The 144,179-nt window shown below is 40.5% G+C and overlaps 1 protein-coding gene across 1 annotated transcript; it reads right to left on the bottom strand.

The window, feature by feature from the left end:
* Positions 1-42,870: 42,870 nt before the first annotated feature.
* On the bottom strand, positions 42,871-142,804 carry EIF3H (eukaryotic translation initiation factor 3 subunit H). Its single transcript, XM_068983799.1, has 8 exons — positions 142,673-142,804; positions 109,270-109,426; positions 58,323-58,490; positions 56,655-56,754; positions 55,263-55,412; positions 47,190-47,310; positions 45,070-45,202; positions 42,871-43,406 (listed from the first exon to the last, which is right to left on the bottom strand). Exons 1-8 carry the CDS (start codon positions 142,802-142,804, stop codon positions 43,309-43,311), a joined length of 1,059 nt encoding a protein of 352 aa, XP_068839900.1. The 3' UTR covers positions 42,871-43,308.
* Positions 142,805-144,179: the final 1,375 nt, after the last annotated feature.

Raw genomic sequence — 144,179 nt, 5'->3', positions numbered from 1 at the left:
ATACACATTGCATCCAAATTTTGGGATATGATATCCAAACTAACTTAGGAGCTGGCAGTGAGAGATCGCTAAATGTTAAGCTCAAGCATATAAGCATTAGAGCTGGAAAGTATGGGGCAGCTGGGAAACCAGACACATAAAAACTGCACTGTATTTGACAGACAGCCCCCTCCACTTGATTGGCACATCAGACTCCAAAGGTAAGGTGATAGAATGTCACGGTAGAAGCATAAACCTCAGAATGGAAGTGCGGTGGATTCAAAACCCAGACCTACCACTTAACTAGCTATGTGATCTTGACCAGGGTAATTTAACCTCTAGGATTCAGTTTCCCCTGCTATAAAAGAATGATGTTGCCTACCTTACTGAGTTGTAAAACTTCTATAAGTTAATGACTAGAAAGCACTCAGTCCCTTGCCTGATAAATGCTAAAAGTCCTGCAAATGACTAAATGTCTCTATGACTCTCTCAATACCTGAACCCTTTTATTTTCTGAGTTTTTGTGATCCGTCCAACCCAATTCCGTATTCACCAATTGACTGTTAAGTGATTATGGAGTTCTAAGTGCCCAATACCACCCATACAAGGAATAAAAGAGTAAGACTCTCGAGAAACTTCCAGCCTCATTAAGGAAGCCAAATGGGTACCTATGAAACAACTCGTGAACCAAACAAGGCTGGCAAAATCAAGTACGTCAGACCATAAATGGCCCTGGAACTTGAGCCTGGAGGTGTTTGGGTGGAGCAGGAGGAAAAGTGGTTTCAAGCTGTCAAGGTGGGAATCGGTGCCCAGGTCAGCACTGCTAACGAGCCGTGGCCAGCCACTCCATTGACTACAATACTCCATCCCCACCAACCACTCAGCAGGACTTGCTCCTCACAAAGAGCATCCCAGGCACAGAGTGGCCGTGTGGACTCAGGCCAGTTAGGTTCCCCTGAGTTTTCTTTTCCCTGTGGCCTGGGAGAAGAAGGTGGATTTCCTTTCCTCTGAAATACTTCACAGATGACTGTCATGAAGCATCCTATGCGCTGTCATTCCTTCTCCTTATTGCACAGGTTCCCTAGCCAGGGTCAAGACTCACAGAGGCAGGGGAGATGCCTCCTCTTCTTCGACTCCCCACAGCCAGGAGTCCTGGGCTCCCAGTGACTGACACAGCCACAGGTAAACACCTAAACAAATACACGAATGAATGCAGCTCATACATTCCCATGTGTCCTATATCAAAGTGTGGGACGGGAAGAAACGGGGTAAGATGGGAAATAAGGAAATATAGCCCCCAGACCTGCTTGTGGGAGACTTGGACACCACTTCCCAGCAGTCTATCCCAACGAGACTTGGTCACAGCCATTCTTTGTCTCTTCCATGGCTTGGGTTCCTGGTAATAGAGCTGCAGAAGCAAAAGAACATTCCATTTGAAACAGGGGTTTGTTTTCAGAGGAAGTGGCAGGAGGTGGGGAGGGTATTTTAATTGTCACAGCAGCAAGATAGGCCCACCTAAAAGTTGGTGGTTTAAAATGACAGCGTCTTCTCTCTCATGATCCTGTGGGTTGACCAGCTGCAGCTGGGCGGATCCGCCACGGGGACCCTTGTGCAGCCTGAGGACAGCTGGGGCTGCAGCCATCCGAAGACTCGACTGGGCTGTGTCCATGCAGGTGTCTGCCTCTCCCTCCTGTACCCCATGGCCTCTCTCCTAGCCCCGCTTTCACGTGGCATCTCCTCCTCCAGGGCCTCCCCATGTGGCCTGGGTGTGTCTCACACCTTGGTGGTCACACAGGAGTCTCACTCTCTCCGTGGCAGCCGTCCTCCAAGAGGCTGAAAGTGGAGGCTGCCAGGCCAAGCAAGGAAGGGCCATCCTAGGAGTGTCCGTGTCATGCCCGCCGTATTCTACTGGCCAGAGCAGTAGGAGGACTCCAGGGGGAGAGAAACGGACTCCATTTTCTGATAAGGGAGTGAAAAATCCACATTTAGACGCGCATGCAGGACAAAAATGCTGCCGCAGCCAGTCTTAAAGCCTACAGCGTGCCACTGTTTGCTCTCGCCACTGTCACTGTGGATGCTGCAAGAATCCCTGTGCAGCCCAGAGAAGGCGGAGAGCACCCCAAGCCCGGTCGCACTGCTGTCATGTCTGACAGCTGGAAGGCAGCAGACAAAGATGCTCCTTGCAACAAAGATTCTTCTATGGGCCCCCAGGGCGCCTAACCAGTACCCTCCACCAGCCAATGAAGCCTGTCTGTGTGGATTAGACGAAGGCACCCCTTCCTCCAGGGGGGTGCACAGCATGGGAGGGAGGCGCCTCCCCAGGGCACAGCTGCACCTGCCACAGCCCTCCCTCTAGCGTGAGGCTCCCAGGGAAGCAGAAAGGCCTGCAGTGAACAGGTGATAATGGCTGAACAACACTGCCAACAAGGGGCCCACAGAGTAGGGTGGGGAGAGGGGCTGGGTAGCTGGATCAGAAAAGAGAATTCCCCTCCCGTGCCCAGCCCCTCAGCTCCCATGAGGGCACCTGAGAGCCACACCCCACAGCATCCCTCAAGGTGACAAGATTAACAGTGCATTTATAACAGGACAGAATACAGTTACATTACAGCCGGGAACTGAAGCTAATGGCAGCCGGCTAATCTAGGAAAATAAAAGTAAGAAGGACTGTGTTATTTATAACCTTAGTGAGGTGACAGGGCCAAAGCAATAGTGTCTGAAGTATTACCAAGGAGCATAATTTTTCAGATGCGCAGTTCCTTTTTCAGAAACATATAATTCACTAGGGTGATTTAAAAACACTGCCCTTTGCAGCTGTAAATTACCATTTGTGGGTGTTGGACTTCTCTGTCGGCTTATTAAGTCAGACCTTCATTTTCCCCTTTCCAAGCTACAGCTATCAGTGTATGACTAAACTTTGGCAGGGTGTTTGCTCTGTCTTCGAGATGGCTTACAAAACTACACAAGCTGCAAGTAGAAATTTCTAGAAGTTGCATTCCTTCAAAATTCCTTAACATATAAACAAGAAAATTAACCATTTATTTATATAGAAAGAGAGACTGAGGCTTCCGTGTTGGCTCAGAGAGTAAAGAATCTGCCTGCAATGCAGGGGACCCGGGTTCAATCCCTGGGTCGGGAAGATCCCCTGGAGAAGGGAATGGCAACCTAAGTACTCTTGCCTGGAAAATCCCATGGACAGAGAAGCCTGGCAGAGGCTAATATGTGTATCTACATATCAATTCTCCCTCTGCTTCTATGATCAAAAACTTGAGGGACTGTTCACTCAAAGTGCCACAGGAGCCTCTATTCAAGCTCCCCCAGAGCAGGTGGTGTCTCCTGCATCCCCCAGCCAAAAAGAGGCAGTAAAATGTGCTTTCCATGGAATCTATGTAGTATCAGTTTGCATCAGGTAAAGCAAAACCAGAATCCCAAAAGCCTCGTGGGTTTGGAAACCTATCAAATCACTTTGCTCTACCCACCCAGTACTGCTAGGTATGTAAAAATGTAAATATTTTATGTTATAGTTTATATGGTGTGTTTTATAGAGCAGAGAAATCAGAACATGCTTAACGTGACACCATAAACCCACCAGGCTCTCATATCACTCGGCTCTGTTCCTCTCTTTCCTGCCCTTATCAGGGATGAGGGCAGCTCCTGCACCCATGAAAGAGTCTGACATTCCTCACAGAAGTTCCCGGACAAAACTGGGTCATTAGAGAGAGTGTGTGGGAGGGAGAAGTAAGTCCTCCCTCTCCTAAACTTGTAAATGTCACCTTGAGAAGCTCACGTGGAACTGAATGCACCATTGCACATGTTAAGTTGAGCCAGGGTTGTAAGAACAGCTGCTGAAATTCACCATGTGCCTGGCAAGCTCTCTCTCTGCTTCACTCTCACATGGTCTATGAGGTGGGCACTAACAGCAATAAGGGCTTCCCTGGTGGCTCAGACAGTAGAAAATCAGCCTGCAATGCAGGAGACCTGGGGTTCGATCCCTAGGTTGGGAAGATTCCCCTGGAGGAGGGCATGGCAACCCACTCTGATATTCTTGCCTGGAGAATCCCCATGGAAAAAGGAGCCTGGCGGGCTACAGTCCATGTGGTCACAAAGAGTCAGACATGACTGAGTGACTAAGCACAACAGCAATAAAATCCACAGTAACAGCAAATACCCTGCAGTGTTCACACTGTGTCAGGCACCAACTTCTTGTGTATCAACTTGTGTCATCTTTACCACAGCCTGGTGATGTCAGCAGACTTTATTCTGGACATCATTTGATGAGGAAACAGGTGCAGGAACCTGCTCAAACTTACAGAGATAGTAAGTGACAGAGTCTGACTCTGAAGTCAGTGCTCTTAATTATGATTCTACCCATTTCACAGATGAGGAAACAGTGGTACTGAGAGGCAATGAGACCTATGTTCACAAACCTAGCAAGGGATCAGATGGGGTTTCATACCAAGTATGCCTGGCTCCAGAGCCCACGTCTTGTTGGGACTGACAAATGGAGACAGACAGCAACCCAACTTCCTCTTCAATGAAGAGTGATTCCTTGGACTCTGCTTCCTGGCACAGTTGCTGCTGTTGCCCTCGGCTCTGCCAACCCCGACAGTGCCAAGCATAGTTTGAAGAAACAGCTTTAAGCATGGGTGAGAGGGAGCACTGCCTAAGATACGTGATTCAAGCAGTAAAGCATCTGCCTGGAGACGTGGGTTCAATCCCTTGGTTGGGAGGATCTCCTGGAGAAGGAAATGGCAACCCACTCCAGTATTCCTGCCTGGGAAATCCCAAGGACAGAGGAGCCTGGTGGGCCACAGTCCATGGGGTCGCAAAGAGTTGGACACAACAGCACACACGTACACGTGCCTATGTAACATGAGTTCAAGAGCATCTAAAAATATGCTCCTTCCTACACTTAACGCGTCATTCCCTTGACTTTTGGGTCTGTCTCTTGCAGATGTAAAACATTATGCTACATCAATAATCTGTGTCTGAAATGCTTTTCCTCAGAGAGGGAAGAAAAAAATAAAGGCTTTGGGGGGTTGAGGTAGGAAACGAGAGCAGACTCGGACCTACTAGGCATCCCAGACGGAGCCTACGCAGCAGAGATCACCACTGGGATTCAAATACATCTAAACAGACTTAATGAGCTAGTGGGGCCGGGCTGCCAGCAGGATATTTGCATAGAGGAGTAAGAGGCCTTCTGGGAAAGCTTTCACTCCAGTTGCGAAGAGGGTTAGCAGACAGGCTTGGCCCAGTGACAAGGCCCTAGTCACAGGGAAGCAGATTCAGTTTTGGGCAGAGCACAGGGTTCCATCACTCAGCAGTCAGTATCTGAGCGTAAGGCGGCTGTAGGGGAGATGAGGAAGTACCCCACTTGAGTGGTAGCCTGACAATCTGAGGTGAGAGAGTGCTGACTTGCTACCCATTGGAACGGAGCATGACCTAAGGTGGGGAGGGGAGTGCTCCCCCAGGTGACAGTTTGGATCCTTGAAGACCCCAGTTCATCAGTCCTGTGACTGGGCAAAAGAGACAGGTACAGGTGGCAACCCTGTCCTGGGGAAGCCAGCACCCAGCCCAGGGGCCTGGGAAGAAGATGAGTAACGAGAACCCCAAAACTCATTCAAAGAAAAGCCCTGCAGGAAACACTCTCTTACCCTGTTACAGCCCAGCTTTTCGCTGAGGACCAGGACTGATGTCAACCTTCCAATTACACATTCATTCACTCAGCAAGTGTTGCCAGAGGATACAGCTGTTTCTCCAGACATACCCTTTGCTCCCCAGCCTTCAGCCGTATTAGCTTTCCTTCAGCTCCTTCTTTCACCCAACCCCCTCGACTTACGACACTTTACCCCACCTTCCCGTGGTTGACTTCTCTTTGTCTTTGGTCTCAAAGTAGAAGTCACCTCCGTACAAAGGCCTTCCTGGCCCACCTATCACATGGGTCCTCTGTTATTCCCTCTCACACCATATATCACTGATGTAAGGAGGAACAGATGTGTGTGTTTCCCTGTCTGTTCCTTTTCTAGATCAAAAGCTCTGCTCCATCCTCAGCACCGGTTCAGTGGCTGGCACATAGCAGGAACTCTATAAATATTTCTAGAATAAGTGTTATTGCCTGAACCCCACTTAACAAATGATTCAAGTGCAGCCCCAACGGCATTGGATTCTAGCTTATCTCACCACCTCAAGGATCTCATAGTTCAGTAGTGAAGGAGACACATAAACACTAAGTAGAATCATGTGACTCATGTTATCATAAAGCTCCATCCAAAGTGCTGTGAAAACATGGAAGACGGCCTGATGAATCTGGCTAGGGAATAATGAAAGCTTCTAGAGAGATGACACCTGGACAAGTCTTAAAGGAAGAGGTAGCCTGGGGGTGCAGAGGTGCAGTGGGAGCCTGTCCTTTGCAACAGAGGTAGAAAAGGCTTGATGGTGTTCTCCATCTCTTCCTTATCAGTAAGGGTTGCTTATTCTGGGCAGCTGCGCAAAGATTCTTCCCTCATTCATACAGTAAGAGTGAATGGCACTTAGCAAAACACTCATGGTCCCTGCTCTCTGAAGGCAAAGGGATACAGAAACATGGTTGGCCCATAGGGTCCACGGACAAAGTATTGAGAAGGTTATCAGAGGTCATATCATGGAGGATCACACTGGGGAAAATCCAGGAGATCCTGCTGACAGCCTGTCAAGCCCTAGACATGTGAGTGATGCTGTTTCAGATCACCCAGCCTCCAGGCAGCCTGCCTGTGGTCCACAGGGAAAAAGTGGGGGATTAATGAGGCTTCATGTAAAGGTTAGCCATTATTCCAGAAGCAGAAACCTCAGTAAGGCTAAATGATTTATCCAGGGTCATCAGTTAGCAAGAGAGAAAAGGCTAGAGCATGGGCCTTCTACTTATGAGTCCAGAATTTATTGGGAAAAGGAAAATGAAATCTATACAGAATTCAGCTAATCCATGATGTAAACTATAGACCACGTATATCTTCCTATTAAAATGGTTAAATGTACACAAATATCAATATATAAGAAAAGAACAGGTGGCAGAGGGGAACTCCAGTATTTATTACCACCAGCTGTCCACCTACAGGTAGCGTGTCTGTGTGTGCTAAATCACTTCAGTCTGTCCAACTCTTTGCGACTCTATGGACCATGCCCCACCAGGTTCCTCTGTCCATGGGATCTTCCAGGCAAGAATACTGGAGTGGGTTGCCATGCCCTCCTCCAGGGGATCGTCCCAACCCAGGGATCAAACCCGAGTCTCTTACGTCCCCTGCCTTGGCAATCAGGTTCTTTATCAAGGTAAAGGGGTCTTTACCTTGGCAGTGGGTTTAGCACTGCCTGGGAAGTCCCACTCACATGTAGGTACATTCTTAACAGAGGCAGAATCTGAGTGTCAATGTCCATTCTCTAACCTCTCACTGATGTCAGCACTTGACAGTTCTGGCTGTTCTCAAGGGATTTCACCTGTATTTCACTTGCTGGAGTCATCACTATGCAGGTCTCCTTCCAGGACACATTGTCAGCCTCACTTCTAATCTGCATCCCCTTAGGTCTCAGGATGATCTGCTCCATGGTTTCTGATCTATGCAACTAGCTTGGGCAATGTTATATTTATATCCATAGGCACCATCTTGATTTGGAAGCAGAAAGTGGAGGTAAGATAAGGAAAGAAAGAAAAAAAACACCTTTTTGATCTGTCACATTCTACTGTAGTGACCCATTCTCTCTATACTGGTGTAAGGTCAGTGACTAAATTAGACAAAAATTTAGAATGAGGCAGCCTGCTCCTAATATTTCCAGCAGCAGTAATGCTCTTGGCTTTCCTTTCTTCATGGGTTCGTTGCCAAGCATTTCTATCAGATGAGGTGAGGAGGCTTCCTCTTAGTCAAATGCTTCCTTTTCTCCCCCAGTTGCCAATCTTGTTTCTTTCTTCTCATAGTAAGTTCCAGGAAGCAGCCCTCTTGTGTGAAAACTCATAGTCATAAAAGGGCCATCCTTTATTTGATACAGCCAACAGTTTAGAAGCGCTTGGGCAGCGCGGACTAGATTATCCAATTATGGTCAGATTTGAGAAGCAGAGCAGAGAGGTGACTGTTGGTCTTACTACAGGACAAATGGAGACATAAGTGGTTGAATGAAAGATGCCTGCCACGCATTATCACGTTGCCTGGCATGTTCTCAGCATGCCTGTCTGAGCTCCATACGTTAGCACACCCAGCTCTCTTACAGCCTTGACTCTTGGTCTCCTCTTGGTCTACACTACTCTTCAGGGGTGATCTCCTGCAGGCCTGAGGCTCTAAATGTCCCAATGTCTTCATAGCTCCCAAATTTACCATCTAGTCCTGACCTCCCCTATTAGCTACAGTCATATATGCAGTTGCCTGACGCTTCAAGTTGTATCCCCTGCAGACAACCCCAAATTCAGCATTTCCCAACAAAAGCTCATGATTTCTGGCTCTGCTTCCGCAAGCTGCCCCTCCTCCATCTCAGTAAAAGGAACCATCATGTATTCAAAAACTTAAGAGTCATCCTCAGTTATTCCCTTTCTTTCATCACCCCTGCCCTTTCCGTACACACATCCAATTTGTCACCTGGATCCATAGGCACGTTCTCCAAAAGATGTCATGAGTTGGATAACTTATATTCACCTCTCCAGTTACCCTCCTAATCCAGACCACCATTCTCTTTTCCCTGGACAACTATAAACTTGCAGAATGGGTCTCTCTGCTCCCATTCTTGCCTTCCCATGATCCACTCTCCACAGAACATCCAGGGCAAAACTCTAAAATAAAACTCAGATCATCTCACTCCCCTGTGTGGCAAATGCCCACAGCCTCCCCCTGCACTTCAGATAAAATCTAAACTCCTTGTGCTGCCCCTGATGATGGAAGGCCCTACACTCACTGGCCACCTGTTCCTCTCTCTCAGTCACCCTCCTACTTTCTAACTACCTCCAGCCACGCTCCCAGCCCATCCTTAACTGGTGAACTTCTGCTTTTCCTTTAAGACTCAGACACTGCTTCTTCCAGAAAGACTCTCCTGAGACCTGTAGCCTGAGTTGGATGCTCTTCCTCTGATGTCTGGTGACTTATTCTCTCTCTCTCTCTCTCTCTCTCTCTCTCTCTCTCATACATATTCCGCTCACACCGCTCACATCACACTGGATTTTCTTCTCTGTTTAGGAATGATCAACCCACCACGTCGTGAGTTACCTGAGGATGAAAATCATGTTTTGTTCATCTCTGTGGCCCCACAGAAGTGCTGTGCTATCATGTTTACTGAATGGAAATTCACTCCTCCTCCTGGCAATATGAGCACCAGCATGCTGTAACAGAAAAGAGGGAGTTAGGAGGGTAGCCCCTGTTTTGCAAACTTTATTTCTGTCTGGACCAGTCCCCATCGGAGACCCTTTCCTCCTGTACAGGACACCCAGGCTGAGCCCACGGGATTTCTGGGTCTGGAGAACCCTGGGTAGTCACTGAGCAGAGGGCATGTGTGTGGCCCCTACGAGGCTTGAGTCTCTGTGAGTCCCACCAGGTGTTCTGAAGATCACATGTGAGCGTCAGACTCCATAGTACACATGTTTTTGTTCCCATCTGCCCTGACTCAAAGGAGCAAGCAGAGAAATATATGGAAATCCAACAATAAAGAATGAGTCACGTGCCTTTAGTTGGAATTTGCATAAGGTCTCACTTACTACAACTTTCTAGAAAATGTCAGTGAGCTTAGCCAGCCATCCTGTGGGAAAAGGACAGGTGATGTGATTGCTTTGATCCCATGGTTTACCTTTAGGGCTACATCGATCAGGTTCAAAGACTGGACAGATCTCTGTCAAAGGGCACCTCGATTGCTTCAACTCAAAACCCACTTTGAAGTCATCAGAAATGGAAGACTCAGAGTCGTCTCAGTTCCCAAACAGAAATATACCTATCTGCCCGTTGTTATGGTTGTTTAGTTGTTCAGTAGTGTCTGACTCTTTGTGACCCCATGGACTATAGCCCTCTAGGCTCCTCTGTCAACGGGATTTCCCAGGCAAGAATAAATAGAGTGGGTTGCCGTTTCCTTCTCCAGGGGATCTTCCCAACCCAAAGATGGAACCCGTGTCTCCTGCTTGGCAGGCAGATTCTTTCCCACTGAGTCACCTAGCTGGATGCACACAAGTTTAAACGGTATTTAGGATAAAATGGGTTGAGGGAGGATGAGTGCCATGTGTGGTAGCTATGAGACCCTATCCTGTAGACCTCTAACTATAGGAAGCATCATTCACTAAGGGAAGCAGCTCTGAAATCCACTGCTGCTGACACCACAGCTGTGCTGAGGCCACAGTTCCCGTGAGCTGCTCAAGCATTGAGCATATCAAGGTGAACCTACTTCTGGGAAACATGGGAAACTCCTGTTCTGGTTAACTGTGGTTCAGAGACCTCCTAGCAGCCTTGTCAAGGGCTCCTTAGGCTAGACAGTGGGCTCAGACATTTCCACCCAAACTTCCTCCCTCTTTTCTTCACTTGGAATCAGATGAAACAAACAAGAACATGCCTTATACTGCACCATATATGGAGCTAATTCAAGTCCCATATTATCTGATGTTGTTATGATTCAGACATATTTTTATAGTGCTTTCTCTTGGAGTCAAGATGTAAAGTCAGAACACGAGTGGGGCAGATCTGTGATACCAGAAATGGACAAGCTGTTCTCTGGACACCCCCTACCATCCCCACCCCTCCCACCAAGACTGAGATGCTCTTACGACTCAGATTCCCTGGTCCTCATGTTCTTCACCTTCAAGATAAAGAGAGTAATGTCAGGACGGGCTAGCACGAGGATTAACAGTAATATTTGAAGCGCATCTATTGCAGGTCTGGCCCATGGCTTTGTGCTCAATAGAGGCTTTTCTATTTCTATATTGTTATTTCTGGTCTCCACTTCTAGGTAGAGGTTTCCAGAGAGGAAGAAGCTGTCTTCTTTGTATCTCCTCCTTTTTTGGTTTATTGAATTATAACATTGCAAAAAAAAAAAAGGGGGGGGTTCTATTTTAAAAAACTGGTAGTGTCCCATTTAACATTTTTAAGGCTACATGCACAAAGAAACTATTTTTAACAAAATGCAAACAGGCTTGGAAGGGAACTGTTGGGATAGCTACTTGCTTGTTCATTTATTCAATGTTTATTTGAGAACCAAGCATTGCAGACACAAAAATGAAAATGACACAGCTCTCCTTTCATGATGATTAACCTAAGAGGAGGCACAGACAGAACAAATCATGAGATGCAATAATCACTACAAAGAAATGTAAATAGTGCTATGGAGCATGGTGCGGGAGCAGTGATGCATGCCCAGGAGAGTCAGAGCTGCCCCAAAAAGGGTACAATTTGAACTGGTGTTTTGAGGGAGAAATAGGAGTTCACTAGATGGAAGAGGAGGGATTAATGACTAATCTCAAGTATTTGACCTAGAAATCATAAATAATCGGGAGGGAAAGTTTAGTTACTACACTGAATCACCAGATACGCAGAACGGTATCTAGTTAAAATAGTACGGAAATGGGAATTGTGGCTGTCGTTATTACCATCATCATCACCACTCTCTCTCTCTCTCACTTCACGGTTCGCAAGCCAATTTGGTGGCACCCAAGGCAATCAGCCCCTCACTAGGAAACAACTTCGCTGGTGGCTCAGCTGGTAAAGAATCTGCCTGCAATGTGGGAGACCTGGGTTCGATCCCTGGATTGTGAGGATTCCTTGAAGAAGGGAATGGCTACCCACTCCAGTATTCTGACCTGAAGAATCCCATGGACTACACAGTCCATGGGGTTGCAAAGAATCAGACAAGACTGAGTGACTTTCACTTTTCAGGAAACAGCACAAGAGCTGAGTTATTATTTGCATGGTCTGAGCACTTACTGGCAGAATGAGAAGACAAGACTCTTGAAAAGACTTTTCAAGACGATGCCATGAAAATACTCACAGTTAAAACATCTTCTCAGTGCAGGGGTCCATATAAAAGCCCCATCCTACCAACCACCTGGTAGCAAGAAAAGAAGAGTCCCCTCGGCAGTGAGAGCTGGCCATGTGATCACTGGGTTCAGAAATGCGCTCCCACTTCCATAATCCCCAGTTCAGAACACTGCAAACCTCTGGAGGAGAACAGTGTGTAAACTATGATATACTCTTTGAGAAGAAAGGCAAACCAACCAGTTAACACACATTCAATAATTTCCCCTATCAAACCCAGCAACTTGTGAAAGTGGAGGAGGTTCTCTGGAACTAGGAGCCGAGACAGTGCCATCTTACAGAATCTAGGGCTCTGCAATGTAGAAAAACCTTCCCCGGAAAGCCCCTATGCAGTGGATATGTCACACTGGGGCCGCAACGACTCTTACCGTAGTAGAGGGTTTATCAGCTGGAGACTACAATCATTTAGGAAATCTAAAAGTCAGTTAACCCAACCAGCTTTTCTACAATGATGAAATAGAATGGAATGGAGCAGAATGAAACATGATGGATGGAATGAAATAGAATAGCACATAATGGGCCAGAGTTGCATCAGGTTGAGTAGAGTTGAGTAGAACAGAATAATAGACTCTATGAAAAGTTCAAAACATGTAAAGCTGATATTGCTTTGTCAAATGTTGTGAACCCAAGGGTACCTGTGTGCGCACATGTGTGCATGCACACACACAATCTGAGTATTAAAATGTATTTTTAACTTGGGTTTCCAGGCAAAAGAAATTCTATACCCACTCTCTTAGCATGCCTTCTCAAACTGCAGAGACTGAAAAACTAAAAATGGTATCTCCCATAATCTCTTGTAGCTAAAGGCTTCCCTGGTGGCTCAGCTGGTAAAGAATCCACCTGCAATGTGGGAGACCTGGGTTCGATCCCTGGGTTGGGAAGATCCCCTGGAGAAGGGAAAGGTTACCCACTCCAGTATTCTGGCCTGGAAAATTCCATGGACTACACAGTCCATGGGGTCGCACAGAGTCGGACATGACTGAGTGACTTTCACTCCACTTGCAGCTAAAATTTGAACATGATTTAGGTTGGCCAACCATATACACCTGCCTGACATTTGTTTAGTGTTGTTGTTCAGTCACCAAACTGTGTCCAATTCTTTGCCACCCCATAAATTGCAGCATGCCAGGCTGCTCTGTCCTTCACTGACTTCCAGAGTTTGCTCAGACTCATGTCCACTTAGTCAGATGCCATTCGATCATCTCATCTTCTGTCGCTCCCTTCTCCTCTTGCCCTCAGTCTTTCCCAGCATCAGGGTTTTATTCCAATGAGTCAGCTCTTTGCATCAGGTAGCCAAATTATTGGAGCTTCAGTTTCAGCATCAGTCCTTCTTGAATATTTAGGGTGGATTTCCTTTAGTAATGAAGGTCAAAGTCTCACTTCAGGTCCTTCTGATGTTGCCGCTGATCAGCTTCATGGGGGTACTGTGTTGCCTGCAGTAGCAGTGCCAGAAGGCCCAGTGTCCAGCTGCTGACCTCACAGAGGTAAGAAAGAGAGTTCTGGGGTTCTTGTTTTGCAGAGGGGGATCTGGAAGTTATAGCATCATTCTGAAGGCAGTGGTTGCCTTGATTATAACCCAGACAGTGAGTCCCTGGACCCATCATTGCTGTGTCTGACTCCTCATCCTCTAGCTTCATGACTATTGCTGAGGTGGCAGCCTCCCCAACAGGATCATTCTGGAGTCACTCCTGAAGTCTCAGGCCACTCTTTCAGACATTCACAGATTTTATGAGCACCTAATTCCCTTTCTGATTAAAGGGAATAGCTAGGTTGGCTCACATTAGCTGCCACTAAATCCTGTCTGATCATGGAAAACATTCATAGGCATTAATTAATTCACCCAAAGTCTCATCTCTGAGTTGAATTCATAGCAAGGCTGGTACTAGAACTAAGTTCTTTCAACACTAAGTTCTCTGTCCTCAGTATTCACTCAACTTTCTAGTCAAGGCTATGGTTTTTCCTGTGGTCATGTATGGATGTGAGAGTTGGACTGTGAAGAAAGCTGAGCCCCAAAGAATTGATGCTTTTGAACTGTAGTGTTGGAGAAGACTCTTGAGAGTCCCCTGGACTGCAAGGAGATCCAGCCAGTCCATTCTGAAGGAGATCAGCCCTGGGTGTTCTTTGGAAGGAATGATGCTAAAGCTGAAACTCCAGTACTTTGGCCACCTCATGCGAAGAGTTGACTCATTGGAAAAGATTCTGATGCTGGGAGGGATTGGGGGCAGGAGGAGAAGGGGACAACAGAGGATGAGATGGCTGGATGGCATTACTGACTCGATGGACGCGAGTCTGAATGAACTCCGGGAGTTGGTGATGAACAGGGAGGCCTGGTGTGCTGCGACTCATGGGGTCGCGAGGAGTCGGACACGACTGAGCAACTGAACTGAACTGAACTGACACATTGTAGGAATGGAAAGAAGGAGTGAAATTAGCCTAAGGGAAGGGCTTAGGTTTGGGGTTAGGTTTGGTATCCAAATCTTACTCCCAAAGTCCTCCTCCCCTCTGGAGTTGTTGGCTGAGAAAGCATTCACACAGCAACAAGTAACAAAACACTAATGTTTTAAAAACATTAAAAAAGAACAAGCCTCTGAGATTCCCATTATGTGGCTTCTTACGTAAATTGAAGATTTCCTGGTGGCTCAGACAGTATACAATCTGCCTGCGATGAGCGAGACCTGGGCTCGATCCCTGAGTTGGGAAGATCTCCTGGATAAGGGAATGGCAACCCACTCCAATATTATTGCTTGGAGAACTCCATGGACAGAGGAGCCTGGTGGGCTACAGTCCCTGGGGTTGCAAAGAGTCAGACACAATTGAAGGACTGCTGCTGCTGCTGCTGCTGCTGCCAAGTCGCTTCAGTCGTGTCCGACGCAGTGTGATCCCATAGACGGCAGCCCACCAGGCTCCCCTGTCCCTGGGATCCTCCAGGCAAGAATAGTGGAGTGGGTTACCATTTCCTTCTCCAATGCATGAAAGTGAAAAGTGAAAATGAAGTTGCTCAGTCGTGTCCAACTCCTAGTGACCCCATGGACTGCAGCCTACCAGGCTCCTCCGTCCGTGGGATTTTCCAGGCAAGAATACTGGAGTGGGGTGCCATTGCCTTCTCCGACTGAAAGACTAAGACTTAGGTAAACTAGAGAGGCACATGAAGTTTAGGCTTCTTCCCATTCCAACAGAGATGGTAAGATCTGTGACTAGACTCCAAGTGTCTGACCTGAGCACCCAAATGGATGAGGATGAACCTATAACAGGGGTGCTTGGGTGTGGTTACCACCTGGGAACAGGACCCATAGGAGAGTTTACCACACACATGGGAATCAGGCAGAGAGAGAATGAACCATGAGCACCATCGATTCCTCAGGCTCTGACTATCCAGGTGCAGCTCTTTCTGCAGTGAGAAAAAGGAAGCTAGAAAATGGGTGGAATGAAGAATGGAAGGGCAGACAGTTCTGCGCTGCTATTGGGCAGAAGTGAGAAGATCCTGAGCTTCATCTCCTCTCCCTACAGAAAGGAGACCTGATGGGGAACTCCAGGTCCTGGGTACCCAGACAATCAGGGGAAACCTGAGGGTACCATGTTCTGGAAGAACTGGAGGAAAATGTTTGAGGAGAGAAAGGTTAACAAAAAAAATGCAGGGCATTGCAGAGATCACTTGCTCTGTTTAACCATCACACTCAAGAATCTTTCAGAATGTAGAGCTCTCACATCCCGTGGCTGTAACACCACCTAAATGTGGAAATGAGCATCTTCTCTGGATTGGTGTTGAGGAATGCAAACCTCTTACACCTCTTGCTGGCCCAGTTTAGCTCCATTCCCTTCTAAGTGACGTTTGCTAATGGGCTGGCATTCATCTTACTCTGGTGAGTTTATTTTATCACAGACGCACTGAGGAGGGAAAAAATTGCAACTTACCACAATAAAGTAAATATCACAAGATAAATGATATTGTTGGAATGGAAACCACTTAGGGACTCAGAATGGTCAGATGCAAACAGTTTTTAGACTATTAGCTGTTAAAGGTTACGCCTTACGTCACCCAAAAGGGTTTTTCCCTAGATTTATAGCGTGATCTCCAGGAAGATTTATTGCCTTCTTAATTTTTTTCCCCCATTTTAACTTTATGAACCGTCAGCCTGGAATTCCTTCTAAGTCACTTAGGAATGAGGAGTTGCTGGTTTTAAGAAATGCTGGTGGTACATGTTCTGCAAAGTTAATATTCTTATCATGAAATTGATTATGATACCCTTGAGTAAGACCTGAATCATCTTCCACTTGCTACTCTAGATTTACTTTCCAATGTTTTCCATCCCACTGTCCTTCCCAGGAGACTGACCAGCAAAGATACAGAATAAGTGTCCCTGCCTGTGGTTTCCAGTAGGGTACAGACACAGGAAGGGCTGGCCCGAGATAGCAGGGAGGCAGGCGTTTATCCTCCCCCTCCCCTACCTCGCTGCTCTCTGCTCTCTGGCTGACTGCTCCCTTGCTGCAAAGTCACAGCTCCTGTCAGACAGCTGTCTCCTCACAGTTCTTTCTCTCCCTCTCTCTCCAGTTTCCAGTAATCACTCCCTCCCCATGATCAATTGCACCGTTTGTTCACAAATTGTTTATTTTTACTCTCAAAAGTGTAACCTTCTGCTGATGCTTTTGGACTTAGCCACTTGCTTTGGTCAATGGAAGGTGTACAGGTATGACATTCATCTCATCAGAGCAGAGGCATTCTATGTGCTCCTGCATGGATTGGCTCTGCCCCTCTTATTCTGCCCTCGATCCTGAGAACAGTCTCAGTGAAAGACTACTCTCAGCCTGGGTTCTCAAATAAGAAGACATATGGAGGTCACCCAAGCCTAGCTAAGCTCTGTTGAGACCAACTGAACCCAGCTGAGGCCAGCAGAGTCAAGCAGAAGCACCACCAGCCTACACTCTTCAGGGAACATGCTTAGGACATGGAGGCCGGTTGTCATAAGCTACCGAAATACTGAGGTTGTCTGTTATCACAGCAAAAATCAACTCATACTCCACTCTCATTGTTCCTTCAGGTTGAGGGGTTTGACCCAGCACCTACTGTTACTAGGTTCAGAGATTTGCCATACTCCTTGTGGTTGCCCTATACCCTGCTCAAGACTTTGTAGCTTATTTATTTAAAAATACCTCAATCTGCCTGATATGATTTACATGATGTTTCTTGCTGAGAAACTGGTACATGTCACGTTTAGAGCTGAGAATATTTTTTAAAAATCACAAAGAAGACTGATATGGAGTAATATTTACCATACTCTAAGAATAAACAGTAAGGAGAAAAAGAAAGGTGAGAGGGAAGAAGAGGAGGAGAAGAACACAAGAAGTAGGAGGAGGAAGGAGAGGAGGGGAAGGAGAGGAGGAGGAAGAGAGGAGAAAGACGGTGGCAGGGGAGGAGGAAGGCAAAGGAGAAAAATAGAGGCGAAAGGAGAGGTGGAGAGAGGGAGGGGAAGAGAAGGGGCAAGAGAAGAAAGCAATTACTGAGGTTTCACTATGTGCCAGACACTGCACTGAGAACTTAGAGATAATCTCATTCTGTTTCTACAACAATCCTGCTGCTGCTCCTGCTGCTGCTGCTGCTGCTGCTGCTGCTAAGTCACGTCAGTCGTGTCCGACTCTGTACGACCCCATAGACGGCAGCCCACCAGGCTCCCCCGTCCTTGGGAGTCTCCAGGCAAGAACACTGGAGTGGGTTGCCATTTCCTTCTCCAATGCATGAAAGTGAAAAGTGAAAGCGAAGTGGCTCAGTCGTATCCGACTCCTAGCGACCCCAGCCTACCAGGCTCCTCTGTCCATGGGATTCTCCAGACAAGAGTACTGGAGTGGCTTGCCATTGCCTTCTCTGACAACAATTCTAGGTACTATCAATTATGCCCTTTTTACAATTAAAAAAATTAGATGAGAAGAGAGAAAGTAGCTTTTTCAAGGTCACCCTCAGAAAAGTCCAGATAAATTCATCCATGGCCTCAACAAAAAAAGCAGAACACACATAGTAATGGGTGATGGGAAGGCCTCCTGATGAGAACATCTTGAAGGATGCTGGAGTGATGCCGGTTATCCAAAACTCTTGACCAAGGGAAATACATCGACAAGTATAGTTTGCAAAATACCAACAATAAGCAAGCCCGTTCTTGTCTTTATAAAATGTAAGTCTCAGAGTAGAGAGACTCATGTAGATTCTGAGAATTTTGTGAAAGAAGTTCCATGAAACTGAATATGTACACAGGTGAATCCTTTGTGGTGCTGGGGTCATCCACGGGATCATCCACTGCAAAGCTAAAGAAAGTGAATCCCAGGGCTCTCCTCTGAGTGAGGGATTAACATACAAGCTCCAATTGTCCCTTAGGGCTTTATTTCTGCCCCAAGGGTGTCCTCACAGAGGTGACAGTTTGAAAGAGGCTTCCATTCTGCATGGAAGTCTGGTGGTTCAGACAGTAAAGAATCTGCCTGCAATGCAGGAGACCTGGGTTCGATCCCTGGTTGGCAAGATCCCCTGGAGAAGGGCATGGCAACCTACTCCAGTACTCTTGCCTGGAGAATCCCCATGGACAGAGGAGCCTAGCGGGCTACGGTCCATGGGGTTGCAAAGAATCGAACGCGACTGAGCACAGCAGAGCACAGCTGCCTCTAGAAATGCAGGCAGATCATTCAATTCAAATCCATCTTTCAATTCTAATAAGTCTTTTGGAGGAAGCTAGGCACAACTAGCTCTGCAGCAGCACCAGTAACCACTTACAAACCATCAACATGTTATCTACCTGCGGATTCCACTGTTGGATCCTTTAATCTTTCATTCCTATCAATTTTGTCTCCTTGCCTGTAAAACGGCTTTCAACTACCTGTACATCTGCCAAACTCCTTTACCTTCAAAAATGCAAACTCCCTTGTTTAGTCTTTGCTGAGTTGGGATGAATGGCTGGTTGAGAAACACAACATTTCTTAACTGCTCGATACATGCAGCCCTGTATCTACAGTCTCCCATAATCCTCAGCAACGCTGAGAACAAGATATTATTACTCCCACTTTACCAGTGAAGAAGCAGGATCAAGGGGTTAAATAACCCCTTGGTAATACAGCTCTTAGTCTTAAGAAATCTGGCTCTCTTCCCGTCTAGTGTTTCTGTCCTGGTATAGACCATCTGGAACCAGCTATCTGCCAGCCATGCCAAAGCTAGAAGTACCTCAGGGAATGGTGAAGCCTCATGGATACCTGCTGGCTGTGTTCGAATATAATGATATTCAAAAGCATCCAATGCCCTCCCTGAGGGAAGATTTACTTCCCTGCTCTGTTGGCAGCAGCCTTGGCAGGACCACTTGATTTTGCCAGAACACAATGATGAGCAAAGGAGATGTGTTCCCGTTTCCAAGCAGAGACTTGAAGAACCAGCTGAGAGTTTGCCACATTCTATTTTTCTTTCACTACAAGTAACACAACTTTCAAGGCAGAGGCTGCTCCCGCAGTCTGAGTCACAGACTGAAGCCGCCCACAGTGGACACAAAGCATGAGTGCAAGATAAACCACTGGTTCACAGGTCACAGAGATGGTGTCACATGTCACTGCAGCATGACGGATGAGCCTATTCAGAGCTCTGAAACTCCAAGGGGCAGGTCCACTGCCCCATGGTTGTCAGCTTTCTAAATGTGTGACAAATCCTCGAGTGGCCATGGGCCTACAGTCAGGAGTCGGGAGTGAATTCTGACCTTGTCATTTACAACCTGGCCATATATCTTGGTGATTTGCTTAACTTTTCTGAGCGTTCCTTTCCTTCCCAGGTGGCGCTAGTGGTAAAGAACCTGACTGCCAATGCAGGAGATGCAAGAGACGTGGGTTTGATCCCTGGGTCAGGAAAATTCCCTGGAGGATATGGCAACCCACTCCAGCATTCTTACCTGGAGAATCCCCTGGACAGAGGAGCCTAGCAGGCTACAGTCCATGGAGCTACAGAGAGTTGGACATGACTGAAGCGACTTAGCATGCAAAACTGAGAATAACGAGGACTTCCCTGGAGGTCCAGTGGTTAAGACTCTGCGCTTGTCAACTCATCCCACCTTCTCCTTCCCCCACCTTATCCACAAATCTGTTCTCTACATCTGCATCTCCATTCTTTCTCTACAAATAGGTTCATCAGTATCATTTTTCTAGATTCCATATATATGCACTAATATACAATATTTTTCTCTTTCTGACTTACTTAGCTCTGTATGGCAGGCTCTAGGTTCAGCCACATTAGTACATATGACCCAATTCCATTCCTTTTTATGGCTGAGTAATATTTCACTGTACATAGATGGCTGTGGGAAGCTGCTGTATAGGACAGGGAGCTCAGCTCAGTACTCTGTGATGACCTAGAGGAGTGGGATGGGGGGTGGGAGGAAAACTCAAGAGGGAGGGGATATGTTTGGTTTCCTTTAGGCCCTCAGTCCTGTCTGACTCTTGTGACCCCATGGACTATAACCCACCAGGCTCTTCTGCCTATGGGATTCCCCAGGCAAGAATACTGGAGTGAGTTGCCATTTCTTTCTCCAGGGGATCTTTCCTACCCAGGGAACGAACCCGGGTCTCCTGTATTGCAGGCAGATTCTTTAACAACTGAGCCACTAGGAAAGAGGGAGGAGATATATGTACACATATAGTTGATCCCCATTTCTGTATGGTAGAAACTAATGCAATGTCATATAGCAATTAATGATACTCTAATTAAAAAAAATAAAAAGATTTAATGTTTCCACTGCTGGGAGCACACGTTCTACCCCAGACTGGGGAACTAAGATCCCACATGCTGCTAAGCATGGACAAAAAAAATTGAGAAGAATGCCTACCACATACACATTTGGAGTGAAATGTAAAAGAGATAACAAATGTCAAGACCCTCACTGTCTTTCTGGTCATCCATAAACATCCCTCCAGCCAATTGCCATCCTGAAGTTCAACCAGGACACACAGATGCGATCACACGCACCCAGCACACCTTCTCCAAGTCCTCGTCGCATTCCCCACCCCGTGAGTCTTTTCTCCCGTTCCTGTCCTCATCCTGTTATGACCAGTGCTTAGACCATCCTGCCTTCCCTTAAACATCTAGACATTCTCTCCTTTTCCCCCTTCCCTCTCTCCAGCACCCCGCCATCTCCTGTACCCACACCTAGACACTCACCTTCCTTCTGAAACCTTCCCTCCCTCCTCCAGTAACAACTGCCTTATTCAAGAGCCTCAACCTCCTTCCCTGCATCTGTAATCATCACTGAAATGCTGAACACAGCTGGATTTTCAAAGCCAATGGTTAATTGCAGGGAGCTGAGGGTAACCCAATGGCGATTTCAAGTATTTAGAGTGTAAAATAATGAAGGTACTAGTGAGCAAACAGCTGAAAATCATCGTACAACCCCCTGAACAGCTTCCAAGGGTTCTGATGAAAGTGCCTCTCCGCAGCTGGTGAGGTTTGTGCTTGAGCTTAGAGGCAGACAAGAGCCAAAGGCCACCCCAGGGAGATGCACAGTGGGGAGAGAGTAGCCTCAGACCTACAGGAGGATGCTGATAACTTCCCCAGCTACCACGGCAGCTGGGCTCAGAAAGGATTACGCAGGAAGTAAGCAGCAAAGTCTTTAATGAGGTGATGACCTTGAGGGGCTGAGTCTCTCCTCACCAGACACAGCGGTCCTCCCCACCGCATCCCCATTAATGAATGACCCCCACTAACACCCCTCACACAAAGAATAGGCCTAGCCTCCCATGGATGAAGAGGGAACCTGATCAAATATGTCATAGCCCAGCTGAGAGGTCTTGAGAACAGCCATTCTGTGCCCCCATCATGCCATTTATTTAGCTGCTTGTTTTTGGCTGTGCTGGGTCTTTGTTGCTGTGCACAGGCTTTCTCTAGTTGTGGCGAGCAGGGCCTACTCTGTAGTTACTGTGCACAAGCTTCTCATTGTGGTGGCTTCTCATGTTGTGGCACCATGGGCTCTAGGTGCACGGGCTTAGCTGCCTTGCATCATATGAAATCTTTCAGACCGGGGATTAAACCTGTGTCCTCTGCACTGGCAGGTAGATTCTTAACCACTGGACCACCACGGAAATCCCCTAGTATACCATTCTTTGCCTAATCTGCAAATTTTCAGACCGCAATGGATAGATAACATCCAAGAATTATTAATATATTACTCTACCGGCCATCATGTAGTTGTATAGATTTATCTACATGGAGGGAAGTTTCCTGAAGAGTCTTCAACTTTTAAAATGCAGTTTTTAAAGTATTTACTCTTTGTCAGCCCTGGGGACAAGGCAATGAAAAAACTCAAAGCCCCTGCACTCAAGGAGTTTATGGTCCAAGGAGAAGAAATTGAAACAGGCAGTTTTAAAGTGAGGTAGGACCAGCAAGAGTAGGGAGTGGGGAAATGAGAAGTTCTTGTCTTGTGACAAGTGCTCAAAAAAAGATTTAATGTAAATGAATTTTTTAACTGTGGAAATAATCAACAACTGGAACAAAGCACCAGGTACCTCCCTAGGACAGAGCATTTGTAGCATCTGTTCCTCTGCTGGGAATACTCTTCCCCCAGTGACCAGGGTATGAGCTTCCTGTTGCTGCTGTAACAAATTTCTATAGACTTAGCAGCTTAACACAACATAAACACATTCTATTACCGTTCTGGAGGCTGGAAATCTAAAATCAAGGGATCAGGGACTTCTTAACCACTGATCCAGTGGTTAAGAATCTGCCTGTCAGTGCAGGGAACACAGATTCCATCCCCGGTCTGGGAAGATCCCACATGCCGTGGGGCCATTAAGCTTGCATGCCATGACTGCTGAGCCAATGCTCTAGAGTCTGTGCTCCACAGGGAGAGAACCCACTGCACCGAGAAGCCCACAAACCACAGCAAAGACCCACAACAGCCTAAAAAATAAAATAAAAAATTGTTTAAAAGTAAATATTTTTTAAGAAAATACATAAAATCAAGGAACCATCAAGGTTGCATTCCTTCTGGAAGCTTCAGAAGAGAACCTGCCTCCTTACCTTTATCTGCATTCCTGGCCCCTCTGCACGTCTTTCCAGCATCTTACTTTGGTAAGATCATATCTCCTACAGGTGACTCTGACCTTTTTGCTTCCGTTTATAAAAATCCTTGTGATGATCTTGAATTCACTGAAAAACAAACAAAAATAACAGCCTCAAGATAATCTCCCCATCTCAAATCCTTAACCATGTTTGCAGAGTCTGTTCCACCAGCTAAGGCAGCACAGTCCCAGGTTCTGGGGAACAGGGTGTGGACATAATTGTGAGGCCATTATTCAGTCTTTCGCAACCCTCATGACTCCTGTGCTTGAATTCTCTGCTTAGACACTATTTACTTTTGAGGGTTTCTTGGCCAATCTAGCATCAAATAGACAAACTACCTGTACCTATGGCACTCCCTATCTTCTTTATCCTAATTGATTTTTCCTCTTTATTTATCCTCATCTGAAATACTATGTCTTTTCTCGTTTATTATTTATTTCCCCCCATCACCACCATCACCACTAAAATATAAGCTGCATGAAGGCAGGAACCTTGTTGACCCTGATGTCACCAGAGCCTAGAACAGTGGCTGGTACTCAATATGTCAAATAAATGAAAGACAGTAATCTACAGAAGAGATAACACTGATAATGAGACGTCAGCCAGACAAAAGGGTAGTAAAGAGAAACCAGGGGTAAGAGAAAACATGAACCAGGCAAGACACTCAGTTAACTCCAGAAACATCACTCTGAAGTGGACACTGCTGTGCTCAGCCGCTCAGTCATGTCTGACTCTTTGCCTCCCCATGGACAGTAGCCCATCAGAGTCCTCTGTCCATGGAATTTTCCAGGCAAGAATACTGGAGTGGGTTGCCATTTCCTACTCCAGAGGATCTTCCTGACCCAGGGATAGAACCAGCGTCTCTTGCATCTCCTGCATTGGCAGGCAGATTCTTTACAACAAGTACCACCTGGGAAGCTGGACACTGATGGTTGCCCAAATAATAATCCATTCTTCCATTTCCCTTCAGATGGAACCACAGTTTTGAGCATAACCCACTACTCAGGTACACACACCCCGTACACACTGACGTGATGCTTTGCTCTTTGTCACACAGCCCCTGGCCCCAGGGAGCTGCATTTCCCAGCTTCCACATCAGCCATTGACTTGACCCATGGAGGTGCTGGTAGGAGATAGGAAGTGTAATGGATTAAATTATGTCCCTTCAAAATTCGTATGTTAAAGCCCTTACTCCCAGAGTGGCTGTATTTAGAGGTGGGGCCTTTCAGGAGATAATTATGGTGAAATGAGATCAAAATAGTAGGGGCCCTAATTTGATAGGACTGGGGTCCTTATAAGAAAGGAAGAGACACCAGAGTGCAAGCCCTCTCTCTGTACACACATGGGAAAGACCATGTGAAGACATTGCAAGAAGGCAACAGTTGGCAAGCCAGAAAGAGAGGCCTCACTAGGAACTAATCTTGACAGCATCTTGATCTTGGACTTTTAGCCTCCAGGACCATGAAAATAAATGTCTGTGATTTAAGCCACTCGGGCTGTGACATTTCCATTATGGCAGCCTGAGCTGACTAAGACAGGAGGGAAAGAGAAAGAAAAAGCCAGGGCATTTCTCTCCCTCCTTCCCTGACCCAGGCAGCTTTGTCTCATCAGTGGTTCCAACTGGACAGGCCCACATGGCCCCTGCGTCTGCCAGGTGACTGAGGTCCCATCTGTGGCCTTTGTCCCTATACCTATGACTCTCTGCTAACCTCTGGGTGGCCACATCATCAGTGTTGACTTTTCAGCTCTTCTTTACCTGTCTGATCAGTTCCCTGCATTGAGTCCCCTCTGTTTAAGAATGAACAAGGTTTCCTATCTCCCTGGTGGGACCCTGCTTGACATCTCTTATGGCATAGAAGGAAGCAGCTCAGAGGATGTTAGAGGGCATGTGGGGGCCGGTTCACCCCTTGACCATCAAATTGCAGGGGGCAGTGTCAGAGCTCAAGGTGGGGCATAGCCAGGGAGCAGTGGGAGCCAACACAGAATCATTTGCAGGAAGAGGAGGGCCATTTTCAGGGCTCCATTTTAGAAAGATCACATTACAAAAGGCATCTACTCCTGCACCTGGAGAATTATTCTCTGTAGCTTACATGTTCCACATGAGTTCTCTAGCACTGCATAGACACCACCTAAGATTTCTCTTCCAAAAGGAATGACAGCGAGAAGGAGAAAAGAGACAACATATTGTTCCGAAGGTGACAGCTGGCCCTCCCACTGGCTCTGGACTAGGCATCTGACTCGTAAATTGTGTCTAACTCCTAAATCTTGCCTGAACCACAGCTGACACAGTAGGGCATGCTGTGGAAACTCTTGTGTCCCCATATACACCCTTCCTCGCTTTGCAAACCCCAAATTCTTGTGCTTAAAAGCCAAGAACAGTAGGGGCTGAGACATACAAGTCAGAAACTCCCCAGTCAGCACTTTGAATACAGGATTTATCGATTCCAAGTAAGGGGGTCATATGGGGGATACAGCACATACCAGCTGGTAGCTGTAACTCAAGGGCCAACATCTTGATCTGCTCAATCAATCATACGAAGCAAGCAGAGGCCTGGTTGTTCTCTATCATCCTTCAGCAAAAGTTCTCCAGGTTTTCTCCCTCTCTTCCCTCAACTCTCTCTTCCTTACTTTTTGTTTGTTTGTTTGTTTGTTTTTGAGTATTCTTGGAAACTCTTCTCTGCCAATCACTGTCAGCAGCTACTCAGGCCCGGGGAAAGCAACAGCAGATGCACCATGAGATGTACCGACTTGGAGATGAGCCACGGGGAGTGCGTGGGAGGCCGTCCTCCTTGGGAGAAAGAGCAGATAAAACACTAGATGCTAATCCAGCCCCAAACACATTCTAATCTAGTAAGACTCACTCTTCAGGTGCGCGGACAGGCAGACAACGGAACTGAACGCTTCATCAGGCAGAACTGATTTCTTGTAATATTAGAAACGTTATTTTCCTCCAAGAGAAAGCTGCTGAGATTGCTATGCGTTGCTAATATATTTGAGGCAGAAGAGGACAAGACAACAGCCTCCACCAGGGGCACGGGAACTAAATGGAAACAGACAGTGTCGGAGCTCAAGGTGGGGCCTCCTGTCCCCAGAGGCCAGGAATCAGCCGAGAAGCTCTAATGACAGATGTCCTTGATTATCAAGGTCAGAGGGTCCAGCTGGGGTGAACAGGTGAAGGGAAACAGGTTTTAAGGACACTGGCCTATTTAGAAATCAGCTAAGCTTTGTAGAGTTTAAGAAAAGCCATGGATTTCAGGAAGAGGTTCAAAGGAAATTTGGAGAATCTCCTGGTCCCTCTCCCTCAACACTGATCTCACAAATCTGTTTGTCGGAGCACAAGAGGCATCCTCCATTGTCTACACAGGGTCACTCGCATACCAAGGACTCAGCAGGGCCCGTGGCTGGGAGACAGCAGGCTTGGGTGGATAAGACATCATTGGTCTAATGCTGGGACTCCTGCTGTCAGTTTCCAAATATTAGAGTGTCACAGAGTGTCCCTGAGACACACTCACAGGACTAACTTCATAACCTGTTTTGGTATTTCATTAGTTTTAATACAGGAGAGGTGACTGGGACCTCTCCCAATACTGAGAGGCTCTTGATATCAAGAACTTGATAAAATCTCATCAATAGTACCTGCAAGTCCCAATGCTCCCCCTAAGGAGCAGATAGACTCAGGCTTCTTTGATACTTTATACATTGGGTTGGGCTTCCCTTATGGCTCAGCTGGTAAAGAATCCACCTGCAATGCGGGAGACTTAGGTTCGATCCCTGGATTGGGAAGATCCCCTGGAGAAGGGAAAGGCTATCCACTCCAGTGTTCTGGCCTGAAGAATTCCATGGACTACAGTCCATGGAGTTGCAAAAAGCCAGACACGACTGAGCGACTTTCATTTCACATTGGGTTGGCCAAATGTTCATTCAGGTTTTTCTAGACTATCTATAGAAAACTTGAATTGTTTAGCCAACTCAATACCAGGTTTCAGTTGGGTCTCCTTAGAATGTATGCTTGGGATAGGAGTGGGGGTCTTTTTCCTGGAAAAAAGGATAGAAACATTCATTCCCAAAGGACAGAACATGAAGAATGAACAGGAATAATTCGTTTTTAAACCCCTAGAATTTCTATGACTTTTTCAGACATTTCCACCACCCCTCTCCCTCTCTCTCTCTCTGGAAGGTCCATAGCCCCAGACTCTCTCTCTCTCTCTCTCAAACACTCTTCTAGCCCCTCTTTCCCTGGCCACTACTGCTTGTCTTTCCAACCTGGGCCCCAGGAAATCCCTTCATCCAGTGAGTCTTCCTGACTTTCACAACAACAGGCTCTTGCAATGTCACCCTGTGGCCTACTCTACTTCTCCATGGCTCTCATCACAACTGCAAGTCACCGATTGCTTTTGTGACTATGTTTAACGCCTGTCTCCCCCTCCAGACTGTCAACCCCAGGAAGGCAGTGACGGCCCCTCAGGTCTCCTGCTGCAGGAAAGGTGAGTGACCACAGACCCCAGCAGCCACGCTCATCTGCATCCACCATGGAGTTAGGACAAGACCTCCTTCCTTCCCGTGGGCTGTTTCCAGCCACTGACCAAGGTCAGCTCGGAAGGCAGGCCATTCCTGCCAGGTGTGGGACTCCTCCGACAGGTGACTTCAAGGGTTCCCTGTTCATTCGGCCAAAACTTTCTCAGAAATGGGCTGCTACCCAGACTCCTTCCTTCCCTCTCCTTCAAAAGCTCATCGGAAGGCTCTCCCCCACCCTTTTTTCTCTCTTTTCCTCCCCTTCTCTTTCCTCTCTCTTCCTAAGGACCTGGAGGACTTGCGCTGACACCGGCAGTAATTTCTGCTTTTTCCCCAAGGCCTGGAACAAGGTCTGGTGTACAATAGGCACTCAATTACTATGTGTAAAATGAATACATGCTCTCAGAACAGGGGAAGATCAGCCAAAAGTGTGTGGATGAGTCAGCATGGATTGAACTCATTCTCTGGGAAAATGACGCCAGGAATACACCCTAAAGAATTGATACTAGCGCCCCATTATTCCTCAGAGCCGTTCATCATGCGCCATGCAAGCTCCAATCATCATGCTTTCCTCAGAGCCTTTGTATTGAGACTGACCATATCAATGGCTAGAGAAAGAAAGCTGTTCTTAACACTGCATCAGCACCAACATAACTACATTTCACTGAGCATCTCATGTGTTAGGCATTGACCACACAATTTATAAGCATAGATTTACTGAATTCTCATGATAGTGGTACAACTTTACTCCCATTTTACAGATAAGAAAACTGAGGCTTAGTAAATCAGGATATGGTTTAAAAAAAAAGTTGAAAACTATTTTTGGCTTAAAATTATTGTATGTAAATACAAGTGCTATTCCTGACACTCCACGCCTCCTTCTAGGTTTCAAAGGAGCTGATAAACCTTTTGAACAGTATCAGGTGCTGAGCCTGACTTCTGCATCTGAGTTCCTACTTAGCTTGGACCTCGCATCAACCAGGAATACCCATGACTTACTTGATGAAGTTGGGCTTCAGGGACCCCAGGTCGTAGCAACAGACATGCTCTTACACAGACACTGCAGTTCTTACCAGTTCCAGGAAAACGAATTCAGTTGTCTTTCCCACAGTACAAAGCCCACTTGCTAACCTTTCTTGTCCCTGATAAAAGCTGGCATCAGCCCTTTCTAAGATGAGGCATTTTATTATTTTTAGTCTTCACATTATCTCTGTGACTGCATCCAGAATCCCCTTACTCTGAGCTTACTGTTTTAGCCAGGCAACTAGGAAATAGTCTATTTTTATTTCAGCCTTCCTTTTCTTTTAAAACTAATAAACATGAAAATCTCTCTATCTCCTGACAATTTTTAGACTGGCTAGTTATTACAAGTGACCAAGAAAATTTGGTTGAGCTTCCCTTTCAGCAAATATCGAGATGGGCAAGTTACAAAACCAACAGATTCCCTTTTATTTAATTTCCCCCAATACAAAACTAAACCATAATATTAAAAAGTGTATTCAAACAAAATCTAACACTCCCAATTCTCAAACCCCACTGTGGATACTGCTGGAAATCCTGCTGTGCCCACCCAGTTGGTTCCCACTCCTTAGTAAAACTGCCAGTGACAAGTGATATCACAGCCCTCCAGATGGGAATTCCCAGGTGACATTAGTGGTAAAGAACCTGCCTGCCAGTGCAGGAGACAAGAGATGCAGGTTCCATCCCTGGGTTGGGAAGATCCCTTGGAGTAGGAAATGGCAACTTACTCCAGTCTTCTTGCCTGGAAAATCCCATGGACAGAGGAGCCTGGCGGGCTACAGTCCATGGGGGTGCAAAGAGCTGGACACGACTGAAGTGACTTAGCACCCACACGCACTAGTGGGAATCCATTTGGTTCCAGGCTTATTTTGCCCCTGTGAGACCACCTCAATATGAGCCACTCAAGAGATGGAAGAAACCAGCTCACGAAAGAAAGAAAAGAGACCCTGTTCCCACATTGTCCCACTGGTCTTTGACAGACTGCATGCAGCCTTCCGACTCAGAGCTCTGAGGCTGCCAGACTTCTTTCGCCCTGAAGCCACATCTGGTTTCCTGATTCAAGTCTCTCCTTTGTCAGAAGGGTTTCTCTCCCAGCAGGGTCTCAGGTCCTTCTAATGCTTCTTAAGCCTAATTGGAGTCAGGGGTCTGAGACGTCTCAGCCGCAGTGGAGAGTCAGGTAGTCCCAGGGAGGGAGACCTTGGTCCCATTCCTAGGATTCGCCAGTTGTGTTGGCCAGGATCCTATGACCAGTGAGGTGAGCCAATCCCATAACCAGTTTCAGTACCTCAGTTTCCCCACTCATAAAATGTAGCTCTGGGACTTGGGAGTCTTAATGAGCATTGGCCCTTCCTGGATAAATTAACCAGGTGCCGGAAACATCTGTGGCTGAAAGCAGAGTCTGCTGTATAAACAGAATATAGTATTCTTATACACAGAACTGGAGCTAAAGCTCAAATACCAACTAAGCCTGACTTCATCCTTAGTCCTATTTAGTGAGCCTCTCGGGAAAAGTCAATCTCTTCTCCTCTGGACTAGGTTATATTTGAAGAACTCACCTTCTCATTTAGCTCACTCTCTTAGACTCAGGACAAAGGGTTTTCAGTAAAAAATAGAGGAACCAGTCATACTTACTGCACCACTCTCCATTTAAATCATATAATGTCATATAATGATACTCCAGAAATAAATATCCCCAGGAGAATGTGTGTTCCAAGGACATGAAGAATATCTGTCTTATTCACCATGAAATCGGCAGAGTATTGATTCACAGAGGATACAAAAAAGGACTATTTGAACAAATAAATGCATAGATAATAGCCCTAGAAAACGAATACTATACATGTTTGCATAGGAATTAGACTGGGCTTCCCAGGTGGTGCTAGTGGTAAAGAACTCGCCTGACAATACAGGAGACATACGAGACATGGGTTCGATTCCTGTGCTGGGAAGACCCCCTGGAAAGGGAAATGGTGACCCACTTCAGTATTCTGGCCTGAAGAATCCCATGGACAGAGGAACCTGACGGGCTACGCTCCACGGGGTCACAAAGAGTTGGACAAGACTGAGCGGCTAACACTCACTTTCATGGCATCTCCTTCCATGCTGTCTTCTGTTTATGACTTGTTAGGGCAGAAAATACTTGACAAACCAGAGAAGGCTTAAAAAAGTCAGCTAGACACAGCCAGCGGCAGATCAGGTCTCCAAATACCCAATTCAGTCTTCTTGCCTTTAGAACTCATTGCTTTCCTTTGTCTAAAGTAAAGATCAGAAAACGATAGCCCTGGAGCCCAATCCAGGCCATTGCCTGATTTTTTTGTAAATAAAGTTTTATTGGGGCACAGCCACACCCATTCCTTTACATATGGTCTAAGGCTGTTTTCCCACTACAGAGACCACATGGCCCACAAAGCCTAAAATATCTGCTATCTAGCCCTTTACAGACAAAAACTTGCTGACCTCTGCTCTCTAATGACCTTTGCCTGGAATCCCATCAGTCCTCAAGGTGCTGGTAGACAGCTGCTGCTAGACAGCATATTAAAAAGCAGAGACATCATTTTGCCAACAAAATTCTGGACAGTCAAAGCTATGGTTTTTCCAGTAGTCATGTATGAGTATGAGAGTTGGACTATAAAGAAGGCTGAGTGCCAAAGAACTGATGCTTTTAAACTGTGGTGCTGGAGAAGATTCTTGAGAACCCCTTGGACAGCAAGGAGATCAAACCAGCCAATCCTGAAGGAAATCAACCCTGAATATTCAGTGGAAGGACTGATGCTGAAGCTCAAGTTCCAATAATTTGATCACCTGATGCGAAGAACTGACTCATTGGAAAAGACCCTGATGCTGGGGAAAATTGAAGGCAGAAGAGGGCAACAAAGGATGAGATGGTTGGATGGCATCACCAATTCAACAGACATGAGTTTGAGCAAACTCCAGGAGATAGTGAAGAACAGGGAAGCCTGTCGTGCTGCAGTCCATGGGGTCACAAAGAGTTGGACACAACTGAGCGGCTGATCAACATGGAGTTACTGGTAGAGATAAGGCCTCTGGGATCACATGATTCTAGTCACACAGCCCACACAGTCAATCCACCCTTCAGAAATGCTTGCTCCTGGGAGTGCAAGAAGCTTTACCCACGTTGATTTAAAACAGACGACCAGTTATTTGTCCAGCAAAAATAGGTTTATTTGGGATCAACAAAGAATTGCAATGCTGCAACCACAGAAAGCTGTAGGCAAGTCTCCACAGAGCAAGGAGAAAACTCTTTTACAGAGGGGGAAAGGAAGTTGGAACGGCTGTAGTGAACAGAGCCACTGGAGCAAGTTCAAGTTCAAAGTATAGTGGCTTTTCACTGGCTGAGTTTTGACAGTCTTATTGGCTGAACTCTTGCCAGGCAAGAAGAGGAAGTCCCTCTTCTTCCTGTTGCCCTATGAGAAGGCTTGACCATGATCCTAGGAGGTGACAGCCCCTCTTCCGACCTCCTGACTCTTAACTGAGGGTTCCATTTATTTATTTTTACACATTATCTTATTTAATTCTCCCAACCGCTATGAGGTATGCATGTGTGCATGCTAAGTCACTTCAGTCATGTCCAACTCTGTGTGACCCTGTGGACTGTATGTAGGCCACCAGGCTCCTCTGTCCACGGGATTTTCCAGGCAAGAGTACTGGGGTGGGTTGCCAGGACCTCTTCCAGGGGATCTTCCCGACCCTGGGATTGAACTTGTGTCTCTTCTGCCTCCTGCATTGGCAGGCAGGTTCTTTACCACTGGCACCAACATGCATAGTCATATAAAGACATATGATGCTAATACCACTGGACTGAGCAAAATGAAACTGCTAGTTTTTTGTAGGTCAAATGTTGACAATTTCATGTAGGTCGATCAAGTCAATACTCTCCATTTTAAAAATGAGAACACAGGCGCAGCTGGCCCATTGGCACTCAGGCAAGTGTTCAGATACTAACCAGCTCTTTGGCTAGAGCAGCCACTGGCTATACTGCTTCTTCTTAAAACTACACTTTGTGTACCAAAGGTTGTGCTAATACTGAAGTAAAGAATTAGTCTAAGGCTATTTAAACACAGCTTTTTTCAGATTTATTTGACCAGAAAAGCTCTGGGATCTTACACCCTTTCCCCCTGCTGCCAAGTATCACCTATAAACATCCCACAAAACTAGTCTTTCTTGGCAAAACACATTTTAGGAAACACCTCCTCTCCCTCCATCCTTATCAAGAGCCCGCAACACCTCACAGGCATTGCCCTCCTCAGTATTCTGGCTGTAGCTACCTCCTGCCTCTCCAGAATGCCCACACAACTGCTCTGGGCATGCCCAATTTAAGACATGCTGTACCCTGCTCCACAGGCAAATGGAACTTCATTTTCACTAAAATAATCTGAATAGTTCTTGCTGTTGCAGGAATAGTTCTTTCCTGCTAATTCCATTTGCAGGAACAGTGAAGCTCCATCCTTGGGTGACTTTGGATGTTCATTTAATACACTTTCATCATCCCATACCTCCTATTTGTAATGCAAATAAACTGCATCTTCCATTAAAACTGCTTGCTCTCCCTCTAAATCCAAATTCTTTATAGGATTTATGTGCCGAATCAGTTGCAGGCTTTTTTCCAAAGGCAGAATCCAAAATCTGAGACTGCCTTTTAGTCCAGGTCAATCAAACAATGTGGTATTGTATATATACTCAGTGGAGTTTTCCTTTCTGCTTTTTAAAAGAAAATAATGGTTAGTATAAAGTTTACAGTCAGGGCCTCATTACAAATTTTCTTCAGGAATACTATAAGTCCGTAATTATGACATGCATTCCTCCCCTGTCCCCTCTTAAAATAATAATTTGATGAGGAGGTTAGAAATCTATCATAACCAATGACAGGCATCAAGGCACAAAAATAGCAAGGCTCGAGTGTAATATTTTATTGCCATATTTTGAAACAACTGGTTAGGCAGATGCTACTGTTATCTTCCAGTTACTTCTCATTTTTCCAGAGTTTTAAATGCAAGCTGTGACTAATTAAATTTCTATATGCTTTTCTTAAAAAAAAAAAAAATTTCAGAAAACACTGCACACACAAAAAAAGTTGAAATAGAGAGGAAGAAAGGGATATTGGCAGCAAGCAAGATGCGAAATCTACTTTCAATGTCTCCAATGAGTTGCTTCGATGGCCCCAAGGCATGTAGATACGCCTTCCCCACGCTGGCCATGCAGTCTCCATCCAGAAAAGATTCTTTGCATCCTACAATTTGCAGTTGCTAAAAATGCACTCTGCTGGCTAATTTTATAAAGGTACTGAAGAAATCCCATCACCAAACACTGAATCTTTCTCATACTCTGGTGTAACACTTAAATATGACCCATTATATCATCGACTCTCTAATGGGTCACATTTCGGAGCTATTAGCTCAAACAGAATTGTGCCTGATTTCAATGGACCATGGAGAGAGTATACAAGGTGGTTATTTTTCTCCCCAACATCAATATGCTTTGCATCATCAACTACGGGGTCACTGTTCAGCAATTCTATTTTTGCTAGAAAAATATATTTGAATCACATTTTTTAAAAAAAATCTGACTCCTTGACCCTAATTAGGGGGAGTTGGGGATGAAGGTAGAAAACAGATTATCATGATTCTTTTCCTTCCTCCTGCTGGGATTAAAACCAGAATTCAGTCACCCAGCCTTCACTCAGTTCCAGGATGTTAGGTGGCACAGGCTTGTTTCGTTTCTCTGAAGTGTTAATACCACTGCCTCTAGGTGGCCGCTGCCGTGGGGAGTCAGGTAAACAAGCCCTGCTATTGCTACCCTCTGAGCGCCCTGTGCATCTCAGCTGCCTTCGTCTTCCATCCCTCTTCCTCCTCTTCCCCCACCACCTCCTTCCCCTTCTCTCCCACCTTCTCCTCTGCTGGTTCTGGCCAAGCAGGCCTGCAGGCTGGGCTTCTCTCTGCTCTGCTCAGAATCCTTCTCCAGGACCTGACACGACTATCACTCTTAACCTCTAAAAAAGGTGGCTTCTCTAAATGTATTGCATTATTTCTTCCCAAAATCATCTTTAAAAAAGTTCCCCAGGCCTATTTCAGACCTGAATTTAAACTCCCCAGGCGATAATGACACACAGCCAGATTCAGCCCCCACTGTTCAGAGGAATCTTTCACAAGGCTCTGAAGCTCCTGGATGCTTGTTAAAATACCAGTTCAGCTCTACCCTCAGAACTCTCGATTCCTAAATCTGGTGGGAGGCCTGCAAATTTGCATTTCTGACAACCTCACAGGTGATGCTCCTCCAGGGACTACACTTTAGAGAACTATTGCCCATGGCTAAGTCCCTTAGGGTCAGGACTGCCTGTAATTCCAGCCCCAGGGTCAAGCACCAAGTGCTACACCTGTCTGCTGAATGACCACCAGAAAGTGCTCCAACGTTCATATGCACAGGACGGAGGAAAACACACAACAGTCACCATGTGGAAAGTATAAGTTTGTGATTCTACTTTCATCCCAGTGATGCTCCATTGATAACGCTAAAACCTACTTGCCTGTGGTGCTGCAAAAGACTCTTGAGAGTCCCTTGGACTGCAAGGAGATCAAACCAGTCATCTTAAAGGAAATCAACACTGAATGTTTATTGGAAGGACTGATGTTGAAGCTAAGGCTCCAATACTTTGGCCAACTGATGTGAAGAGCCAACTCACTGGAAAAGACCCTGATGCTGAGAAAGACTGAAGGCAGAAGGGGATGATAGATGATGAGATGGTTGGGTGGGTGGCGTCGCCGACTCAATGGACATGAGTTTGAGCAAGCTCCAGGAGACAGTTCAGGACAGGGAAGCCTGGCGTTTTGCAGACATGACTGAGCAACTGAACAACAACAAAGTTAGACACAAAGAGGGATGCAGACGAGCAGAACTGATGGAGCAAGCAGCACTCAATTCTTTTAAAGGAAAATGCCATTCTTAATTGGTTGGCTGGTTGACTTTTCTTCCAAAGGGTAATGAAGCAGGCATCCAGGACATAAGAGCATCGGGAGAAAAAAATCATTTTGTCCAAGTGTGTTTAAATGGGGAGCAGTAATTTACTGCTCACGCTAAATATATTTGGAAGCTATGGAGGATGTGCATAGCCAGCCTCTGATCCCCTTTAGCAGAGCAGCCCACAGTTGCCGCAGTCCGTGCACACAAGATGGGAGACTGTCATCTGAGATGTGTGAGCAGGGCTTCGTCAAAATGCAAGATAACACCTTCCCTTTCTCCTTCCCTTACCCCAGATGATTTCTGAATTTCTGTACATTTGTGAATTCACAGCAGCAGCAGCAGAATGACATGAACATCACAAATGCAAATGTCTTTGTTTCTAACAAATTGCTCCAGTTCACTGCTCTCCCCTAAGTATAGGAGGAAGAGGGAGTGATCTCCACAGGCCATTTCACCCTAAGATCTGAAGGCAAAAGCAAAGGTAAGTTGTGGCATTCCAGTCTGTTTAAAACACAGACACAGACACAGACACAGACAGACACACACACACACACACACACACACACACACGCCCTGTCAAGTATCCTTTTCTATTGTTGATTTGTACTTTTAATAAGACTGACGTCTGCATCTCTAAAGAAATATTTCACTGTCAAAAGAATCTAACTTAATTTTGTTTGCTTGAAGTGTTTTCATTTCAGACCAAATTTAGAATCCCCAGCCACCTGTTTACACCGCTCATCTCCAGCAAAGCGGCAAAAGCTCACCTCTGCCATCCTCTTCCGAGCTGGAACAGTCAGGTTGGGGGAGAGATAGTTATCAAAGGTTGTGAATTAGCCCCTAACATCTTGCTCTTTCCCAAGAATGTGTGACCATAGTGCTCCAAATGCTTCAGAGGACACACCTCAACTCCACGGGGCATCAGAGAGCATCTCACAAACAAAGGTGGGAACATGAAGGGACAACACTTAACACTCAAGCTCTTTTAAAAATGTCAAGACACAGAATAATACAAGAGAAGAACGAATGACCTAGGCTATTTTGGAAACAGTATTTAAAGCTCTTGGAGCCTGTTTCCTCATCAGTAAATAAGTGTGAGGTGGCCAACAGCTCAGGCTGGGTTCCCTCCTGTTCTAGAATATTATTAATGTATCTGCAAAGGAACTTTGATTCCTCTATTACCTTGCAAGGCATTCTCAAACCCACTAAGACCTAATAGCGAATAAGCCTTGGTATATACACGAGTTGGATTAGGTATTTTGAGGTTAAAAGGAACAGAAACCAACTCAAATTTGAAGGGGGAAAAAAGGCAGTGTTATTAAGATTCAAAAGTGTTTTTCTAAGACCCAAAGGCAGGAATACAAACAGGCTTCAGAAAAGGACTGGAAATAGAAAATCCAAGTGTTAGGAACTTGGAAGCTCTTTCCCACCTTTGTACCTTTCTGCTTCTGCCTCCTAAGCTCCTCTCTGCTACTCACCATTTTGTAACCTATACTACAAAATGTTTAACAAGAGGTTAGATAGTCTTGCGAAGAAATGAGCCCAAATGGACATTAGAATCCTTTCATCTCAGTTACTATGTACCAGAAAAGGATCACTAATTGGATGAGGTGTCCACCCTGGTCTAATTATAAGGATGTTGGGGGTTCACCAGTGGGATCCTACGAATTTAGGGGGTGGGGTAAATTAGGGGGAAAACAGTTCCCCAAAATTGGTGGAAGAAGGGGAGAGAATGGCTTACCACAGCAGAAGTGAAGATATCATACAAGCGGAAAGCTGTGTGCGTTGAGAACGATTTTCCTAGCGTTGTGTTGAGCAAAGAGATTGTGCCAAGTACTCACGAGAGACCTTAAGACCTGAGCTCCAGTCTTGGTCCTGCCACCTAGAAGTATGTGAGCTTTAACTAATCACACCTTTTTCAAGCTTGATTTCATCAAGCTGAGCAAAAACTACCAAGTACCAGATACATTGGCTTCATAACACATTTGTATACCTTTCCTATCCCAAGTAAGAAAACACACGAACAAGTACTTTGCAAACTGTAAAACATTTATTAATGTAAGAAATTGTTTTAAAAGCTGTTTCAAATGCAACGTCATTAGTCTATTCACTTTCTTTTCCACGTGTCTGGAGCTTTCGCCTCCAGACAGGCAGGCACAGAATATCAGAGGGACCAGAAGCCAAAACACCGCCACCCAACGATTAAGACCAGACTAGGTATCTTGTGTAGTAGCACATGCATTTTCATATTTCTTAAGCCCACTGCCTCCTGAGAGTGCATTTGTGTTATAGTACAGTGGGCAAGAAGTGGGAATCATCAGCTGCAATTCTCTCTGTATCTCGTTAGAGGCCTAGTTTCCCTTTAATGCACATGAAGGCCTTTCATTAGCAGTAATGGTGGCTGCATGAATCGACGAGAAAAATAGACCCTCACCATTTTGATCTAGGAGATGAGGTTACTGGGACACTGGCCCGACTGGAGAATTATGACATTCAGAGATGCATGATTCCATCAGGGGAAAAAAAAAATTAAAATCTTTAAGAATGAAGTGCAATTTTAAAAGCCTCAAAATAGAGAAGGGCAAAAATCAAAATCAAAGAATTACAAGCAGATTGAGTTTAGGAATGGGTTAAGAAAGTGAAAGCCAAATGACAAGATAAACAAAGGTGGGGAAAGATTACTCAGGGGATCTGACAAAATAAGAACAGTTTCCAATACATACAAAGTAAAACGTTGGCAAGACGACGACTCCGGCCCAAGAAGAAAAGGCAAGGGCCATTTACCGTCAGGAGCAGTAAACACTGCTGAAAGTTAAACAAATCCTTTGCCTTCAGGTCTACAAAGGAAGATGGAAGATGCCAGAAATGGCTGTGCCCTGGAAAAGGGTCAATGAAAAAAAATATTACTGAAGGAAATAAAAGTGACATCTGGGTTTATGCCTTGAGGTTGACACAAATGCTAGAAGCAATAAGAGTATTTTCCTACTGCAATCAACTGTAAAGAAGGCCTCTTGGAAATCAGACACCCTGCATTGTTAAGGGTCTGATGAAGCGGTCCTTTACCTTTGTCCAAATGTAAAAACAGCCATTTTTGGATTAAAACAGGAGAAAAATCATTTTTACGTTTCTTCACAGTACAGCATCCGTGTATTACAATTTCTTTATACAGGGGAATTAGAGGGGTTGGTAGGGGAGAAGGCACATGGAAAGAAACTTTATCTGTTCACAGGCTGCATCTAGTTCAAGTCCATGGGTTCGCTAAGAGCTGGACACGAGTGAGCAACTGAACTGATGGAGTACGAGTCCTAGAGTAAGCATGGATTCAACATCCCACTGCCATCCCCTCAACTCACAAAGGTTCCTTGCAATCCTTAAGCTAGTGAGGTTCTGAGGCTGCACCCAGTCTTTGGCAGTCTGCTGGCCACTGATTTAATGAAAAGATTGAAAATGGGCTGCCTACCTCATAGTTGTAAAAAAAAAAAAGAAAAAAAAGCAACTGACTTCAAAATCAAGCCCATCAAATCAAACGGCAGTTCTATTAAACTGATCACATGAGTTCATGTGACAGCTTAACAGCCCCTGAGAACAAGGAGGATGTAGGTATTTAAAGAATTATCTGGGACAGACCAAATCCCCATAGAAAGGCCCAAACTCTGCAAGTTAGGGGTGGAGGCTCTTTGAAACCATTCCACATAGAGGGACTGTATTCCTAAAATCATGATGAGGTTTCAGTATAGCCATTGTGGGTTACACTGCAGAGCGAAGCAGGCTTAAGATGCGTCTGGGGACTTCCTAGGTGGCGCTAGTGGGAAAGAACCCGCTTGCTAATGCAGGAGACTTAAGGGACCTGGGTTTGATCCCTGGGTCGGGAAGATCCCCTGGAGGAGGGCATGGCAATCCACTCCTGTATTCTTGCCTGGAGAATCCCATGGACAGAGGAGCCTGGCGAGAAACAGTCCATATGGTCACAAAGAGTCAGACACAACTGAAGTGACTTGGCATACATCCACACAGGGGGTATGCATCTATGTAATAAGAAAGCTCAAGGCAACGGGTATTAGGCCACACCTGTTTGCTTCCACAATCAGCAATTTCCCAACAGCTCTGGCTCCCCAGGCCTCCTTTTCTACCTCAATGGGTCACATCAATCCCTGTCCCAATCGGTCTGAAGAGGCTCACTCCAGTCTGGGAGTCACTGCCAGATAAGCAGGTTCGAACTTCTCCACAGCACATTCTCAGGCTACAGGAAGCAGAAACCATTCATTGCTTTTCCTGTCTTTATTAATACTGACAAACTCAGATCTTTAGCCTCCCCTTCATTATGTACCTATTAACCACCCCTTCCATACATGCCAAATAAAGAAGGAATCCTCTGCTCGCAAAGATGACTCGGTCACGCCCTCTACAGATGGACACTTAAGTTATTTACTAAAATAAGCCCTAGCAACCATTTGAAAAGTTAAAAGTCACACAGTCCATGTCTGACTCTTTGCAACCCCACGGAATGTAGTCCATGGAATTCTCCAGGCCAGAATACTGGAGTGGGTAGCCTTTCCCTTCTCCAGGGCATCCTCATAACCCAGGGATCGAATCCAGGTCTCCCGCACTGCAGGCGGATTCTTTATCAGCTGAGCCACAAGGGAAGCCCAGGAATACTGGAATGAATAGCTTATCCTTTCCCCAGTGGATATTCCTGACCCAGTAATCGAACTGGGGTCTTTTTCATTGCAGGCGGATTCTTTTACCAACTGAGTTATCAGGGAAGCCCACGAACTATACAGTCCATAGAATTCTCCAAGCCAGAATACTGCAGTGGGTAGCCGTTCTCTTCTCCAGGGGATCTTCCAAACTCAGAGATCAAACCCAGGTCTCCCACATTGCAGGTGGATTCTTTACCAGCTGAGCCACCAGGGAAGCCTCATCTTGACCCAATTTGAGTATTATCAGCCCCATCTCTGATAGAATTATGGTAGAAAAAGATGCCTAATGAGAAAACTGATGAATGGTATATTCATATTTAATTTGAATGAGAAATGTTTACTGTAAGATGGAATTTACAGCTTAAGTAAAAAATTCTTTCATGACATTCTCATATCCACACCCGAGTTTAATGCCAGCATGGTCTGCAAGTAAAGTTGACATAGGTTTTCCAAAGAATGTTATAAAAACATACTGTGAATAGTGTAGTAACATTTTAGAAGACACTAAAATTTAAATATTTAGATGTTGTACATGAGAAATTACTGTACATGAGCTCCATTAATGAGGTTAACATTAGATAACCACATCTCCATTTCCGAGCTTCAAAAAACAAAGATGAAAGTTCTTTTAGTTTTACCCCCATTTTAAAAGGACAAGGTATTTTGGGCAGGCTAAAAGATTCATTCTCTTGGGCATTTTTTAAGAAAAATACCACTTTTTCTAGAGCCTTATAAAACATTATCTATGATTATGGGGTTAATATCAAACAGCTTTTGCTTTTCTTGGCTTATAACATTTAATTTTCCATTGATTAACATGCTAGCTTTTTCTGTTCTTTTTTGTTCTTGGGTAAGTAAATGATTTATTAGACCTGGTACTCAGTTTATGAGCTTTTCTCATTTCAACTTGAAGAAACTGCAAATATTTATAGAAGATGAACCACATGTATTTGTTCCTGAAAAATGTCAGAATATAGCACTCAAATCAAACGCTGAACAGGAGCTATTCCCTAACACTACATACTGTGGAGATTTAATTTCCATTGACATGTTTTCCTAAACAGTTTTTCCCACTACAGTAATTCCTAACTCAAAAACTACTGAAATCTCCTGTTAAGTCTATGCTCACATATTACTGAGTTATGGGCACCTAAATAGTCATACAGAATTTCAGAAAGAGTCCCATCTTTAAAAAATACAACAATGAATGAATGAATCCGTTAACCATATGCCATGAGGGAAACATTACATAAGACTATGTTTGAACCAACTTTCCTTCTTTTTAGTTTGCTCTCTGATACTTTAAGGCCGCTTTGTTTTTCTTCACAAGGAAATTCTAAATCTAGGCAACAAGAATTCGGGAAATGAACCAACAGTCTACCACCCACAAAGGCAGGGACTGGCTCTATCAATAATCCCCTCTGCCTAAGAGTCAAACTCAAATACATGCTCACTCAAATAAGGAATCACCATGGAGGGACTGAAAAGCAGTATAATGTTCCTGAAGGTAACATGGCAATAAAAAGCCTCAGAATTGTATATACCCTCTGACCAATAAGTCTGCTTCTAGGAATTTATCCTAGGAAAACAAATTACATGTGAGCAAAAACCAATATCCTCAGTGGAGAGCCGCAGAGCACAGCCTTGTCACAGCTCCCACTGAGGCTGCTCCACACCCACCACGGCCCCCTACAAATCCGCCGATGCTCACACCACTCTCCAAGTAATACACCTGCCTCCTCCTCTCATCTCCTCTGGACAAGCAGAGTCAGGCACAACCTGTCACCAGGCAGTATCCAACTCTTTGCAACCCCATGGACCGCAGGCTTCCCCGTCCGTCACCACCTCCCGGAGTTTGTTCAAACTCATGTTCATTGAGTCGGTGATGCCATCCAACCATCTCATCCTCTGCCGCCGTCTTCTCCTTTTGCCTTCAGTCTTTCCCAGCATCAGGGCCTTTTCCGATGAGTCAGCTCTTCGTATTAAGTGGCCAATCTGCCTAAGGGCACACTAAAGGGAAAAGAGCCAGGGTGGAACCCAGCTGACTGATCCCAGCGTCCCAGTGCTGACCCCAAAATAGTGTTGCAAAAAAAAAAAAAAATGTCTCTTCTTATCTGTTACCCATTCCTTTTGACTATCTTTCTAGAGGCCATGTCTTCAAAGGGAAAATCACAGCAAGAGTCTCACAGGCATACCTCCACCATCTCGGTGACTCACTGACTGTGGTATACAAATGGCAGGATTTTTTAAAATTTTCTTTCAAACGAAAAGTTATTATAACAGTCCTTTCCCTCCTAATGTAGTACCTATTTCTCAATTCCTCTTTCTTCACTCATAAAACTTGCTATTAGCAGAATTATTAATACATTTCATGGTATAAAAAATAAACATGAAGTCCTCAATTCAAACACACACACAGAGAATGAATTTCATTTTCACACAAAACATGGTCCTTTAGCAAAATGGTTTTTTTTTTTAATTCTTGTCCCCAGTGAATGGCCTATAAGCATGGGGACTGGCCAACCATCATCTGAAGAAATGAAAAGCCAGCCATCGGGCGTACACCAAGCGATCCCAGGCCTGAGAACAAGGGGTGCCAGGGCAGGAGCAGGAAGCCTGGGCTCCAGGTGCGCTCACTGGCGAGCAAAGAAGTCCGAGAATTCACAGTAGGTGCCAGGGCCTCCAGGGCAGGCGTCGGACAAGCAGCACTGGGCTGGGCGGTTGAAGTGTGGCACCGAAAAGGTAACAAACGTGATGAAGCCTGTAGGTGTGAACTGGTGAAACTTTTGGTCGGGCCTGCTTTATCTTCGGAAGTACACAGGTGAGAGCAAAACAAAAATAAGAAGCTTAATATAATACATGTATATATATATATACACACACATACATATTGTCTAAAACCAAGTGAGCAAGCAGTCAAGATTGGTTTATTTTTATTTTATTAATTGCTAGAAAGACTTTCCAATATTCAAATGTGCTTCTTCTAGGAGTTGCCCCAGTGTGATCTTAAGAGTCTATGTTAACTTCCTTTTCTGGAAATTTCCTCTTCTTAGTTGTTGTATTCCTGAAGAGCCTGGGCCATGAAGAGCTTGCCTAAGTTCTGGGCAGTGAACTCCTTGATGTTCTGGCAGTAAGTGTTAATCTGGCCTGTGCATTCAGGAAAGGGAGAAAGAGTCATAATGTTCCACCAACTGCAAAATGACCTAGAATTACTAGTCACATGATAAACTCAGCATAATACAGAATCATCGGAATTTTATTATGTTTTGAATCAATAACAAAAAAGAAGCAGCCTCAAAGATATAGATAACGCACTACCAGTGGAGAGAGGGAAGAAGGGAGCAGTAACACAGAGACAGGGGAATAAGAGGTACAAACTATTAGGTAAAAAATAAGCTACAAGGCTATACAACACAGGGATACAGCCAGTACTTTATAATACCTACAAATGGAGTATGAACTTAAAAAAAAGCTGAATCACTAGATTGCACACCTGTTACTTACAGAATATTGTACAGCAACTATACATCAATAAAAATTGTTTTAAAAGAGTTAAGAATTCTATTCACTCATAAGGGATAATAAACAATGTCAGTTGTTTTGAAGATAAGCTATCTTCCATTCTTGGTTACATGGAGAATGAAGAAAAATGACAACTTTTTAAAAGATAATCAGCAGTTACTAGCACATGTTAGTTGCAGATCAGACCAACACTGTAACTAAGAGAAGTGAGAAAACAGCACTAGCTCTTCTCAGGTAGAAAGGAGACACCAATCAAAGCACGGTAAACTGACCAGATCCCCCTGCCCCAGATGTTAACAACTACAGGAGTTTTCAGTCCATGCTCTGGAAGTATTAACAGCCTCCTGCTGCAACCCCAGAGCCAAGACAGAGCCAGAGTGGGGAGACCACGTGAGGGGAGGGCTCCATTACTGCCCCGAGTCCTCAAATGAGTGATCTGATCTTATGCGACAGTCACACATTTCTTAGAAGCATAAGAAATACAATTTCGCTTAAACTGGACCTTAGGTAAGAAATGTGTCTCAGTTTTCCAAATTTAATTTATACGTGTACCAGAAAGCTTTAAGGAATTTGGAATTTTCTGCTGCTCTAAAATATGTCAGCAGAAATGAGAAACTGTAGAGGATCAGCTTTTCTGTGAGTTGGATTTTCACACTAACAAATCTCTTGGACAACTGGCTGACTGAAACACAGTATTCAACCACATTTACACACAAACAAGTTATACAGCTAAGTAAGAGCATGAATGTTATACACTAAACATCAGGTCCTAGCACAGGACACAAGGCCTCCACCACCTTAAGGCAGTGTTAAATGTTAGGTGTCCCCAGAGAAACTCCATCCAGAGTTACACTCATGTTGCTACAAGACGAGTCACAGTAAGGGAGACGCTTCTTCGCGTCAAAACTACAGTTCATTTCAGACACCCACAGTCAGGCCAGGCTCAATCAGGCTAGAGCACCAAAAGAAAGGGGTTCCAGCTAAATGGTCTTTTCCATTATGGGACAATAAGCACTTTTTCTTGGTTTCCATGTTAGATGATCCACAATAAAAACGTTCTCATTTTAGAAAGTTTATATAATCCCACCTCACCGAGGGGAGCACTGAAAGGACCTTAGAAATAACAAAGACTGACAAATTCTTAAATTTCAGAAATTACAGGTGCCAGATTCAAGTTCATCATTCCACCATTTGAAATACACTATCTTACTGTTAGTGAACCTCCCACCGTCTTCTGCTTCCTAAAGAATAAAGAAAACCAGCCATGCTCTGCACGGGCCCGCAGTACCTGCAATGAGCAGAGAATCCATCCTGGCAGGGGGCTGGTGCGGTTTGAAGAGCTTGGACAGATCCTCCTCGGGGAGCGGGGGTTCTCCTCGGCTCTGCCGCTGCATGTTCTCCTGCTGGCGGCGCTGCTGATACTAAAATTCAGACGGGGGACGGCTGGGTTACCATTCTCTACCCGAAGAGAAAAATAACACCTCCCTCACTTATGCGATCAGCAAAAATCCCACTGCTTTGAATTCCAATCTTGGTTTTATAAACGCAATGCTTTCTAATCCTTGCCTCTAAGAGGTTAAATATGGCGACGGTCGCAACGGTCAAAGAAAACTTTGTTATAAACTCTACTGTCATTTTGAGTTCTAAGGGTCTAATCTAACTAATGATTTGGAAAAGCAAAACTGGTTATGTGAGGGGGCTTCAAAGGCAAAGAAGCTCAAGATGAGTGAGCAAAAAGGGAGGAACTTGACCATTTATGACAACAGGGTAACAACAGCACAAGTACGATTCATCCTAACTTACAGAACTACGTAACGAAATACCACAGTGTACAAGTTTTTCAACTTTATCTCTCTTGACCAAAAGAACAAAAATACTGATGATGTTACTATTATAACATCACTATAACAACATACTATTATTATAATAGTAAATACTATTATTATTCTTAACAACAGATAATCATCTGTGCTTTAGCACCACAGCTGAGAATGAATATTAACTCAGATAACACTTCAAAAACTTTCAAACTCTGGATTCTATGATTCAACGCAGAAAACGTGGGAGTATATATAAAGATATAGACCAACTATAAACTTACATTTCTAATTACAATCAACATGCTGCTTAAAACAGCAAACGGAGTAAGTCCATGCACAGCCTTAGAAGGTGAAGCAATGGCAAACCAGGGTAGGCTGGTAAAAATTTTAAGTTCTTAGGTTCCTGAAGAAGGGAAGTAACTTGCCTGGAGAAGATTTCTATTTAGTATGAGGCATGAGAATAGAAGTTAGACAAATCTAAAAAGGGTTATGAATGGTGCTAAGAACAAATGCCAAGTGTAAAAATTTATGACAGAATTAAAAAAAAAAAAACTCTCTTAAAATTGGTTCCCAGAATCAACTGTCTCATTGGTGACAGATTCTCACAACTTGATCTTCCAGCTGAGCCTGGACTATAGGAAGGGCCAGTAGGAGAAAGGATCAAAATGGTTTTACTCTCCCCAGAGACATTCACCATTACCATCTTCATCACCATCTTTTCAGTTAAAAAATAAAAAGGTATTTTATAGACATATATGTGCTTTTTAAAATTTTATGTATGCTGAAACAATGTATTTTAAATTTCAGTAAATATATGAACACTGAAATTAATTTTTAAATAAAATACTCTCAGAACCACTTAGTTGTGCTTAGAATTCTATAGTTACCAACACCTAAAGTACATTGTAATGAACAGACTAGTCAAACACTCGCATGGATGTACATCCTGGAATCAACTATCTATGAACCAAATACTAAGAATATTCTGGAGCAATATAGTCCAAAACAGTATTTCACAAACTGTGAGAATCAATCATGTGGCCTTCAGGCAACACTGACAAAGAAAAGTATGACTGGCCAGAGCACTATGGATGTGCATATGAGAACATCCAGGTAATCCTAGGGCTTTTTCTGTATTATACTATCTATTTCACAGCAGTTGGTCTATTATTTCCTATCAAAATTGCCTGCTCTTAATCACAATTGCTCAGTTTTTTAAATGAACTGAAGATTGCTAACTATACTGCAATAAGCCACTAGCAGACCTAATTGTTAGTAAAGAAATGAGCTGTGACCCTCCAAAATCTCTCTGCCTGATTTTCTCAATAAATGTAGCCCTTATTTGCATAATCTTGGCATCACCATCTGAGCTTAAAATATTAGCTCTCTTCAAGACAGGTATTTTTAAGTACAACTTGCAAATAATCTATTAGGAACATACTATATAAAGAATAATCTTTTAAAATATGATACAGAGTTCCCAGCTAAGAGTCAATGATTTATTAATTTAGGTCATTCTGAAGATGACTCTTGAAGGATCACACTTAGAAATGAATTCTATGTTAGCTGAATTTTCCCAAATACCAACCTGATGCTTCTGCTGCTGCTGTTTACTCGTGTTCCTCATGTATGTGTTGTATTTAACTATATCTTGGCTCATTTCATCCACTCTGTCCATCAGCAACTGGAGTGTCTTCCCCAAGTGATTGCTGAAATATAAAGTACAGATACTGACATGTCGAACAAAAAAGCTCTGCCACTGCTCTAATGTGATCTGCCATTTGCTTAAAAAAAAAAAAAAAAAAGCACACACATACAAGAAAGCAAGGTGGAGGAAAGAATGTGAGTCAGCATGTTATTAAACTTTTTGTATCAAACCCAAAACTGTAACTACAACGGTATTTGAAATAATTCAGTTTCTTACTGTCAGAGCATACACACGTCAGAGCAGTAAGCAGTTAAACGTAGCAGCAGTGGGTTATCTAAAATGTGTACTTTTGGAACAACCAAGTTTAACCTAAGCTCAGTACTCCTGAATGCACTTCCTTAACCCCACCACGGCCCTCCCAAACTGTGCTCCAGACATTTGGATCAGAAGTCACAGAAAGGAAGAACCAGGCAAAGAGACTTGAGACTTCTGGCACATGATTTCTCTACCTAGCTGATTCTGAAAGAGTAACAAAAGCATTATTCTGCAAGGCTAAATGAAGAGGGCTCCTTTCCCTCTATCCTTCCTAGAATCTGAAATACAGTCATTTTTCATCTTTTCTTCTCCAGAAATTTCGACTGTAGCTTACTTACCAAAATCTTCTTATAAAGTGATGCTATCAGTTTATACAATGCCCATCATATTCACTGATTTCCTCCTGCAACCATCTCCTACCATGGTAAGGCCCACTACACATAGATGCAATCTAAACATAACTAGCTGACAAACAGGATTCATTCATTCATTCCAAAAGACTATTCACTAAATTACTATTATGTTCCAGCCTCAGTGTTGTTAACAAATAAGGAGACAACAGTGAATGAGACGTTCCTAGTCTTGGTCTTCACTAGCTTACAGTTGACAGGAAGAAGGGAAGAGATGAAATAAGACACTTACACAGTATGGTCAGAATATTTCTTTTAAAAGATGACAGGTTGAAAGCTAAGGACTAGAAGGCATCAGCCATGCAAAAAGTATTCTAGGTGGAAGAAAGCACAAGTGCTGAAGGCCTGAGATGGGCAACAACTAGACAGATTTTAAAATATGGGGGCCTGGCATGGGAGGAACACAGAGACAGGTTAGGGAGGTCAGACAAGCACGTATGAGGAACTGTTGGCTGTCCATGCAACACTCCAAAAACATAGTTAGTGGGAATGAGACCCTGTGACTCTAACATGAACGGTGCCCTGGTGACATGTTTTGCCTTAAATTTTAAAATGACCACCCTGGCTGCTATACAGAGACTACACTAGAGAGTAGAAACCAGAAGATGATAAAGAGTCAGAAAACTAAGATCATGGCATCTGGTCCCATCACTTCATGGCAAATAGATGGGGAAACAAAGGAAACAGTGACAGACTATTTTTTTGGGCTCCAAAATCACTGCAGATGGTGACTGCAGCCATGAAATTAAAAGATGCTTGCTCCTTGGAAGAAAAGTTATGACCAACCTAGACAGCATATAAAAAGCAGAGACATTACTTTGCCAACAAAGGCCCATCTAGTCAAAGCTTTGGTTTTTCTAGTAGTCATGTATGGATGTGAGAGTTGGACTATAAAGAAAGTTGAGCACTGAAGAATTGATGCTTCTGAACTACAGTGTTGGAGAAGACTCTGGAGAGTCTCTTGGACTGCAAGGAGATCTAACCAGTCCATCCTAAAGGAAATCAGTCCTGAATATTCATTGGAAGGACTGATGCTGAAGCTAAAATTCCAATACTTTGGCCACCTGACGCAAAGAACTGACTCATTGGAAAAGACCCTGATGCTGGGAAAGATTGAAGGTGGGAGGAGAAGGGGACAAGAGAGGATGAGATGGTTGGATGGCATCACCAACTTAATGGACATGAGTTTAAGTAAACTCCGGGAGTTGGTGATGCATAGGGAGGCCTGGTGTGCTGTAGTCCATGCGGTCATGAAGAGTTGGACAGGACTGAGCGACTGAACTGAAGTGCTGGAAGTGCTGGAAAGGATGAAGAAAAATTAAAACGCTCATACATTTGTGGTGAGAATGTAAAATGGTGCTGCCACTACGGAAATCAGTTTGGTGGTACCTCGAAGAGTTAAACGCAAAGTTATCATATGACTCAGCAATTCTATTCCTAGGTGTGTGTGTGTGTATATATGTATATATACACACAATCAAAAGAACTGAAAAATCATGCTCGTACAGAAACTCATATGTGTATGTTAATACCTGCATTATTCAAAACAGCCAGAGAGTGGGAACAAGAAAAGGATAAATAAATTGTGGTACATCCATATAATGGAATACTACTGCATGATAAAGAGAATAAAGTATTGATCCATGAATGAAACTTAAAGGCATTACACTAAGTGAAAGAAACCAGACACAAAAGGCTACTCATAATATGGTTCTATTTATATGAAATGTCCAGAAGAGGCAAATCCACAGAGACAGAAAGCAACAAGTGACGGGAAGGGGACGGGAAAGTGAATTGGTATTGATTGCACAATGCTGCAAATATATTAAAAATGTGTTCCTTAAAAATGGTGCCTTCATTTTCTGTGAATTTTATCTCTACTTTTAAAACTGCATACACACACGCACGAAATATACCGTGGTATTAGACAGCAGCAGTAGTGGCATGGACTAGCCAGTGGCAGTCAGCATGGAGGGACGTGGGCAGAACTGAGTGCGGCATCAAGGCTGACTCCCTGCTTCCTGGCCTGAGCAGCTGAATGGTTGGTTACAGCACTTAAGAGAGAAAAGAGACTGAGGAAGAAACAATGGGAACCCTGGGAATGAGTAAAACTAAATCCAGCTAAAATACGAATTCTAAATGGATTCCATCTGTAACCTAAAAAAAAAAAAGAAAGCGTTGACTCTTCATCTTAAATAGCAGAAAGAGCATAGATCTGGTCTCTGTGGGTGTGTGTAAATTAATCTTTTAATTTTAGGTCTGGCACTACCTACCTTACCTTGATATAGTAGCTTGGCCTAATGACTTAACCTAAAAATGAAGTGCTTTTGGCAAATTAAATCTTATTTCATACTTACTATAATTTTGTGAATCACCTTTAACTTTCAGACATTTCTTCTTCCTTGGAATCAGATTAAGTATTCATTCACTCTGTTTTATTTTTTCAAATTTCTTAATAGTCTGATTTTAATTCATCTGTAATTTGAGCTGATAGTGCAAGATGAGGATTAAAAATTTTTTTTCCCCAATATCTAATCAAATGTCCAGATCGACTGATTATTCACACTGCTTCCCAAATAACTTCTGAAATTTAACAACACTGTGTCCTCTAGCATGCATTCTTTCAACATACATTACTAAGTATATACTTTCCCAGTCACACTCAGAACATTCTACTGAGAAGAAGCGAACACAAAGAGAGAAGTACAACACAATGGTGGGAGACTCTATAATAGAAGAGAAGCATAAAAGATAGTTTGATAGGATCAGATTATGTGACAGTTGAATTCTGAGTTTTTGAAGGAGCTGGAGATGGGAGTTGAAGACAAGCAACAGGGGGAGGGACGCTGCAGCTACTGTGTGTAGGAAGCCTGTTCAGAGACACTGGCGTGAGAAGTGTGACCCATCTGCAGAACCACAATTACCTCAGTCCATCAGAAGCACGGAAGAAGGGCAAGATGTGGGCACAGGGGGAGCAATGAGCTGAAGAGGCAAACAGTCACACAGCAGAGACTCTTGGAAGCCAGGGCTAGAAGTCTGGATTCTATTCTAAGGACAAAGGGGGCTCAGCCAAAATTCTAAGCAAAGGAGTAATGTGATCATACACTTTAGTTTTAGCAAGATAACTGCAATGAAACGGGAAAAGGTCAGAAGCAGGAAATTAAGAGACTGTGAAAGTAATCAGGAAAAGAAATAATGAGGCCCTGACCGAAGGCAGCCACAGACAAGGATGTAGATGAGATTACCCCAGGAATCACTTACAGGAAGACAGACCCCAAGAAACACATATTTAGGGATGAGCAGAGGAAGACTAACTGTGGAGAAAGACAAGTAAGCCAGTAGTAGAATCCTAGACTCAAAATATTTCAGGAAGAAGCTGTTATCAACACATTAAATGCTTAAGAGTCTACCAGGTCCAGCAATACAGTGATAAAGTCATCTTGTATGGCTTGAGCAAAAACTCTATCACAGAATAGATGGAACACTGAGTGTTTAGGATACGTGGGAAATGAGTAAATACAGAGAGCGACATGCAGAAAATCCTATTAAAAAGTTTGTAAAGGAAAAAATCAAGTAAATGATGAAAGGAAATGGATAAACTGATATAAGGTCAAAAGGTGTTCTTTTTGGAACTTCGTCTTTGAAGATGAGAGAAGCTTAAACAAGTTTAAATGTCCTTACTTATTCTCAGGAGATGCACGTTCAAGTATTTAGGGGTTAAGTATCAGGTCTGTAATTTACTTTTAAATGGTTCAGGGAAGAACCCATTTATGTCTACAAAAAGAGTGGGTGCAAAGGTATACAAGTAAAGGTTTATGCGTGTTTACTGTATGATTTATCATTCTTTCAATTTTTCTCAAGAGTCGAGCATTAAAAAAAACCAAACTTTTTTTTTTTTTTTTAAATGGGGAAAGCCAGTCAACAAATGTAACAGAAAAGAACCAGCACAGAGAGGAACTGGAGATACTCAGGAAAGAGGGTGCAGAAAAAGAGAGACCGGATGAGACCTCATAGAGACCGTGAACTCTCATGTTCACCAGTGAAAGAACTGAGGCCCCAAGAAATATGAAATACTGAAATTCACTACAGGATTATTTGTTACATAAGACATTTATACCCTGAAGTGCAAAGAAATTCAGAGAAGGGAAAGGTCAGCCCCAGTCCTTGACTGGGTGATGGAAGAGAGAGTAGAGACACAGGAAAAAGCCACTGAGGAGAATTACTGCCACTGCCGAGAAAGATCGAGTATTTGTTTCCAGATCTCGTATCCACGAGTCTGACGGCACCGATTTCAGCAACAAGAAAGGTACTACCAGAATAGACCTTCCCTCACCACCAAAAACTGTCTTTCCTGTAAAGTACTAACATCACGTGTTATACAGGTACATGTCATAGTGGAAGAGCATACCAGAATAGACCTTCCCTCACCACCAAAAACTGTCTTTCCTGTAAAGTACTAACATCACGTGTTATACAGGTACATGTTATAGTGGAAGAGCGCGAGCACAGGTATGTGGACTGCGAACATATTATAACATTCTATTACCACGGTGCTCTTAAGCAATCTAACCAGCAAGAAATACCTGAAAATCTGCACAGTTCAGGTCTCGAAGGGCAAAAGGAATTAACAATAACAGATAACGTTCACAGGGAATCAGGTACATTACCAAGAGCAACTTTATGGGGATTTTTCAGTACCAGTGCAACCAGAATACTGAAACAGAGCTATGGTTCAGAGTCTCAATAATATAGTCTTTTCTTTTATTGCCCAGGAAACAAAGAACTGGAAGCAGAGAACTTAAGCAGCTGTGAGCCAGGACGCACAGTGACAAGCCTGCTCCGGCTGCAGTGTCAGTTTGTCCTTACTATCCTTCATGTATGATGCCCACACTTAGTTTACTTTTTTAAAGAGGAAATAAAAGCAGAATTTTTTTTCATGTGTGAAAAACTGAAGGCTTGTGTAACACATTTTAAAAAATTAATAAAGGCTGTTATGAAATACCAAAACTTCCATCTAATAAAATTGAGAATCAGAATTTTTCCAATGAAAGGGAAAGTAGTATGTTTTATTCATAGCATAGAGCAAATTTATCAGGTAAATCAAAAAACTGATACACACATATGGGTTGTGAAAAGCAAGACCAAGCACAGTGTTTAAGGAGCTGCTTCAGAATGATTTCTGAGGCGGTTTCTTAGAAAAAATTTGTATGGCAAATGATGATTAACATCATTGTGCTACTAATGTTAGAAATTAAAATTTGAGAGGCATGAAGGTTACATTTATTTCAGTGTTTTAAATTAGTATTATCAATTCGGGTCAATGTAGCAGTCCATTAATATAAGCATAGCTTCAAGGTTGCTTCTTTTTTTTTCTCCCCAAAGGAATACCAATTTACTGTTTTAAATAGTTTCACATGGAAAGCTAAGGCCTTTTCCTATTTCACATAAAATACAGAAGATAAAAACTATAATAAAATAAATATTTGTCCTGATCTTAGTTGCTATGGGAACTATGAACAGTTTCTTGGCTATTATAAATGCTACTCTGGACAGACAGACACTGCAGACCAGCTCACTGGTAATGGGAAAGCAGAGAAGGGCTGTATTTGTTTTGTATGATCAATGAAGGAAGCTTGGGAAAAGGTGAAGACATAAATTATATAAGCAAAAGCTTTCACATAGTAAATTCAAAATTATTATATAACTATATACTTAATACATCAAATTGTAACCTTGCATGTTGAAAAAGGTTCTTAGCTCAGTGCTTTAAATACAGGTGTGCCGAGTGTGTTTGTGAAAGCAATGAAGAAAAATATGACCTTCGAAAAGAGACAAATTAAAGGACTATTATGAATGTATGTTTGCAGTCCAACAGTACACTCTTTAGTGCCAAACGAGCCTTGCAACCTGGCTGTATTACTTAGCACTCCGTTTACCATCCAGTTTCCATCTCCTTCCCCCGTAAAGACTTTCTAATGGTCTCTGTGATGAGTTCATGCAATGGGAAGGTGGTTCTTCAACCACAGCCGCACCCGTCCTGGGGCGTGGACAAGAGCACTGGGCACACTGTGCTTCCGGGTTTATCCTCACTTGTCTTACACTGAGGAAGCACAAAGCCTGTATATTCTTTTGTAAAGCTTCTATCTGGGATAACTAAAAATCTGATGAATACCTGAGCTTCTGTTCCAAGCTGGTTGCTTTAAGAAAACACACCTTGCTTTTCTCAGCCATTCAGCAACTGCATAGTCATAGTTTACCTACACCTACCTGCTGATAGCTTCCTTCCGACACAGAGAACAATCACTAGCATCAAGCTTAAAGAGCATTTAGGAGGAGCTATATATTATGTATATATAGTTGACTCTGTTCATATTTCTGTTAAAAGCAATAAATGAGGGGAAATGAAACATTAATTCCACAAAGGAAATACCCTGTTTTGGCACACCTCAGTCAGCATTTTACCAATATAATAAATAGTATCTTAGCAACTAGATAGCTAAGGCAGTCAGGATGGGGCAAATTATGCCACCACTGTCTAAGCAAAAACCAGTGTCAGGTTCAGAAAATTCTAATTTTGGTTGAAAATTCAAGGTGAAAGTTTACTGCTAAACAGAGTCTACATCTGAACAAGGGGAAGTGCCACAGTAAAACAAACAAGCATTTCTGGTTTTCTCCTAAAGCATTATTAAGTATCCAGACATAACACCATAGCCTCTAATGTCGGTATACAATAAATAAGGCCGAGCCACATCAAAAAACCCCTCCTCCATGGGCATTTACCATCTCAAAGCAAAAATGACACGGCAAGGGAGCTGTCAGCTACAATGACAAGAGGTAATTAGTATTCAAACCTCATCTCACTTTATCAATAACCACAGTGCTCTTCCAGGCTTCCCTCATGGCTCAAACAGTAAAGAGTATGCCTGCAATGCCAGAGACCTCGGTTCAATCCCTTAGTCAGGAAGATCCCCTGGAGGAGGGCATGGCAACCCACTACAGTATTCTTGCCTGGAGAATCCCATGGACTGAGGAGCATGGGAGCTACAGTCCATGGGGTTGCCAAGAGTCGAGACTAACACTTTCACTTTCATGGTGTTCTTCCTGGGATTTGAGCAGAGCTGGACAAGTACTACGTGCTGTTACTATGGCTTAAGAACCTCCCAAAATGCTTAAGGCATTTTTCCCCCCTTGTTTCACAGGTAAGGTCTAAGTTAAAAAATCTTTTGCAGAAAGTGATTTAAAATAAAAATGGGGGCGGGGGGACTTTTCATGAGACAGGGTTGCTTACCTGCTAGCAAGACTGAGCAATTCATGTTTGTCTGCTACAGCTGACTTCTTCTCTAGCTCCCACATTAGAACGTTGATCAGATGTGAATTTTTAATTACAATCGGCACTTCTTCAAACATGTGCTCAAAGGTGATATTTCCCTTTTTCAATCTGCGAAGCATGTTAAAAATACTTTATAGTCTGGTGGTCAGAAGTAAGTGTTAAAGTGACTATTTCATACATTTTACGTTATTCCTAATTACAGGCCCTCTTCAGGGTTTTTGTTTGTTTCATTAGCAATCTTTAAAAAAGGGAGAAAAACTAGAGATCTACAGAATCAAGCACAAGTTGAGTGATTTGAACAATTCGGAAAATGATGTGAGTTGGAGCTGTAAGACCAGAAAATAAGACTCTTAGCCAAAGAAACAATTCTTTCTTCATAATCAGCTATCTCTGAAATTTCACATACTAAAAAATGCAAATGTCATAAGAAATTATGCTATATAATCTATATCTAAAATATTTAAAATAAACAGCTAGAAAAGAGAAATACTCTCATTCTTGGAAAGTTCACTTTAAAAGCCAACTGAACTCAAAGAGATTAACAATGAGCAGGACACTCACAGGCTATTCCACACACAATGGTTGAAAACACAGGAAGAATGCAACTTCTCACAGTTTAATTATAATTACCATACCCAGGAGATGTTCATGAGTTAGCTTTTCTTTTAAAATTCTTTGTATCTTAATTTCTTTAGGAGCCAAATGGGAAATTAGTCATGAACTGCCTGTCCCAAATGAAGTCAAAGCCACTAACTTTAATTTATTAAGAAATACATATTATAATTAACAGAAAATTAAAGAATTCTGAATTTTAGAAAATTTTAATGTAAATATCCCAGTGCCATTATGCAGGATCACAAAACAGCTTTAATAATTAGTTCTCTGCATTCCTGTCATCCATGAAATTTCCCAAAAGCCACACTCCTTACTAAACCCTTAAAATGCTGAATCTTTCCACACCCCGTCCCCCACAATGAAACAGGAGGTCAGAAAACAAGACAAACGGCTCACAACCGTTCTGACGCAGAGCTTACAATCTGACAGCCGCTGAACACTCATCCCATCTCCTTTTATTTAATCATGCATTTCTTCAAATCCAGTAGCTAATTAATTCTCATTCTAACTGCATTCACCCATGGTGAGAACAACAGATGAGACATTCCATAAAGAACAGTTTAAACATGGAAAGGGAGAGATCAAGGGGCACTCAGCCATGCAGACACTTCTACCGTCCACATGGCAGAAGCATTACCGCACCACCGCCAAGGACTCAATACATGTGGCAAACTAGTATCTTAAAAGAAAAACACCAGTCCTTAACATATGCCTTATAGGCCCCCAAACACTTACGCTTCGGGAGAAAAATCCTTTTCTTTACAAACTTCCATCAATTTAGGAGTCAGTCTGTATGCCTTTAGTGAGAGAGACCCTTGGGCAGTTTTTATGGGATCTCAAATAAAGAAAAAAGAAAGAAATTATTAAGAATCTTGTCACTACCAGTGCTCAGATGACACTGGTTCTGAGCACATTCTGTTAATTATTGTATAATCTTGGCAAAATGAAGATCAAAATAAACATAAATGAAGAATAAAATAAAAATAAATGAAGATCAGAGCACAATCTGAAGCAGATTCAAAGCAATATAGCAAACGGTAAGTGAAAAGGCAAAAAACTATCATCCTACTTATACTAGGCAGAATAACTTCCTCCTGAAAGTATAAATATTAGATACAAAATACAGTTATTTTCAAATCTACTCAGCTGGAACCAGCAACCTTGACAAAGATTAAATACAGCATATGTTCCATACATCTTATATATATCTTGCATAATTAAAAGAAAAATACTAATATTAAACATGAAAACTCACTGGATGCACTTGTGTATTTCCTTTGTCCCTAATTTAAATGAATGGCCCTGCAAACAATTTATCCATCCGAATAATCACTGTTCACATTTTTTTAGTTAAAGTAAATTCTAAAAACAAAACCATTAAAGTCAAGGTGCAATCACAAGTGTCTTTTTAGTTTTAGAGAAACTAATTTTGTCAAAACTAACTGCTTAAACACTCCAAGAGTAAGGGAGCTTAGCACTTGCTGCATGATAACGGCTCCGGCATGCCAATATTCGCCTAAAACCTGTGTTAACATTCATGTTGCCTGAAACTTAACACAGTGAAACTTTTAGCAATAGGTGATAAAATGAAAACCAAAATAGATTGAAACAAGTGGAAAATTCATCAAGGTCTGATGATGCAATGTTTCCAGCCAATATAAGTACACTTTAACAACTTGTTCTTTACTGTAATCCAATTGTTAACATACTGAAACAATTTGGGGGCAGCTCATAAGATTGATCGTATTCATTAGTATTTTTTCTGACAGATACTCAGGACGTTACATTTACTTCTCAGCTGGAAACTATATGCAAGTCTGCCAGATATGGCAAACTGTGAGTGTTTGGGGAGGGGGAAGGCTATAAAGCTGTTAAATTGCCTACAGTTCTGATACAGCACAGAACATCTGGTCTGGAGAGCTTGAGGAAACACCATTAAATAGGCCGAAAAGAAAAAAATCTTTGTGCTAAGAAACAGTCCAGGTTTTGTACGCTGCTGTCAGAGGTATAAAAAAAAAAAAACAAAAAAAACTTGGCACACTGTGTTATGATTGGTCAGTCACGTACAGAGCCAGACACTCTAGCAATCGGGGTTTGTTAGACATCTGGTCTAGTTCCACCAGCCCCTTCAAATGAGGGAGGGGAGATGGAGGAATAAAAATGAAGCAGCTACTCCAGCATTCCAAAATGTACACATCAGGGCTCTGATAGCAAGAAAAATAAACAGAAAGAAGGAAACCCTGTCTAGACTTAGCTGCTGCTGAGGCTGCTGCAGAAACAGGGTTGGTATTTACTTGGGAAGGCCTGCCAGGCTGCTCTTAGAGGCAAAAAGACAGAAAGCAAAAATAGTAGTAGCAATAATATTAAGGGAAGAAAAGAATAATAAAGGAAACTCCTACTAACCGTAAATGAGAACGACAGATTCTTCAATGGCATGCTGGTAACTAAACTGAGAATCCAGAAGGGCCCGGGTGACGAACGAGCCGTAGTATGTGGACTGGTACCAGCCCACGTGGAGGTGGTCGATGTTTACATGGCGAAGGCTCCGCATCATCTCCATCTGATACTGGACTAGATGATGGGCATGAGAGGGACAGAAGAACAACTGTTTAGTGACATCACCCATATGAAAAAAACAAGCCTTTTTGGAAACAAATTTCTATACAGCTATTTCTTATCTAAAGGGAACATTTTTCCAGATTTTTTAATTCATTCACTTTACACATAAAGAAAACAAATTAAGCCTTCAAATCATTAGGGCATTTCTTTTCTCATTAACCAAAAAACATTCTGTAGAAACAGCATTAAAAATAATAGTAATAATAGTATATTAGTAGTAATATAATATAGTATATATTATAGTATAATAGTAATTATATATACTATAATATATATAATATATACTGTATTATAATATTAATACTAATATTAACAAGTAATAATAATGCTTTATTGCAAACAAGTAATTATGTGGTCTCTTTTAAGAAGAAATTTATGAATTACTAAATTGGTTGGCTGTAAGAAGTTTTGTTTGAAAGAGTAAGTTAAGAGCAGTTATCACTGTTTTCAACAAAGCTTTTAGAACTAAGAAGATAAAACAATCAAGAAAACTAACAGGGAAACAGTTAACTACTACACGATTTAAGTATGAATGGTACACAAGCTGCAGCTGATTAAAAATATAAGAATTCATTTTTGCCTTCGTCTGGTGCCCCCTGCTGCATGTGCTAAACTTTAAAAAAGAATTTTTTTCTTGTCTGGGAGTTCCTTTAGGTTAAGTAGTCAATATTATTTATTAGATAAGTCATATGCTAATCACCATGTATGGAACGGAACAGTTGAATTAACTTTTATTGTTAATGACTATAATGTACATTATTAACTCAAAGCTGTATTACTAGGAAAATCAGTGCAAACTGACAATACAATAAATAATGTATTTTAAAAAGCAATATAGCCCAATAATGAGTAGCAAATATATAAAACAAGAGAAAATTTTATAGTTAGTGCGATAGTCAAGCTATTTCTGTATAATAAATGCACTTAAACATACTTGTTTAACTCAAAATCCAACCATTTCATTTTTAAAATTTTTAATCAGGTTTCAGCAAAAGTGGGTTAAATGTCATTTCCTTGGTCACAGTGCTATGGTTTTACAAATCAAACAAAATTCAGGATCAAAGAATATAAAAGAAACTTCCTCAGATGGACATGGTCTTTTCAACACCTGTTACTAGATAAAGAAATTATAAATCTGCTTATTCCAAAGAAAGTTGTACTTCTCATGATAAAAGATGGCAGCCAACTCATCAACTATTCAGAATTAAGTGCTTTTTGAAATTTTCTTTTTATATACAACATGATGGTCTCAAGAAGCAGCAGTATAAAATTAATACGGTGATCCTGTATCAATTATCTCTTAATTTTTTCACTCTCAAGCATATAAGAGATTCCCTTCCTAGCCAGTTAAGAGATTTCTTTCGACCACACAAAACTGGGATAGAACCACTACTGTGATCTCTATTTTAAAATTTCACAACTCTTCTAAAGTAAAATCACTGATTTGGCTAGTAAAATTTAATTAAATGTAATTTATGAACGAAAAATTCTAACATTACCAGTAAAACAGGAGCCAGAGCTACTAAATTTAGTATTTATTCTAAACGGATAGGAAAGTGGAGATAGGGATCAATTACAAGCAACTGACAGTGCAAACACGATTGTACAGGATGAGCTTTTTTTAAAAACAGGAACTTCTTAAACATCTGTTAATGTACAATTTAGTTATAAAATAAGCACAAATTTCTACCAACTTGCAATAGTAATAAAGAAAAGACTTGGAGTCTAGCAATCTAGGTTCTCATGTTGGTGCTGGGATTTCTCTCGTGGGGAATCTTGCTGTCCTTCTCTGATGCACAGTTTTCCCATCTCCAAAAAGATCTGAGAGCTCATCCCAGTCAAAACGCTCTGACTCCACACTGCTCACTGGCTATGCTACTTGTAAGTAATGATTTTTCTATAAACTAAAGCTGGGCCTCTAGCAGGCATTAACAATTAAAATAAAAATGCCATCTCTAAGAAATATTCTTTAATCTTACTGAGTCAAACAGCCTGAATACAACAGATTTAATAATAGCATTTTCAGGAAGCATGAAGTAAAATATCTTACAATTGGTAGCAAACATCCAGATTCCTTCTTCATACAGAGTCTTACCTACCTCAAAGCCCCCTGAATAAGGATAAGAAGGAAAATGAAGTATTTCTCTCAGCTAGAAAAGGGACTAAGAGATATGAGTAAAGCCTGTTGCCTTATGGATTTGCCATTGTAATAAAAATTTATTTTTAAGGTCACAAGAGCTTTCATATGATGAAAAAACAAATTTAAGGGTTAAGAACAATGACAAGGGAGTTAATAAAACTGCTCTTGAAAAATCTACAATGAACTGAAGTTTCACTATTACACAAAAAATACGTGAAGTTGCAGGTCATTCTTCATCTTGGCTTAGACTTTAAACCATTTATTTTTTAAATTAAAAAACACATTTTTTTAAAAAAATGAACGTCTTCTTGGCGGTATCGCAGGGAAAGAAAGGATCTAAAAGGACTGCAAGCGACCCTTGAAAAGGTGAGGCTAGCGGTGCCAGAGCTCTCAAATGAACCTGGGGTCACTGAGGCCCAGTCCTGGCTGGAGCTACACACACGAGGCTCCAATAAATGCACAGTTTAAAGAAGCGGTGGTCAGTCGCTCAGTCGTGTCTGACTCTTTGCAACCCCATGGACTGTAGCCCGCCAAGGTTCTCCATTCATGGGATTTCCCAGGCAAGAATACTGGAGTGGGCTGCCACTCCTTTTCCAGGGAATCTTCCTGAGCCAAGGATCAAACCTTGGGTTTGATCCAACCAATGTGTCTCCTGCATTGGCAGATACATTCTTTATCACTGAGGTACCCGGGAAGCAAAGCTTAAAGAAGCTACTTTGATTTAATTTAAAAAAATTTTAAAGAAGTCCTATTTATCCTATTATATGCAAGCAAGAGACAACTCAAAAACAGCCAAGGCAATTTTTATCTCTGCAGCCTTTTAGGTCTGTGTTCTTGTTCTAACGTTCAGATAAGACATATGACCATTGGCTCCTTTCTCAGTTTTTCCCCTCCTCCTCCAACCCAGGTTCTCAAAAAGTACAAAATCAAACCCTACAAAAGCTAAACTGTCTCAAAACTGTGCTCCCAACACTCCCACCAATCAACGTAGCTGAGCTGCCACACCAGCTGACACGCATTTATCCCTCTGACACAGCAGCAAACTTCACACAGGAAATAAGGGATGGTCATTCCAGATTCTAATCTCCCAGGCAAATACCACTGCTTTAGTGGCTTTGCTGACGCCCCTCAGGAGTTATGCTGGAGGTGAAAGGGAGAGATACTGGAGGTGGGCAGGTGAGGGATGAAAAGGGACCAAGTTTAGCTAGGATACTGGATGAACTGGGATGAGAGGGGCTCATGTTACCTGGAAGGGACTGTGAGGACAGTGTCCCAGCCCACAGGCTTTGGCGAGTGGGGACTGCTGCTATTTCCTTCTCGTTCCCAGCCATCCTCACTTAACACCCCCTCACCCCCCGCTGGAGTTTTAAAAGAGGGGTAGAAAAGATGCAACTACACAGGGAGATAGGTTCACTCCCAGGCAGGGACGGCCTCACACCTCCGGAGGAAGAGAATCAGCAAGAAGAAACACAGGAGCAGGAAAAGACGACCAGAAGCTCCTTGATACAAAGTGCCACAGCTCCCTACTGTGGAGTTAATGCGGATTAATGAAATAATAAACAAGCCTTTACTGGCAACTTTGCCGAGTTGGTTCAGGGTTACAGACACTTTCATTTTTGTTCTCAAGTTCTCGGATTCAACAGAAGCCCAGGCAGCAACTTCAACCAATGACACTCACTTCTGAGTTAATGGCTAAATATTTTTGGAGAACTTCCCAAAGATGAATAGCAAGGAAAAACCTTTTGGGAGAGGGAAATACTTCAAAATTTATTATAATACTCAACAGAAAGGCTCAGAATTGTGTAGTGAAAAGTTTATGAAAGAACATTTTAAACATTGTTCATTTAAAAAGCAAACACACCCTCCCGACTGAGGAGAAACAGTGCACAGCAAATGAATTTCAAAGACAAACTGGAAGTTACTGCTAAGCCAACTCAAATTACTAATACACACACTACACTCAGATGCAACTGAGGTGGTGCTACAGAACTTGGAAGGTTATAAAAATGAAGTGGAGTTTTATAAATCTCTTCAACCTCTACAATCATCTTAATTGGTTAAGCCTCTCCCAAGCAAAGGACAGCATGGTTTACAATACTGAATAACTGTTCAGTTTGGCACCAGTATATTCATATTCACTTTTTCCAGATATCTTCTTTGCGAAACAGGCAATTTTAAATTGCCTAGAGCTAAAACTGTCTTAACTGAGGCAGGCTGCCCAATAGTTAACTATTCCTTTCACAAATCCACCACATTTGTAGGGCTTTCCCTCATTTTTATCTCCAAATGTGAAAACACTGAAAATAATATGCAGTCTTCTATTTAAATGCTATGCTGGGACTCACACTGGCAAACAACCAAATAACACTTTGAGTTCTCCTTAAGACCACTGGGAAGGATGGTAGCTTAGAAGATTTTCAGTTCAGCAGAATAATCAATTAGTATTTCTTTCACCTCCAATTTCTCACCATTTTAAAAACTATCTTTATTATTTTCAGTGAGCTCTCATGAATGCAATTTATCACCAAAAACACAGGAACAAGGAATTAACACAGCTGGCCAGATGGGGATGAGCTGAAAGAAGGAAACTGAAACATACTCTAAAACGATCTGTCTGGCAGATTTGGGGGTGAGGGGATGCACTGGGGAGAGCTTACAGATGTCTTATTAGAGAACAATTAAGGAACTAAGGAATAATCTAATTTAAATTTTAAAAATTAAAAACAATTCAACAGACCTATTATTTGACTACTTAACATTGTAGCAAATAAATCTAAATCATTAAAAAAACTACAAAAGAAACACATTTTAAAATGTGCACATGCACTGACACAGTGTGGAGAAAAAGGGAGAGAGCTCGGCAACAGGAAAGGAACTCGCACTCAGTGAGCACTTACTAAGTCAGCCTTCCTGTTAAGAGGCCTACACATGGTATCTGACTTTACTCCTCAGGATGCCTCTAACGAGACAAGCATGATTATTGACATCTTTTTTAAAAAGTTGTGTATTGCAGCTTGTGAAGGGGCAGGACTCAACTGGACTTCAGACTTTCTGACTCCGAAGCCAGGCAACCACCCATTTACAGGATCTCATCTCTTATTAGTAAAGTCGAGAAAATTATTTCTGAATCAATAAAGCATAACAGAGATAGAGTAGAAATACACAATTTCTAGGTTTTCAGAAACCACAGCGTGTGCATGTTTGATCACTAAATTAACCAACAATTTAGCACTATCAGTAAGATTTTAAGTGGTAAAACTACCATCAAGGATTTTTAAATGTCAAAGTTGAGAATTATCACAAATATATAATCAACCTCCTAAGACACTACATTCTACGTTAGCATTTGAAACTTCTGCCAAGATCACTTTGTAACCAAGCACTGGCTCAGATCAAAGATGCACAAACACATCAAGGAAAGGAACAGAGAGAGACCAGATGTAGTATACATGCTCTTTGCAGCAAAGAACAAACTAAGCTCAGGCAAGAGATGCAAATAGCTTTAAAAGCAAACAAACAAAACCCCACAACTCTGAAACAAATCCATGATTACCACAAGCATCACAGGGACATGGAATACATCAAAATCTCCTATCTGTCCTGGCATTTCAGCTGTCCTAAGGAGGGCTTATGAGAAAATTATCACAAGCCTCCCTCCCAGCAGCGCCACAGGTTGCAATGAGCGCAGAAGGGTTATCAACTGTGAGGCTCTACCCCAACTACTCGGTGCTTTCCCCTTCGTATCAGATTTCCTGCCAAGCCACACATACGTTTCAGGCAGTGTTCAAAGCTAGGAGCAGATGTAGATTTAAGCAAACAGAATGTGCATTTGAAAAAAAGAATTAAATAAGAGTCTACTTTGGGTAGGAGAAGGTAATGGCACCCCGCTCCAGTACTCTTTTGCCTGGAAAATCCCATAGACAGAGGAGCCTGGTGGGCTGTAGTCCATGGGGTCGCTAAGAGTCAGACACGACTGTGTGACTTCACTTTCACTTTTCACTTTCGTGCTTTGGAGAAGGAAATGGCAACCCACTCCAGTGTTCTTGCCTGGAGAATCCCAGGGACAGGGAAGCCTGGTGGGCTGCCGTCTATGGGGTCGCGAAGAGCTGGACACGACTGAAGCGACTTAGCAGCAGCAGCAGCAGCAGCTACTCTGGGTGGAGTACATGTTTCTTAAAACTTCCATACTCTCTTCACCAAGTCTGCATTTATGTAATCATCTGTTTTCCCCTCAGTTAATATACCTGTTATTAAGGTCACTCTGGGATTTCTTAAGAATTATGGTAAGAGCTCAGTTTCTCACAATAAAGTGTCCAATATAAATTGTACTCTAGACATGAACCTATTCTATTTAAAATGAAATAACCAAAATACTTTCTTAATCTTACCAGAAATATCCTTTAAATTGTTCATTTGTCCTGGGTGGTTTAATTCCTTCTTTAAAGTATTTATGAATTCTGACATGAAGCTTCTTCTGTATGCCAATCTGGGAATGGGGGGAAGAGGATGTGTGTGCTACTCTACCTTTTAAAACCAGCAAGTGCTTAGAAAACTATTGGAAGCCAGAGGGTTTTTAAAGAGGTTTTAATGTAACTCAGGAAGTATCCTATGAAACAATGTGGATTCTTCACAGAAAATACTGTGTATATATTGCAACAAATTGATATAGTTATGAATTTGTCCATAGGGGTTCTTCAGGCAAGAACAGAGTGGGTTGCCATGCCCTCCTCCAGGGGATCTTCATAACCCAGGGATCAAACCTGAATCTCTTATGCCTCCTGCATTAGTTGGCAGGTTCTTTATCCCTAGCGCCACCAGGGAAGAAGTCGCCTATGAAGTAAACAGCATTCTTCACAGAAAATACTATGTATATACACAACAAATTCATACTGTTATGAATATAACTTGTTACAATGAAGAGCACAAATGTTAGAAGACCAAATGAGAATCTCTGGATTTAGAAAAATAAATATTTCATGCTCTTTTCATGAGGACAAATAACACTCCAACATATTTACATATATATATACCATGTTCTTGTTTAATGTTGGCACAAAGTGAGGTGCTAACAGAAATACTTCAAAATTGTGATTGTTGTTAACGTACTAGGGAATGGTCACAATCATTAAAAAATTATACATATATAGGTAGATGTTGCTGTTTACTAAGTCGTGTCTGAGTCTTTTGTGACCTCATGCACTGCAACCTGCCAGGCTGCTCTGTCCATGCGATTTTCTAGGCAAGAACACAGGAGTAGGTTGTCATTTCCTTCTCTAGGGGATCTTCCTGACCCACGGATCAAACCTGAGTCTGCTGTATTAGCAAGTGGGTTCTTTACCACTGAGCCACCAGGGAAGCCCCAGATAGGTAGACAGATAAAAATCGATATATCTCCATCTTAGCATGTTCATGAAGCACAGAAAGTAGCTTGCATTAAAATGTAATCAGTGAAATCACATCTAAGGAAAGTAAAATTAAACAAGGTGGAAATTAAAGGTGAGGCAGAGACCTGAACAAAGTGAAGCAAGCCACAGATATTTTGGTTAAAATACACAAATTTAGCTCTGAGCACTGGCAATCAATGGAGAAGGAAATGGCAATCTGTTTCAGTATTTTTGCCTGAGAAATCCCATAGACAGAGAAGCCTCGCCGACTATAGTCCAGGGGGTGGCAAAGAGTCAGACACAACTTAGTGAGTGACTAGACAAACAACTGGCAATCAAAGCAAAATGGAAAACATGATGATTTACATTATCCAAAGGGGGTAAAAAAACCAAGATCTCAAAGTAGATTTACTCTACTTCTTAACCCTAAAATAAAATTTTCACGTGGGGTTTTAAAGAAAAACTATTATGCAGCTTTTTGAGACGCAAAAACATTTTTCTAATAAAACAATTACAACTGATTTACCTTTAAAAAAAAAATCCAGGTTTTTAAAATAAAACAAGGAGAGACTGTCTCATATTATTTTTTCATAAAACTGATAACAGTTTGTACAACTTAGCAACAGAAGAAGAACACGCAGCAGCAGAGGAAGAAAAGAAGAAATGGCTACTGAAAGGAATCAACAGTCTCATCCTATAAGAAACTACCTAACAAACTACTAGTAGCAGTTCAACTACCTATTGAACCACTGTTAAAACAGACTGGGATGCATCAGGAGTAAGCACTAAGTACTTTAAATAAAGAACAAACGATCCTTTCTGGAAGTATTGTTTGCAGTGTAGGAGCAAAACTGTTCATTCTGAAACCATTTACTGAGCATCACCTGTGCTGGGAGCTTGACGAAGTTATGGTGACACGATCTTTAAAGACAGTCCCTCCTTCAATAGGAGCTGTTGGTTAAATATGCATTTCTCTCTCTGAACCTTAATTTCCTCACCTAGAAAACAGTGGTTTCAACTTCCAACCATCTGATGATGGCAGTTTTAAAAACGTACCTCCAGTTTGGACAACTGCTTGCTTGTAACGAGCATTTTCAAGGGGGAGTTAAATAGGTAATGTGCTCTGTAACGGCATGCACTGACTTTAATCAATCCCACCCTCCACACACACCACTAATTCTGTTTGCTCTTTCCCTGAGAGGTCCTAAGTCATCAGTCTTGACCACCTTCTCCCATACTCGGCTCAGATAATACTCTGCTTTCTCAGTAGCTCTCAAATCTGTTTTCTCCAAGGCAAAAATCACTTAGAAGTTCTCTAGAATTTTAACCGGGAAATTGCTTATGAGAGGCCAAGAAGAAAAAATTCAAAAAAGCACAACATGTGAAAGTTGCTCCCTCCTCCTAAAGAGAAATACTAGAAAGAAATATGCTGAAATGGTAAAGAAATACGCTGAAATGGTAATGGCAACAGTTCTCCAGGGTGTGGGATCATAGATGATTTCTGTTTTCTTATTTATTCTTACCTTTATTTTCCTTGGTTTTTAGCAAAAGAAGTGTAAAATATGTATGATATTAAAGGAGTTGCTGCTGCTGTTTAGTCACTCAGTTGTGTCTGACTCCCTGAACCCCATGGACTGTACCCCACCAGGCTCCTCTGTCCATGGGATTTCTCAGGCAAGAACACTGGAGTGGGTTGCCATTTCCTTCTCCAGGGCATCTTTCCGACCCAGGGGTCAAACCCATGTTTCCTGCTTGGCAGGCGGATTCTTTACCACTATGCCACTTGGGCCATATCAAAGGAGCACATACACATGTATCAACAGAGTTTTCTTTTGCTGGCCAACTTATTACATTTAACAGAGTCACCAAATAGTCTGGATACCAAAGCTACTAAACTGCGGGAGCAGAGAATTCGGCACAAGATTATTCAGAATCTGAAGTGGCCAACCTGGTCTGAATGTTGTCTGCTATGGACTGAAGTGTGGCCACCCAAATTTGTAGGTTAAAGGTTGCAATGTGATGGTATGTGGGGACAGGGCCTTTGGGAAGGAACTGGTTTTAGTTGAGGTCATCAGAGTGAAGCCTTCATAATAAGGGAGTAAGTGCCGTTATCAGAAGAGATACCTTAGAGCTTCTTTCCTTTCTCTCCATCCATGGGCAGTACTGAGTAATGAGGCTGTGTGAAGACACAGTGAGAAGCTGGCTACAACCCAAGGAGACAGTGTTCACTAGACACCAACCCTGACAGCACCTTGATCTTGGACTTTCAAAGCTTAAACTGGAAAATAAATTCCTGCTGTTCAAACCATCCAGTCTACAGTATTCTGTCATGGCAGCCCAAGCCCAATAAGACACTGTCTAAATTTAACACACATTAGTTGTGTGACCTGTGACAAATTATCTCAGCCAAGGTGTCTGCTCTTGTAAAATGAGAATAAATCAGTATCAACCTCGTGAAGTCATAAAGAGGATTAAATGAAAGCCTTTGCAACAAAGGAAAGGCCTTCTGAAGATTACTGAATATCCTCAAGAAGAGTTCAACAGGTACGCACTGTCACCTATTATTCAGAAATGTTATTTATAATCTAGAGCCTATGGAACTTATCTGAATCGCAAGTTTTTGAGAATTGGGTTTGGTTAACCTGGTCTCCAAGTATTGAGTAAATTCCCCATTTTCATCTGCATTTTGGGAGGACAGAGAAATCAGGAAACTGGGGAAGAGAATCAGAGGTAGTATCCATGAATTTGTAACATCAACTTCATGAAAAAGAATTCACATGTGCAAATATGAATATGATCAAAAAACAACCTACCATGAAAAAGGATTACAAAAGGAAAAAAATACTTCTTAGATACTAAAACTATAAGCTAATTATATTCAGTACAATAAAGAACAGATTCAATAAAGAAAGAGACAAGCTACAGAAATTAGATTTCGAGAAAAGGTAATCTTGGGTGTTCTATTATTACTGTGTATATAACAATATAATTGCATTGTACTATATAAGTTTCTATCTCCTGATTCCATTTGTAACTCTTCGGAAGGAAGGAAGGAAATCGGCTTCCTCCCCCACCCTGCAACAGGTGACTTTACAAACTGCACTGAGAACAGGGGTGGAAATGGGAAGCAGACTGAGCAGCAGCGTGCCCCATACACAAACACTGACTGGACACACTACCCACCCAAGTGACGGGGCTAGACTCAATTTCAATCACACACCTCCCTAATGTGCCATCTATTGCTTACTGGGGTGATCCACTCCTTTACCTTCAAAGGTCAGGACAAGTGGATTAGAACATTCGTATTAAAGATGTTCTCAGAAGAAAGGGGCTTCCCTGGTGGCTCCAATGGCAAAGAACATGCCTGCAACACAGGAGACCTGGGTTTGATCCTTGTGTCAGGAAGATTCCCTGGAGGAAGGCACGGCAACCCACCCCAGTATTCTTGCCTGGAGAATTCCAGGGACAGAGGAGCCTGGTGGGCTACAGTCCATGGGGTCTAAAGCTTGAAGGATACAATCTTGTAAGAGTGTCCTTAACTACAACCCAAAGAAGGGAAAGCTGGCAAGAATGGCAAGTGACAGGAGTTACAAAAAAAGCAAAGGTTAGGAAGAGGAAATAATTTTCTACAGATTAGTTACATCAACAAAACGGAAGTACTTATAACCATAGCCTCTATCCAACCCTTTCTTGCCCATCTCTTTGCCTACATGCTCAGTTCAGTTCAGTTCAGGTGCTTAGTCGTGTCTGACTCTTTGCAACCCCATGAACTGCAGCACACCAGGCTTCCCTGTCTATCACCAACTCTCTACACACTCAGCTTCATCCAAACTTATTTTCACAAGGTAAGGAATAATGAGGTGTATGCTGAGAACATGACCAAGCAGAAACCCTCATAGCCACCACAATAAATCTGAGGTTTGATTCTCATGGTTTGTTTTCAATGAGGCCATGTTACATCCCTGTTACAATCTCCTTTTCCCAAAACCATATGAATATACACTTTTGTGGAGAGAGGGTGTAAAGCTTTCACTAAATTCTCAAAGGGGCTAAGATCCAACAAAGAGTAACAAGCACTGAGATACAGTGGAGAATGAGCAAACATGATCCTGGCTCTCAGAGAACTTCCATTCCTCTTAAGCATGCAGTGGAGGGGGATGAGGCAGGGCAGGGGTGGTGGTAGGGGGCAACGGGGAGAGACAAGACGAGAAGTAGCAATCAGTTCGGTTCAGGGGCAGCCAAACAGATCACCAAAGACACACCATCAGAAAAAGTAGAAATGACAGGCCAAAGTTCCCAAGAAAACACCAGTTTTCAGCAGGACATGCAAAAGATGGTCACTCTTACCCCTGTCCTACCAAGACCAGGAAGTCCATCATGGGAAAAGGTGCACAGAGGCTTTATCCAAACTACTCTGCAATTTAGATTAGTAATTCTCAGGGTGGACACGAGAAAATACTCGTGTTTACCCACCAGGTGATATGACCAGAGCTATTAATAGTAAGCTAGGACTGGTCTAAAGGTAAGAAGTGAAAAAAAAATAAGAAGAAGAAAGGCAAGGAGTGGTGATCCCAACACAGAGGCAACCCTTCTTCATTTGAGATGAATACACACTCTGGGGAAAGCTGGTCTCTAGCAAAAATGTTACATTCTAAAAATAAACAGCACAGACTGTGTTCTGCTATGTTACAAACGTCCCTTGGAATACAGTTCTAGAGTCACACACACTAAAAGCCTTCCTCAAGCAACCCAGTGATCCTGTTGTCTTTGGCAGCTTTCACAAGGAAACCTCCAGAAGCCATTACTGAGGCTGCTCCAATCATAGGCCACTATGTAATCTGAGGCTCCTGAAGATGGTTTTCTATGGTGGGCCTCTCAGATTAGACAGAAGATGAAACAGAGAGTACAGGTGAGAAGTAAAAATCTTTGAAAGGGAAAAAAAAAAATTATTACAGAAAGACGCTGGAAGGCTACAAAACAGACCAAATAATTCTCTTGCACAATTGGCAGGCAAGATCCTGCCAGATGTTGGAAATAGAATTAACCTCTATGGGCTACACTGATAGAAATAAACCACACAACTATAAATAAATAAATACCTAGGGAAGCATAAGTAACTACCTAGGGAAAGGCTATCTTTGTTTTACTTTCCCTGAACTTGATTGTTCAACCTTCACTCAAACCACACACACACACACACACACACACACACACACACACACACACACACACACACACACACACACACACACACACACACACACACACACACACACACACACACACACACACACACACAACACAAGAAACTGTCCCTCACTGCAGTATCCAGATATAGACCCAGCAGCTTGTGCCGAGGCTTTAGAAAACGTGCCAAAGGCAGATCAAACAATACCTACTTACAAAGCTAATAAGTTTAATCAGAGCATTTGCAATGTTTCAAAGCATTTTCAAACCAGGTAATATCACCTTAACAACAAAAGCCCTCTTTTATCCCCAATGGATATGTATCCATTCCTTGCAGAAAAGACTATGATAGTCAGATAAAGGCAATACAAACAGCTTACAGATGCTTCCTTCTTCTATTTAGGGGAAGAAAAATCTTGAACAGCAAATTCATCCCTTCATATATTCACACTGCAAGTGTATGTATCAATCTATAATGTGCTTGTCCAGAAACAGGGCGAAAAAGACAGAAAAGGTCCCCACAGCTGACATTCTAGTAGAGAGGAGCGGATATGACACAAGGGGACAGCTAGCATTCCTGGGTCTACTCAAATGCTCAACGTTCCCTAAAGAGAGTAACTAGGTAATCCCATACAGTTCTCTGGGCCTTTAAAATGAACAAACTAGCTCTGTTAATAACCACCAGGAACTGGTGGTTGGGACTCAAAGGTCTGGCTACTTACCTTGCAAAATAATACAGTGCGAAAGAATAGTTGCAGACTGAGGAAACAGCAGACTTGAATTGCTCTGCCATTATATACAATAAAATGAGGCAGAAGAAAACCTCCAAATAACCAAAATGCCCTTAAAAATACAGTTTAAAAATCATCTCATTTTTAATTTACCTCAAATGAAAAAAATGATTTGGATTAATGCTTATCACATGGTAACAGTAATCACAGTAAACAGTGGCAAAATGGCAATGATTACCCATGTGAGAAATCTGACATTTTAAGAGTTAAGGCATGGACCAGCTAAAAATCCTCCATGAATAAAATTTCATGTGTTCCTTTTCCAGCTTTTTAAAGTGGAATCAATTGTCTCTAATGTGCCTTTGGGTGCTAATATTCCAGAGGTAAATGGGAGGGGGGTCAGTTTCACTAAAATATAATCACAAAACCCTAACAAGAATGGTCAGAAGAAAGGGAGAAGTAACAAGAATCAGAGTTTAAGACGTGACAAGAGTGCTAGACTACGGAGGATATGTGGGTTGCTCACAAAGAAAACAGGCCTCAGGCTGATCTCTGAAGGAAGGAGGAGAGGGTCGAAAAACATTAGATTTTCCTCCCAACACAATTTCAGTTCATACTAAGAAGCAATGAAACAATCTCACACTTGAATCATTTGTAGAACATTTAAACGGACATTGGCACTCAGAAAAACCACCAATTTTGAGTTTTTAAAACATCTTAATTTTAATTACATAAATAAAAGTTTAAATAAAATTAAAAACAAAACAAAACTGGTGTATATCAGTGATAGAGATGATCTGCATTGACCTCCAGGGCTTAAATATACAGCCTGGAGATGGATGACTTGGAGTATAGGTTATATATCTAAGAAGTTTCTTTTCTCATTCTGTTTCTACTAAATTCAGCAGTTCAGTTCAGTCGCTCAGTCATGTCCGACTCTTTTGCGACCCCATGAATCGCAGCACACCAGGCCTCCCTGTCCATCACCAACTCCCAGAGTTTACTCAGAGTCAAGTCCATCGAGTCAGTGATGCCATCCAGCCATCTCATCCTCTGTCATCCCCTTCTCCTCCTGCCCACAATCCCTCCCAGCATCAGAGTCTTTTCCAATGAGTCAGCTCTTCTCATGAGGTGGCCAAAGTACTGGAGTTTCAGCTTTAGCATCTACTAAATTAGCAGCTCCTTAATCAGACTTGTAGGTCATGAGGAAAAGCAGCCAGCATTTTTACTGTCAGATGATCCTACATTTATGAATGAATGTCACAGACTAGATTCTAATCCTTGATTTCACCAAGTTCCAGAGCTATAGATGAAGTTTTTAAAACAGGCCTAGCTATCTCTTCAATTTCTTCCTCTAATAAACTAGAACTATCAAGGCTCAGTAAAGTAGGAACACTTTACTCATCCCAGTATCATAATCTCAATGTTTAAAAGTGTGATATTTTTACTCAAAATTAATACTGTAAAGCTTCTCATGGTATTGTATGTTTAGCTAAAATATGCCGTTTAGCAAATTATTTGAAGGAAGAAATGGAAATAGTTTTTATTGGCACTTACTACAGTCATAGAGAAGGCATCTATGCAAAGACTCCAGCAGGCATGTTTCTCCTTACATGCAGGTTAGAAAAGCAGGGTCAGAGTTAATCTCCTGTCCCACATTTTTCATTAAATATAAAGATAAATATTGAAAGACTGAGATTTTAATTTCATTATTTTCATTATTTCCTTCCATACTAAATTAAGGCTAGAAAGCATAATAGCATTATTTTATCAAGTCTAAAACTAAGCATAAAAAAGAGAGCTGGCAATTTTAATTCCAAGACACCATGGATTAAAAGACACCTAATTTCATAGAAGTTCAGATGCAAAGCCAATGAACCTGTTACCTGTAAATAAAGCAGTGTGTGGGCAAGCACTGTGGCAGCAATGCTCTTTTCTTGTCAAAAATACAATTGTATTCTATCAGTATAATATACTTTTTCTGGGCTATATAACTCACAAAATAGTTAAGTAAAAACTCTCTTCTCTTTAATCATGGATTTCCCATGATAAACAATAAAATCACCTGGCACCTTCATACAAGAGTAATATATATGCTAAGACTGAATGCTTTTGTGCACATCAATAGTGAGGCTGAGTATCTAGTAACATGCACACATAACAGGAAGTCCTTCTGCACATTCTATACAATTGAAAGCACACAATATAACTAGTAGTCATTTTGTAAAGGGAAGGATATAGGTACTCCACCTTCTCTCCAAACACAGCATTTCTCATTAACTTTGCAGCCACTTTACAAGGTTCTCTGCAATAGTGTTGACTTCTCCTTGTGTTACTTAAAAGAAAAAAGAAGAAGTGCTACTTTGAACGCTGCTCTGATAGATGGGACTCTCGTCCATCGTTAGCAACAAGATTCATTATATTTGGAAATAATTCTTTGGAAAGTAATACTGCTTGAACAACAATGAGGAAAATCATTCAATAATACAATAATTTAATGTAATATAATATGAAAGATAAAAAGGGCGTTCCTGGTAGCTCAGCTGGTAAAGAATCCACCTGCAATGCAGGAGACCTAGGTTCAATCCCTGGGTTAGGAAATTAACATAATATAATATGAAAGATAAAAAAGGTAAAGACACTCTAAAATTAAAAATGTTAAACACATTTTAAAACCTTAGAAGGAAATATACCAAATTATTAACCATCACTGTGTTAAAGATATAAGACGGATAATTTTTCCCCTTTTCCAAATTCTCTGAAATACTGTTCTATTAATTTTTTATAATTCAAAGAGTGTACTTAAAATGAGAAAAACTTAGCAAGGGCTGAAAGTTCAAATAGAGTACATTCTGTTCTCTAATTCATAACAAAATTTGCATGCTCACAAAAGTGATAGTTAAGTTTAAAGATATAGATAAGAAAGAAAGAGAAAAGGCAAAAAAGAGATGCAAGATTTTGAGTTCAGTAACAGAAGCATTTCAAGAAGTAAACCAGATGTTCCTACTATGGAACTTCAGCAGAGGGTCCATGAGACAAATTCATAATGTCAAAGGCTATATTCAGATCAAAGAGCATAAAAATAGAGTCCATTTGCTACAGAACTGTCCATGACACTGAAGGGATCAAGTCACACTAAGCTCTCAGCAAAACTCAAAATCAGCCGAAGGCTGTTGAGAAGGAAAGCAATGGAAAGATGAGAAGACTGCTTCTCGAACATGTCACTGGGAAAAGGAAGCCCCGCAATGGGGTCAAAGCACAGAAGTCAGAAGTGTCTCATTTGAGGCCATAAAAAAACTTAGTTACCAACAGTAATTAGCAAATATTCATTTTATTTGTTTTTACTGCCACAAAAACAGTAGAAGCTTTACTTTACTTCTTTCTCCCTAAGCATCTCTCTTCTACTTTACTGTTCTATAGATCAAGTAATATTACAGTCCTTTCTCCAGGACTTCTCAAAGCCAAATGAAAAAACTCTTTTTAAAACAGACATCCTTGTCTTCAGAAGCACCATGGATCAAATGTCCAACTTTACAGGTCACATTTAAGAGGGCAGACAATGTATACTCTGACTAAATTACCTGCAGTAAGTAAACAGCAAACATTATTCTAAGTGCTTGGTCTATATCTAATAAATTTACCTTCCCTACAAAATTAAAATGGAATCTTATTAAAGACCTGCAGGGTGGCATGAAGCCACTTCAGCAGGAAATGTTTGATTTCCTGGAAATAAGTCTTAGCTTCCAATTGCCAGTTACTTCGATTCAACAACCTCATCAAGAGAATATATAAAAACGAAATGTTGATATGCTGTTTGCTATGGCTGTGATGCACCAACTTTTCCCAGGACCTCTGCTTAGCTGATAATCATCTGACTTTGAATTATGACTAGTACACTAAGTGCCTGTCCAGAGAAAATCAGCTACACTCACATGACTGTTGAAGGTCAAAAACATCTCAGAACACCTACCATCCACAAACAGTAACATCTTACAGATGGTGTCATAAAACAAAAATTTCAAAACACATCTGCTCTCCTATCAGGAATAAGAACAGATAGATAGGGCCATACTCCAGACATTGTCACAATGTCCTCAATACTGAATTTCTCTCTTTAGTATCAGAGATCAGCCTACTTCCTTACATAACTTCTGCAATTCTGAGTGTTCCTTGTGTACTAACCTGCTCGGGCTGCCATAACAAAATACCGGAGAAGTTTACTTACTCATGGCTCTGAAAGCTGCGGGACCCAAGACAAAGTGTTGGCTCATTTAATTCCTTGTGAGGGCTCTCTTCCTGGCTTGCCAGCCTTCTCCCTGGGCCTTCACATGGTAAAGAGAGAAGGAGAGCAAGCTCCTAGAGGGACTCTAATCCTATTAGCCCGGAGCCCCACCCTCATGGTTTCATCTAACCCATTACCTCCCAAGGCCCCATCCCTAAGTACCAACGGGGGTTAGGGTTTCAACATATGGACTCTGGAGGCACACAGACATTCAGTCCATAACAAGGTCTATTTAAATTTCTCAATTTGGAAATGCTGTGTGTGGACAGGGGTGTATGACAAAAGCAAAAATGTTTATTTAAATCATAAAAAATTTTTATTAAAAAAGACTGACATTAATATTCATAAAAAGAACTGTAAGGAAACAAAACCAAAATTGGGCAGAAGGAAAAGATAAAATCTCTGGTTATCACAAAGATGCTGTTCTGTAAATGCTCTGATCAAAACAGTGCTCAATGATTATACAACCCAAGCAGGTTACATACATTGAATTCTTTTAACTTTTGCCATCTTTATTTTTTCAAAGCCACAAGATGAATAATAATAGTCTACATTTATCAGTAGCCATCCCAACAGTTCTATGGTATAGGTATTATTATCTCCATTTTACAGACAAGGAAAGTTTAAGAACCGTCCATTATGGTAGCACAACTTTAGAATGTAGAGTTTTAAAGAAGAAAATAAGACCTGTCTCTAATAATTCTCTATCTGGAAAAAGGACTATTCACAAATCTGTAGCCTTTCACTTTTATATTAATAAAAAGAGCCTGTCTTTGTTCTGTGTTTTAATCTCAAAGAGAAGCTATTATGCTACAACCACTGGAGAGAGCCAAGATGAAACTGGGCAGAAAAGATCAAGTTTTCACCAGATGGAAGTCCTGCAGACATGAGGGCTTTTTCCAAAATATTTGATTGAAAGTAGGAAGAAACAGAGTGTATCTTCTTAAATGCACTATAAAACTGTCCTTGCTGGATCCCCCACTAAACTGAAGATGCAGAATGAACATGAATAAAGCAAAGCTTCCAAAAGAGAAGACGCCAGATTCCTCCCTTTCTTCAATTAATACTCATTTTTAATTACCTTGCAGCTATTATATTCATATTATTCCAAAGAAACAAGATGATGCATTCTTTAACAAGATCACTATTTTTACAAAGTTAACACTCCTAACATTAACATAAAACTGCTAAACCATTATGGATGGGAAGGAAAAACACAGAAATTTGGAATATCATGAAATCTTTTCCAGACTCAGAATTATGACCAGTGGTAAAATTCAAAGATTGAAGGAAATAGATAAGAAAATAATTCTTTTGAACTGTAAGCATACACTACAGGAAGTATGCATAGCATGAAAACATTTTATAGTGTTTATAAATCAACATCCTGCAGATGTTATGATTAAGAATATCCACAATTTGTTCAATTATAAGATGTTTTAAATTGTCAAATTAGCAAGAAACTCACATTTGCTTCAAATACTTTTTGGGAAGGAATATGTAAATCATAAATAGTCGTTGCACAACCAACAAAGAACACTACTTTACTGTTCATTTCATAAGAAATATATTCTTGAAATATGTATTTTCCCAAACCTTTTTGTGCAGAATATACACACACAGTATCAATGACGAAAGTATAAAGTGTGGCTGTAGGACAATTTATTTGATATTATGCAAATCACCCAGTCTTTCAGGTTATAAATGCCTGTGCCTCTTCTCTTATTTATAAACAGCCACAGTCTGCATAAAATGAACTTCAAATTCTGATTTCTTCAAGAGTGACTGATATAAGAAACTAACCAGAAGTTTGCCCTAAAGAGAAATGGAACATCTGGTGAAATGTGTACAGGCTTCAGGACCTCATCTGCTGCTCAGGTTAGTATTCCAATGTGATGGCTGTCATCTCCACGCTAAGTGGTAAAAGCCTCACGTACTGAAGAGGCATCTTCTTCAACCGCAGAGTGCGTTCTTTTTCTCAGCAATGTGCTAACAACTGGGCCTCACAGAGTACTCAGAGAACTATTTCTGTAATAAGTACACCCTTCAGTTCAAAACACAGACCATTCAATAGACTGCTTTCACCATGGGGTTGCTGATTGCATCCCTCTCCCACATATTTTAACCTCAGCATTAATCAAGTCAAAATGTGCGCTACTTCTTGTCTGTGATCCATCAATCTATTCTTTTATTTTTCAATTCACCAATAAGAGAATCCAGAGAAAAAATGGAAGAGGAAAACTGAGAGAAAGTCCAGGTGACCAGGAGAAATGGCATTATTAATTTGAAAAAGAGCTGCTTTCACGAGCACACCATGCTCAGTAGCCTTCCTCCTCCATTTACTTTTAACTTTCAATTTTCTGCCATAAACAGCAACAACAAAATTCTACACTTACCGCAGTATAAATTGCCTTACATTTGTGACACTTTTAAAAGCCCCTACTGTGCCATCAAAGGTTCCCAAACAAGGAAAGATCTGCACAGCAGGAGAGGAACCCACTTACATTTTCTAACAGCTGTGAAGGATCAGTCCCCTCGGGTAACAGAAATCAAATGCAAACTGAAAAGTGTTTAGAAATAAAATGTTTCCATCACCTCACACTATCAGCTACTTCCATTAGTATCCAGGAAAGGGACACGGATTTTACTCAACATTTTAATACAATAAACTTTACTGACAGTAGAAAAGAGAACACAATTACAGACTAATCCTACTATTAAACACAGGAAGTCATCAATGAAGAAAATGAATACTAAACTTCCCATTTCAGCCGCTTCTCTACTGGACTAAACAACGAATCACAAAAGCCTTAGGGAAGAGTTTACAAGTGTTATTTATGAAGCTTATTTGGAGTTCCGTATTCTGAATTAAAAACATATTACTTAAAATATAAGTCATTTAGCATCACATCAGGAACTGATTTTATACCAAGTTCAAAGCCGATGATAAAGCCCTATGGAGGGAATTTCACATTATTGTGATGGTTCTGTAAATATCTTGACTACCTACTAATCAGAAAGGATAACACAGTCTACAGATCCTGGAAAATAAAAGATGAGTGACCAAATGGGCTCAAATCATCCAAAATACACTAAAAATAGAACGATGTGAAAAGATATTCAAACATCACTACAGAGTGAATCCCAACTCTCCAGTTTCAGATGACTTCCGCCTGTTATTTCTTGAGCACCTATCTCAACTTCCAGACACAAAAGTAAAAGTTGACAGCCAGCTTTAAATCAGGACATAGTCCTTGACTTAAAGCAGCTCAGAGTAGGTAAGAAAGCCACAGTAGCAATGTGTGTGTTAGTCGCTCAGTCGTGTCCGACTCACTGGAACCCCATACACTGCAGCCTGCCAGGCTCCTGTGTCCACAGAATTCTCCAGGCAAGAATACTGAAGTGGGTTCCAAGCCTTCTCCAGGGGATCTTCCCGACCCAAGGACTGAACCCAGATCTCCTGTATTGCAAGTGGGATTCTTTGCCCCTAGCGCCACCTGGAAATCCCATTAGCAATACCACACGATAAATTGAAGGTGTGTGGGTTGCAGAGTTAACACAAAGGGGACTACCGGGACGGGCAAAGAAAAGGCTTTACAGAGGTTCAAAACCTGTGCTGTTTTGAAGGATGGGTAAGAGCTTGCCAGGCAGAAAAAGTTAAGAGCTACAGCTGAGCCTGAGGAAACCACCATGCAAGGTATAGAGTGTAAAAGACTCCAAATTTTTAAGGAGCTCTATAAACAATCTCATACTATATAATATGCACAGGGAAAGGAAGAAGAAATAAGGTGGAAACCACACACCTGAGCCAAATCTCAAAGTGTCACAGGCCAGGGAGACACGGGCTTTACTCTGCGGGTACAGAGGTGCCAGACAAGGGTTTTAAAGTAGGAAAGTGACACTCTGAGACTTCCAAGTTTGTTTTTTTTTTTTTTAAGGTATCACTTTGGAGGGAAAAATGGACTAAAAAGGAAAGACTTGGGCAAGAAACCTGTTAAAAGGCTACCACAATAATTTCAGCAAGAGATGATAATGAAAGCCTGAAGTTAGGTAGTAATGTAGACAGAGTAGTTAATATGAAAAACGGAATATGCTCAACAACTTTACATGTTAACTTTAAAAGGGGCTTGTGCAAAAAGTTTAAAGGAGCCACCAAGAAAACATCAAAATTCCAAAAGGCATTTTAGGCTGTGTACTGCATTAAAGTAATACTGTAAAACAATTTAGTTAGTAAGAATCAAAGTTTACACATTCAAGAAAGGACTAGAAATACACATGGTGCCTTTTCCAACCTCGGCATTCCAGTAAAAGACACAACTTACCAAGTGTTATGACAAAATGCATTAATCAACAGTGCAGCCTAAAATATTCCAAATTAATAACTGCTATAATTTATAACTACATTATTTGTTACTACACTATACTACCTAGAAAAAAATAGACGTAGAAATTCAAGAGAAACTGTTTCAGCCATTTGATGCGTTTTATGAAGTATTTTTTACTTGGCTCAATTTTTTTTTTCCCAAGTGAGAAGAAGGGCCAGGAGAACTTTGTTTAATCTAGTGCATTTTTACAGGGTTTTAAAACAGCATCATTTCCAAACTGCTTTTCCCATGACTGCTTTCATTCCTGGAATGATTTTCAAATATACTGAAAATCACCTAAATTTACAAAAATCTCTAACAATGAGGACTGCAAAGTTATTTATGTACTGTATGATTCCTTTTAAAGATACTTGTAATAAAAACTTGGTCACAAAAGCAATCAATCATTCATTCAAGTAAGAAACCTAAAATGCCCAAGACACTAACCTCCATGAATCAGGTCTGACTACTGCCTACATATACTTATACTACAAGTTCTCTCTCTCTTTTGTCGCTAAGTCATGTTCGACCCTTGCAACCCCATGGATTGTAGCCTGCCAGGCTCTTCTGTCTGTGGCATTCTCCAGGAAAGAATACTGGAGTGGGCTGCCATTTCTTTCTCCAAGGTATAAGTCCTTCCCGACCCAAGGATCGAACCCAGGTCTCCTGCACTGCAGATAGATTCTCTACAACTGAGCTACGAGGATAACACAAGTTAAGGTTAGTTAAAAATATAGTGCTTCAGAAAGTCAAGAGGCGCCTTCTGAACACAGCTTAAATGTAACACAAGACAATGTTACTGTCAATGCAAAGCAATAAACAAATAGATAAATAAATACTGTATTTAGTCAGCCCAATTTAACCCATAATTTTCCTCAATTTTATCTGTATGATAGTCACATAACTTGGAAAAACTAAAGAAACATTTGAATATCAAGGGAAAAGTTTCAAAAATTCTGAAAGAAGCAACATCAAACTCACCACAAATATATTAGAGAGTAGGGAAATGCCTTTCTCTGAATAAGCTCAAGTACTAGCTCTAAACACAGAATGGTGTCTAATCTCTCTGGTATTCATATCTTAAGGAAAGGTCCTATATGGCCAACTTCAGCATACAAAACATTCTGACAAATACAGTGCTTTTAAAAACCAAGACATTTTACATAAAAACTGGAAACAATTCAATAGCCCACTGAGGACAGAATGAGTAAATAAAATGTGATATTCACACAAGTCTGCTGCTGCTGCTGCTAAGTCGCTTCAGTCGTGTCCGACTCTGTGCGACCCCAGAGACAGCAGCCCGCCAGGCTCCCCCGTTCCTGGGATTCTCCAGGCAAGAACACTGGAGTGGGTTGCCATTTCCTTCTCCAATGCATGAAAGTGAAAAGTGAAACTGAAGTCGTTCAATTGTGTCCAATCTTAGCCACCCCATGGACTGCAGCCTACCAAGCTCCTCCGTCCATGGGATTCTCCAGGCAAGAGTCCTGGAGTGGGTTGCCATTGCCTTCTCTGATTCACACAATAGGATATAGCAATTAAAAAAATGAATGAGCTACAGAGGTTGAACCTCAGAAATATAAGGCTGACTAAAAGAAGCAAAACAAAAAGTTCAAAGATAAATAAAATCAAATTAATAATACATTAAAACACAGCTAGTAAAAACTATCCAAGATAAAGCTTCATGAAGAGTCAGAATACTAGGTATTTCTAGGGGAACCTCAAGGGAGTTGTGATGAGGGAGATTTGAGGGGTTGTGTTATATTTCTTAACCAAAGTAGCAGTTCCGTGGATGTTTGCTCTATAATTGTTTATCAAATTGTGTTTGTTTTCTGTACTTCTCCTGCAAATAGATGTAGGAATTCAAGAGAAACTGACCCAGCCATTTGACGAGTTTTATGAAGTATTTTCTACTTGGCTTTTAATTGTGGGTTCTTTTTTTTTTTTTTACATTAGAATGGCCAGGAGAGATTTCTTTAATCTAGGGCCTTTTTACAGGCTTTTAAAACTGTACATATTCTTAAAAACTCAAATACAGTCAGAGGCCCTATCACATTAAAAAGTAAGATTCTCTGTATTTTAATTAAAACTATTACAAGTAAAATGAATCACATCAGTAGGAAAGTATATATAACATGAACATATCTCAGAAAATCCAGGGGGGGTCTGACATCTTAATGCTGAATCTACTCCTCCTACATATGATAATATATTTCTACCCAAAATAATCACTATCACTTTAACAACTGTTGAAAAGCATTTCTATTTTCACAATTACTACTAAAAGTCAGTCTTACTAGTTCTTAGAAAATACTAAGCCCAGGACCCCTTCTTACTGGCCTCCACTCCTTTTTGTTGTTTCCTAAAAGCAAAAAGTCAGCTTAGAAACTTGGAGCTGACAATTCTCTGACACATCACTAACTACTGAGTCACTTGTCTATTTTCTGAATACAGAGCAACCTGAAACAATCAGATGGAGGGCAATATAACTAAAAAGAAAAACAGCTCATCTCTTTCTTTATCCCTCAACTCCACCACAACAGCACTTTAAAATACAAAATGGTTGGGCGGCGGGGGGACCAGAAATTTGAAAAGAAGTTCTAACTGAGCAGAGGCAACTTACTTTGCTTGCTAAGTATTGCAGACGCTGAAATAAGATTGCAGACACTGAAACCCAGGAAAGGGTGTACTGAAATTAACTCTTTCGACTGCTGATAACATTACTTTTGATTCTGACTACCATTTTCTAGGTTAACTTACAGCAGGGTCTAATTATAACCTACTTTTCTTATCATTCTCAGTGTGCGAAAGAAAAATGTCTTAACATAATAGATATAACAAATATTCAAAGATTAGTTCTGTTGCATGTATTCATGTTAAAGAAGATTTAAAATACAGGTAGAAAATGCTTTAAGTATATTTGCTAAATTAAGCAAGTGACTAAGAAGAAAGCCACTGTTCTCAACATATTAACGGCTCTGACAAATGTGAGAATGATATGAACAAGTACCATATCTAAGGCAAAGCATTTATACCAAAATTAGTGACAGTGTTGTATCTTTGAGAATACCCTCAACCCCAATGCGCACTCTTCAGGTAAACACGGTTTCCTAGTATTCATAAATCCAGTTCAGTGCCATCATCGTTCAGTCGTGTCCAACTCTTTGGGACCCCATGGACTGCAGCACGCCAGGCCTCCCTGTCCATCACCAACTCCCGGAGTTCACCCAAACTTATGTCCATTCAGTCAGTGATGCCACCCAACCATCTCATCCTCTGTAGTCCCCTTCACCTCCCGCCCTCAATCTTTCCCAGCATCGGGGTCTTTTCAAATGAGTCAGCTCTTCGCATCAGGTGGCCAAAGCCAAAGTACTGAAGTTTCAGCTTTAGGATCATTCCTTCCAAAGAACACCCAGGACTGATCTCCTTTAGGATGGACTGGTTGGATCTCCTTGCAGTCCAAGGGACTCAAGAGTCTTCTCCAACACCACAGTTCAAAAGCATCAATTCTTCGGCAGTCAGCTTTCTTCATAGTCCAACTCTCACATCCATATATGACTACTGGAAAAACCACAGCCTTGACTAGACGGACCTTTGTTGGAAAAGTAATGCCCAAGAGGCATTTAATAAACAATCTTGGTGCAAGCATGACTTATTACATAATAAGCTTGATGGCAGCTTCTAATGAGAGCAAACATTTATGTTAGGAGATATAAGAAAAACTTTCATTTTCTATTTTAAACAACTGCATCCACGATACACATACATACTGCACTTTGAAGGAAATGCTGCTAACGGTGCGCAGAGCAGACTCCAGTTCAAGACCAAATGCCACCTTTTGGTTTTGACCATCACTCCCCCTCCACTACCTGCAGACCCAGCATGGGCAATGGGGGGGGGGGGCAGGGGGAGGGAGAAGGGAGACATGCTTAAAAAGCCCCAAGGGCACTCCGAATAATGTATTCAAGTGTTCTTTCTTTTGGTTGTTTAACATGTACTAAATCATCTTGCATTTCTTGCCTGCCACACTCTATGCACTTTTCAGTTATTTAAATTTTAATTTTGCTTCAGAACACTACTACCAGGAACTTTTATTAAATAAAAGAAATAAACATTTTAAAGGCTACAAAAGAAATGCCCTTCCATTGAAAATAAAAAATGAGGAGGGGGATGTACAAGTTTCTATTTTCAATTTTAAGGTTTGGGAGATTAGACACAACAGCTTCCCTGGTGACTCAGAGGTTAACGCGTCTGCCTGGAATGCGAGAGACCCGGGTTTGATCCCTGGGTCGGGAAGATTCCCGCAGAAGGAAATGGTAACCCACTCCAGTATTCTTGACTGGAGAATCCCATGCATGGAGAAGCCTGGTAGGCTACAGTCCATGGGGTCACAAAGAGTTAGACATGTCTAAGTGACTTCACTTTTTACATTATTCCTCTTGGAACAGAGGTTGCTCACAGCTAGTGAAATCACCAATACAAAATTCCCTTTTCTCAGTGCTCACTTCTTAACACAGCAGATAAGGTCCTGTTTTCTAAATTAACAACCTGCTAAGAAATCCTCCACAGTCAATAAAGCAGAAATAGATATTTTTCTGGAACTCTCTTGCTTTTTTGATGATCCAGAGGATGTTGGTAATTTGATCTCTGGTTCCTCTGCCTTTTCTAAAACCAGCTTGAACATCTGAAAGTTCACGGTTCAAGAATTGCTGAAGCCTGGCTTGGAGAATCTTGAGCATTACTTTACTAGCGTGTGAGATGAGTGCAATTGTGCGGTAGTTTGAGCGTTCTTTGGCATTGCCTTTCTTTGGTATTGGAATGAAAACTGACCTTTTCCAGTCCTGTAGCCACTGCTGAGTTTTCCAAATTTGCTGGCATATTGAGTGCAGCACTTTCACAGCATCATCTTTCAGGATTTGAAATAGCTCCACTGGAATTCCATCACCTCTACTAGCTTTGTTCATAGTAATGCTTTCTAAAACCTGCCTCTATGCAGAGTACATCACGAGAAACGCTGAGCTGGAAGAAGCACAAGCTGGAATCAAGATTGCTGGAGAAATATCAATAACCTCAGATATGCAAATGACACAACCCTTATGGCAGAAAGTGAAGAGGAGCTAAAGAGCCTCTTGATGAAAGTGAAAGAGGAGAGTGAAAAAGTTGGCTTAAAGCTCAACACTCAGTAAACTAAGATCATGGCATCTGGTCTCATCACTTCATGGGAAGTAGATGGAGAAACAGTGGAAACAGTATCAGACTTTATTTTGGGGAGCTCCATAATCATTGCAGATGTTGATTGCAGCCATGAAATTAAAAGATGCTTACTCCTTGGAAGGAAAGTTAGGACCAACCTAGACAGCATATTGAAAAGCAGAGACATTACTTTGCCAACAAAGGTTCATCTAGTCAAGGTTATGGTTTTTCCAGTGGTCATGTATGGATGTGAGAGTTGGACTGTGAAGAAAGCTGAGTGCCTAAGAATTGATCCTTTTGAACTTTGGTGTTGGAGAAGACTCCTGAGAGTCCCCTGGATTGCAAGGAGATCCAACCAGTCCATCCTAAAGGAGATCAGTCCTGGGTGTTCATTGGAAGGACTGATGCTAAAGCTGAAACTCCAATACTCTGGACGCCTCATGCGAAGAGTTGATTCACTGGAAAAGACTCTGATGCTGGGAGGGATTGGGGGCAGGAGCAGAAGGGGACGACAGAAGATGAGATAGCTGATGGTGTCATCAGCTCGATGGACACGAGTTTGGGTGAACTCCGGGAGTTGGTGATGGACAGGGAGGCCTGGCGTGCTGTGATTCATGGGGTCGCAAAGAGTGGGACACAACTGAGTGACTGAACTGAACTGAAGAAATCCTCCTAGCATCCCACTCTAACACCACCCTTTTTACTTATAGGACTGAACAAAATCTAAAGGACTAGAGGGATAAAAGCACAGAAAGATAAACACATAATTTTGCAAGCACTTTGAAAGGCTCTCAAAATCCAGTAAAAGTTTACAATGATGTCAATAATATGAAACAAACTAATAGAAACTGGAGAAAAGAACCATTCCCTTCATAAAACTTACCTAAGATTTCTCTTAATGGCAAATTCTCAGTGCATTTGAAAAGACTGTTAGATGTGCAAACATACAAACTACGTACTTTTTCAGGACCTCAATTATATATCAGGCATCAATGCAGTAAGGACCAATTAAATTTCTCATTTACAGAAAAGACCACCTCACTTATTATCTTGTACTAAAAGTAAATATTGCTTTAAAATCTAACCGAAGTGGAACTTAGGCAAAACATTTAGAGAATGTATTGGCATAATAAATGACTAAGAATCAAGACCACACCACAATTAAGGGAGTCTCAGGAAAAGTACTATCTGTTTTTCAAAAATCCTTTATCTGATGCCCTCACTGAATCTATATCTTATATAGTAGCTCTGAGACCTTAATGAGTACCTCTCACTCCTATGACCTCTGACATCACCACTCTTCCTGGTTTTTGAAAATGAAAGTCGCTCAGCCATGTCCGACTCTTTACTACCCCATGGACTATACAGTCCATGGAATTCTCCTCAGAATTCCATATTCATGTATTGAATAGCATATACATGTCATATATGCATATGGAATTCTCCAGGCCAGAATACTGGAGCGGGTAGCCTTTCCTTTCTCCAGGGGATCTTCTCAACCCAGAGATCAAACCCAGGTCTCCCACATTGCAAGCAGATTCTTTACCAGCTGAGCCATAAGGCAAGCCAAAGAATACTGGTGTGGGTACCCTATTTCTTCAACAGCAGATCTTCCTGACCCAGGAATCAACCGGGGTCTCCTGCACTGCAGACGAATTCTTTACCAACTGAGCTATCAGTGAAGCCCAATAAGCAACATTCATGAATAATAATAATAAAGACTTGATATAATAAAGTAATAATTAAGACTTGATAAAGGATCAGCATATTTCATGACTACATCACGGAGATCCCAAAGCACTACACAAATTGTTTCTGAAATAGTTTATTATTTCTGCCTGAAATACAGGGTCCAATGACTAGGGCTTCAGAATACTTACAATGGAGAGGGATGGGGTGATATTAACATGATATCAAATTTCTACTACATGCTTAATCCTTGTATCTTGCTTAGTCTTCTTGAGAAAAAAAAAATCCATATAATTCAAGAGTAAAATTATTGAAGTATAAATCTGACTATAAAATATGTGAGGCAGAACACCCTTGCTCCAAAACCAGAATGAAAAGCCAAAACAAACAAACAAACAAAACCTTTTTAAAGAAAACAAAGCAAATGAAATAAAACAGAGACAGCTAAGGCAGCATATGCAGTCAAACAAAACAGGCTAGGACACCAAGCCTGCCTGTGTTACAGTAAGGGCACAGACACAGTGGTCTCACTGTGGCTTTTCCAAGGAGTTCCAGATCATCCCTAGGGAAATACTTCGCCTGGATGAAAATTTTTTATAAGAAAGAATTAAAAAAGGATAGAATTTTAAGATTTTAGAAAAGCATTTTAAAAAATGCATGCCTATTTATATACATCTGGATGTGTGTGTTAGTTGTGTCCGACTTCTAGTAACCTCATGATCGCCTGTAGCCCACCAGGTTTCTTTGTCCATGGAATTCTCTAGGCAAGAATACTGGGGTGAGTTGCCACTCCCTTCTCCAGGGGATTTTTCTGACCCAGGAATTGAGCCCAGGTCTCCCGCACTGCAGGCAGACTACCGACTGAGCCACCGGGGAGCCCTGGTGGATACTGAATACTGAAGACATCTGGGTACTGCGGATCGATTGCTGCCTTCACCAACCCAAAGGCTGGCACATTTGCTCACTCTCCTCCTTTGTTCTAGAACCAATAAATACCTTGCTACAAACTGGGAACAATATGGGGCTTCGCTCTACCAGTGAGCTTTATGAATTAAACTGGAATTAGGATGGTTCCTAGGTGATGCAGTGGTTAAGAATCGGCCTGCTAATGCAGGAGACACAAGAGACATGGGTTAGATCCCTGGGGCTGGGAAGAGCCCCTGGAGAAGGAAATGGCAATCTACTCCAGTATTCTTGCCTGGAAATTCCATAGACAGAGGAGCCTGGCAGGCTACAGTGCATGGGGTCACAAAGTTGGACTTGACTAAGCACACAGCACAGGCACGTACAAAGAATGCCCACAGCCCTCTATTGTCTATACACAAGCCACTCTCCCTACGCCTTACACTTCAAACAGGTGGAGCTTCTTCTGCATTAGGTTACAAACATTTTTTTGCCCCCTTTATTAGGAACCTCTTTCTGAGCCTATCCTCCTCACACTGAATTAGTACTAATGGTTTACGTTTCTTCCCTCAGGGCCTAAATCTTTATTTGTTCCTATTAAATATCACACTGTTTAAAAATCTCCTAAATTTCAACTTGCCCTGATTAGTCTGAATTATACAATGCAAATTAGACCTCTCAACAAGGCTTGATCTTAAAATGCAATAAACATAATCGCAACTGATTAAGTTAAATTATGCTACCACAGAAGGTAGACTTTACATATTTCATATGCTTCCAAGCTATAATGAACTCAAAACTGTACCCTAAATGTACCCAGAGTTATGCTTTTGTGAAAAATACGGTATCTACCACTCATTAAGTGTTTACTATGAATCAGGTACTGTCTTAATGTTTTACATGCATTCTTACTTAACCCCCGGAACAACCCTAAAGGTAGATGGTATCTATCTATCAAGAGCAGATCACATTCGACTGTAGCAAGATCCTATCCCTGAACCACCATACTAGAGACGTATGATCATGCTATTAGGTATCTAAGGTTTCACATGCAAAATAATTCTAAGAACAGTTATTATTACCATAGCTTTAACATGTTGATCGATGTGATATAAAATAAATTTGACATGGCTGGTTATTCAAAAAAGTAAACCTATACATTTCCTACACATTTAATTCAAAATTGAGTTTAAGGTGCAATTTTCCAGATCATGTAAGTCTAGTCTACAAGTCTAGACTTAGTTGTCACTCACTAATGCAAATTACCCAGAAGACATCAAATTTCTCATCTCTACCCCTCTGGTCACTGCCACCACCAATGCTCAAACTGGTCTTGCAGTTTAACATTTTTTCTTAAACCAGATCTGAACATTGTTAAAATACAAAAAGCTTATATAGTTGCCCACTGTCAGTGGTACAAAGGTCAAACTTCGACAAAATGATCAAAAACTAATATACCCTATGCTGTAGATATCAATTGTCTCCATTTTACAGAGGCAGAAACTAAAGCTGAAGGACTAATTTTTTTCCATATTCCACATCTATCTATCAGTACACTGGTCATGCAACAGCCTCTATTTCAAAACCTCTTCCCACAATCACCTTCCTTCCTCATTTTGAGAAATTCTAATCTCTCATGTGAACTCCAATTCTTTAATGCTGCCAATCCCTAAATTTCATTATGATTTTTTTCTACCAAGAGATGCAAGACATTGTTAGTATCTGTGGCTCATCTTAGCAAAGGACAGCAGTGGGGCTGTTAAGAATTTACACATATTTTACATATAGACATACATACATTTATTTGGGTGTGTATGTCTAAAGTCACTGAGCTATACATTCCATTTTACTAATTAAAATTGATTTGGTAACATTTGTTTACATTTCCATCCATTTCATAATTTTACTTCCCAACAATTTTTGTCATCAGTAAAACACCTGACGTTTGACTCCTCTAAGTTCAACAAACTTTTCCCTTATATTTCACCAAAATGGTTAATTTAAATGAGCACATATGTGCTATCATTATTTTCTTCTAAGAGCAAGGGCCAGTAAGATCAATGGCAAATGACAATGTAGTTTGTTTTTTTAATGAAAATAATGAAAGAGAAGACAGCATTTTAACAGTCTCAAGTAGACAATGATTACCTGGCATTGGTGCAAGACTGCTTAACTGTCTAGAAGGTAACAAAACACATCCTGAGTAGGATGGTGGCAACAGCAGCGGAAACAAAAGACTAAAACCAACTATCAATTTCCTTAAGCCTTCAACTCCTTAAAGAAAACTCCTCTTCACTTTTTAGTCACTACTTAGCAAAACCATCAATGGCCAAAAGCAAGTATAGCTTATTGTTCCTGTTTTTAGTGAATCAACCAACATTCTTAAAAAAAAAAAAAAAAAAAGATTTATACAGTCTGAAGGGAAGGCAGAGCATCCATAAGTAAAACTGTAATCTAATATGGAAGTTAAATTTAGCATGCTTGGAGTTCAGAGAGTCCATTTATAAGGTAAAAGTTAAGAAAAGTTAGGTTAAACTTAACACTGGTACTTTTAAACACCTTTTTTGAGAAATGGGATGGGATTTTTCTATCACTGCTAATTTACTTAGAAATTACATGCTTTCCCAAGTTAAATCCACCCTTCTAAATACAGAGTATGCTCAAAACATTCAACCAGCTACCTTTAATCATATAATAAGACTTCTGGTCTAAATTTATTTTGTTAAATTTCTTTATTCTAATCAGTTGTCCTTCAAAGCTAAGAAGAAAAAATACTTTTTCTAAATATGTTCAAATCAGGGAAGAATATATTCTTTAATCACAAACAAAATTAAAACTAAGAAAACTAGAACACTAAAAATTTTTGTTACATTATTCAAACACTGTTAATACTATTCTACTACCTAAAGGATCAACTTAAACTAATTTAGCTTTGTATGTAATTTACAATCTCCCTTTTTTGGTTCTAGCCATTCAACATTTTATTGCGCATTTACCCTATGTCACTGTTCTACATATAAGGGAAACAATACATCTTAGCTCCTGAGCTCAGTAAACATCTAGTCTAATAAAAGTGAATAAAAGAAAAAGGTAATTAAGATTAAGTCTGACAGTCCTCATAATATTTACTAGTTACTGAAGCGTTTTCATTTATCTCCAAAAATTCTTTGCTGTTTTTCCCACCAGGAGGCGGAACTTAACTCTCCCCTTAAGCAGTAACTTACTTCTAGGGACAAATAGTAACTATTTGGTGGAGAAACCTGGCCGTCACCCCCTAAACTGAGTGGCCAAGGTTAGTCTCACCAGTACTAAGACATGCTGAGATGATGGCCTTCCCAGTATGATGTGATTAGAAAGGCATTTCTCCTGTATCCTTCCCCAAATTCCATAACGTCAATCGAACCATGAGAAAGCAACACACAAACCAAACCAACAGACAGTGGAGAACAGACCTGGCAGTGCTTCCCAAAATGCCAGTCAGGAGAAACAAGGAAAGGCAGACTGCAGGGGACTAAAGAAACGTGACAACTAAATGCAACAGGCATCCCGACCTGACCTCTGAACACAGAAAGAATGTAAGCAGGAAAACTAGAGAAATACAGATGAAATCTGTAGTTTACCTAATGGTGTTGTGCCAATTCTTAGTTTTGACAAAGGCACCATGGTTATAAAAGATATTAATAATAAGGGAACCTAGGTGAAGGTTATACAAGGACTCTTTGCAATTTCTATAAATCTAAAATTATTTCAAATTAAGAGAACAGAATAATCCACTATCCAGGAACAAGGCGGATTTCGGTTTGGGCAGAAAACAAGTGGTTTAGTACAGCTGGCATGAAGCGGGGGAGAGGCAGGAATTGAGGGTAATGTCGCAAGAGAGAAAAGCAGGAACCACGTATCCTCAAGATTTAGCTCAAATTCCACTAGTTCCAAACTAGTGCGTAAGTGGCTTCCTCTTCTGAAATCACTTCCTATACAGTCAACTGTACATAACCAAGTACCACCTGGGAACAGTACAGAACTTAAGTTCATAAAGTAGCCATGGGGATTATATCTAATGCATGCCAAGTGCTCAACACAATAGTGAAAGTGAATTCGCTCCGTTGTGTCCAACTCTTTGCAACCCCATGGACTGCAGCCTACCAGGCTCCTCCGTCGATGGGATTCTCCAGGCAAGAATACCGGAGTGGGTTGCCATTTCAGTGCTCAATAAATGTTAACCATTACAACTGAGGTTGTAATGTTATCATCACCAATACAATAATAATGACGACAATGACAATGATAATGACAATATTCAAAGATTACTGCCTCCTCATGGCTAGTTTTCAAGACGTTTACTTTTTAGTGATCTTTCCCAGTTAAAAAGAGAAAAATGAAAACTTCTTGCTATGTTCTTACTAATAGCTAGGAAAAATACCTATTTTACTAATAATAGCAAAATTTTTATGTACAATTGCTTTTTTCCCCATACAAAGAGCCATAATAAGGTTAGTCAACAGATATGAAGAGATACTTGGAGTCAACAATCAAATAGAAGTTTAAGAATTGCAAAACGGGGAAATCAAAGGGATGTCCCTGAAATTTCAAAATAATCAAGCTTCCAAATCTCCCATGTTTCACATATGATCAACTGCAGATTGACAGCATTCAAGGAAGGGAAAACAAAACTTCCAAAAAGTTCCAAAATAAGAATATAAAAGATAGGAACATGAGCATCTGTGGATTCTGGTCTTCACTGACTGCAGGGGCCCTAGCAGCAATCCCCCTTGGGTACCAAGGGACAGCCGTACATCCTTTCTTACTTTCTTAACTGGGAAGTTAAATATCTGAAATGTTGCAAACATCCCAAGGGAAAAAACAAGCTATTTGGTTTTCAATTATTTCAAGCATTTTTTCTTCATCTCTTAATTTCACCAACTGTATGTCCATGTGAAGCTCTCACAGTGGTAGTATACACTATGCTGGCGGTCAAAGTTGTGTTGACACCAAATGTGAAAGTTTGAAGAGGTCCTTTGTACATAAGATATTTTGCAGTGTATACAAACTATTGCCAATAATACTGTGTAGGACCACACATGGGAAAATGTTAATTCCTGCATCAAATATTTCTGATATTGAAGTTCTGGTGAGCTATAATGAATGTTCTCCAACATCCAATTCATATTCTGTAAGAGATGAACTTGAATCAGCCAGAATAAATTTAGATACTCAATAGTATGTCTGAGATGGTACAGGGTAAAAGTAAAAAAAAAAAAAAAAAATTCATCTAACTTATGTGAAAAGTTACAGCACATTAATTTTTCAACTGAAATATCAATGTTCTAATGTTTCTGTAAATTATAGAGATTTCCAAGATAGAGTGATAATTCAAAAAGGATACCAGACACCACCTTATCCAAGTGACCAAAGTTAACATCACCAGTGATGTCATGTGGATAACACTCTACCATCCAATAGGACGTAGTAAAAAGAGCATTCACCATTGTGGGTTTTCTCCTCAAAACTAGTCTAATCATGAAAAAATATCTGACAGACCTAAACTGAGGGACATTTTACAAAACACTTAATTGGTACTCCTCAAAACTACCCAGATGAAGGGAAACAGGGAAAGACCGAGGAATGGCAACAGACCAGAGAGGACTATGGGAGACACGACAACTAAAAGTAACGTGGAATCCTGGACTGCCTCCCAGAAAAGCAAAGGACACTAATGGAAAAACTGGTGAAATCTGGGTAAAGTCTGGAGTTTAGTTAACAGTAATGTACCAATGTTGGTTTCTTAGACTTATGTACCACAGGAATGTTAAGAGGATAACATTAGAGGAAGCCTGGCTGAGGACTATAGAAACCTCTCTAAACTATCTCTGCAAGTTTTCAGTACACCCAACATTATTTCAAAGTAAAAAATGTAATAAAAAAATAAAAACTCCAGAAAAACTTGTTTATAAAAGTTATCTAGGAACAAAATTATGGCTGCCAGGGGTGTGGGGGCTGGGGGGGAAGGGACAGTTAAGGAATTGCGGATGGGCATGTAAACAATGCTATATTTAAATGGATAACCAACAAGGACCTACTGTATAGCATATGGAACTCTGCTCAATGTTATGTGGCAGCCTGGACAGGAGGGGAGTCTGACAGAGAACAGATACATGCATGTATGGCTGAGCCCCTTCCCTGTTCACCTGTAACTATCACATTTGTTAATTGGTTATACTCCTACACAGAAACATAAAGTTAAAAAAAAAAAAAAGTTATCCAGTAGCCACAGATAAACCTTCTTGAAATGAACATTATCACTAATGCATTCAATCACCAAGCTAAGTTTCATAAATATTTCAAATACACCACCAAGAAGAAAAATCTGAGATTGAGTCACAGTATTATAAAGAACACGACAGTCATTAACTCAATTACATTAACTTAAGACTCTTCAGTTCAGTAACTTCTTGCTACTTACTGAACAAAACCCAAATACCTATAAGGCTCTAAATGACAGAGCCCCTTGTTTCTCACTCAGCAGGATTTATTCAGATAGCCAAGCTTTCCGAGAGTTGCTAGACAAACGGCAAGCTCATTCCCACCTCAGAGATGGCCTTTGCACTTGGTTTTCTTCTACTCCTGGCTCTCAAACAGCTGAATGCACCTCAGTACCAGGGACTCGGAAGGGACCCATTTAAGGTGGGGTACCACCTGCTACAGTATCTGTTTATTTCTTCCACACTACTTAACACAATTTATAATTATTTCACCTGCATAACTATCTTATGTTTCTCTCCTCTAGGTGTTCACTAGATTGTCTCTAAATATCTGGCAAAGTTTCTGAAATAGCTGGACTCAGTAAATATCTTTTGAATGAATGAATGAATCTACCAACTTGTAAAAACTATTCTCAAGACAGGACATGACTGTCTAAAGAATTCCATCCCATGAATGGACAGTTCTGTCAGAAGAGTGAAGTAAATCTTCTTTACTCTTTATTTCTATTTTTAGTACATCTTAGTTCTGTCCTTTGGAGCTTTAATCCTCTCTTCTTAAGACAGCCCTAAAAATATCAATCCATAGCTATATCACACTGACTCTTCCAAACAACACATGTACTTTTCAGAATGCCCCCCAAAGCTCCCTGAATTGAAAAATATCTAATATTTTAGTAAAGCTTGTATTGTGCCCTGGTGGTTATCAATAGCTCACATTTACCTTACCCACCTGCTCTGTCATACACACCAGTATCTCAGAACAGATGCTTTCCACAAATTATGTGAGAGGAAATGGGATGACAAACAGGATTTAATTCTTCTAGAATATGTCAGATACTAAAGCTATTTGATACATGAGGTCAAGCCCTCAAAATGTGTGTATAAACCTGAACTCAACCTTTTGCCATTTCTTCCAACTCTTTAGTATCACCTTTTCACTCTTATTGCTACTGCCCACATTTCATTCAAACCCCCATTATCAATTTTGTTTTTCCTGCTTCTAGACCAAGTCAGACAGATAAATTTTATACCCTCATACCTCTGCTGGGGCACCTAGAATGAATGACACACAAATGCTTCAAGTTTAAGCCTCTTGTTTTCAAGCATTCTGTCTTCCATAATCTGACTCTATTATTATTTCAGACCATTCCCCCAAACTTAGTGACAGGCCTCATTTTTCTCTGCTTGTATTACCTGCTTGTTCCTAAATCTATGCCTCTGCATTTTATATGAGTTCACCTTTCCTCAATCAATGGGTTACAAATCTCTAAAACTTAAAAGCACTACCTACTTTCTAAAATAAGAATGTTACAAAGCTCTTGCTCAGCAATTTTTCCAACGATCAAATATTTTCCTATTTTTAATAGTTTTTCCTTTGTCTTATCATGGAAAACAAAAAGGCTGTTGATTGACTAACACTTCCATATGCTTCTTTCAATACCAAGGGCAAATCAGGTATATTAAAAGAAGACCATTATAGTCTTAAGTGCCTTTAACCACTTAAGGCTTAAAAGTTATACTGAGACATGGAAACTTCAAGCCAAACTAACAACAGTTGTAACTCAACTGTACTCAAAACTCAAGACAGTGAAAATTAATAAGCACATCAATAAATGTACAAAGCATTTTACATGTAAATTTTCAAAACAGCACTTTTAATATGCTAAGGACAATAACATCTTAAATTATTAAATCTTCCCTGTCCTCTCTTTACTAATCAAAATGAATATTTATGTCCCTAGGCCAAAACATTGTCCCTAGGCCAAAACATTTGCTTAAGTATCATCCTTAACAAAGATACTATTAGGTACTTGTGAAAGACTATTTCTATAATTAGTAGAAGGAATATCTGCTGATTTTAATGACTAAAAATTTCATTCATCTATATCAACAGGCTAACTAAAGTTTAACATTTCAAGTTCAAAGACAAAAAGCAAGACAATTTATCAAATTCTGTGATTAGTATAATTTATTCATTATGGGTGAAGTAGTTAAAAAATCTTTCCATAAATTCTCAAAGACGCTCATCAAAACCACTTAATACCAGCTGAAGGGAAACCAATAGCAGTACCACATTCTCAAAACATGAATATATATTTTAAATGCATGTATTTATATCAAACAATAATTAACTGAATTATGCCAAATAGCATTATAGTGCCCCACTACTATATGATAAACAAAAGTGTAATTATGATCCAAGTAAAAATCTAAAGAGAAGCAAAGTCAGATGAACTCGATACTCAACTGCTGTACTTTCAAGCTTTTAATTTTGTTTAAAAGCTTTTCTCGTTCTAAGGATTGCTGAGCTGTTGAACTTGCACCTCCCCAGAATTTCAGCTTGGCCAGGGCCTTTCTTTTCAAAAATCTCTCTGCAGTGAAAGAAATTATGGTCTAAATCACAAAGATGACAAGAAACCTTAGCAATTTAAATAGACAAGCCTTGAAATAATATTGTGATCAAAGTATCAAGCAGCCTAATAAAACCCAGGTGGCTCAAGCTTATCATATATGGTACTCATTACCACAATTGCACTATTTAATCTACTTCCTGGTGTCAACAAAAACTTTCTGTTATTAATTCCCTCCAGTTATGGATCTGCTTAAGTTACTGCAGTTTTCTGATAAGACAGCTCTTTGTCCAAAAAATATTTTTAAAAGAGGGAGCGAGTCTCATTTTAAATGTTTCAGAACTAGAGCCATGGCTGGTAAAAACCACAGAAACCACAGTGGCTTTGTATTATTAGTCATCTATATAAGGTTATGTTAATTCCTAAGGAGGTACCAGATGACTCATGATTAACACAGTTTTATAAGGGCTCCTATGTTTACATCAAAAAGGTAACCATATGCATACACAAAGAAGGGCTTTACAAGTTATAAGCCTCAGATTCAAACAAGAGGTTTACCTACTGACAAAGCTATATAGGTTAGATTCTGCCAGTCAATTCCTTTTACCCATATACAACTTCTCCATCATTCACATGGTTACAACTTGTAAGATTTTGAAGCAATTTTCTCATTTATAGGTCTTACTGACCTTTTTAAAAAGTATTTAAATGTTTCTCAGGAAACTTGTTTTATAGTATAATTTCTTTCCAAAAAGATTCCATTTAGGCAAAGTAAAAATGCTAGCATTATTACATCTACCTCAACAATGGTGTCAAACCCTAAAGCAGCATAAAGATTCTATCCCCCCCAAAAAAAAATTGAGAAAAATATAACAGGGTGGCAAGATCATGGTTACTGTCTTTGGATTTTCTACTTGGTCTCAAGCATAGGTACCACAATATCCACAAGGTGAAGCTGAGAGCTGAATGTGTTTCAAGCCTCCAGTTTACAGACAGCTGGCTGAACTGGGTACAAAGAAAAACCACTCACCGCTCAGTGTGTCATGAGTGGCACCCAGTGTTCACACAGATTCCTTACAACTAACACATCTATTTCCTTTCCACACTCTCTTCTCTTTCACTCTGCTTGCGCAGATGGCAGGCACAGCAGACTGGAAGCACTGCACAGCATACCACTTAAGCATACTGTGTACTCAGTAAAGAAGGAAATTCACATGACAGGCTTTATCAGTATTGTCTGTTTAAGTCATCTGCAAAGCAGTGTATTCTAGAAAGTCTTCCTGTGTCATCACTCACAGACTGATCTCCAAAGTTAAATTAAACCATCTATTCAACCTATTGTTTGTAACCTCTTTCGACAGCATTTAATAAGAACGTATTTTTCCTCCCTTAACCTAACCAGATCAATTTATACTTTCAATTAGGTCCTTTTAGCATTGAAATGGGCTTAAGAGTGCCTGAGCTGACTGTATATATTCAACTATTACTAATTTTCTTTTGACCTGAAGGTTAGAATTGCCCTTCATTTTGACTTAATACCTCATACACCGGCACAGACTTAAGAAACTTTGTGAATCTAGTGTTAAATTCAACAATCCAGCTGTGCTGATAGCAATGATAACACCAAAAAGTCGCCTGTAAGTAAATAAATCATGCCTACATGTCACAACTACATGTATCTATAGCCCTCACTCACATCAATCTCAACAAAACACTGGGAATACGGAAAACCCTCCTAAACTGTGGTGAATTAATAGATGAGCAGAGTGGAATTTCTAGTTCTGGATTAGCCACTTAGTTTAAACTAGGGCCTCTCTAGGCTTCAGCTTCCCATGTGTACAAAAACAATTACAAAAGTTCCTCTTGTGATCCACTCTGCAAATGTGAAAGCTGAGACTAGAGACTCACGATTACAATTAGTAATAAACCAGAACCTTACCAGAACTCCATCTAAATTTATGTCTTTCAGAACGTTTACAAGATCTGTATATAGATGATTCAAAAATTTTTCTCAACCAAGAGCTATAACGGTAAATGTGTACACACACCATTTCCACACATGTGGAACTGGCTGCAACTTATTTTTTATCAAGCTGCCTGTAGGATGAGGAGACAAGAAACAAAGAAATATAAATCTGGATTCTAGCAACACATCAGTCTCATGGTTAATCATGTCAAACATCTGAAGGAGCAGGGAAGTAACCCAGACATGCTTACAGTGATTTTAACATTTCACAGTATGTCTAATACCATCCCATTCCTCATTCATTTATCAGAAAAAATGGCTAATACCCATAAAGGTGTTACGTCACCACTCTTCATATAACCCTTCACTCTCTTCTAATAATGAATCTTTGCAATGTTTCTCTATCTGTGTTTCAAAGTAGGAACGGTGGTAAGAGTGGTATGAGGAGGGAAAGAAGAAATTTCTAAATTAAGGAGAAATAATTCACCTTAGCAAGAGTCTTGCTCACAGACTTTTAAAACTGAGTATATTTGTTTACAGATTAAATTATTGACAGAGGAAGTTTTACCTAAAGATTTGGGAACCCCACCCAAGTGATATCAAAAAATAAATATAAATATTTCTAAGACAAAAATGAAAAACATGGTAATTTACAAATCTTGAGGAACCATGTTATTTTACAAAATAATGGAATTACCCTGAATCTCAAATCCATAGATGTGTAGATTTAAAGACACATATTTATAATCCTAAATCATTCAACCACACAAAAACTTTCCAGAGACTTCCACCTGAATAGCAACATAATCTTCACTTGGTATACTAACAATCCGATTTCACTAACATAATGTGCTAACAAATCTCCCCACGCTTCAAGTCACAAACATTGCTCAGAACAGCTAGGTTCTTGAAATAATGAACACCTCAGAAAACATCCTTAGCAGGTATAGACACGAAATGGCCACTGGAAATGCCTGGCACATAGTTCCCCCTGAAATACTGACTTGATGAGTGAATAACACAGGGATAAAGAAAGAAAAGAAAAGGAGAAGGTAAAGTGAGAACAGAGCTACCTGGAAGCTACAGTCACTTGAGGACAAATGCTATTTGTGGAGGGACTGCTGCAGCCGCCTTTACTGCTTGCTGGGGTCATTAACATGTGCCCCAAGTCCAAAGCCCCCATGAGGACTCTGCTGTGGGACTCTTAACAACCACTATTGCTGCTTGTGGGACTACTAGCCTGCCACCACTCAAGGTCCTCACCCATCCAATTCTACAAAACAGAAACAAGACAGATATATTTCTGCAAAGACCACCGAAATAGCTGTAATCCTCTCACCATTCAAGGAGGAAAGAAAGGTTGTCTGTATATTAAAAAGTCTGTAGGTTAAATATTAGAGAAAACAAAGGGTGAATGTGTAGAGGGTGAAAAGAGGGGCGATGCAGGGTTGCATTATAAACTCATGCCATTATATTGTTACTTAAGTCAAAATAAATATTGCCTTTGTTTTCAGAAATACTAGAAAGCATCTAAAATGTACTGAGTAAGAATTACTGATTTTAAAAAAAGCCAGCAAATAATCCTCATGTTGAAACGGGATAAAGGTATGAAAAGATCAGTCTAAAACTGATAATAGGTAAGTCTTGGAGAGTAATCTCAAACAGATAAAAGTTTCAAGAGCTACGAAAATTTCACCTAGAGAGACGAATACAAAACAAACAGAACACTTCACTCTTAATATAAAGGTTAGTCTGCAAAACACAATTATTAGCACCAAAACATCAAATCTAACTATAATTAATCTATCAATCTATAAAACTTGCAGGTCAGATAATGCATTGAATGGGGGGGGGGGGTGAAGCCAGGTAACACTTCTCCTGGGTAAGATAGAAAGCTAGCTTTAACTATGATGATTAGGACAATTTTTAGTAAGACAGAAATAGCAAGGATCTTTGGTTACACACTAACTGTGACTTTTTGACATTTTAATTAGTGCCCAAACAGTTCATTTTTAATGGTTATTATCTTAAAGTTCAGTAATAAATTCAAATATCTATACCTAATGTCACTGTGGTCCAAAAGTAAGGCTATTTTTATTTAATTAAAATTTAAACCACTGGGAATAGTAATTTAAGGATTACATTTTTAGACTTGGGAAACAGGAATTTTAAATACTATTTAAGTATTGTATCCACCTGTAATTTTCAAATCTTAAAGTATTACTTTAAGTCTGCACAAAATTTGAACAGGTTTTACTTGGCTTCTTTCCAAACCATAGCACTTACACTTCAGGGACCAAGGGAGGGTACAGTGTAAAGCGCTTTAATTTCTTAAAGCAGAAAAATCTTTTACCTTGACCACATTTTCAATAGTATATCCTTCCATGCACAGGAGTCTCTCAATTCACTTAAAAAGCGAGGGGAAAATCCTAAATTTTAAAACATGAAGTAAACACAAAAAATATTTTTCAAGCTTTTAAAGAGAAGTAGACTTTGCTCCTACTCTTGTATTTTAAAATCTTCAGACACCCAAACTGGAAGAACAAAAAAGGCATACAAATATCAGGATTGAGGCTTTATATCTGGATTTTACTTCTCATATTCTAATCACCTTAATAAGCCAAAAAACTAAACATATAAAATATGGCTAAGGTTATTAAGTTCGTTTCAAAACACAAACCATAGCTTTATGAGTGATCAAAATAATTTAAGTAAGCAATAATATAAAGTTAATTACCCTGAATATTCAACAATAAATCACTCAGTGTGAAGGATTTAACATTTTCAAAACACTACCGTGAATAACCACCAAGGATCAGTACCCTGGAGAACTGCGGCGTCAGTCAGAGTACGGATTCTCTCTAGTTATCTGACCACACAGTATTTCATTGAGAATGAAACATATATGAAATAGTTTATTAAATATTTAAGATTTATTAAGCATTCTATTTAAATACCTATTAAATATTTTAAATAGAGCTAAATGAAGCAAGGGTCCTGAGTTTCCATAAACAAAGCACTCAATTACCATCGGGCATCTTTTTATGTATCAAAAGAACCCAGATGTCAAAGACAACTTCACTACCTGATAGAAAATCAGCAACAAAATTTGAAAAATACTATCAAGGGACATAATCAGCTCTGAATAATAAAGATGCCAAATTGAATATATATTAAATAGTTTGTTCTTTGTTTCTGGAGATGCTTGTGTTATGGATGAGGGCCCAAAAATGCAAATAATTTAAACAAACTCACAAGACATAACTTTCTTAAAAATTACTTAAAATGCAACTGATAATCAACTTTACCTCCCCTGTAACTGTAAAGTCATCGCCCAAAAGGAATGAGTAGCTCGTATCTGAGTGTTGCCATCATTTTTTCCTCACTCTAAACTTACATCAATTCTATTTCACAATTCTTTACACACTTATCTCTCCCACCTAAAATCTTTCAAAGCAGTAACTAGATTTTGTATCTGTATCTTTTTCACCACCCACTCAATGTAATTTGCTGGATAAAAGCTGAAAAGAAATTTTTTCCTAAGATATCGGAAACATTTTTATCATACCTCCTCTACTTAATGATTTGACGTCACAAAGTAAACTTGCTCCTACTTCTCCAATAAGTTTCAAAACACACTCCAATACGGTCTACATAAACTTTCAATATTTCTACCAAGAAAAGTTCTTTGGGAGAAAAAATAAAGCAAGGAAAGAAATGGTTTTTTTAAAAAAACTAAATTTGTCTAACAGATCACAGTGATCGCTGACTGTTCATACAGATAGAAGATAATACAAAATAATAACTAAACATCATGTCTTTTCACAGAATGTCCCCATCGGCCTGAGAAAGTATGAAAAGCTTTCTCTATTCTGACTCGGTGCTTCCCTGAACTCAGAGGCAACACACAGCTGAAGCAGTAACCACCGGCCAGGTTTAAAGCCATTTTGCCCTCACCGTGTGGGCTGCAAGCAAAGGAGAAGGTGAGACTTCAGGAAGCAAGCAATTAAGCAGAGACTTTCTCCAATGTAAACTGTGGCTTAGCAAGGCAGAAAGTAAGGAAAATAATGTAACCATACAAACCCACTCTCTCTGAATCCAGTGATACCAAAATAACACCTATGCCATGAAAAATCACTGTGATTACATTTCATTTTAATTACATTTTGGCCAATCTATACTTTAGTCTTTAAAAAGTCTGTTGAAGGCTACACTGCTACCTTTCTTTTGGAAGCTTGATGATAAAGTGATAGCGTACGGCACAGTGTTAAGTAGTGTTTCTTGCTCTAACACTAACCTTAAGTAACAAAAAAGAAAATAATTTTCAAGTACCTGAAAATAAACAGAAAGGTTAAGAGCTATGTGTGTGTGCGTACTGCTTCACTGTGTGAAATTACTTTAGTAATTACAGTCAATACAGTCTCAGTTAGGCATCATCTCATTCCCGACTCCATTTTGGTAGCACAATAGTCTTCATGCTTCATTTCTCTAAGAAACTTATTTGAAGGCCAAGGATCATCCTTTGTGACTGACTTAATAGGAGCAAAATTTTCAAAATTGTCTATTCTAAATAGGAAAATTATGGATTTGGCTCTGATTCAGAATAAAGTAAGCTTCTTGTATCACCTGCAATATTATATTGATTTAGTTGACTGAAAAACAAGACAGTGAGTTATTGGATCTGTGTTTAATTTACTGCACTTTATAACCATATTTAAGGAATTTGATTGTATAAAAAGTATCTGAATCTTATCAGATGAAAATATTTTTCCCTTTTAGCAAGCCTCGGGTTGCGTGTCTGAGAAAACAAATTAGTCTCTAGTTCTCCTAAGCTTGATAATAGTGCCCCCTAATGGGAATTTTAATATGAGTTTTTCTACTTAATTTTTAAAAAATCATATATTCTCTAATATGAGCACATTATCTCTCTAGAAAGTAAATTCTGTAACATGAAAGTGTATCAAGATTTAAACCACTCAAATGAGAGTTATCACATATGCAAAAAAAAAAAAAAAAGAGTGAAACTTCACGCCAACGGTTTCTTATTTTCTGAATCACCTTATTGTAACATAAATCCACTGTAGCACTACCCAAAATGTTAACCTCGTAAGGAAATTCTCCTTCAGCTATGTTACGAGTATTCAGTAAATGAGCAACTAATACGTGCTTGATCAACCAGTCAGATAAAAACTGGTTCAGACGTGAGTTATCCAGAGTCACACAGATCCTAACTATAGAGCTGAGATTTCCACCTGAGTTTTCTGGCCTCATACCACTCTCTTTCCACAATACCAGGTCACAAACCTACAACCATAATCAAAAGCCTTCCTTTCCTACTATCTACAGATGCGTCGTGAGCTCAGTCAACTCAGTTGTGCCTGACTCTTTGCAACCCCACGGACTGTAACCCGCCAGCCTCCTCTATCCAGGGGATTTTTTAGGCAAGAACACTGAAGTAGGTTCCCACCTCCTCCTCCAGGGGATCTTCCCTATGCAGGGATCAGAAGAGCGTTTCCTGTGTCTCCTGCACTACATGCAAATTCTTCACCATTGAGCCATCAGGGAAGCCCATTATCTACAAACAGTTCTCGCAAACATCAGTAATTCAATGTGTGGGTTTTTTTTTTTTTTAAAAAAGAAAAGGAAAAATGCAGTAAAATTAAAGCAAAAACTACCATTCTGATATTTTCAGGTGCACCAGTGAAACAAACACTTGATAATACCAGCATTTTCATTATTGTGCCCAAGAACAGTCTAGACTGAGAGTCAGAGTCAAGGGCAAAATCTAAAAGAAATAAACAAAAAGCCATCAATTCATGATAAAAAGAACTATCTAACTTTATGAGTGAGAAAAGAATAAGAAAAAGATATATATAAAAAAGAAATGGTCCGTTTTTCTTAAAGAACCAGACAGTAAAAAAAACAATTTCAGGCCAGGTACCCATATGATCTCTGTCACAACTACTCAACTAAGCCATTGTAGCAGGAACACAGCCACAGAAAATACACAAGTGAATGGGCATGACAGTGTTCCAAAGAAACATTACAACCCGGATGGGAGGGGAGTTTGGGGGAGAATGGATACATGTATATGTATGGCTGAGTCCATTTACTGTCCCCTTGAAACTATTACAACATTGTTAATCGGCTATAGTCCAGTACAAAATTAAAAGTTCAAAAAAATTTTTCATATGCAAAAGCAGGCCCACAGATCACAGAATCTCTAGGTTACACTGGGCACAATAACAAACAGAAACAAACAAACACACACAACGCAATACGTAATCACTAAAATTATTAAATGTTTGGTGAGTGTTTTACTTCCTTAGGGTGAAAGTCAGAGCAAAAGATCCTTCCCTGAACAAATATTAGTTTTAGCAAGCATAAAACAACAGAAAAGCAGTAAGCAAAACAATAGGCCTTTAGCATGATTTAAAATAATAAACATGCAGAACTATTACAAAAAATTAGCTTTTATCAAGTTTGATAAAAATCTAATGGTGACTGCATACTAATATCCATTAAGATAAATAAACAGATTAAATGAAAAAATCTAAAACTCAAAAAGAAATACTGGGCACTGTCTTAGATTTTTCACATATACAAGAAAAATGGCAAGTCCTACTAGTTTCCAAATTAGCTTTCCTCATCTGGAAAATGGAATGAATAAAACCTTCAACTATGCAGAGTAAATGATTATAGAAAATGCACATTTCATACACAGCAAACAATGTCCTGTAATATTTTTATTATTTAATGCTAAAGTGAAGTCTGTTGTTACCACAGTGTTATTTTTAAATGAGCTTCTTAAAGCATATGTTAATGAAAGGCACACAGGCCAATTATCTCAAGTCCATAAGAGAAGTTAAGCATCCAATGATCAAGCTCTTTGGTTGGTTCATCTACCATAATTGCACTAAACATTATTCCTTGCTCATATTTCAAATTAAGAATTTTAGGACTTCCCTAGTGGTCCAGGGGTTAAGAATTTGCCTGCCAATGCAGGGAACACAGGTACGATCCCTGGTCTGGTACCATTCCACATGCCGTGGGGTCACAGCTACTGAGCCTGTGCTCTGGAACCCATGCTCTGCAACAAGAGAAGCCACCACAATGAGTAGCCTGCACACTGCAACCACAGACTCCCCCGCTCTGTGTAACTAGAGAAAGCTCACACAGCAATGAAGAGTCAGTGCAGCCAAAAAGAATTCATTAACAAATAAACTGAGGATTTTATAAAACAAAATTAACTACTTGAGAAAACCACGAGACAATGTAAACTCTTAAGGAATGGATTCTGCTCCCAACTGTGCCACTAACAGGGAAACTGAATAAGTCACTTCAAATGAACCTCTTAGGCTCACTTATAAATCAAAGAAAGTATGCTAGCAAGCCATGGTCTTCCAAATCTAAAATAGTTATTACTGAATTATAATTGTGAATCTCCAGGTAGGGTGGTGAATATGGGAATCAGTTCAGTTCAGTTCAGTCGCTCAGTCGTGTCCCGACCCCATGAATCGCAGCACGCCAGGCCTCCCTGTCCATCGCCAACTCCCGGAGTTCACTCAAATTCATGTGCATCAAGTCGGTGATGCCATCCAGCCATCTCATCCTCTGTCGTCCCCTTCTCCTCCTGCCCCCAATCCCTCCCAGCATCAGAGTCTTTTCCAATGAGTCAACTCATCACATGAGGTGGCCAAAGTATTGGAGTTTCAGCCTCAGCATCAGTCCTTCCAATGAACACCCAGGACTGGTCTCCTTTAGGATGGACTGGCTGGATCTCCTTGCAGTCCAAGGGACTCGCAAGAGTCTTCTCCAACACCAGAGTTCAAAAGCATCAATTCTTCAGCGCTCAGCTTTCTTCACAGTCCAACTCTCACATCCATAATGACCACTGGAAAAACCATAGCCTTGACTAGATGGACCTTTGTTAGCAAAATAATATCTCTGTTTTTGAATATGCTATCTAGGTTAGTCATAGCTTTCCTTCCAAGGAGTAAGCGTCTTTTAATTTCATGGCTGCAATCACCATCTGTAGTGATTCTGGAGCCCAAAAAATAAAGTCTGACACTGTGATGGGACCAGATGCCATGATCTTAGTTTTCTGAATGTTGAGCTTCAAGCCAACTTTTTCATTCTCCTCTTTCACTTTCATCAAGAGGCTTTTTAGTTCCTGAAATCTATTAATTAAGGATTAAAATTATCTCTCAAAACTAAAGAAGCCTAATTTTGTATCAGTTCAGTTCAGTTCAGTCGCTCAGTCGTGTCCGACTCTTTGGGAATAGAGATATCCAAATACTGCCAGAATAGACAGAAGTGAAGTCCCAACCATAAACTTGTGTTTTACAGACATTTAATAGGCATATTATAGCCATTCAAATGAAACAGGGAGATTCTGGCTGGCTTAAGATAAAAAATTGTAAAACTTTAATAAGTTTTTTAAGAATTCAAATACTTAAGTGCCTAGAATAAAACAGCCTTGGTTAGTTTCTAAAAGTACTACTTCAATTAAAAAAAGATGTGCAGATCAAACTGCAATATCAAGGTATCAACCTCAGTAAGAATATACTTTGTGTTACTATACGTTCAAGGTACTATGAGGACATGAAGTCAAATGAGATAACATTTTACCAAAGTTAAAAGTGATCAATAAAATGAATGAAAGGAATTTAAAAAACAATCACATTTACAATAGCATCAAAAAGAATAACATACTTAGGAACAAACTTAACCAATGCAGCAAAACACTTATATGCTGGAAATTACAAAACACTGCTGAAAGACAAAACAAAAGGAAAAGACATCCATCTCGTATTCCTGAACTGGAAGACTGAATACCGTTACACTGTCCATAATACCCAATGTGATCTACAGATTCAATGCAATCCCTAGCAAAATACCAATGACATTTCTTTCTTTTTTTTTTTTTCTTGCAGAAATAGGAAAAAAAAATATCTAAATTCTTATGGAATATCAAAGGACCCTAAATAGCCAAAATAATGTTGAGAAAGAAAACCAAAGTTGGAGACCTCACACTTCTTGATTCCAAAACATATTATAAAAGCAACAATAATCAAAAGAGTACAGCACTAGCATGTAATTCCTAGAAGAAAATATACGGACGAACCTTCGTAATACTGGAACCTTCATAATACTGGAACCTTCATAATACTGGTCTTGGCAATGATTTCTTGGAGATTACACCATAAGTATAGGAAACAAAAGCAAAAATAGACAAGCTGGATTGTATTAAAGCTTCTGTGCAACAAAAGAAACACCAAAAGTGTGAAAGATAATACCTGCAAACTATATATACAAAAAGGAGTAAATATGCAGAATATATAAAGAACTCCTTCAACAAAGCCCTACAAAATTAGCAAAAGACTTGAAAAGACATTTCACCTTCTAAAGAAGACATAAAAGCAGCCAACAAGCATATGAAGAGGTGCTCAATCACCAATATTAGGAAAATGTACATCAAAACCACAATGAGAGACTGCCTCACACCTGTCGGAATGGCCATCATCAACAAGACAACAAATAAGTGCTGACAAGAATGTGAGAATTCGGACAACCTAATTTGCAACTAGATTTTTTAAAAAATCCTTTAGGATGCTGACCTTGGCCTTTGGTAGGATCTTACTATTGGCCTTCGCTAACAAAGCAATTACCCCTGCAGCACAAAGATTCTGAAATGCTTAAGGAGTATCTTCTTTCTCAAGTAGACAACTCATCTCTTCTTAAACAGTAAGTCAAAAAACTACGGAAGGAAATGGTTGTGGGACATAGCAACGATTTCTGTCCTTCACACTGTAATTGGTAAGCTGCTTTCACAATGAGAAAGTTAACATCAGCACAGCTCCTACCCAAATTATCAGAATCACAAATCCCGAATAACTAAAGGCCAAACTAATCAAGTTTTTGATAATATAACTTCATTTCAGAGAATCTGTAGAATCTTTTTCAAGAGACAGAGAACTAGGTTACTCTGATGAACTCCCGGTAACAATTATCAAAGGTTACGGTGAACACTGGATCAATAACCATTTGTGTGAATACCCTTACCTTCATCAAAGTCAGCATCATCTTCAGTGTGCTGAGGGAAAGGAAAGCAGTTGGTAATCTCAAGTCGATCTTCTACAACAAGGCCCAAAAGCACTCCTTGAACCACCTCAGTTCCTTGTCCTTCTTCCTGGTAATGTTTGATAATCTTTAAAACCACCTATAAGAAAAAAATAAAAGTTTAAATATCACTCGTATAGTTTACACTTCCTTTAATTCAAAGAAAAAATAAAACTATATTGATGAACCCATAGTTATATGACAGAACTGACCAAATTTCTTACAAATCATTTCCTTTACCCTTACATTAAAAAAAAAAATCTTACATAGTCTCAATGTACACCTGAAACTCTTGGAATCTGAAGACATGTCAGAAATGTCCATGTGGGCTTCCCTGGTGGTTCAGTGGTGAAGAATCTGCCTGCCAATGCAGGAGATCCAGGTTCGATCCCTGATCCAGAAAGATCCCACATGCCATGGAGAAACTAAGCTGGAGAGCCACAATTACTGAAGCCTGCGTGCCCTAAAGCCTGTACCCTGCGACATAAGGAGCCACTGCGATGAGACGCTCCCACAGCACGAGAGAGTAACCCCCACTCACAGCAACCAGAGCAAAGTCCGCGCAGCAACAAAGACCCAGCACAGCCAAAAATAAATTAAAAATAAGTAAATAAAATTATATTCTAAAAAATGTCCAAGTAGAACACTCACAACCTTTAAGTCAAAGATGCTTAAAGGTCTGGCATCCAAGAATTCCTTCAGTTGAATCTAACATTACCACTTCAACCTGAGACTATTACAGAGAAAGTGACCCTGTTAACCTTTGTTAATAGCAATATCCTGCCACAAAAGATAAAAATATCAGTAAGACACAGAGATAAAGATCTCAATTATCTGAACATCTAAAAACAGAACCCTCTGACAAACTCTCAACACCTCAAGATGGTTCCTGGACAGAGCATCTCATTAATCAGAGGAAGCAACAACAGGAACAGGTATCCAAGAACTTGCTTTGTAACAGAAAACATAATGACAGCCCAGTCACCAACACTACCTAATTTTTCTCAACAATAAGGATATACCAAATAACCTCTAATGGAATAGCCAGCTCTTCTATTTACTCGCTCCTTTAATACTGCCATTAAAATGAAGAGGTACACTGCATGACTGAATAGGCAATTAATTTAAAAGTTCACAGTGACAGTCATGATTAATAATAATTCCTACAACACGAGACTGTTAATATATTAATGGGCTTTGAACAGCGCTTGGCACATAGTATTATTAACAGTAGTAGTCTATATTATTCAGTACAAGGACGTGGCCCGAAGACTAAAGGGCAATATAGTCTAAAATACAATGGAAAGCTATCAGAGGGAGAAATAAGTCTAAAAACAAAATGGGAATTAGAGTTTTACTGATTAGTATTCAATTTAAAACAAGTATATTATTGATAGAAATAAATCATCAGTAACCAGTTAATAATACAGGTTACAATTATTGAACATCATGTGCCAGGCAGTATTCTAATTAGTACACCTGTATTATCAATCATGGAATCCTCATAAGTACCTCAGGAAAAAGCATTATATTATACTCATTTTACAAATAAGAAAGCTGAAGCAGAGAAAAGTTGAGTAAATGGCTAAAGATCACACATCCAGGAAATGGCAGAACCAAGATTTAAACTCCAAAGCTTATGGGCATATTTTAACAAGAAGATGATTCTCATATCAGCAGCTTAATTATTAAAACCATGAGTTAGGAACAGACATGAAGCAAAGACTCTGTGATGAATGGACTCAGAAAGACTTTACACCAGTTTAAGATCCAGACCTTCTAAGAACAGCAAGCAGTCAGCAGGGAAGAGCTTACTGCAGGACACCAACTAGACTGGCAGACCTTCAACACTGTGAAGTGGAGAACGTGCATAAGCCTCACACATTTCTGTATAAAAGACCTCTCCATTTCTTGAAAGGCACAAAAACAGGCTCTAGGGGTCATGCAGGAAGAGGAAAAATGGTTTCCAGCTCTAGCATTTATTAGCTGTGACCTTAGGAAAGCTATTTAATCTTCCCAAGTCCAAGATTTCTGACTTGCAAAATGGAACCGTTTCACAGCATTACTTAAGACTATTAAAAATGATAAAAATGTACAGTTAATATTTCACACAGGATCTGCCCTGAAATAATGCTTAATAATCAATATTATTGACTTTATCGATAAAAAGAAAATAGAACTGTTTAATTCCCATTCAACTTAACTCTGCCAACAACAACCATTTTCCCAATTAAAAAATAAAAGAAACATCGGTGACTAAGAAGGAATACACAAAACTGATAAAGAGTTATTACAAACACACCTATCAGCTTGCCCAGGTTACCTAGTTTCCTGGATACTGAACTCTATCAATGAACCACAGCTGAAATCAAAGTAAATGCGAGATGCTAGAAGGTAACTGAGCTTAGTGTGTATCTTTGCACCAACTGATTCCTAACAGCTGATTCCTACATGTGGGAAACGGAGTATTGATGACCCAGCATAGTTTCACCAGAAGCCAGACCAAAATAACCTTATTTCCCTTTACAAAGAAAATAGAAGTGAGAAAAAACAATTATTATCTTTAAAAACAAATTAGCATAGACTGTCTTACTTTAAACAAAGTAAACTGTGAAGGGGTTGGGAGCAACATAACAGAATAGCATGGCAGCCTGATATGCCCGCCCCAAGAATCAGTGCAATTTATACAGTATCCACAGAAGCACAGTCCTCCAAGTAAGAAAAATTATTATCTCGCTCTTTTCTGCATCACTGACCTGCTACAGCCAATTCTCTACAATGACCAAGAGAAAAGTTACCAGTAACAGTATTCACCTGAGTAATGGAAAAAGCAGTGGTTTAACTTCACTGGCTAAAGACAATGAACATGAATAGGTGTACCCCCTAAAGGACTAATTATAAAAGAGAAAGTTTAAAACCCTGTGATGAGAACCAGTTCAATGAATTAAAACCTCTCTACAGGCTAGGGACAATCACAAAGAGCACTGTCCAAATAGTGAGGCAGTAGAGAACGTGTCTTACTTTGAAAAGCAGAGGACGCACCACAGGTGACAGTTTCAGGAAAGAGGGTATCCATTTTAAGGATGAATTCTCTCTAGCATTTTTGGTTGACAAAACAGAAAGCTTTAGGAAAGGCCTGGTGATCATTAAAATAATTTCCAACTCTAACATTTATGATCTTGCCAATTTAATAAAGTCAAATATAATAACGCATTCAGAAAACAAAAACCTTTTAACAAAACTAAGCAAACTCATTCTCCATTTTGACATTTTATAGCCTTCCTATTTCCCGCATACACACTAACATCTCAATTCTTTAGTTCAAAAAAAAAATGTAGTGGAATTGCATTACAAACTTCCGAGGACACTTAGATGTCAGAAGGAAATTCCTGAGCAGAAGCAACCCACTGACACATAGGCTTCTGCTATTCTATACAAATAATGAAGAACTTACTATATTTAGAAAAGCATTCTGTAGATTATCGGTATTTATGAGTAAGACAGAATCCATGTACTGCTCATGGTCTATATACTCAAAATGTATTTTCTAAAGGAATTAATGGTAAATACCGGTCAATTACTTTTGTCAAAAGCACTCCACTAAGTGCCTCAAATGCAGTTACTCATTAAATCCTCACAATCACTCTACAGAGTCAGTAATATTATTTTCCCATTTTACAGAGGAGGAAACAGATAATCTGACATAGATTTACTACAGCAGGGAGGTGAGATCTGACTTCCAACACCAAGGTGTATTTAATTACTTCACAATAACTGAGTAATTTGAGGCTCCAAATAGGTTTTTTTTAACAGAACTGAAACTGAATGTGGTGGCAACAGCTCCAGAAGTCTCCATAACAAAGTTGTAGGAACAGGGTTACTACATAGAGTAAAAAAGTTCAGAGAAGGGTTTACAGGGACAGGCGGCAAAAAGACTGAGGGAATGGTGCTGGTGGTCACATTTTTTGTGCCCTAATCACGGGAAGTCTAACAGCATGAACAACTGCCCCTAGTTGTGTAAATTCGTACATAACTAAGATAAAGAGGTGCAGCTCTGTATCTTTAGCAGCACTGTCCTCACTAAGCCACAAGATGGGAATGTTCCACCACACAAGTCCTGCTCTCCTGCTCACGGGCCTTCCATGGTCACTCCCCCGAACCACTCATATGCTTCTGTCCACAAAACAGTGCTGACAGACTCTTAATTAACCCTGCTTATTAATGTCACGCTCCCTATTCTTACTCTTGAAAACAAGATACACGGGGAGTTTAATAGGTCTCCAAACAAAAGCACACTCCTCTATTATATTTTGTTTATAAGTGTCACAAATGACCCCACATGCTCAGGAGCTCTATATCATTTGTTCCTAGCTTATAAAAATGACCAGGGGAGTTTTTTAAAATAACTGAAGAGAGGTCTTTACTCTGGTGACATATTACAGCCATCAGTATTTTAAAAAATACAGATGCCTGAAACCCAGTCTCTGAAAATCAGGGGTAATTAACCTGGCCTGGGGTTCCTATCCTGTATTTTAGGGTTTGGGGGGATGTGGGATTTCTTCTTTCTTTGGGGGGGGGTAGTTTCTATTTTCATTTTTATATTCTCCAGTTGATTCTAACATGCTGCTGCTGCTGCTGCTAAGTCGCTTCAGTCGTGTCTGACTCTGTGCGACCCCAGAGACGGCAGCCCACCAGGCTCCTCCATCCCTGGGATTCTCCAGGCAAGAATACTGGAGTGGATTGCCATTTCCTTCTCCAATGCATGAAAGTGAAAAGTGAATGTGAAGTCGCTCAGTCGTGTCCGACTCCTAGCGACCCCATGGACTGCAGCCTACCAGGCTCCTCCATCCATGGGATTTGCCAGGCAAGAGTACCAGGGTGGGTTGCCATTGCCTTCGCCGCCTAACATCCTACTTCATTCTAATTTTTAATGACGTAGCATGGACCAGCCTTTGTTTCTGCTCTAACACCTCAGGTGATTGCAATGAACTCAACTGATTAAACCATAAGTCTCCTTCTTTATGACTCCTTGTGTTGCTAAAAACTGGGTACACTGAGACATACAGATCCAAGAATGAACCTTTTATTTAAAAAGTATAAAGAGAAACTTTAGCCCTAATTAGAAGGATCTCCACAGTAAAGAAATGAGAGGAAAGATAAAGTGAGCAGTCCAACTGAGAAGCATTCAAGTGCCCTATCAGAGTTAAGATTTATTCTTTACAGCTTGACCCCCTAATTTACAGCTACTTATGAACTTGTGCCAGCCAGGTTACTTTATCCTATGTATCAGTGGGTAAATGAAAAGTCTTCTATAAATTATGCCCTAAGGGACAGAAACAAACTAACCAGCAGAATCTGAAATTACCAAATTCTTCTACACCTCCCTAACACTGTCATATTCTGGGTATGCTGCTGCTGCTGAAGTCGCTTCTGGGTCTAAATGCTTATAAAAAACTTCCCTGATGTGACCTACACAATCAGTATTGTTCTTGGAATAGGTGAGCAGTCTCTAGAACCATCTCCTAGCTTTCTTAAGTTTGCATCTTCTCAGGATGGGCAAATCTTAGTAAAGAATTCCAACTTGCAGGACAATAAACGGATTTAATGTCTGCTGAAAATACCTGAGAGGAATAAATTTTTTTTCCTTACTATCATTTATTACTCAGTGTGGGCAATCTGAAAAAGCAAAACAGACTATCTGTACTCTACAATGAACAAAATACTATTTAAGTGTCTGGCATTAAAAAAAAAAAAAAAAAAATGAAAACCTAACTTTGTCCAAAGGCTAAAAGCAACAAAGGATTTAACTTCCATGACAGAAAATATTTTTTATTATAAAGTATTCTGTATTTATTATAAAATACAGAAAGTATTTTATAAGTAAAATATAAACAACAATCTAAAATATACAAATAAATTATAGTAGAAATCAACTTAAACTTTGAGTTAGTTAATAAGCATGATGGGTAAAATCTTCCATCCTTCCTAGAAAGGAATATTTAACAAAATCTCTAACCAAAATCACATCAAAAACTTTCAGCTCCATATCAGGGAACAATTAAACCTGGCCAAAATAAAGATTATGCTTTCTGATGAACTGGAGTAATTTTCTATCAAATATGATGTCTACAAAAACCGGTTACTTTAGAAAAACTTGAAAGCCCTGTAGAGAATTACCAGAATTCTACAATTGTCATTTTCTTTCATTCATTCATAATCTGTTCACCCAGATAATTCAGTGATTTCCACAGGTCAGTTTTACCTCTGCCAGGCCCTACGAATATGAAACCAAATCAAATACATAAGGTCTTTACTTTCATGGGACTTTTATTTTAAGAACACCAGTTCTCAAATTTTTTGGTCAAAGGGCCCTTTTAACACTCAAAAATTATTGTGGACCTCAAAGAACTTTTACACTGATATTTCACACAGAAATTCAAACCAAAAAATGTTCAAAATACTTTATTCGCTTAAAATTTAAATTTTAAATTTAAATCACGACACTAATTTAAATTACGACATTTTTCACACTTCTGTAAACTATTTACCTTTTCAAAAAGAAATTTTAATCAGGATAAAAGAGTGACAGTGTTCATAGTTTTGTAAATTCTATTAATGTCTACTTTAATAAAAGACAACTGGATTCTCCTATCTGCTTCTGCATTCAATCTTTTATATAACACATAATGGAGCATCTGAAAACCTCCATTAGACGTTCATGAAAGAATGAGAGTAAAAAAGATGAATAACGTTTACTTATTATTACAAAAATAGTTTAAACCTCAGAGAGTGCTGGGAGTCCACACTTTAAGAACCGCTATTTTAAAATGAAAATTAATAAAGTTAATATGCTTATAGATTGTTTAAAGCACCAAGAAAAAGACAGAGAAATGTGCTGTTAAGCTGGGGCGATCTGGTAAAGGCTTCTCTCAGATGACACCTCCGCCGAGGGCTGATGAACAAGCACCCAGCCCTGTGAAGACCTGAGTGAAGGAAGAGAGTATGTGCCAACTATGATTTTAAATACTAGTTTAGCAAAAGAGACACAGATGTATAGAACAGTCTTTTGGACTCTGCGGGAGAGGGTGAGGGCGGGATGATATGGGAGAATGGCACTGAAACATGTAAATTATCACATATGAAATGAAATCACCAGTCCAGGTTCAATACATGATACAGGGAGTTCGGGGCTGGTGCACTGGGATGACTCAGAGGGATGGGATGGGGAGGGAGGTGGGAGGGGAGTTCAGGATGGGGAACACAGGTACACCCACGGCAGATTCATGTCAGTGTATGGCAAAACCAATACAATATTGTAAAGTAAAATAAATAAATAAAACTGAGATTTAAAAAAATTACTAGTTTCAAAGAATACTAATATTTGCTTTTCATAAAATATACAAGTTGTATTTTAAGGGTACAAAAGGGCCTAAAGATGGATGAACAGCAGGGCAGCAGGAATACACTCTCAGGCTTCTGCTAAAAGCACTGATACATCAATAAGAAACCCAATCTGCAGACACAGATACTACTGCGTAAGTCAAGACTAATAATTTCACATCATTTTTGTTGATATAAATCCTTTTAGAAAAGGTTTGCCACAGCTTTTATAATCAGCAATATTTCTAAGAGCAGTGTCAAGGTTATTTTACTTGGTAGATATATGTCTATGAAGTTACCATCCAAGATTCCTCTAATGAAAGTGGCAATTTGAAGTTCACAGTTAAGAAGCAATTTAAGAACTGTCTCTGGAACTTTCAGGCCTAATAAAGTACCTCAACCTTCTCTGTTCTGTGTGCAGGTAGAAATGTTAAATAAACTGCGTTTCAGAAAAGCTTAACTAGCCAACCAAGCTAGAAGAGAGAACTCACAAACCAGAGCATTAACTCTCTGAGTTAATACAGCAATATCCATAGGTACATCACAGATACAATCCCCAACAGCAAGGAGCTGGGCTGCAGCCCAGTCTCAGTCCTGGGTCAGCAAATGGGGTATTGGCCTTGTTTGACTCAGAAAAGTGGAAACTGAGATGTTTCCAAAAAGCTTATTGCCAAAATCAGACTCAAATTGAAGAAAGTAAGGAAAACTGCTAGACCATTCAGGTATGACTTCAATCAAATCTCTTATGATTATACAGTAGAAGTGAGAAATAGATTTAAGGGCCAAGATCTCATAGAGAGAGTGCCTGATGAACTATGGAATGAGGTTCCTGACACTGTACAGTAGACAGGGATCAAGACCATCCCCATGGAAAAGAAATGCAAAAAAGCAAAATGGCTGTCTGGGGAGGCCTTACAAATAGCTGTGAAAAGAAGAGAAGCGAAAAGCCAAGGAGAAAAGGAAAGATATAAGCATCTGAACGCAGAGTTCCAGAGAATAGCAAGAAGAGATAAGAAAGCCTTCTTCAGCAATCAGTGCAAAGAAACAGAGGAAAAGAACAGAATGGGAAAGACTAGAGAAAATTAGAAATACCAAGGGAACATTTCATGCAAAGACGGGCTCGATAAAGGACAGATATGGTCTGGACCTAACAGAAGCAGAAGATATTAAGAAGAGGTGGCAAGAATACACAGAACTGTACAAAAAAGATCTTCATGACACAGATAATCATGATGGTGTGATCACTCATCTAGAACCAGACATCCTGGAATGTCAAGTCAAGTGGGCCTTAGAAAGCATCATTACGAACAAAGCTAGTGGAGGTGATGGAATTCCAGTTGAGCTGTTTCAAATCCTAAAAGATGATGTTGTGAAAGTGCTGCATTCAATATGCCAGCAAATTTGGAAAACTCAGCAGTGGCTACAGGACTGGAAAAGGTCAGTTTTCATTCCAATTCCAAAGAAAGGCAATGCCAAAGAATGCTCAAACTACTGCACAACTGCACTCATCTCACATGCTAGTAAAGAAAATCTCAAAATTCTCCAAGCCAGGCTTCAGCAATACGTGAACTGTGAACTTTCTGATGTTCAAGCTGGTTTTAGAAAAGGCAGAGGAACCAGAGATCAAATTGCCAACATCCGCTGGATCATGGAAGAAGCAAGAGAGTTCCAGAAAACATCTATTTCTGCTCTATTGACTATGCAAACACCTTTGACTGAGTGGATCACAATCAACTATGGAAAATTCTGAAAGAGATGGGAATACCACACCACCTGACCTGCCTCTTGAGAAATCTGTATGCAGGTCAGGAAGCAACAGTTAGAACTGGACATGGAACAACAGACTGGTTCCAAATAGGAAAAGGAGTACATCAAGGCTGTATATTGTCACCCTGCTTATTTAACTTATATGCAGAATACATCATGAGAAACGCTGGACTGGAAGAAACACAAGCTGGAATCAAGATTGCCAGGAGAAATATCAATAACCTCAGATATGCAGAGGACACCACCCTTATGGCAGAAAGTGAAGAGGAACTCAAAAGCCTCTTGATGAAAGTGAAAGAGGAGAGCGAAAAAGTTGGCTTAAAGCTCAACATTCAGAAAACGAAGATCATGGCATCCGGTCCCATCATTTCATGGGAAATAGATGGGGAAACAGTGGAAACAGTGTCAGACTTTATTTTGGGGGGCTCCAAAATCACTGCAGATGGTGACTGCAGCGATGAAATTAAAAGACGCTTATTCCTTGGAAGAAAAGTTATGACCAACCTAGACAGTATATTCAAAAGCAGAGACATTACTTTGCCAACTAAGGTCCATCTAGTCAAGGCTATGGTTTTTCCTGTGGTCATGTGTGCATGTGACAGTTGGACTGTGAAGAAGGCTGAGCACCGAAGAATTGATGCTTTTGAACTGTGGTGTTGGAGAAGACTCTTGCGAGTCCCTTGGACTGCAAGGAGATCCAACCAGTCCATTCTGAAGGAGATCAGCCCTGGGATTTCTTTGGAAGGAATGACGCTAAAGCTGAAACTCCAGTACTTTGGCCACCTCATGCCAAGAGTTGACTCACTGGAAAAGACTCTGATGCTGGGAGGGATTGGGGGCAGGAGGAGAAGGGGACAACAGAGGATGAGATGGCTGGATGGCATCACTGAATCGATGGAAATGAGTCTGAGTGAAATCCGGGAGTTGGTGATGGACAGGGAGGCCTGGCGTGCTGTGATTCATAGGGTCGCAAAGAGTCGGACACGACTGAGCGACTGAACTGAACTGAACTGAGAGCTCCCTGGAAACTGCTGGTGGAAAGACAGAAAACAGTAATTGACATTAAATATAAATTTACTACATGACCCAAATTCTGACTCCTCAGAATTTACCCAAGAAGAATAAAAAATATTCACATAAAGATATGCTCACAAATGTTCACAGCAGCACTATTTGTAACAGCCAAAGCCTGGAGGCAAACCAAAGGTCCACCAAACATAGATGGATAAATAACTACAGTAGCATATCCATTCTGTGGAATACTACTCAGCAATAAAAAAGGAACAAAGGATCAATACAACAACAGGTGATCTCAAAAAACACTGTATGAGTGTTACGAAGTCAACAAAACATTACTACTGGGTTGGCCAAAAAGTTCATTAACATCTTACAGAAAAACTCAAAGGAATTTTTGGCCAACCCAATACTATATGACTTCCTTTATGTGGAACTCTGCTGCTGCTAAGTTGCTTCACTCGTGTCTGACTCTGTGCGACCCCAGAGACGGCAGCCCACCAGGCTCCCCCATCCCTGGGATTCTCCAGGCAAGAATACTGGAGTGGGTTACCATTTCCTTCTCCAATGTGTGAAAGTGAAAAGTGAAAGTGAAGTTACTCAGTCGTGTCTGACTCTTAGTGGCCTCACGGAGTGCAGCCTACCAGGCTCCTCTGTCCAGGGGATTTTCCAGGCAAGAGTACTGGAGTGGGGTGCCATTGCCTTCTCCATATATGGAACTCTAGAAAAAGTAAAACCACAGCTGACAAGTGGTTGCCTTGGGGCCAAGGTGAGTGGGAAGATACTGAGAGCAAAGGGGCACTAATAAGTGTATAACTGTGGTGCTCATAATACAATCCATTTACAACTAATAATAGTAAAGTTCACCAAACTTTACATTTAAAATACGTGGGTTTGGACTTCCCTGGTGACACAGTGAACAGGAATCTGACTGCCAATGCAGGGGACATGGGTTCAATCCCTGGTCCAGGAGGATTTCACATGCCAGGGAGCAACTAAGACCATGTACCACAACTAATGAGCCCACGTGCCACAACCAGTGAAGCCTGCTCACCTAGAGCCCGTGCTCCACAACAAGAGAAGCCACCACAGTGAGAAGCCCGCACGCTGCAAACAAGAGCAGCCCCTGTTCTCCACAACCAGAGAAAGCCTGCACATAGCATCAAAGACCCAGCAAAGCCATAAGTACATACATACATAACTAATTTAAAATGAGTGAGTTTTATCATATATAAATAAACCTTAACTTTAAAAAACTGGACATACTTTTACAAAGTCTATTTGATGAAGAAACAATTCGTATGTATCCACTCCAAATTTTACTCTTAATTTCAGAGTTCAAAGATCCTAAGGAAGGTCCAAGAAATTAGATTGAGAACCACTGCTACATTCTGACCTATATACACATATAAAATATAAGCTCACGTTTATAATAAGTCTAAATAATCAAAATAAATCTGTATTATTTTAGAAGCCAAGTATAATATTTAGACATTTTCCTTTGAAATATTTTAGAATTTAATAAGATTAATTAGGTAATTAATACATAATTTCAGTTACCCAAAAATATCTGTTTAGGAAAAACTAATTCACCACAAATTGAATGTTTAAATGTATACAAACATGCATACACGCCCCATAAAAAAAAAAAAAGATGTCTAAAATCCACACTATCCAAAATTCTACATTAACAAGTATACTTCTCCAAGTGCATAAACCCTAAAAGCAAACATTCAAACCTGAAGGTTGCAAATAACTGAAAGAGATCTAAGACGCTCTTAACATCTTACGCAATATTTTGTGTGTATGCACTTAAGGGCACGCTCTTGGAAAAAAGACCCATGGCATTTGCTAGATTCCCAGAGGCCCAAGACACACAAAAAGTTAGAAAGAGTTTTTAAAATTACATAGTACTAAAAATGTATTATATATATGCATTTATGTTTATATGAACAAGAACGGTGTGGAAGGACATACCTTTTATTAACCTTGGTATTATTTATTTAGTTCTACTTACTTACCTAGTACTAAGCATGTATTTGTTTTTAATTCAGAAAACACTGAATAAAGAAAAAAATTAAGGGAAAAGATTTTAATCTATAGAAATCATTGCAATTTACTGCATGGAGTTGCACAAAGAACAAACTAATTTAATTTCCTTTTTTGACAGTGCTACTGAGTTGATGGAATGCTATGGACATAAGGTATGTCTTGATTTTAGTATGTTCTTTAGGGTATATTAAAAAAAATATGAACTGAATGAAGCATGGTTAAGTGGCTTTGAAAAAGGGAGAAAAAGAAAAAATCCACACACTATAAGCCTGAGCACCTGCTGACTTTAAATTCTAATCTCTTGCTGATAGTTACTCTTCAACTCAATTCACAGATGCTGCTGCACACACATATACAAATTACCAGAAAATACCCATATGTACATACTACCAAGGCGAAAGAGGCAACTTCTAGATATATAGACCAGTTTTCAACAAGCAGAGAGATCTGTTTAAGAGAAGTCTAACCTAAGCCAATTATAAATCAGCAAAATATCAATTCAAACTTTGCACAAACTTATCGTCATAAATCTTCCCTAGGAAAAGCAGCAGGTTTCCCACTGTCTTTGTAATACACATAACAAGGATCTGTTGAAAGCCCAGTTTAAACGATTTGGGACCAAACTAGTTTCAAATTGTTAGAACTACACCATCGATCATTTTTAACCTTCCTTACAAAGCTGAGCTCATAAAGAATGCTCAGAAGTTGCAACCTGTGTTGTGCACCTAAACAGTGAATCCACTTGTTCAGCTTGATAAAAGAGTTCACAGACCAAGAAATGCTGACATTAAAATGGTTTACCATGAAATCTAATCATAAAAAGTAAATCTAGTGGTATTTAGCGACTACAATATTATTGAGATGCTGGTTATAGGAAGATGTTATTATACAGAATAGGTATAAAAGTCGCTAATTTATAACAGTGCTTCTCAAACTACAAGTGGTGAAGAATTCATTTTCCTCCAGTCCACCACAGACCAAAATTTCAGTCAAAGAATAAAAATTACTTACTAGAAAGCGAAAAAAAATTTAACAGACATGAGAGAATACAAGCCCAGGGATCACAAGCCTGGCTACATAGCAATATTAAACTGCTGTCAAAGGTTCTAAAGACCGGGTCTCAATCCCACGCTTATCTCAGGCAGACCAGGGAGAGACAGGTCAGGGACCACACCTCACACCTTCCAACAGCACTGGTTTACAGACCCTGTAACATTAGGCAGGTACAGTTCTCTCCCAACGTCAGGAGTGGAGCATCCAGGGTTTCTAACCAAACATTTCCTAATTTATGTCACTGATAATTAAGTCTCTCAAAATATAACAGCACCTCAACAGATGTGAGCTCTAAACTGTGTAGCTATCAAATCCATAGCTTTCCCCAACCCTTGGTTGCTACTGAAGCAGACAGGCTCCCGCTGCGGTTCTGACCACTACTATTAGTTTTGATTCTATTCCGAACATTGTATTTTTTAAGAAAGGTAAAAAACAAAAAAACTCATTTCAGCAGCAGAAGCCGACTCTGAATCACATGCTCTGTAAGACAGAGTTAAGACAGTGAATTATTATTGAGTAAGCCCAGCTGAAGCCCCAACGTGGAAACCTTGATCTGCTGTCTTCCACTTATTGTGTAGTACACAATAACTCTAGAACTAATCTTTATTTCTGTCAGGAAAAAAATAATGCTCAAGTGAGAGAGAAAACTTTAGTAAAAGCTTAAAACTTAATTCTTATAAGTACACACAAATGTGAGTTTCTGGTCTGTACAAACTGGAAAATCATACAGCATAGTTAAGCCTGAGCACTAGAATTCAAAATTAAGTTTGAGTGCCAGGTCTGGGGCCGTAGGCAGGTTATCATATCACTTATCTTATTACCTGGGCTTCCCTGATAGCTCAGATGGTAAAGAATCTGCCTGCAATGCAGAAGACCTTGGTTGATTCCTGGGTTGGGAAGATCCCCTAGAGAAGGGAAAGGCTACCCACTCCAGTATTCTGGTCTAAAGAATCACATGGTATGGGGTCACAAAAAGTCGGACACGACTGAGCGACTTTCACTTTCATTTATCACCTCTCCTGTGAAGATAAATAAGTCATTGAGTACCTATCTCAGAGCATCCTTTGTTCTGCTGCTAAGCTGTGTCTGATTCCGAGACCCCATTAACTGCAGCAAGCCAGGCTTCCATGTCCTTCACTATCTCCCAGAGTTCGTTCAAACTCATGTCCATTAAGTTGGTGACGCTATCCAATCATTTCATCCTCTGTTACCCCCTTCTCCTCCCACACTCAAATCTTCCCCAGGATCAGGGTCTTTTCCAATGAGTCGGCTCTTTGCATCAGGTGACCAAAGTACTGGAGCTTCAGCTCCAGCATCAGTCCTTCCAGTTAATATTCAGGGTTGATTTCCTTTAGGATTGACTGGTTTGATCTCCCTGTATCTTTATGAGGACCAAAAAATCATTCAGCCAAAATACCTAGCACACTGTGCCTGCTGCTGCTGCTGCTGCTAAGTAGCTTCAGTCGTGTCCGACTCTGTGCAACCCCAGAGACGGCAGCCCACCAGGCTCCCCCGACCCTGGGATTCTCCAGGCAAGAACACTGGAGTGGGTTGCCATTTCCTTCTACAATGCATGAAAGTGAAAAGTGAAAGTGAAGTCGCTCAGTAGTGTCCAACTCTTAGCCACCTCATGGACTGCAGCCTACCAGGCTCCTCCGTCCATGGGATTCTCCAGGCAAGAGTCCTGGAGTGGGTTGCCACTGCCTTCTCCAACAGTGTGCCTGCTGCTGCTAAGTAGCTTCAGTCGTGTCTGACTCTGTGCGACCCCAGAGACGGCAGCCCACCAGGCTCAGCCGTCCCTGGGATTCTCCAGGCAAGAACACTGGAGTGGGTTGCCATTTCCTTCTCCAGTGCATGAAAGTGAAAAGTGAAAGTGAAGTTGCTCAGTCATGTCCGACTCCTAGCGACCCCACGGACTGCAGCCTTCCAGGCTCCTCCATTCATGGGATTCGCCAGGCAAGAGTACTGGAGTGGGTTGCACTGTGCCTACTAAAGCTCAATAAATGCTAGCTACTATTACAACTATTATTATTACAATAAATATTTCAACCAATCTCATTCATTCATCCATTCATCAATCCCACAAGTATTTAGTGAGTGACTGCTGCTGCTGCTGCTAAGTCGCTTCATTCGTGTCCAACTCTGTGGGACCCCATGGATGGCAGCCCACCAGGCTTCCCCGTCCCTGGGATTCTCCAGGCAAGAACACTGGAATGGATTGCCATTTCCTTCTCCAATGCATGAAAGTGAAAAGTGAAAGTGAAGCCACTCAGTCGTGTCCGACTCAGCGACCCCATGGACTGCAGCCCATCAGGTTCCCCCGTCCATGGGATTTTCCAATAAGGCAAACATCCCCATGGTGCTTACACTTGTCTCCTCAGAATGTTTGGTCTATTCCTTAGAGATCTTTTTCAGCCTTATAAGAAACAAATATGACTTATTAAAAATCAGCCATTCGACACCAAACTTCCATTTTCTGTTAAGACTTATAACACACTTGTACCTAGAGCTTTATTTTTTGTTGTTATTTAGTCATATCCAACTCTTTTGTGATCCCAAGGACTGTCGACTGAAAAGCTCCTCTGTCCAATGGTACCATCTCTTGTAATAATCAATACCACAGGGTTTCAGGACAAGATTTTTTAAAATCTGCATTAAAAAGTCAATGGTCTGATTAAACTGATTTATTCAAAATATTGCACGTATGTGTATGAACAGATGTTAAGTTTCTTTAAAAACATTATTATCGCCACTAAAAATACATACTAGATCCACTACTAGAGTTTCTTAAAAGTTTGAAACAAAAAGGCAAAGTCCAAACTGTTCCAGTCGCTGGCCAGACAGAAGAGGTCAGACAGGATGCATGATTCTTAGCTGGCTTTATTCCAGTTGTATAGATTCTGGGAGGTAAGGTCCACAGCCTGAATTTCTCACATCAATCACCGTCAAAGAACAACTATTACAGTAAAAGAATTTAAGTCTCAGAGAAATTGTAATGCCACAGAATCTCCCCTTAGCATATTCGGTAAAGTCAATATCTAGACTTTCATTTAATTCTGGCTTCTCTCACTGACTGATCTGTGAACTTGGCAGATTTCTTATTTGGTTAAGCCTGGATTTTTTTCTAGCACTGAACAAAGAAGGTAGTTACTGCCAAAATGTAAATTCAAAAAGCAGAAAGCAGCATTAGTCTTAAATTTAACACATTTTATGGCTCAAGTGGGATGGGGTTTTATTTCATAAAGGGCTGAGTCAAATAATAAATAGGATTTAAATCACTGCTGTTAAGTTTTGATGTGAAAGAAATTCAAGTAACTTCAGTAAGGGAAAAAAAAAGATATTTTGCTTCTGACACATATGGGATTCGTTACAATACACTTAATCAATATCATTTCTATAATACTAGAGTTGAAAAAACATTTTGTAATTATTCTCCTGTATCAATGTTCATTGATGGCCCACAGTTTTTTGTTTTTTGGTTTTTTTTTGGCCCACAGTTTTAAAGTTAAATCAACTAATAACTATTGGGCAAAGGGGAAGGACAATGCAACCTCAAGAAAGTCAACAGAACAGCTCTGCTCTCATCATAAAAACGAGTCATGAGAAAAGTACAATGATGCAACTGAACATACAAACGTATAATTTCAATTAAATGTTAACTGATAAGGATGTTTAACTTACAACATTAAGTTTTTACTTTACCAACTCAATATATATAACTAATCAGCCAATTTCCCCACATACAGCTAACAGATAATGTTCCTAAGGTAAAAGGCTTAGATGGAACAAAATTTCCTCTCATACAAAACAAAAAAAATTTCAAAGTTCTCATAAGCTGTCTGCTTCCTAATACAGTTTAATTTTATTATATTCAGAAGCATGAACGACTGCTTAATCAGCAAGCCTTAAGGTGATTTTTAGGTGCTTCTATTACAGTTTATTTCTGCTTCCTTAACAGGATGCAATATTTGCTAAAATAGGTCCAGAAAGAAACATTAAAAAAGAGTAAATAGGATTTCCCTTAGGAAGAGGGTGGCTGAAAATAGAAATGAAAGTGACAATTTCTTTTCACTACCTATTCTTTTTTGCCTTTTGATTTGTGAACCATGCATACCCAGCAAAATGGCTGTTTAATGAAATAGGTTTAATATATTAAAAACACTTCAATTTTCCAGCATAAAAAGTATACCACAATAACCCCAGGAGGAGGTGGTTATTCATGCTTTTTATCCTCAAGAGGTCCTTCAGAACAAAACTGAAGATGATGCATTTCTGTACAAAATGTAAAAGAGGTTTTCTTCTATCCCAAAGGAAAAGATGCTGGTCTTGTTTTAAAGTGAAAGTCGCTCAGTCGTGTCCGACTCTTTGCGACCCGTGGACTATAGCCCACCAAGCTCCTCCATCCATGGGATTCTCCAGACAAGAATACTGGAGTGGGTTGCCATTTCCTTCTCCAGGGGATCTTCCCAACCCAGGGATCAAACTCAGGCCTCCCACATTGCAGGCAGACGCTTTTAACCTCTGCACGGTTACTCTTAAACCAAACTTGAAAGCAGTATACCTACAAGTCCTTGTTTGAAGGCTGTGAACAGAAGATAAAGAGTATCTTCAAAGTCAAGCTGTAAAGTTTTGATTTTATTTTGTGTAATGACTTTTTTCCAAAGGGCTTTTGCTACTAAGTAAGTGATCTTAACAGAATTCAAGGGAAACTCTAAGGGACAAAGATAACACCAGAAGACTGGGTGATCGGGGCATACATGTGAGTGTTATCATTATCAGACAGGAAATATTTACCAAACTGCTGAATCACACTGTAACAAGCATACTAACAGGCATATTTAATTTTAAAAAGAAAGATTAAGAAACCATAACTTTCAGTTGGCAGTGGTGCCAAGCAACAGCACTTGATACTGTGTAAGTGAGAAAGCACACTGAACTACACAACTATTTTAGAGAGCAGTTTGGCAACATGCTTAATATGCTTAAAAACATGCACAACCTTCTTTAACTCATTAACCTCAATGATAGGTATTTATTAAATATCTATTTATTTTTACAGGTATTTTATTTTATCCAATTTATTAAAGCATTGGAAAAACAGAGAAATATTAAATTACAAACTCTTAATGGTGTAATAACCCTCAAGTCATGAGCTTATAAACTGACTACCTTTGTTTTTTTTATATTTCTCCAGATTTTTATGAATGTATGTTTTTGTTTTCAAAAACATCTAATGTTAGTAATTATAGCTATCCCATATATACAACAAACATCTGCTACTTATATGAAATGAAAACTAGTTGGAGACAAGGATAGAAGGTAACGGTATTGAGAAAAAAAAGTTTCATATTAATCATCAGGATACAATGAATACCTATAGCATTCAGGTACTTGAGAGAAAAATAAATCCTTAAAATTTTATGTCAAAGTACAGTTAATATTCAGACTCAAAGAGTGAAAAAGCTTTATACTTTTATTAAGTTAATACTCAGCTACCACTATTTCACTGAATTCATTTTTTTTTTCTTGTATGCTTGGGCTTGGTACCAAAATCAATAAACTCCAGAATATGATGCTTGTTATATACCAGTACCACTTTAGCCCTTTCAGTTTTGATGAAACAAGTAGTTTTCATCAAATAGATGGCTTTGTAAATTATACTGTACTTTGCTATCAAGTCTAATCTTTACAGGAGATAATCATTTTATAGAATGATCTTGTACAAACAGTAGTTTGCAGAGAAAAAATAAAGCTATTCTCTATTTTCCCATGTCGAGCCAAATGAAATAATATTCAAGTACCACAATTTATTTTTTTCTCTTTTATTTTCACTTTACACAGTTTAATTCATTGATTTTAACTGGAGTATCTTTACTTTAAAATATTGTGATGGATTTTGTCATCCATCAACATGAATCGGCCATCAATAGGTATACATGATAAGTGAAAGTGAAGTCGCTCAGTCGTGTCTGAGTCTTTGCGACCCCGTGGATTGTAGCCTACGAGGTTCCTCCATCCATGGAATTTTCCAAGCAAGAGTACTGGAGTGGGTTGCCATTTCCTTCTCCAGGGGATCTTCCCAATCCAGGGATGGAACCTGGGTCTCCCGCATTGCAAGCAGATGCTTTTACCATCTCCAATGTGATATTTTACAACAAAATTATGAACTAATTACCCAGAAAAAAAGCAAATGCAACCAAGTTTTCATGTAAGTGCCAAAATCAGAAAGTTTTATCTAAAAGACTATCCAAAGTCAGCTTGGTAAGGTAAGAGAATCTGACCACAAAAAATAAGAACTGACAAACACCGTCTTCAAAGCCTAATGCTTTATAGAGGCTTTTCTTCCCAACACTGGGGCTAAAGGCCCAGAAGAGAGTTGCCAAGGCTGAAAATAGCTGGATAAACTTGTGAAATCCTGTACATTAAGATCAGAACTTCTAATCATAACAGAGTTGGTTGAAGCCAAAGGTGACAAGAGAGCAAAAGATAAGAAATCAGTAGTCTACAACAAATGCTAAAGGAACTTCTTTAGGTGGGAAACACTAGGGAAAAAAAAAAAGACCTACAAAAACAAGCCCAAAACAACTAATAAAATCATAATAGGAATATGCTGCTGCTGCTAAGTCACTTCAGTCGTGTCCAACTATGTGTGACCCCATAGATGGCAGCCCACCAGGCTCCTCTGTCCCTGGGATTCTCCAGGCAAGAATACTGGAGTGGGTTACCATTTCCTTCTCCAATGCATGCCTGCATGTTAAGTCGCTTCAGTCATGTCCAACTCTGTGTGACCCTTTGGACAGCAGCCCACCAGGCTCCTCTGTCCACCAGGCTCCTGGAATTCTCCAGGGAACAGAACTGCAGTGGGTTGCCATTTCCTTCTCCAATAACAGGAATATACATAATGATAACTACCTTAAGTGTAAATGGGTTAAATGTTCCAACCAAAACGCACAGACTGGATGAATGGATACAAAAACAAGACTCATATACACGCTGTCTACAAGAGACCCACTTCAGGCCTAGAGACACATACAGACTGGAAGTAGGGGGATGGAAAAAGATAATTCATGCAAATGTAAATCAAAAGAACGCTGGAATAGCAACACTCCTGTCAGACAAAACAGACTTTAAAACAAAGACTATTACAAGAGACAAGGAAAGACGCTATATGATGATCAAAAGATCAATCCAAAAAGATAAAACAACTATAAATATTGATGCATCCAACACAGGAGCACCTCAATACAAAAGACAAATGCTAGTAAGAGCCATAAAAGGGAAAATCAACAGTAACACCGTAACCCTGGGGGATTCTAACACTCCACTTAAACCAAAGGATACAACTGCACTCATCTCACACACTAGCAAAGTAATGCTCAAAATCCTCCAAGCCAGGCTTCAACAGTACGTGGACTGTGAACTTTCAGATATTCAAGCTAGATTTAGAAAAGGCAGAGGAACCAGAGATCGAATTGCCAACATCTGCTGGACCTTCGAAAAAGCAAGAGTCCCAGAAAAACATCTACTTCTGCTTTACAGACTACGCCAAAGCCTTTAACTATGTGGATCACAACAAACTGGGGGAAATTCTTAAAGAGATGGGAATACCAGATCACCTGACCTGTCCCCTGAGAAATGTGTATGCAAGTAAAAAAGCAACAGTTAGAACTGGACATAGAACAACAGACTGGTTTCAAATTGGGAAAGAAGTATATCAAGGCTGTATATGGTCACCCTGCTTATTTAGCTTATATGCAGAGTCCATCATGAGAAGCGCTGGGCTGGATGAAGCACAAGCTGGAATCAAGACTGCTGGGAGAAATATCAATAACCTCAGGATGCAGATGACACCACCCTTATGGCAGAAAGTGAAGAACTAAAGAGCCTCTTGATGAAAGTGAAAGAGGAGAGTGAAAAAGTTGGCTTAAAGCTCAACATTCAGAAAACGAAGATCATGGCATCCGGTCCCATCACTTCATGGCAAATAGATGCGGAGACAGTGAAAACAGTGACAGACTTTATTTTTTAGGGCTCCAAAATCACTGCAGATGGTGACTGCAGCCATGAAATTAAAAGATGCTTGCTCCTTGGAAGAAAAGCTATGACCAACCTAGACAGCATATTAAAAAGCAGAGACATTACTTTGCCAACAAAGGTCTATCTAGTCAAAGCTATATGGTTTTTCCAGTAGTCATGTATGGATGTGAGGGTTGGGACAGTAAAGAAAGCTGAGCGCCGAAGAATTGATGTTTTTGAACTGTGGTGTTGGAAAAGACTCTTGAGAGTCCCTTGGACTGCAAGGAGATCCAACCAGTCAATCCTAAAGGAAATCAGTCTGAATATTCACTGGAAGGACTGATGCTGAAGCTGAAACTTCAACAGTTTGGCCATCTGATGAGAAGAACTGACTCACTAGAAAAGACCCTGATGCTGGGAAAGACTGAAGGCGGGAGAAGGGGATGACAGAGGATGAGATGGTTGGATGGCATCATCGACTCAATGGACATGAGTTTGAGTAAGCTCCCAGAGTTAATGGTGGACCGGGAAGCCAGGCGTGCTGCAGTCCATGGGGTCACAAAGAGTTGGACACGACTGAGTGACTGAACTGATACCAATGTATAGATTATTCAGGAAGAAATAATAAGGAAACACAAGCTTTAAAAGACACATTAGACCAGATACACTTAATTGATGTTTAGAGGACATTCCATCTGAAAGCAGCAAAACAAACTTTCTTGTCAAGGGCACATGGAACATTCTCCAGGACAGATCCCATCTTGGTCACAAATCAAGCCTCACTAAATTTAAGAAAACTGAAATCATATCGGGCATCCTTTTTCTGACCACCCTGCTATGAGATTAGAAACCAATTACAGGGGAAAAAAAACCATAAAAAACACAAACACATGGAGGTTAAACAATATGCTACTAAATCCACTCCAGTATTCTTGTCTGGAGAATCCCATGGACAAAAGAGCCTGGCCAGCTATAGTCCATGGGGTCGCAAAGAGTCAGATGCAACTAAGCGACTAACACACATACACACACATACACACACCCCCAGAGATCACTGAAGAAATCCAATAGGAAATGTGAAAAAGCCTAGAAACAAATGACCAAAAAAACACAACGAACCAAAACCTATGGGATGCAGCTAAAGCAGTTCCAAAAGGAAAGTTTATATAATAGCAATACAATTCTACCTCAAGAAACAAGAAAAGAGTCAAATAAACAATCTAACCTGACACCTAAAGCAACTAGAGAAAGAACAAATAAAACTTAAAGTTAGGAGAATGAGAGAAACCATAAAGATCAGAGCAGATAGATGAAATAGAAACAAAGAAGATCAATGAAACTAAAAGCTGGTTCTCTGAGAAGAGGACCAAAATTAATAAACCTTTAGTCAGACTCATCAAGAAAAAAAGGGAGAGGACTCAAATCAATAAAATTAGAAGTGAAAAGGAAAAAGTTACGGCTGAAATACAAAGGATCATAAGAGACTAATACATGTGAACAACCTGGAAAATATGGACAAATTCTTAGAAAGGTACAACCTTCCAAGACCGAACCAAGAAGAAATATAAAATATGAGCAGATCAATCACAAGTAATAAAACTAAAACTGTGATTAAAATCTTCCAACAAACAAATGTCCAGGACCAGAAGACTTCACAGGCAAATTCTATCAAATATTTAGAGAAGAGCTAACACCCATCCTTCTCAAACTCTTCCAAAAAACTGCAGAGGGGGAGGAACATTCCCAAGCTCATTCTAGGAGGCCACCATCACCTTGATACCAAAACCAGACAAAGATATCATAAAAAAAGAAAATTATAGGCCAAATATTACTGATAAACATAGATATGAAAATTCTCAACAAAACACTAGAAAACAGAATCCAACAACACATTAAAAGGATCATATACCATAATCAAGTGGAATTTATCCCAGGGATCTGAGGATTCTTCAATATATACAAATCAATCAATGTGATTCACCATATTAACAAACTGAAGAACAAAACCCATATGTTCATTTCAGCTGATGCATAAAAAGCTTTCAACAAAATTCAACACCCATTTAATGATAAAAAAAAAAAAAAACTCTCCACAAGATAGGCATAGAGAGAACCTACCTCAACATAAATAAAGGCTATATATTATATTACAAACCCAGAGCAAACATCATCCTCAATGGTGAAAAACAAAGCATTCCTCTAAGATCAGGAACAAGACAAGGGTGCCACATTCACTACTATTCAACATAGTTTTGGAAATCTTAACCACAGCAATCAAAGAAGAAAGGGAAATCAAAGGAATCCAAACTGGAAAAGAAGTAAAACTGTCACTGTTTGTAGATGACATGATAGTATACACGGAAAATTCTAAAATGCTACCACAAAACTACTGTAGCTAATGAAAGAATTCAGTAAAGTTGCAGGATACAAAATTAATAAGCAGAAATCTCTTGCACTCCTATACTAACAATAAAAGATTGGAAACAGAAATTAAGGAAACAATTCCATTTATCATTGCAACAAAAAGAACAAAATACCTAGGAAAAACCTATTTAAAGAGTCAAAAGATCTCTATGCAGAAAACTATTTAGATACTTATGAAAGAAATCAAAGATGACACAGACAAAGATATACCATCTTCTTGGACTGGAAGAACCCATATTCTGTAAATGATTACACTACCCAAAGCAATCTACAGATTCAATGCAATCCCTATCAAACCACCAATGGTATTTTCCACAGAACTGGAACAAAAAAATTTTACAATTTTTATGGAAACATAAAAGACTCCAAACAGCAAAATCATTCTGAGAAAGAAATGGAGCTGGAGGGATCAGGCTCCCTATACTACAAAGCTACAGTCATCATGACAGTGTGGTACTGGCACAAAAAAAAGAGAAAGATCAGTGGAGCAGGCTAGAAAGCTCAGCCATAAACCCACACACCTATGGTCACTTAATCTATAACAAAGGAGGTAAGAATAGAAGATGAAGAAAAGACAATCTCAATAAGTGGTGGTTGGAAAACTGGACAGCTACATGTAAAAGAATGAAATTAGAACACTCTGAATACCATACACAAAAATAAACTTATAATAGATTAAAGATCTAAATGTAAAGCCAGACACTATAAAATTCTTTAAGGATAAAATAGGCAGAACACTGTTTGACATAAATCACAGTAAGACCTTTTTTTGACCCACCTCCTAGTTATGAAAATAAAAAAAAAAATACACAAATGGGACCTAATTAAACTTAAAAGTTTTTGCACTTAAAAGCAAAGGAACTGCACAGAGGGAAAAAAAAAAAAAAAAAGGCAAAGGAAACCATAAACAAGACAAAAAGAAACCCCTCAAAATGGGAAAAAAACATTGCAAACAAAGGATTAATCTCCAAAATACACAAACAGCTCATGCAGCTCAATACAAAAGAAAACAAATAACCCAATCAAATGTTTAGAAGATCTGAAGAGAGATTTCACCAAAGACACACAGATGGCAACAAACACATGAAAAGGTGTTCAATATCACTAATCACTGGTGAAATGCAAATCAAAAATATAATGAGGTATCACCTCACTCCAATCAGAATGGCCACAATCAAAAACTCTATGAACAATAAATGCCATCAAGGGTGTGGAGAAAAGTGAACCTTCTTACACTGTTGGTGGCAATGTAAACTGATACAGCCACTATGGAGAACTAAAAACAGAACTATCACATAACCCAGCAATCGCACTACTGGGCATATTATACCCAGAGAAAACCATAATTCAAAACAGACATTTAAGAAGAAGACACATAAACCCCGACACTCACTGCAGCACTATTTCCAACAACCAGGACAAATGCAACATAGCTGTCCGCTGACGGATGGATAAAGATGCTATGGTAGATATATACAATGAAATATTACTTAGCCATAAAAAGGAATGGATGTGACTCAGCTGAACTGAGGTGGATGAACCTAAAGTCTGTTATACAGAATCCTTCATATTACAATATGTAAAACAAATAGCTATTGGAAAAAATTGCTGTGCAACACAGGAAGTTCAACCTGATGCTCTGTGACAACCTATGGGGTCAGATGGCTGGGGGCTGGTAGGTGCTGGGAGAGAGGTTCAAGAGGGAGAGGACGTATGTATACTTCTGGCTGATTCACAGTGTTGTATGGCAAGAACCAATACAACACTTAAAGCAATTAACCTACAATTAAAACTAATTTTTAAAAAAATATTTGAAAAAAAAAATACAAGCACCCCCCTGTCTATTGCAGCACTATGTACAACAGTCAGGACACAGAAGCAACCTAAGCCTCCATCAACAGAGGAACGGATAAAGAAGATGCGGCACACACACGCAGTGGAATGTCACTCAGTGACAAAAAGAAACGAAACTGGGTCACTTGCCAAGAAGCAGATGAACCTAGAGACTGTCATACGAGCAGAGTCAGAGAGGAAAAAAACAAATATTGTATATTAACACATATATGTGGGACCTAGAAAAGTAGTATAGATGATCTTAGTTGGAAAGCAGACACAGACATACAGATGTAGAGAAAAAACTTATTAATAACAAACGAGAAGAAGGGGTGGGATGAATTGGGAGATCAGGACTGACGTATATACACTTGTGCTTTGTGTTTAGTTCCTCAGTTATGTCCAACTCTTTACAATCCCACAGGCTACAGCCCACCAGGCTGCTCTGCACCAAGGAATTTTCCAGCCAAGAACACTGGAGTGGCATGCCATTTCCTATTCCAGGGGATCTTCCCAACCCAGAGATCAAGGTGGGATTCTTAACCACTAGCACCACCTGAGAAGCCCATATATACACAAGTATATATAAAAGAGACAGCCAATGAGAATCCACTGAATAGCACAGGGAACTCTACTAGGGCTCCATGATGACCTAAATGGAAAAGAAATCTAAAAAAGAGGGGACACGTGTATGTATGCATATGGCTGATTCTATGCAATATAGGAGAAACTGACACAGCGGTGTAAAGCAACTATACTCAAAAAAAAAAAAAAAAAAATCCACTGCAGCACTGCTGACAACAGCCAAGACAGAGAAGCAACCTTTTAAAAAGGCAATGGATTTCACAAGCTCTCTGACCTCAAGGGCAAGAAACTACGGCCAGGATGTCTGCAGGTCATCCAAGTCTTAAAAGGCAACCTGAGATGAAAAATTCAGATGGACTTAGGTTTGCCTACATGAGGCAGGTAACTTCACTTAGGGATACCTGTTAGTACTGAAAGAGGAACTCCCCAAGACGGTAGGTGCCCAATATGCTGCTGGAGATCAGTGGAGAAATAACTCCAGAAAGAGAGAAGAGACGGAGCCAAAGCAAAATCAACACCCAGTTGTGGATGTGACTGGTGATAGAAGCAAGGTCCGATGCCGTAAAGAGCAATATTGCACAGGAACCTGGAATGTTAGGTCCACGAATCAAGGCAAATTGGAAGTGGTCAAACAGATGACAAGAGTGAATGTTGACATTTTAGGAATCAGTGAACTAAAATGGACTGGAATGGGTGAATTTAACTTAGATGACCATTATATCTACTACTGTGGGCAAGAATCCCTTAGAAGAAATGGAGTAGCCATCACAGTCAAAAGAAGAGTTCAAAACGTAGTACTTGGATGCAATCTCAAAAACAACAGAATGCTCTCTGTTCATTTCCAAGGCAAACCATTCAATATCACTGTGATCCAAGTCTATGCCCTGACCAGTAATACTGAAGAAGCTGAAGTTGAACGGTTCTATGAAGACCTACAAGACCTTTTAGAACTAACACCCAAAAAAGATGTCCTTTTCATTATAGGGGACTGGAATGCAAAAGTAGGAAGTCAAGAAACACCTGGAGTAATGGGCAAATTTGGCCTTGGAGTACAGAATGAAGCAGGGCAAAGGTTAACTGAGTTTTGCAAAGAGAATGCACTGGTCATAGCAAACACTCTCTTCCAACAACACAAGAGAAGACTCTACACATGGACATCACCAGATGGTAGATACCAAAAACAAGATTGATTATATTCTTTGCAGCCAGAGGGAGAAGCTCTATACAGTCAGCAAAAACAAGACCAGGAGCTGACTGTGGCTCAGATCATGAACTCCTTATTGCCAAATTCAGACTTAAATTGAAGAAAGTAGGGAAAACCGCTAGACCATTCAGATAGGACCTACATAAAATCCCTTACTATTATACAGTGGGAATGACAAATAGATTCAAGGGATTAGATCTGATAGAGTGCATGAAGAACTATGGATGGAGGTTCGTAACACTGTACAGGAGGCAGGGATCAAGACCACCCCCACGGAAAAGGAATGCAAAAAGGCAAAATGGTTGTCTCATGAGGCCTTACAAATAGCTGAGAAAAGAGAAGCTAAAGGCAAAGGAAAGACATACCCATTTGAATGCAGAGTTCCAAAGAATAGCAAAGAGAGGTAAGAAAGCCTTCTTCAGTGGTCAGTGAAAAGAAACAGAATGAGAAAAACTAGAGATCTCTTCAAGAAAATTAGAGATACCAAGGGAACATTTCATGCAAAGATGAGAACAATAAAGGACAGAAATGGTATGGACCTAACAGAAACAGAAGATATTAAGAGGAAGAGGCAAGAATACACAGAAGAACTGTACAAAAAAGATCTTCACAACCCAGGTAAACACGATGGTGTGATCACTCACCTAGAGCCAGACATCCTGGAATGCGAAGCCAAGTGGGCCTTAGGAAGCATCACTATGAACAAAGCTAGTGGAGGTGATGGAATTCCAGTTGAGCTATTTCAAATCGTAAAAGATGATGCTGTGAAAGTGCTGCACTCAATATGCCAGCAAATTTGGAAAACTCAGCAGTGGCTACAGGACTGGAAAAGGTCAGTTTTCATTCCAATCCCAAAGAAAAGCAATACCAAAGAAAGTTCAAACAACCACACAACTGTACTCATCTCATACACAAGCAAAGTAATGCTCAAAATTCTCCAAGCCAAGCTTCAACAGTACATGAACCAAGAACTTTCAGATGTTCAAGCTGGATTTACAAAAGGCAGAGGAACCAGAGATGTAATTGCCAACATCCACTGGATCATCTAAAAAGCAAGAGAGTTCCAGAAAAACATTTATTTCTGCTTTATTGACTATGCCAAAGCCTTTGACTGTGTGGATCACAACAAACTGCGGGAAATTCTTAAAGAGATGGGAATACCAGACCACCTAACCTGCCTCTTGAGAAAGCTGTATGCAGGTTAAGAAGCAACATGGAACAACATGGAAGAACAGACTGGTTCCAAATTGGGAAAGGAGTACGTCAAGGCTGCATATTGGTACCCTGCTTATCTAACTTAGATGCAGAGTACATCACACAAAATGCTGGGCGGGATGAAGTACAAGCTGGAATCAGGACCGCCGGGAGAAATATCAATAACCTCAGTATGCAGATGACACCACCCATATGGAGAGATACAAATGTATAGAACAGACTTTTGGATTCTGTGGGAGAGGGAGAGGGTGGGATGATTTGGGAGAATGGCATTGAAACATGTATACTATCATGTAAGAAATGAATTGCCAGTCTAGGTTCAATATAGGATACAGGATGCTTGGGGCTAGTGCACTGGGATGACTCAGAGAGATGATATGGGGAGGGTGGTGGGAGGGGGGTTCAGGATTAGGAACTCATGTACACCCGTGGCGGATTCACGTCAATAAAAAAAAAACAAAAAAGAAAGAAAGAAAGTGAAGACGAACTAAAGTGCCTCTTGATGAACGTGAAAGAGGAGAGTGAAAAAGTTGGCTTAAAATTCAACATTCAGAAAACTAAAATCTTGGCATCTGGTCCAATCACTTCATGGCAAATAGATGGGGAAAGTGGAAACAATGACAGACTTTATTTTGGGGGGGCTCCAAAATGGTGATTGCAGCCATGAAATTAAAAGACGCTTGGAAGAAAAGCTATGACCAACCTAGACAGCATATTAACAAGCAGAGACGTTACTTTGAAAACAAAGGTTAGTCTAGTCAAAGCTATGGTTTTTCCAGTAGTCATGTATGGATGCAAGCATTGAATTATAAAGAAAGCTGAGCACTGAAGAATTGATGCTTTTGAACAACAGTGTTGGAGAGTCCCTTTGACTACAAGGAGATCGAACCAGTACATAAAGGAAATCAGTTCTGAATATTCGTTACAAGGACTGATGCTGAAGCTGAATCTCCAATACTTTGGCCACCTGATGTGAAGAACTGACTCACAGGAAAAGACCCTGATGCTGGGAAAGACTGAAGGCAGGAGGAGAAGGGGACAACAGAGGTTAAGATGGTTGGATGGCATCACCAACTCAATGGACATGGATTTGGGTGGACTCTGGGAGTTGGTGATGGACAGGGAATCCTGATGTGCTCCATGTAGTCCACGGGGTCGCAAAGAGTCGGACACGACTGAGCTGAACTAGTACTCTTCCTGACTCTCCTTAATATACGTAAACCATTCATTAACAGCATATGATCACATGCCAAGATGAGTAACACAAGTTGTCACCATAAAAATAAAAAGTTCAGGGAAAAGAAGAGATTGATGTGGCCCAGAGCAGCACTGCTCAAACATTAAAATGTTATAAATCACCTGAAACAACAGATCAAGAGAAATTCTGAGATACTGTGTTTCTGTCTTTCTAACAAGCTACCAGGCAAGGCCAACTCTGCTTGTCTTGCTGGTCCTTGGACCAGACCTGGAGCATAAAAAGTGTAATATACGTAAGAAAGGTTAAGATTCAGACTGGTTTAAGGGGATCAAAGAGGGTTTTTAGGTGGAAAGTCCAATAGGAAGAATTAGCTTGATCTTACCTAGGAATTAAGAGATCACCTGACTACAATGACAATTCACTCATCCATTCTATAAGGATATACTGAGTACCGACTGCACAACATACAATAAAAAACTGGCTGTCAAGTCTACTGGAATGGACAGTTAACCTCATTAAGAGATACCATTTCACACAAGGAAAGCAAGTCATCTCACTGTCCATTAACATGTAGAAGAGGAAAATTATGTTCTACTCATGCAATGAAATGCTAAGTAGTAATGATAATGAATGAATTAGAGCTCCTCACTCTAGAACAGAATAATCTCAAGATCATGGTGTGAGATACATATATATATGATTCAAGACACAGGTGAACATGCACTATGATTTAACTAACACTTCATATTTTTTATTAATATAGACACGCCAAAGTAAACAAATCATTTGGGAATACTCTGTGTGGTACAGCTATAAAGAAAACCAAGAAATTCCTGAAACAAAGCTCACAAGAGTGATTACAGGCACAAAAAAGGGATGGGAGAAAAGGATGAAATGAAAAGGACTTCAAAGAGACTAAAAATTCTATTTCTCAAGTTAAAAGGCAGGTAAATGGATATTTATTCTGTGATTACTTAAATTATGTATTAAAGACATTATTTTACATGTATATCCTGTTGTTTTACAGTTCTTTGCTAATGTTATCAATCATCTTTTTAAAAACTAAATCAAGAAACTGGTGATGGCAGATTCTAGTAGCACTGAGTTGAAGAAAGAATGGAAGACCACAAATACAGATGAATTGTTTAACCATTGACATCAAAGGAAAGAAGTGGGGACTAAGAACAAACACAAATGAAAGTCATTCAGTCGTGTCCAACTCTTTGCAAACTGATGGACTATGGAATTCTCCAAGCCAGAATACTGGAGTGGGCATACTTTCCCTTCTCCAGGCAATCTCCCCAACCCAGGGATCGAACCCAGGTCTTCTACATTGCAGGAAGATTCTTTACCTGCTAAGCCACAACGGAAGCCCAAAAATACTGGAGTGGGTAGCCTATCTGTTCTCCAGCAGATCTTCTCAACCCAGGAATTGAACCAGGGTCTCCTGAATTGTAGGTGGATTCTTTATCAACTGACCTATCAGGGAAGCCCAAGAATGAACGCCAAGTGCTAAGTAAAAAGAGACAGGGTTGGACATTTTAATATGGAAAAGTCTGACAATCACCATGTGTTAAGAGAAAGGTAATATTAAAGACTGGTGAAATAAAACTAAAGGTTCGAAAAGAAAGGCTCAAGAAGAAAAGGAAATCTGGCCCTGGCTATCACCAAGGTGCCAGAAACAAATGTGATTAAACATCAGACTAAGCAAATTAGTCCTGTGTGGCTGGAATGAGCCATTCCTACGAAGCATGGCAACAGTGGCAAGTTAACCTGAACACAAATGCTAAGGACATCTTGGTCAGCCTTGAATTCATTGCAAAGGCACTAAAAACATTTCAAGAGGGAAGTTAACCATGTCTGAACTTTCACATTAAAGTGCATGTTTTAACAAAAGGATGAAGGATGGACTGAAGCAGGCTAAGAGAACAATTCAAGATGCTATGAAAATAATCTACAGAAAAAGGTATCAGAACATGAAATGGAAGTACTACAAAAAGAAACTAAAATACTTCATTCATCAATTTATCCTATTTCAATTAACTGATTCAGTTTTGGAACGTAACAGATGAAAAGTCATAATACCTGTCTGCCCTCAGTAGCTTGCATTCTACTGGGAGAGAAAAACAAGAAAACAAACCAGATAACTGCAAGTAGTGGTAAATGCTATGAAGGAAATAAAGGTGATGTAAGGGAAAGTAACGGGAATGAAGCTATGTTTTACACGGTAGTTAGGCAAGGCCTCTCTTGAGATGCTGACACTTAAGCCAATACCTTAAAGGCTCAAAAAAAGCCACGGAGTAGGAAGATATATTTCAGACAGTATTTCAGGCTGAGAAAATAAAACACTGAAAGCTGTGACTGAGGCCTAGAATAAAGTATGAGGTGAGTCTGAAGAAAGAGACAATAGTAGCAGGGCCTTGAAGACTGAGTAAGAATTCTACATTTTATTTTAAGTGAATGTGGTCGGTGGAATCTAGAAGAAAAGCAAAGGAAATCTGATGTATTTTGGACGTAGAACCAACAGAATTTGCTCAGAGACTGGACGCCAAGGGTAAAATAAGAACAAGCATACATTAATGCTCAGGTTTTGACTTTTCAAACAGGTAGATAGCAGTTCTATTTACTAAGATAGGAAAGAGTGAGGTAAGATCGATGCATGGGAGAGAAGCAGGGCAAGGGTCAAAAATTTTATTTTGGACACATTAAGTTTGAAGTTCCTATGAGATATCCTAACAGTGACAGGCAAGATGCATAAGAGTGGCATTCAAGAACGACGTTTGACAAGAAACATAAACCTACGAGTTATCAGAATACAAATAATATTTAAAGTCTTGAAAAGACGGCCTTAAAGAAAGTCTACTACTATAACTTTTGCAAATGTAACAACAGCAGCTAAAAGTACATGTTAACACCTCTTACCATTTAACATACCAAGCACAAAGAGATTAACAATATGCCCGACGTCATTCAGCTCATTTTAGCGCTGGATTTCAAGCCAAGCCGTCTGACAGCAGAGTTGCGCTTTCATCTGCTTTGTCAAGCAGAGACCAGGTGGAAGGACGCCTAAACCCAAATCCCAAGGCACTCCAATATTCACAGAGAGGGAAAGAAGTCAACATAAGGTATTTATTCCAATAACGCGGTTTCACGTAACCGCTGAACCACAGGCTCTTAAGTGGCTACAAACTAATCTCCACTTGGAAAGTTATAGATGTCAGATCCCAACAGGGAAACAAAGTTTACTCTCCCCTTCCAAAAGCTCTATATCCTTCTCTACACCCCCGTCACCTACTTGCCTCCCACAATAGTTATTCTCCAAAAACCCTGTCCCAAGCATCTCAAAACAAGCCCCCAAGAATCTGTCACACACACACACCCGAGCCCAGGTCCACTTTCTGAGTCCTCAATTCCCTGATGAGACGGCAGAGAAGGTAGCCGCGTCTTCCGAACATAAAATGAAGATAAAGAAAGAAGGTTTTACGGGAAAACCTTGGCCCAGCTTCAGCAAGCCCAGAGGGGAGACTGCCGGAAAGCACGCCTGGCAAGACCGGGCTGGAAACTGAGCTCCCCACGTGGGCTGGGAGAAAAGGAACCCCACTCACCAAGCCATCTATCTGCACTTGCTTCACGGCTGAATCTCCGGATCCTCCTTTGCCTTTGCTTTTTCCTGCAGCGCCGGTGGTAGAGCTGGAAGAGGTGGCGGAGGAGCCGGTGCCTTCCTTGCGGGACGCCATCTTTCCAGCCGGACAGGGAAAGAGAAACGTGAGTTGCCGGAAGCGGAAGTAAAGTTTCACTTGACGTCAGGCGCAGTCTGGCGTTCAGGGGCGGAGCTGTTAGGAAAGGCCGGCGGGGGAGGCCCCGCCTCTCTTCTCTTTTCCAGCCTTTCTTCGGCATTGAAACGCCGTGCGCATGTGCATTGTGCTTTGCGGGGCTTCTTTCCTATAGAAAGCTTTAAAAAAGGCAAAAAGGAATTTTTGAAAGTGTTTTTCCCTTAGTGTTTAATCGGTATGCACTAGGTAGTGAATCATAATTGCTTTATAGCTAGCATTTATGTAGCGCGTCATTCGTATAAAATGCTTTCACTTCTAATTTTTTTAATTAATCGGTAGTCCCAATGTGACAAACTATGAAGAGCTGTACTTACTTCAATAGCATATTTGGCAATTGAGACATGATTTGTCAAACATCATTCTGTTCATTAATGGCGAGTTTATATTGAAGGTTTTTTTTTTTCTTTCCAATTTTTGTCCTTGGCAATATCTAAGATTTTCCAGTCATGTATGTTAATCACACTACATGTGAAACTGATTAGTGTCATTTCAGGGGGGCTCTGAAGAGCTCCAGTGCTATAGTCCTTTATGTCTCAGTGCACAGAAGAATTCAACAAGAGCAAAATGGTAGATAAAAAGTGATTCATTAGAATAGAACACTTGTGAGACTTACAAGCAGGTGGGCAAGAAATGCCATGCCCCAAGAACTAGTTGGCTACAGCTTTATAATCAAAGGAAAAGGGGGAAAGAGGAGAAGACCTCCTTTGTCTTTGTTGAGTAGACATCATGTTTTCATCATTAGCTCCTCCAGACTGAGCAGGGGAGTTTTCTTGTCCCTGTGTGGTCAAGCTAGGTCCACAAATTACTGTTTTTTACGCATGCAGAGAGCATTTCGGAGGGATCACCGGGCAGGATGTGGGTCTCTTGCCACCATTATTTTATTGTTTGTTGGTGTGTCCCTTGCTTCTCTTGCACGGTTTTGTTGCTAAGCAACCCTGCTTGGTTTTGTGGTGAGGCAAACCTGCTTTCTCAAGTAATCATTAACTTACAGGGGTCTCCCATATTTTTCTACTTATAGAAAATCCCTTGTGGGATTAACTATTTAGTCACCTATTTTATCCTGTCATTCTGTCCCTATCACTGGGTTCTTGTAACCTAACCCTAACTAGAAATGGCCTAGAAGTGATAGGGACAGAATGCGTGCGTGTGTTCTAAATTGCTTTAGTCCTATTGAACTCTTTGCAACCCTGTGGGCTGTAGCCCCCAGGCTCCTCTGTCCATGAGATTCTCCAGGTAGCAATACTGGAGTGGGTTGCCATGCCCTCCTCCAGGGGATCTT

Source organism: Capricornis sumatraensis, chromosome 11, assembly GCF_032405125.1.
Source record: "Capricornis sumatraensis isolate serow.1 chromosome 11, serow.2, whole genome shotgun sequence".
NCBI lineage: Eukaryota > Metazoa > Chordata > Mammalia > Artiodactyla > Bovidae > Capricornis > Capricornis sumatraensis.
This window is presented reverse-complemented; position numbering and strand designations above follow the sequence as displayed.

Coding starts and splice junctions, on each gene's coding strand:
- EIF3H (XM_068983799.1), bottom strand. CDS start 142,804: ATGGCGTCCCGCAAGGAAGGCACCGGCTCCTCCGCCACCTCTTCCAGC. Junction 109,427..142,672: donor AAGTGCAGATAGATGGCTTG/GTGAGTGGGGTT, acceptor TTTTTCTTATAG/GTGGTTTTAAAGATTATCAA. Junction 55,413..56,654: donor AAGGATTTTTCTCCCGAAGC/GTAAGTGTTTGG, acceptor CATGCTTCGCAG/ATTGAAAAAGGGAAATATCA.